Raw genomic sequence first — 144179 nt, 5'->3', positions numbered from 1 at the left:
GTGAATAGGAGGATCCTACACATTGAGTATCCAGAGTTGTTTTTATCTGTAGGTATTTTTCCTGAGGCCATTCAATTTCCTTGAAGAAGAACTCTCCAATCTCCCAGAGAATATATGCCTGGCTGCCTGAGTTCAGGGGCCAGAGCTGGCAAAGGGACCAAACTTTCACTTATTCCCTCCATTTTTAGCCCCAAGGCAACCCCCTGCCCTCTAGTGTGTTTGGTGTGCCTAATTCTGAAGACTTTCCCTCGTCATCTGTCTGGAGAAGTTGTTGTAGCTACACTCAGGTGGAGAGGGGGCCTGGTGGGGCTAACGGTTCTGTATGTAGACTTTCAAAATTTTTCCTTGTTTTCAGCCCAGATCCTTATTCTCACCTTTTAAAGTAACTAGAGTCATTCACAAAAATCAACCCCACAAGAGTTACAGATCTACCATGAAAAACAAAACTATAAAACTTTTAGGAGATAATATAGAAGAATATAATATCTTTATGACCTCAGGAAAGAGAAAGATACCTTAATATAGTTTTAAAAAATATAAATTATAAAGGAAAAATATTATAAATTGGTCTACATGAAATATAAGAATTTTGTTCATCCAAAAACACCATAAAAAGAGTAGAAAGACAAGACATATATAGTTACAACACATATAATCCACAATAGGTTTATAACCTAACTATATAAAGGTATCTTAAAAATCAGTAAGAAAACAAAGGCAACCCACTGCAAAAATATGGGCAAAAAGCCCTGAACAGGCAATTCGCAAATAAGGACATTAACAAACATATGAATAAGTGTTTAATGTGGTTAGTAATCAATGAAATGCAAATAAAAACCTAAGTGAGATACCACAACACATCCAGTGTACACAATGCAAATATCTAAGAGCAGAAGCATGATTAGTAAGTTGTTATGTTCAGACAATAGAATACTATCCTTCCAAGAAGATGCACAAACTAAAGATACATGTAACATAATGAATGAATCTTGAAACACATTTATAAATAAAAGAAGCAAGATATGAAAGGATAAATATAGTAAGATTCTATTTATATAAAGTACCAAATTAGGCAAAACTAGGAATGTTTACATAGATTGTAAAACTACATATATATTTTATGTATATATAAAATATATATACAGGCATACCTCAGAGATATTGCAGTTTTAGTTCCAGACCACCACAATAAATTAAATATCACAATAAAGCGAGTCACATGAATTTTTTTGGTATCCCAGTTATATAAAAGTTATGTTTACACTATACTGTAGTCTATTAAGTGTGCAATAGCATTATGTCTAAAAAAAATGTACATACCTTAATTAAAAAATATTTTATTGCTGGGCTTCCCTGGTGGCGCAGTGGTTGAGAGTCCGCCTGCCGGTGCAGGGGACACGGGTTCGTGCCCCAGTCTGGGAGGATCCCCATGCCGCGGAGCGGCTGGGCCTGTGAGCCATGGCCGCTGAGCCTGTGCGTCCAGAGTCTGTGCTCCACAACGGGAGAGGCCACAACAGTGAGAGGCCCGCATACAGAAAAAAAAAAAAAAAAATTATTGCTAAAAAATGCTAAATACCATCTGTGCCTTCTGCGAGTCATAAGTTGTAACATGAAAGATCACTGATCACAGATCACCATAACAAATATAATAATAGTGAAAAAGTTTGAAATATTGTGAGAATTGCCAAAATGTGATACAGAGACACAAAGTGGGCAAATGCTTTTGGAAAAATGGGGCTGAGACATCTGCAACAACATGGATATAGAGGGTATTATGCTAACTGAAATAAGTCAGACAAAGACAAATACCATATGACTCCTCTTATATGTGGAATCTAAGAAAACAAAACAAATGAACAAATGTAACAGAACAGAAACATAGATACAGAAAACAAACTAGTGGTTGCCAGAGGGGAAGGGGGTGAGGAGAAGAGAGAAATAAGTGAGGGAGATTAAGAGATACAAACTTCCAGTTAAAAAATAAACAAGTCTTGGGTATAAAATGTACAATGGGCGGAATATAGTCAATAATTATGTAATATCTTTGCATGGTGACATATTGTAACAGCTGATCATTTTGAAACATATAGAAATGTCGAATCACTATGTTGTGTTACAGGAACTAACATAGTGTTGTAGGTCAGTTATACTTCAGAAACAAGCAAACTCAGAAAAAGAGATCAGATTTGTGGTTACCAGAGGTTGGGGGAGGGGGAATTGGATGAAGGCAGTCAAAAGGTACAAACTTTCAGTTAGAAGATAAACAAGTACTAGGGATGTAATATATGACATGATAAATTAACACTGCTGTATGTTATATATAAAAGTTGTTAAGAGAATAAATCTTGAGTTTTCACCACAAGGAAAAAACATTTTATCTATTTCTTCAATTCCGTATCTATATGAGATGATGAATGTTCACTAAACTCATGGTGGTAATCATTTCATGATGTAGGGAAGTCAAATCATTATGCTGCACACCTTAACTTTATACTGTGCTGTATATCAATTATATCTCGATAAAGCTGGAAGAAAAATTTTAAAATAAATAAATAAATAAAATGAGGGAAAAACTGGGGCTGATGAACTTGTGCAACACAGCATTGCCACAAACCTTCACTTTGTAAAAAACGCAATATCGATGAACCACAATAAAGTGAAGTGCAATAAAATGAGGTATTCCTGTGGAAAAAAGCATGTAATTACCATAAAAGTCAGGATAGTGGTTATCTGTGTGGGAAAGAGATTATGATCAGGAAGGAATGCTAGTAATGTTGCATTTCCCGGACATGGAGAGTGTTTAAGGAGTGTGTGCTTTATAGTGATTGGTTATTCTGTATATTTTATGTATTTTTCTGTAGGTCTGTTATACTCAGTAACCAGAAGTTTAATTCTTTTTTTGTCTTCTCTACATTTTTTGTTACTGTAGTTCTGCTATTTAAAATGCTCTGTTTCATTTTTCTCAAGGTTACCTTTATAATTAGACCTTTATATACTATCTTTTCCCCCTTTTTGTTTAAGCAATATTTATTACTTCCCTGCCATGCACAACGTGAGCCTGTATCTTATTCCTCCTCTCTCACCTTCTTCTCTTCATCCAATTTCAATCAGTAACGTTACATGACTCAGGGCATACTTTTGTGCCATTAAACATGCTTATCCTATTCCTACTTGATTTGTCACCCTTAAATGATACCTTTTGATTCTGAGCTCTTACAGGTGAAGTTTTTCAAAACTTATTCTACTTCCAAATTGTTTCTCTCCTCCCATTTTCTGATGGTTCTAGTTTTCCTACACCGTCAGAGCCTGTAACATCGTGTCACCCTCAATCACACGTTTATTTTTCTTATCTGTACCCTTATTTTTGCTTATTTGGTTTATATCTTAATTGACTCTCACTGCCAGCCCTTTAGCTAAAGTTTGCCCACGTTCTCTGCTGGCTGCGGTTAGTTCTTGAGCAGTTTCCTCAAGAAAGGTTTGTATAATCAATGTCTTTTGGGCTCTTGCTGACTTAAAACTGTTCCTCTGTAACCTGAAGAACAGTTTGGCTGAATAAAAAATAATCTCTGGCTTTCTTTACTTGAGTATATTGTACGTATCGCTTTTGTGTTTTCTGGCATTCAATTTTGCTGTTTGGGGAAGCCAGTTTGTTTTTCTTTCCTTTCAAATGACTTTATCATTCTACCTGGCTCACCAAATAATTCTTCCTTGAAATTTGGATAAATTCACTTTTTACTTCAATTTGCTTACTGATCGTTGGTTCTAGTAGTTCTTCTGATAGCCACTGAAATGACTGAACAAAGGTTATGCCAAGAACAAAGACAGAGGCCAAGGGCTTTCTTTAAGCAGTATTATCACCCTGGTCAAAAGTAATCCTGCCCCTGTTAACTCTATTTTTCTAGACCGTTGATAGGTAGCAGCATGAAAAAAAAAAAAAAGAGGTATAATTCACATGCAATAAATGCACATATTTAAAGTGGACTATTTGACAAGTTTTAACATAGACAGTTTAGGAATATGTAGGCACCCTAGGTTTGGCTCCCAAAGTGTGTGAATACACATGATCCTCCTTGACAGCCTGATTTGACCACTAACTCTCTGAGAAGAAAAAGAGATTTCAACCTTCCTCCAAAGGAAAACTAAACAATACACACAAAAGGATGCTAAAATCCCCCAAATACCAGCCTGAGGTTTTGCCTGAATTTTCTTTTAAGTCTCTTTTTTTCATTTTTTAAAAATAAATTTATTTATTTAATTTATTTATTTTTGGCTGCACTGGGTCTTCATTGCTGCGTGTGGGCTTTCTCTAGTTGCGGCAAGCAGGGGCTACGCTTCGTTGCGGCACGCGGACTTTTTTCATCACAGTGGCTTCTCTTGTTGTGGAGCACAGGCTCTAGGCATGCGGGCTTCAGTAGTTGTGGCACATGGGCTCAGTAATTGTGGCTCGCAGGCTCTAGAGTGTAGGCACAGTACTTGCGGTGCACAGGCTTAGTTGCTCCGCGGCATGTGGGATCTTCCCAGACCAGGGCTCAAACCTGTGTCCCCTGCATTGGCAGGCGGATTCTTAGCTACTGCACCACCAGGGAAGTCCCTCTTTAAAGTCTTTTTTGGGGGGACACTAGTGTCTTTACTTGTATTTCATCCCAAACTTCTTTCTTTTGAAATATAATTTATTTAAAGTGTTTGGATAAATAATATATAATTATTATTAACATATGTTAATCATTTATTGTGTGATTACCAGATAGTCCAAATTTTGAAAGGCTCTTTAAGAATTCAGAAAATACAACCCACCACAATGATAAAAGAATCATTACCGGGCCTCCCTGGTGGCGCAGTGGTTGAGAGTCCGCCTGCCGATTCAGGGGACACAGGTTCGTGCACCAGTCTGGGAAGATCCCACATACCGTGGAGCGGCTGGGCCCATGAGCCATGGCCGCTGAGCCTGCGTGTCCAGAGCCTGTGCTCCGCAACGGGAGAGGCCACAACAGTGAGAGGCCCGCGTACCACAAAAAAAAGAAAAAGAATCATTACCATCCTTTAAAACTGTGCATATATATATTTTTTATAAAGGACCTGAACTTCAGTAAGTCCTGAGACTTAACTGTGCGGTTTCAGTGGGAAGATTGTGGGTTCGAGTCCCATCTGCAGTGTGGTTTTGAGACAGGAGGGAAGGGGGCAGGGCACAACCTTTTTTTTTTTTTTAATAAATTTATTTATTTTATTTATTTATTTTTGGCTGCATTGGGTCTTCACTGCTGTGTGGGCTTTCTCTAGTTGTGGCAAGTGGGGGTCACTCTTTGCTGCGATGCACAGGCTTCTCATTGCAGTGGCCTCTCCTGTTGCAGAGTGTGGGCTCTAGGCATGTGGGCTTCAGTAATTGTAGCACATGGGCTCAGTAGTTGCAGATTGCGGGCTCCAGAGCGCAGGCCCAGCAGCTGTGGTGCACGGGCCCAGCTGCTCCGTGGCTTGTGGAATCCTCCCAGACCAGGGCTCGAACCCACGTCCAAGGCATTGGCAGGCGGACTCTCAGCCACTGCACCACCAGGGAAGCCCTAGACCCATGTTTTTGTAATGTTAGTGTCTAGGTTCTGAAAGAATCAGCTCATAAAAGCCACAGCATACAAATTATACTATATCTAAGTTATAATTTTATGTTCATATTACATATAGGTATTCCCCAATATATTCATAAGTGATTCCCAGACATTTTTGGTTCATCACTAAGGTTTTTATCCTCTTATAAAACAAATACTTTATAGTGGAGAATCCTGGCCGATACCAAGTGATCAAGGTTAACATCACCAGTAATATAGAAACATCATGTTGTACCCCTGATATGATGCACTAAGAAGGGTACATCACCTTGTAGTAGCCTTCCCAATAATGTTGAACCTCAATAATTACAGGAAAACATCAGATAATTGTGGGATAATTGTCCCAATTGTGGGGTAGCCTATAAAATAACTGTCCAGTATTCTTCAAAAGAGTCAAGTTTTGGGAATTCCCTGGTGGTCCAGTGGTTAGGACTCTGTGCTTTCACTGCCGAGGGCCTGGGTTCAATCCCTAGTCAGGGAACTAAGATCCCGCAAGCCATGCGGCATGGCCAAAAAAAGAAGATGTCCAGTTTTGCATGTTCATTCTTTTTAAGAGTTGTAATATATTTAATAGTATGAATGTTCCATAAATTACTTAATCAGTTCTCCATTAACACACACTTAGGATGGTTTTTCACTACTACAAACAATACTTCTGTGAGTACTATTCTACATGTAGTTTTGGGTCCTTTTGCAAATAAAACTGTAGAGTTCATTCTTGGATCAAAGAGTATATGCATTCAGGAAAAAATTATAGGTATTATCAAATTTCCTTCTTAAACAGCTATAATGGGACTTCCCTGGTGGTGCAGTGGTTAAGAATCCACCTGCCAGTGCAGGGGACATGGGTTCAAGCCCTGGTCCAGGAAGATCCCACATGCCTCAGAGCAACTAAGCCCATGTGCCACCACTACTGAGCCTGTGCTCTAGAGCCCTCAAGCCACAACTACTGAGTCCACATGCCACAACTACTGAAGCCCAAGTGCCTAGAGCCTGTGCTCTGCAACAAGAGAAGCCACCACAATGAGAAGCCCGTGCACCACATTGAAGAGTAGCCCCTGCTTGCCGCAACTAGATAAAGCTCACAAGCAGCAACGAAGACCCAACACAGACAAAAAAAAAAAAAATGGCTATAACAATTTATAATACGTTTTGTTCCAACCTTGCCCTCAACATTATGAAAGTTTCTTTTCCCCCAAATCATCTGCAACACTGAGTATTGTCAATTATTTTTATATTGACCAATTTTTTTTTTTTACTACACCACACGGCTTGTGGGATCTTAGTTCCCCAACCAGGGATTGGACCTGGGCACTCAGCAGTGAAAGTGCAGAGTCCTAACCAATGGACTGCCAGGGAATTCCCTATATTGACCAATTTAATAGAATAAAAAGTGATGTACTGGAAGGAGGATTCTGGGAAGATAGTGAAATACAAAGCACTAGAAATCTGTCTCCCTACCTACACAACAGTTGCACTGGCAAAATCTGTCTGGCATAGCTATTTTGGAACTCTGGCATCTATAGGAAGTCTCACAACTTCCAGGGGAAGGCTTGGACAGTAAATTGTGGTTAATTTTGGTCAATTTAAGCTCTTAGCTCAGTAGCAGCTAGTTATCCCCTATATCCCAGTCCCATAGTAGGCATCTGTGCAGGTGTTTCAGGACCAATGTGTGGAGCTTGTGGGAGCCAAGGCAAGCAATAAGGATCTTGTCCTCTAAATACTGGGGATCTGTGTTCTAATTGACGATTGCTGCTTCTGATCATGGAAGTTCAGACACAGATATGGGCAGCAATTGTTACGCCCTGCCCCACATTGTTACAAGCCTCTCCAGCTCTGCCTGAAATGACTTCCAAGGTATTTAAAGGACTGATGCCTTTTTTCTTTACTCTTTATTTTCCTCTTGTTTCACTTTTGGGAGCCAGACTAGGACATTTAAGGACATTTAAGGACTAGGATATTCCAAAGCAACCACATATACAAAGTCATTGTGCATGCCGAGGGGAAGGTGCAGGCTCAGAAAAGACTTGAGAAGACCCTAAGTTTACACTTCAGGTTTATTCCTAGCACAGAGATATCTAAAATAATCAAAAACAAAAATAAAAACAAAAGCGAAAAACAGCAAACCCTGGGGAAGAAGGAGAATCTGATTTCTAGAGTTCCCATATTACTAGTTTCAAAAGTTCAGTTTTCAACAAAAAATCACAAAACATATAAAGAAACAGTAAAGTATGGCCCACTGAAAGGAAAGAAATAAATCAACAGCAAGTGTCCCTGAGAAGGACAAAATGGCAGACCTATTAGACAAAGACTTTAAAATAACTGTCTGAAAGATTTCCAAGGAGATACAAAGTATAAAATGAAACCAAAAAGAAATTCTCGGGCTTCCCTGGTGGCGCAGTGGTTGAGAGTCCACCTGCCGATGCAGGGGACACGGGTTCGTGCCCCGGTCCGGGAAGATCCCACATGCTGCGGAGCAGCTGGGCCCGTGAGCCATGGCCGCTGAGCCTGCGCGTCCGGAGCCTGTGCTCCGCAACGGGAGATGCCACAACAGTGAGAGGCCCGCATACTGTAAAAAAAAAAAAAAAAAAAAAAAGGAAATTCTGAAGCCAAAAGTTACAATAAATTAAATGAAACATTCACTAGAGGAATTCAATAGCAGATTTGACCAGGCAGAGGAAAGAATCAATGAATTTGAAGATAGGATAATGGAAACTATGATGTCTGAGGAATAGAAAGAAAAAGAAGAAAACTAAACAGAATCTAAGGGACCTAGGTGACAACAGCAAATGGACCAATATAAACATTGTAGGAATCCAAGGAGAGAGGAAAGAAGGCAGAGGTATTATTTGAAGAAATAATGGCCCCAAACTTCTCAAATTTGAAAGACATAAATATAAACATCCAAAAAGTTCAGTGAATCCAAATACAATGAACTCAAAGAGACCCACACCACAGTACAATTATAATCAAACCATCAAAAGATAAAGACAAAGAACGAACGTTGAAAGCAGCAAAAAGAAGTGACTTGTCCCAAAGGGTCCTCAATAAGACTATTAGCAGATTTCTCATCAGAAACTTTGGAGATCAGAAGGCAATGGGCCAATATATTCAAAGTGCCAAAAGAAAAAAATGTAAACCAAGAATCCCATAACTGGCAAAACTGTCCTTCAAATGTGAGGGAGAAGTTAAAACACTTTCAGATTTAACAAACAAACAAACAAAAAATACTGAGGGAGTTTGTTATCACTAGACCTACTATAAGAAATGCCAGAGGGGGTCCCGCAGGTTGAAATGAATGGACAGTAGACAGTAACATGAAGCTGTATGAGAAAGAAAGTTCTCAGTAAAAGTAAATACATGAGCAATTATAAAAGCTAGTTATCATTGTAACTTTAGTTTGTAACTTCACTTTTTGTTTTCTTTCTTTTTTTTTTTTTTTTTTTTGCGGTACGTGGGCCTCTCACTGTTGTGGCCTCTCCCATTGCGGAGCACAGGCTCTGGATGCACAGGCTCAGCGGCCATGGCTCACGGGCCTAGCCGCTCCGCGGCATGTGGGATCTTTCCAGACCGGGGCACGAACCCGTGTCCCCTGCATCAGCAGGCGGACTCACAACCACTGCGCCACCAGGGAAGCCCCACTTTTTGTTTTCCACACGATTTAAGAGACTTTAACAAAAATAAATTTATTTATTTATTTATTTTTGGCTGCATTGGGTCTTTGTTGCTGCGCGCGGGGGCTACTCTTCCTTGTGGTGTGCGGGCTTCTCATTGCAGTGCGCAGGCTTCTCATTGCAGTGGCTTCTCTTGTTGAGGAGCATGGGCTCTAGGCACGTGGGCTTCAGTAGTTGTGGCTTGTGGGCTCTAGAGCGTAGGCTCAGTAGTTGTGATGCACGGGCTTAGTTGCTCCGTGGCATATGGGATCTTCCTGGACCAGGGCTTGAACCTGTGTCCTCTGAACTGGTAGGTGGATTCTAAACCACTGTGCCACCAGTGAAGTCCCTTAAGAGACATTTAAAAAAAAAAAAAAACAATTATTTGCCTAAAAGCTAGTATAAGTGTAACTTTGGTTTGTAACACCCCAAGTTTTTAAGTAGTTTGATTTATTACTATTTACCTTTATGGCTTCTGGGTTTTTAGATGTGCCTTTTAACAAAGTATTCATCACTCCAAGAAGTTAAAATAATTCACCCATAGTGGTGATCATTTTGTAAAGTATAGAGATATCAAAACACTATGTTTTGCAGCTGGAACTAACATAGTGTTGTAGGTCAATTACACTTCAATAATTTCCTAAAAATCACCTATACTTTCTTCTAGTGCTTTTATTCTTTACATTATAATTTTTAATTTATCTAGAATTTATGGTTATACAAAGAATAAAGAAGAAATTTGATATGTATATATTTTTTTCAAAATGGCCTTAAAATTTTGAGTAATCTATCTTTCCCCACTGATTTGAAAAAAATATGTTAATGCATACTAAATTTTACGTGCATTTCAGTCTATTTTTTCTACTTTCAGTATTCTCCTTTGATCCAATTTAGGTCCCTTTCTGCATCAGTACAAATATGCTTAAATTACTATAGCTTTATAATAGGATTTATTATCTGGTTATTTGGTATGGCTAGCCACCTGTTATTTATCTTTGTCAGATGATACCTGGCTCTTCTCAAACATTTATTCTTCTAGATAAACTTATCACTTCATGAAATCCTAACCAAATAAGCAAATAAACACAAACCAATTAGTATCTGGGTTTGGAGCTACATTGAAATTACAGATTGATTTTGTGAAGAACTGGTATACTTATAATCTGTTTTAGTCTTCCTAGCCAAAAACATTTAAAAATTTTATTCCATTAAAAATATATTTCATTTAGGGGCTTCCCTGGTGGCGCAGTGGTTGAGAGTCCGCCTGCCGATGCAGGAGACACGAGTTCATGCCCCGGTCTGGGAAGATCCCACATGCTGTGGAGCGGCTGGGCCCGTGAGCCATGGCCGCTGAGCCTGCGTGTCTGGAGCCTGTGCTCCGCAACGGGAGAGTCCACAACAGTGAGAGGACCACGTACCACAAAAAAAAAAAAAATATGTATATATATATATATATATATATATATATATATATACTTTTTTCATTTTAATAAATAACTCTTGAATGCCCAATATGCATTAGATGCTCTACTAGACATCAGGGAAACAAAAATTAAGACATGGTTGGGAGTTTCCTGGTGACCTAGTGATTAGGATTCCAGGTTTTCACTGCTGTGGCTGGATTCAATCCCTGGTCGGGAAACTGAGATCCTGCAAGTCTCGTGGCGTGGCCAAAAAAAAAAAAAAGACATGGTCTCTAGGAGCTCATATCCTGGCTGGGAGGACTGACAAGTAAACAAGTAGTTCTAACATAATGTGTGATAAGTAAATATAAAAGTATGTCTACAACTTAGAGAACAGATACAGAAGAACATAACTGTCACATGGAGAAGGGTATCAGGGAAGGCTGCCAGGAGGCCATGACCCTTACCTGCTCCTTGAAGGATGAACATAAATTCATCAGCAGCAAATTGGGGAAGGTATTCTAAGGAGAGGACAAAGCATATGAAAAGGGACAAAACAATGAAAGCGTATGTCATGATAGGTTTGGAGAATTATGAAAATTTCACTACGGCTTAAGAATTGCATTCAGATAATGAATTGGCAGATGAGCCATAAAATATAACTTGTCTTAAATTTAGAAACAGTAGCAGAACTTAATATGTGCCATGTAGTGTTCTACGCATTCTATACACTTCACGTGTGTTAATTCACGTATTCCTTACAACAACTCTCTGAGACAGGTTCAATTGTGTGTATTTTTCACACGGGAAACAGACACAAGGAATAAATAAACTTGCCTGAGGTCACACAGCTATAGGTGACAATCAAAATTTACTCCTGGAAATCTGACTTAACCACTAGGCTCACTATCTGTCTCTCTCTGAAAAGCTTCGTATGCCATGGTAAAAAGTTTAGCTTTTAATTATAGGTAACAAAGAGCCAGTAAAGAATTTTAAAGAAAGTAATGACTTATTAGTTTAATTTTGGGAGGAAGATTACTTTGGTAGCAGCTTTGAGGGTGAGTAGTAGGAAAAGATGGTTACAAGGAGAACAGGGAAGAATCTATTCCTATCATTCAGAGATAAGGAGGACCTGAATTCATGACAAGTGGCAGTGAATACAGAAGAGATCAGGATTAGTATGACATGCCCAAAGTAAATGAATAGGATTGGGTGGTCAGTTGGATATAAGGATTAGAGGGGTATCAACACCTCTCTTGCAAAATATCTAGGTGGAGTTGTCTAAAGACTGCTGGGGAGAGGGAATTCCCTGGTGGTCCAGTGGTTAGGACTCAGCGCTTTCACCGCTGGGGCCTGGGTTCAGTCCTTGGTCGGGGAACTAAGATCCCACAAGCTGCGTGGCATGGCCAAAGAAATAAAACCTGCTGGGGAGAGAGTCAGGCTAACGATACAGATTATTGAGTCATCCTGATTATTGGTGGTAATTGAAGCCTATGGGACTAGAAACCCCAGGTAAAACAACGGAACAGAGCTTTAGGGAATACCAGCATGTAAGCAATGAGCAGAAGAAGAGAAGTAGCCTCTAAAAATAACAGATAAAGACCTGTAAAACAGGTAGGAAGATAATTAACAAAAAACAGAAAGCAACAAATACCATAAAAGAGGTACAAACAAAGTAGTATGGGAGTTCAGAGGAGGATTATAACTTAATCTTTCTGAGCCTCTGTTAAGTCATCTGTAAAATTAAGCTGGACTAAGTGGTCCCTGAAGTCTCTTTTGTCTCTAAACCTCTGAATCTATTCAGTGTCTACCATATGCCCACTAACACAAGAGATAGTATGAGAAGATGCAAGGCACAAACCCTGCTCTGGAGGAGCTTTCAATCTACTGGGGACCCTGGCCTCCTCCCCCTCCCCACCACACACTAGAACAACACTGGAGATGAAGATCATTTATTTATAATTAAGGGGTGAATTTTGTGGCATAGCCTGTGGGATGCAAATTCAGAGATGAGAGTAAGATAAATAAAAGTTTAATGGAAAAAGAGAGTGGAATTGGGCTGGATTTAGATAGAGAAGAGGAGAAGCATGGAGAGAAATAAAGATGTGAGTCCACTTGCTTGACTGAACTTGAAGATCTCAGTTGGGAATTCATGGGAAGTAGGGTTTTACTAGGTAGTGCAAGGTCAGATTATGGTGGTTCTTACGAACCAGAGAATGGGGTTTAGAATTGACCTGGAGTGAGCAGAGAGCTATTATAGATTCTTGGTCAGGGCTGGGATATATTTAAAGTACAGGACATAGGTAATTTGATCGATCTCAGCTAATTTTACCCCACAAAATGTTTACCGCTATATTATACTTTATTCCACTGCCAGTTTCAGTGTTGTGGATGCTGGGGTGTGCTGCCTAAATCACCCTCCTCAGGTCTGAAGCACTCTAGCTTCTGGGAGAGTAGACAGCTGGCAACTCTCAGCTAAGTCCTTCTGTGGAATTTACCTTGGACTGAAGACAGCCACCTTGTCCAATATCATGCTACCTCACCAGGAGCAGCCTACCTTCAACAGTATTTACAAAGGCCCAGCCAAGCCATCCCAGTTCAGAAAAGCTGAAAAGTGTCATCCCAGTTCCAGAGTTCCCAGTAGGGATTGATCCAGGTCTTTCTTGCAACTGTATCACAGTTCAGCTTCCCATCCGGCCCACTCCTTCTTCTTTCCCTCCTCCACAGGTGTTGATCCCAAGAACACTTCCCTAAGAAACTTTTTGCATGCTAATTTCCGCCTCGGATTTTTTTTCCTGGTGAACCAAATTGCAACACCCAAGACAATAATATTTTCACTCAACTCTTCATCTATTCTACTTAACAATTTAACTGAAGAAAATTTATGAACTCAGATTTTGGTTTGAGCAGTTTTCCTCAATAATGTTGACATTTGTAGTTTAGAACACCAAGATCTACCTTTTATAAAACCTGTAATATCTAAGATCACATAACTTTTTTGGCAATATACGTCACTTCAGTTTGTGAAGAGAGTACAGCTACAAACAGCTAAGCATAAATAATGAATACCAATCAAAAGGAAATACTGAGTTGGTGGTAACTGTGGCTTGGCAGGCTAATGGAGCACATTGCTGGGTGTCTTGTGTAGTAATATACTTGCAAGTCACAGGTGTTCTGCAGAGGTGGTCCATAGCTGAAGATTTTACAGAGTGCTGTTCCAGGTCACGAAGAATCATGACACGGTCTGATTTTTTTTTTTTTTTTGAAGTTGTCCAAAATATCTTACTTTTATATATTTTGCACTTAGCACTACTTAAAAAAAATCACCAACAATTATACTACCAGATGGCTCTCAGCTAAGCACATTACTGTCTTGAAAACACCTTGAACAAAGTTCAGAAATTTAAAACTTGGAATAAAAATGGGTAACAAAATATTACCATCCTAAAATTGGTGGTAAAGTGGTTACCATTGTTACAATGGTTGCCTCAAAGTGTCCACAGCATCAAAGTGCCTGTGAAAAGTATCTTGCTAAGACAATGACTGGTCTGGCAGCTTTTTTTTTTTGGCCACCCCGCACAGCTTATGGGATCTTAGTTCCCCGACCAGGGATTGAACCCTGGGCCCACAGCAGTGAAAGAACAGATTCCTAACCACTGGTCCACCAGGGAATTCCAGGTCTGACAGCTTTTGAGGGAAGGAAGTGGTATGGAAAAGGGATGGAGAGATTGGCCATCTATATTGCTGATGGGCTACGGCCACTATTTTGTCCTTATGATGCCTTGTTTTTCAAAATGTCCTTTTCTTAACAAGATTAATAGATGTAGTTTAGAAATAAGTAACACTCAGTGCTCACTGAAATTACCAAGTTTTTAACGCTGAAGTAAATAGGCTTACATTGCACTCTTTATAATACATACAGATTCAGTAAAGGGAAACATCCATTGAAAATGCTGGGTCTGCAACTGACATATTGCCAAAGAATAAATTATATCCTGTGCTGTAATTATGTATTCAGAAATAATGAATACTAGGAGAAAATAGCAAAGTAGTAATTATGCCAATTACAATTGATTAGTTGGTATTAACATTAAGAAATGTGCTCATTTTATTATACTCTCTTATGCCACATGAAGGCTCTGATATATGAAGATATCTCATTCCTCTTTAAAATCCCTTTTTATAATTGATTAAATTCAGTGAACTCAGAAGAATACTGGGAATTTGTATTATTACCCATGATGAAATTTTATTTAGTTTTGCTACAATTTTCATTGCCTTATGTTAGTCTGTTTTCTAATTTTCTAATCTGTTTCTCCTGTGCTATTGGAATACTATCATTGCATTTTTTTAATCACTGCATTTTTATATAGAACAAAATAATGCAAAAGAACTGTAATAAGTGGAGTGCCTCAATATTCACTGTTGTTTACTTTTTGTTAGAAATTGAGATTAAATGTGGCAAAGTGACTGCTGTTCTATACAGAGTAGAGCTCTGTTTCTAGGCAGATCTACAAAGTATGAATTTGTTTAGCAGGACAAGATGATAATCCAGTGAGTTGGGTGCCCTTCATAGTTATAACACTGAAAGTAAAGTCTACTTGAAATTAAATTTAACCTCTGAAAAAAACAGAAGGATCCTTCAATATGTGAAACATCAGAGTAACTTAATTATTTCCGTTTTCTCAAGTCATGAAATGGAGAGCAGACAGGTATTACGAATTGCTGCATAGGTAATTTACTTAACTTTTTATGACCTTGTGCCCTCTATGGTCAGACAAGAATACTACAAGAAATAAGCAGTTTCTCTCTTAAAGTAAGAGAGCATAACAGAATGTGAATTGAAGGAAAGACCTTCAAACTTAGTGAAAAGTACAAGACAAAATAAGGCAAGGAATTTTTTTTTTTTTTCAGTATGTGGGCCTCTCACCGTTGTGGCCTCTCCCGTTGCGGAGCGCACAGGCTCCGGACGCACAGGCTCACGGGCCCAGCCACTCCGCGGCATGTGGGATCTTCCCGAACCGGGGCAGGAACCCGTGTCCCCTGCATGGACAGGCGGACTCTCAACCACTGCGCCACCAGGGAAGCCCAGGCAAGGAATATTTACATGTGGCTAGATAGATGTTCTTAGGACCAATTTTAGTGAGTGGTTAAGATTTAATTATAGCGGGACTTCCCTGGTGGCTCAGTGGTTAAGACTCCGTGCTCCCAATGCAGGAGGCCAGGGTTTGATCCCTGGTCAGGGAACCAGATCCCACATGCATGCCGCAACTAAGAGTTCACATGCCACAGCTAAGGAGCCCACATGCCGCTACTAAGAAGCCTGCCTGCTGCAACTAAGACCCAGTGCAACCAAATAAATAAATAAATAAATAAATAAAGATTTAATTACAGCTATAAGCAAAAGCCTAACATATATGGTCATTAACAGAATTCAATTTAAGAAAGTTATTTCCTTAACTGTACACACTTTTTTCCTTTGAAAGAATTTGATTGCATAGTATGGAGGATAAAAGGAAGACTGAGGGAAAATGAAGCTGAGGTGGTTTTTTTTTCTCTTTTTAATTGAAGTATAGTTGAGTCACTATGTTGTGCTAATCTCTGCTGTACAGTGACTCAGTTATACACATATAGACATTCTTTTTTCATATTCTTTTCCATTATGGTTTATCACAGGATATTGAATATAGTTCCCTGTGCTATACTTTAGGACCTTGTTGTTTATCCATTCTAAATGTAATAGTTTGCATCTACCAACCCAAACTCCCAGTCCATCCCTCTCCCTCCCCCCTCCCCCTTGGCAACCACAGATCTGTTCTCTGTGTCTGTGAGAGTGTTTCTGTTTTGTAGATAGGTTCATTTGTGCCATATTTTAGATTCCACATATAAGGGATATCATATGCTATTTGTCTTTTTCTTTCTGACTTACTTCACTTAGTATGATAATCTCTAGTTGCATCCATGTTGCTGCAAATGGCATTATTTCGTTCTTTTTTATGGCTGAGTAGTATTCCATTGTATATATATGTACCACATCTTCTTTATCCACTCATCTGTTGATGGACATTCAGGTTGTTTCCATGTTTTGGCTATTGTGAGTAGTGCTGCTATTAACATAGGGGTGTATGTATCTTTTTGAATTATAGTTTTGTCCAGGTATATCCCAGGAGTGGGATTGCTGGATCATATGGTAAACCTATTTTTAGTTTTCTGAGGAACCACCATACTGTTTTCCATAGTGACTGTACCAACTTACATTCCCACCAACAGTGTAGGAGGGTTCCCTTTTCTTCATACCCTCTCCAGCATTTGTTATTTGTAGACTTTTTGATGATGGCCATTCTGACTTGTGTGAGGTGGTACTTCACTGTAGTTTTGATTTGCATTTCTCTAATAATTAGTGATGTTGAACAGCTTTTCATGTGCCTACTGGCCATCTGTATGTCTTCTTTGGAGAAATGTCTATTAAGGTCTTCTGCCCATTTTTCGATTGGATTGTTTGTTTTTTGTTGTTGAGTTGTATGAGCTGTTTGTATATGCTGGAGATTAAGCCCTTGTCTATAGCATCATTTGCAAATGTTTTCTCCCATTCTGTGGGTTGTCTTTTCGTGTTTCTTTTTTTCCTTTCTTTTTTTTTAATGGTTTCCTTTGCTGTGCAAAAGCCTGTAAGTTTGATTAGGTCCCTTTTTTTTTTCTTTTCCTATTGCCTTGGGAGACTGACCTAAGAAAACACTGGGGGACTTTCCTGGTGGTCCAGTGGCTAAGACTCCCAATGCAGGGGGCCTGGGTTCAATCCCTGGTCAGGGAACTAGATCCCACATGCCGCAACTAAGAGTTTGCATGCCACAACCAAGAGTTTTCATGCTGCAACTAAAGATCCCACATGCCACAACTGAAGATCCCACACACCACAATGAAGATCCCACACAGGGCAATGAAGATCCCGCATGCTGCAATTAAGACCCAGTGCAACCAAATAAATAAATAAATATTAAAAAATAAGGTCATGTTACAACATACTACATACATTAAAAAAAAGAAAACATTGGTATGATTTATGTCAGAGAACGTTTTGCCTATGCCCTCTTCTAGGAGTTTTATGGTGTCATGTCCTATGTTTAAGTCTTTAAGCCATTTTGAGTTTGTTTTTGTGCATGGTGTGAGGGTGTGTTCTAACTTCATTGATTTACATGCAGCTGCCCAATTTTCCCAGCACCACTTGCTGAAGAGACTGTCTTTTCTCCATTTTATATTCTTGACTCCTTTGTCTAAGATTAATTGACTGTAGGTGTGTGGGTTTATTTCTGGGCTCTCCCTTCTGTTCCATTGATCCATATGCCTGTTTTCATACCAATACCACACTGTTTTGATTACTGTTGCTTTGTAGTATTGTCTGAAGTCTGGGAGAGTTATGCCTCCTGCTTCCCCCCCGCCACCAGGATTGCTCTGGCAATTCTGGGTCTTTTATGGTTCCATGTAAGTTTTTGGATTATTTGTTCTAGTTCTGTGAAAAATGTCATGGGTAGTTTGATAGGGATCACATTAACTCTGTGAAGCTGAGCTTTTTACTGTCTTGAATTATGTAACCTTAAACTCCATACCCAAATTACTTGACCAAAAATTTTTAAGATCTAGAGAGAGAAAATTTTATATGAGGGTATTAGCACCCCTCCTTCTCCTACTGTATTCCTTTTCACTTACTGAGATATAATGGGACATTTGGAGTACCACCCATTTTATTTCTAGGTTCTGCAGAGTGAGATTATATATTCACATGAACAAAATTTGGTTGTAACAAAATGCTGATGCCCATTTTAAAGGCATTTTATCTTTAGCAAACTGTATAATAATTAATATTACTAGCATACTTCTTTCTTTTCTCTTCAATTGGTTTGACATTCTCTTGAAATTAATTTTTTAAATGACGGTGCAAAATCAGCTTTGGGAAAACCAAAGTATAACTGAAGGTAACTCAAAACATTGCAGTTGATGATAATGGCTTTTACTGTACAGTAAAATCCCATTTTAATGAATATGTATTGCCATGTTGTATCCAAATCTCATTAAAATGGAAATTTCCTGCTACTGTGCACAGACTATTTAACCATTTAAGTAAAATAAGTACTAAGCACATTGTTCACATCATATCAGCCCAGAATTCTCCTTTTTCCTCATTTGTATACCACCCTTTCTTCTAATGTAGCTTAACAGTAATTTATGCTATGAAGTTAGATAAGTCATCATTGTCCAGGTGTAAGATTCTTGGTTGGTAAAATGTGGAAATTAAGAGCATGACTTGCACCAACAAGGACCTATTGTATAGCACAGGGAACTATATTCAACATTTTGTAATAACTTATATGGGAAAAGAATCTGAAAAAGAATATATATATATATATATATATATATATATATATATATATATATATATATATATACATATATACCACTGTGCTGTACACCTGAAACTAACATGAGATTGCAAGTCAACTATACTTAAAAAAAAAAAAAAAAGGGCATGACTTGCAAGTTGCAGACGTCACTTCAGTTCCTATCTCACTGAATACAACCTAGTCATGTGGCATATGCACATGATTAGATGGGAAATTGGGAAATTAGTTTTTAATTGAGCAGCCATGTGCCCAGCTAAAACTTCTATTATAGGAGGGGATAACATATATCAGAAGGACAAGTTGTAGTCTCGGCTACAGTAAGTCACTGAGAGAGTAAGCTGAGTTTACCCCTTTCCCTCTCAAAAGACATACGAATCCAATCAAGTCAGATAGACATTATAGGGGAATCTTGAATTTATATAATATATTTAAAAGACAGTTATTTAAAACTTCAGATACTGACCTACTGTTAATAACAAATTTCTTATCTGTCATCTCTCAACAAATCACTACAGCAAGGTTACGAGCTGTTGACTTTTATGGCTATTTCCCAGCCCAAACTATATAATAGACCAGTAAAAACATCTCAAATTTTCCACTGCTGGGAGTTCCCTGGTAGCCTATTGGTTAGGATTCAGCACTTTCACTGCAGAGGCCGGGGTTCAATCCTTGGTGGGGGAACCATCCAGCAGGCCGCTTGGTACGGCCAAAAAATTTTCTCCACTACTAAAATTATATAATAAACATGTCTGTTACATTTTTCTCGATAAAGAAAAACACTGGTACTTCCCTAGTGGTCCAGTGGTAAAGAATCCACCTTCCAATGCAGGGGACGCAGGTTCGATCCCTGATTGGGGAACTAAGATCCCACATGCGGTGGGTTAACTAAGCTGGTGGGTCAACTAAGCCCCTGCACCACAACTACTGAGCTTGCGCACCTCAACAAGAGAGCCCACAAACTACAAAGCCCACGGGCTCTGGACCCCATGCACTCTGGAGCCTGCGCACCACAATGAGAGAAAACCCACACACCACAACCAGAGAGAAGCCCGCGCACCACAACAAAAGATCCTGCATGCCTCAATGAAGATCCCGCATGCCGCAACTAAGACCCAACACAGTCAAAAAAAAAAAGAAAAGAAAAGAAAAGAAAAAAATGAAAAAAGAAAAGAAAAACATCATGGGGAGTAGGTGGGTGAAAACTTTATCATAGTGGGCAGCTAAGTCAAAGGGGTTATCTTTTTTTTTTTTTTAAAGAAGATGTTGGGGGTAGGAGTTTATTAATTAATTAATTTATTTTTGCTGTGTTGGGTCTTCGTTTCTGTGCCAGGGCTTTCTCTAGTTGTGGCAAGCAGGGGCCACTCTTCATCGCAGTGCACGGGCCTCTCACTATCGTGGCCTCTCTTGTTGCGGAACACAGGCTCCAGACACGCAGGCTCAGTAGTTGTGGCTCACGGGCCTAGTTGCTCTGCGGCAGGTGGGATCTTCCTAGACCAGGGCTCGAACCCGTGTCCCCTGCATTAGCAGGCAGATTCTCAACCACTGCACCACCAGGGAAGCCCAAAGGGGTTATCTTTTAACCTAGGGAAGATTCAAAGTGTAACAGGTTATTTTTGTTTACTCAAGTTCTTTCTCTCCTGATGGTGGAAGCACCATCCTCATCTTACTTTGAGGAATTATCACTCCAATCCAATCAACTGCCAACTATAGTACCCTACCACAAGACCACACTTATATGACCACAGCCTGGCCAATCATACTACCCCAAATCCCTGGCCATACCTCTGAGTCCAAGGATTGAACATGGAATCCAGACGTGGTCAATTGGAACTCTTCTCTAGAATTATATATACTGATACACTTGCTTTCCTCTGAGCTTGGTGAAGTGGGATGGTGTAAGTCTGTAGCTGCCTTGTACAGAGGAAGCCTATCTGTAGGAGGAGAGAATAAGGCCAGAAAAGGAGAGAGAAAAAAGAGATGAAAAACAATTAGGATGACATAGATTCCCTGCATTTAGCTGACCCTGCAGTCAGCTCCACCTCTGTCCTCACGAGTTAAATGAGCCAATAAAGACCCTTTTACTGCTTAAGATAGTTTTAGTTAGCTTTCTGGCACTTGCAAATAGAGTTCCAATATGCAGAATTACATTCTAAGGACGGAGGAAACAAAGAGGATATAATGTAATAAATGTTAGTCCTCAGGGTAGAAAATAGGGTAAAATATATACATTCATTCATAAATGTTTACAAGGTATCCCATTAGTTTATCTTATTCATTTTGATTCTATGTATTGAAATTAAATGAAATTTGGGGTTTCTATCTGTGACCATGTGCTCTTCTGGCATTAAATTAAAATAGTACCTTCTAATACATGGAGTGGCTATCTTTGAGTGGTGGGTTTATGAATAATTTTCATTTTCTTCTTTTTTGCCTGCATTTTCTGAATTGCCTATGATAACCATTTTTTTTTACCATTTGAATCAAACAGTTATTTTTATTATTTACTACTGTATTAGTTTCCTATTGCTGCTGTAGCAAATTACTGCAAACAGTAGCTTAAAGCAAAACAAATTTATTATTTTATCGTTCTGGAGGTTAGAAGTCTAAAACTGATCTATAAGGCTGAGTTTCTCTGGGAGAAGAACATTCTAGGGGCAGTTTGTTTCCTTTTCTTTTCCAGTTTCAAGAAGCTACGTACATTCCTTAGCTCATAGTCCCTTTCCTTCATCTTCAAATCCAGCAGTTTAGCATCCTCTCTCCTCTCTGATCTCCTACTTCCCTACTATAAGGACGCTTGTGATTACACTAGGCCACCCAGATAATCCAGGATAATCTCCCCATTTCAAGAACCTTAACTTAATCACATTTGCAAAATTCCTTTTGCCAAGGAAAGTAACACACTTATAGGTGCCAGGGATTAGGACATCTTTGGGGGCCATTACTCAGCCTACCACAGTTAGCTACATGTAAATAAACATGAAAGGTAATTAACATAAAAACTGAGAAGCATAACCTAGCTATGTAAAGAGAAGGTATCTTAGTCCATTTGGGCTGCTATAACAGAAATACCATAGACTGTGTAGATTAAACAACAAACATTGATTTCTCACAGTTCTGAAGGCAGGAAATCCAAGATTAAGGTATTAGCAGATTTGGTGTCTTGTGACAGCCTACTTCCTGGTTCATAGACAGCAGTCTTCTCACTGTGTCCTCATACGGCAGAAGGTGGGAGGGAGCTCTTTGGGGTCACTTTTATAAGGTTACTAATACCATTCATGAGGGGTCCATCCTCAAATACCACCACACTGGAGATTAGGTTTCAACATATGAATTTGGCGGAAGGCACAAATATTCGGTCTAGAGCAGAAGGCAATATTTCAGTGGGTTGGATGAAGACCCCTGGGAGAAAATAAGCTGAACAATCTCTGGGTTATGGTCTGGCTTTATCTTCCCTAACAGCTACAAGAGCCTCTTCTGGGGAAGTTAGGCAACAAGGCTATAAGTGAATCCTGGGAGACGAAAGACTCATCAGCATTGTTGGGCTTTCTGGCAAAGCTAGAATATAGGCTAGGGGCTGCACCTTTGGCAGGAATATGTTCAGGAGATGAACTCCTATGAATTTTCTACTTCTAAGCTCTCCAGAAGTAGGATATAGCAGAACACTTCCAGCAGGTCAAGGAGGGGAGAACAGGAACTTCATCAGGACAGAGAGCAAGCCAAGTGTAGGTCAGAAATGTGGGCCAGCTCACCTGGGCATCCTGCTCCTCAGGGTATAAGGATGGAGCCATTGTAGTGGGCACCCTTGTAATGAGAGCTCTCAAAATGTTAGTCTCTTGAGTCATACTATTCCAACCTGAACTGGCTGCCCTCTATTGAGTGTACAGATATAATCCTGGGATCCTCTTTCACCAATCTCTTTGGAAGAGTCCCTTTACCTTTTCCTTGTGTTGGGTCAGAAGAGCACATCCTCCAGTAGCTCCTTAAGATGCCCAGGAAGTAAATGTTTTCAAGATCTCACTTGACTGAAAATGTCTTTATTCTATCTCCACACTTAACTGTTAACTTGACTATACATAGTGTCCCAGATTGGAAATTTTTCGTAATTCTGAAGGCACTGCTCCATCGGCTTTTTAAAAAAAAATTTATTTTGGGCTGTGTTGGGTCTTCGTTGCTGCATGCAGGCTTTCTCTAGTTGCAGTGAGCAGGGGCTACTCTTTGTTGCTGTGCACGGGCTTCTCATTGCGGTGGCTTCTCTTGTTGCGGAGCATGGGCTCTAGGGTGCGTGGGCTCAGTAGTTGTGGCTCGTGGGCTGTAGAGCTCAGGCTCAGTAGTTGTGGCACATGGGCTTAGTTGCTCCGTGGCATGTGGGATCTTCTCAGACCAGGGCTTGAACCTGTGTCCCCCGCATTGACAGGCTGATTCTTAACCACTGTGCCACCAGGGAAGTCCCTCCATTGTCTTCTTTCTAGCTTCCAGAGTTGATGTTGAGGAGCCTGAAGATATTTTGATTGATTTTTTCTATGTAGCAGGTCTCCTTTCCCCCAGATCTTGCAGAATGGGCTTTGTTGTTGTTATATCATTAATCATAAACTTAACTCCGTGATCCAGTTAGATTTGTGATAAGGAAAACATGGAACCCAAAGAACTGCAGTAAGAGCACAAAGGTTATAGGAGGTTGTGAGTAGATGGGGGTGGAGGGGTGCTCTCCTGAGCTACGGAAGAAATCGGCTCGTAGTTAAGATCAAACACGAGTCAAAAAAAATTTTTTTTGGCCACACCCTGCAGCTTGCAGGATCTTAGTTCCCCGACCAGGGACTGAACCTGTGCCCTTGCAGTGAAAGCATGGAATCCTAACCATTGGACTACCAGGGAATTCCCTCAAACCTTTTAGTTGTCCACAGTCAGCAATAGTGATCTTCCTGCCGGTATTGCTATTATTCATGGACCCAAAACACTCCAAGCTTCCACAACATTCATATCCTCTTTTCACCTCGCCAAAGACCACATGTTTTCCAACCAACCATTCAGTCTTGGCAGTGCAGATGAAAACTGGAAACGATGGGCTTCTTATTCAAAAAGGATGCAGTTCAGCTGAGGTTGAATCTGGGGAGAAGGGACAGAAGGGACAGAGGAGGATTGGAACTTGATTTGACAGAACAGTCATGTCTACCCGGGGAGGGATCTTTCTTTCATACATCAGGTTCAACCTGATGTAAGTTACACTCTATTAAAATTGCATACACGCATTAAAGCGTTACACAGGATGTGAAGCAGTTCACAGAACCCTTGAAGCCATTCATAGATCTTTAGCCACTTTAAAATACTTAGTATATAACCTTTCAGGTATTTGCCCATATGAGAGAAAGTCACTTTTGTATATAAATTCCTAAATAAATTTAGAAAAGTTAGAAAAATGGGGAGGGTGGGAGAAGGATGTTTTTATAGAAAGCTAGAACATAGAAAAATCCTAAATCACACTAGTAGTTTTCCCCTTGAGTGTGGCTAACTTTGCAAAGTGTATTATCACCTCATCTTAAAATTTTTAAAAATCTGTTAAGAGGAAATTAAAATGTAATTCCTTCCCCCCCCATCTCATCATAAAGAAATATGTAGCAAGCATTATCCTCAACAGTTTTAACATGCTACTGAATTTTCCCCAGGGTTTAGGTTTAGACCATTGTGATGCACTTTGTTTTGTTTGGCTGTGCTGTGTGCTGTGTGCTGCACAACTTATGGGATCTTAGTTGCCCAACCAGGGGTCGAACCTGGGCCCCCTGCAGTGGAAGTGTGGAGCCCCTCGCTGTGATGCGTTTTGAATACCGATTCTAAATCTTTAAAGATATTTAAACTTCATCACTATACCTTTTTTGATGTTTCATAAGTACTTCATATGTTTCTCTAATTTATTGTCCTCCGTAATTAAGCAGTCAACAGCTCAAGACCAATGAGCTTCCGACTGAGGCTAAAGATTTGCCAGTTCCAGCATATCTCATATATCCATTTCCCAGTCATTTTTTTTTTAAAAAGAGCAACATATGAAAATATTCAATAAATTATATAAATACTGCTATACAAAAGATGAGTAAAACTGAACTGATGGATGGTATGAGCTCTACCTTATAATAATATGAAATATTTGATAGCTTACATATGAAACTCCATACTTACTGTATAGAGAAGGTATGAGTGCAATACACAAAAATTTTAAGATGATTTTTAAAAAACCATAAATGAGGTTACATTATACAAATTATTCTGTAACCTGTTTTTCCTATACATGTACCTTCAAAACCACTGACCCATAATATTGTCAATTATACCTCAAAAAAAAAAAGGCACTGACCATTACCGACATAATAGGTTTAAAAAGTTCTAGGTTTAATTTGTATTCTTTTTTTTTTTTTTTTTTTTTTTTGCTGTACGCGGGCCTCTCACCGTTGTGGCCCCTCCCGTTGCGGAGCACAGGCTCCAGACGCACAGGCCCAGCGGCCACGGCCCACGGGCCCAGCCGCTCCGCGGCATGTGGGATCCTCCCGGACCGGGGCATGAACCCGTGTCCCCTGCATCAGCAGGCGGACTCCCAACCACTTGCGCCACCGGGGAAGCCCTAATTTGTATTCTTAATGTTAAACATCTTTTAATTTTTTTCTGGTGAGTGTTCACCTCTCAGTGATTTGTAAAAGGTCTCTGTACAGTAAGACTATGACCTTATTTGATATATAGCAAATATATTTTTTCTGAATTGGGCAGGAATCTTTTATACTTTTTAATACTTTACAAGTAGAAGGGTAAGAGCACAACCATGGTGCTAGACTACTGGGTTCAAAATTTGGATGATGCTTTCTAGCTAATAAAACTTCAGCAAATTAATCAGCACCTGTTACAGTTTGTGTATGGGAACAACAGTATGTAATTCCATAGGCTTTTGTGAGGATCCAATTATTTTTCTATTCATGTAAGTTTAGTTCATGTACCTAAAGTGCTTGGAACAGTGCTCAGCACATACTAAGCTTTATGTGTTACTTATGATGATCATCATCATAGATGACATATATGGAGTCACTGTATTTCTTTAGTCCTGTTTGGTAATTAAGAAGTCATTTAGAACTACCTCTTTCATTTTATTTTGGCCGCACTGAGCAGCATGCAAACTTCCCTGACCGGGGATCGAACCCGTGTTCCCTGCATCGGAAGCACGGAGTCTTAACCACTGGACCACCAGGTAAGTCCAACTACCTCTTTATTTGAAATACTTATAAATCAAAAGTTTCCAACTTCTTGTACATGTTGAAAACTTTCAATAAAGATCTCTTGGGTACAAAATATGGTCCTGGTGACTCAAAATTAATTCTACGAACATTATTATAAAGTCATACTTATTTTGAAAGTCTAAAGTTCTTTTTTTTTTTTTTTGTACGTGGGCCTCTCACTGTTGTGGCCTCTCCCGTTGCGGAGCACAGGCTCTGGACGCGCAGGCTCAGCGGCCATGGCTCATGGGCCCAGCCGTTCCGCGGCATGTGGGATCCTCCCAGACCGGGGCACGAACCTGTGTCCCCTGCATCGGCAGGCAGACTCTCAACCACTGCGCCACCAGGGAAGCCCGAAAGTTCTTTTTTTAAATGGCAAAAACACAAAACAAAACAAGCCACCACTATGTTGAAATTTTTTATTTTGCTGAAATGTACAAACAATATAACAGTCCACATTCTATGCTTTCTAAACATGTAACCACTGATGATTTCCATAAGATGCTGTTGTTCTTCACAGTTCAGATGTTTGATCTTCTGTGAAAGCCCAACATGCCTTCCTTTCTACCCACCAGATTAGTCTTTTTCAGAAGTCTTGCCGTATGTTTTCTTTGTTTGCCTCTCCATGTTGCTGCTTCATTTGAAAGAGTTCATTTTCTAATTGTACAATAGTCCTTTCAATCTCATAATTCTTACTGACCAGGGATACCCAACTAGAAAAAAAAAAGGGGGGGGAAATTACTTAACATGAACTTTCCCTTATAAGATTTTTATAGTATATATATATTTTCAGCCAGGGTCATAACACTAACCTTCACTTTTAGCTTTACATTTTCAAAAACTGAGGTGTAATTAGGCGGGAAAGTGAGTAAAGGGTGTATAGCACCTCTCTATTACTTCTTAAAATTGCATGTGAACCTACAATTATCTCAAAATAAAAAGTTTAATTTAAAAAAGAACAAATTAGAAAGAGCTGAAGAGATATGAAAGAGTGATTGAAGTTGGTATTTAATTGGATTAACAAAAAAGGAGAGAAAATAGGGCAGAGGCAATAAAGAAAAATGATGAAGAAATTTCTACAACTGCTAAGATAAAATTCCATAGATTCAAGGAATCTTCCCCTTCCCCCAGAAAAAATCTCTAGGACAAATGAAAAGAAACACACATGTACATGTAGATTATATTATTTTGAAGAACAGTGTGGAAAGATGCATAATAGACTGATAACATGGGGTACTTAGAGGATGAGGGGAAGGTGGAACAAGGACAATGATGTGGGTGATGGAGGCAGGGAGGTTAGGGAAAGAGCAAATCAAAAAAGAAAAGGAATGATAAAAAAATCATGACTATATTCAGAGACTTGTACAAACTTATTTGAATACATGAAGAACAACATTAAAAAAACAAAATATATAAACAAAGGGAAAAAACCCCTGAGACACATAAAATTATCAAGAAAGTATGGAATCTCCCTCCTGCAAGAGTTAAAAAATAGACTTTTTTCCTTTTAAAAGGAGACTATAGGTAAAATCCTATTCAGAGCAGAAGTACTGGACAGAAAGCAGGGTGCTCTAAGATCAGAATAAATTAGCAGTGGTTCAGTTTTTGTTTATAACTCTCATTTCCTTCCGAGCCCATACTTCAGAAAGAGGAAGAGGCGGTGAAGAGTGGGATTCAGAAAACAGCATTTCTTTGACACGTGTGGCACCCCATTTGAATACTGTTTGAATTATATTGTTGAATCTTGATCTTAAAATGTGCTAAGCAATTTAAAAGGTGATGGGATTGTAGATACTCACGTTGACTCCATTTCTCTTAATTTAGATCCAGCTGTAAGTTGCATGTTCTTTCGCTGCCAGTTTAAGTCTTGAATATGTTTCCTGTAAAAAAAATTATTTATACAACCCACCTACATTCTAAAGTAAGACTAAAATCAGCAGAAAAATCTATAACTAATATATCTTTAATCCTTTGAGAAGAACAGATATATATATGTGTATATATATATACACATATATAGTCATAGACTAATTCCATGAAATAACTTACTTTTTTTTTTTTAACTTTCTTCTCATTATTTTTCAATTACAAATTTCATAAAACATGCTCATGGTGAAGAATTAAATACACACACACAAGCATGCACACAAACAGATTAAAAATCCAAAGTCCCTCCTCCCATGTGCTTCTCCTTCTCCCTGATAACTTTTGTTCAGTTTTTGGTGAGTGTCTTTCCAGATTCTTTCCTGTATATGTATGTGCATGTATAGATTAGGGTGTTTCGTTTGCTTGTGTTTTTAACATAAATCAGATTATACATGTTATTCTACAACCTTTTCCCCTTCTAAAAGTACCTTTTCAATGTCTGCAGACTTGCAAACTGCAAATGACCTGGTAATGTTTTCAGACCTCTGGTCTATTTCTCCTCAACTCAGGTAGGGCAAACCCAATACTAGACACTGGACAGAGTGGATCATCAATTATTTACTGTCATATGACTATAGTGCAATGGTTCCTTTTTCTTCTCATTCTATTTATTAAGATTCACCTCAACTTTGTTCTAAAATAAGAAGAAAAACAATTTACCTTAACTTCTGGAGCTCTTTCTGTGCCTGTTCAATCATATGAACAAGATTTCTAAAAAAGAAAAAGAAAATCAGATTTATGTACATTAAAATCACGTAGTACCAACTAAAAGTGTACTATCTAGTTGATACAAGGTCAAGTTTTTCTGCTAAAAATAGTTAATATTAGTTGAGCTCTCTGTGTCAAACACCATGTTAGACACTCTATAAAACTAATTTAATTCTCGTAAGAATTCTTTGAGGTAGGTATGATTATCCCTATTTCACATGTTAGGACACTATACTCAGAAAGATGAAGTAACTTGGTCAAGGTAACATGGTTAAGTGTCAGAGGTGAATTCTACTTCAGGTCTTTTAAACTCTTGAGCCTAAGCCATTTACTGATATTCTGATTTTGTGTACTTACATCATGTCTTAAACTGTTATTGTCTTTTCATAGACAAGATGGGAAGTATCTGATGAGTGCACTCATTTACACTCCCTTTTATCTCTTTATTTCTTTACCTACATTTATCTTGTCACTCTCCTGTCTACTGCTAGCTAGAGAGAAGAAAAAAACTGTGTGGAAGGCTATAGATTCAGATTCCAGTCCAAGTCAGCTCTAATGAGCAGAGGGGAGAAGTTGAGCCATACAGAGTTCCATGTGATTATTATCATTAGAGAAGTGATTCAAGGGTAAAATTCAAAATCTTTTCCTAAATAACAGCTTTACTGAAATATAATTTACATACCATATTAATTTCCTCTTAAGGCAGGAGAGTCCATTTCAACCACATTGGCCCTACTATGCTCTTGCTCTAGATCCAGTATTGTCTCCCGGCTTTTGTGACTCAAATTTCCTGCTGCCCTTCTGAGTTATTCTCCTATCTCCACTGATTTCCTATAACTAACTCCAATTCTCTAGAGATTTGGTCTTCAAAAAGTGGTGCCTCTCCAGCTTTCCTTTAGCTCATCCCAATTTCCCTGACTTTGACACTTATTCCATGCTGAAGACAATAAAGCTTAGTACTCTATTCCCGACCTCCGACAATTAATAGGGAGCTTTCTTTTGCATCACCTCTTCCTGAAAGCCCAGTTTGTGGTCTTCTCCCTGCTTCCAGCCTCCCTCTTAAGTACACAGGTTTCTCCTCAAGTACTCTGAATGCTGAAACTGATCACACTGCATCATGGGAGTCAGAAGACTTGGCTTCTAGTCCCAGCTCTGCCCTAAATAGCTATGTTTCCTTTGATGAGTCACCTGACATCACTAGGGCTAAATCTGTTTATTTGTAAAATTAGGGGCTGACCTTGAAGGTTTCCCCTCAGTTTCAAGTACAGAATTCTCTCCTTATTAATGAAATACTATTTTTTTTAAAGCAGTTCTGCACCAAGACCTACTTAGAGCTAAAAGCTCTCTGCCTAGCATATTTGACACCCTCAAATCCTATCATGAAGAAAGAAAATATAGTACAGCTCCTCTGGAGAAGCATCCATTGGGTTTGGAGGAGACAAAATATGTGCAGGAGAATGACCGACACTATAAAGTGTTATGTAATTAAATGTAAAACAAGTGATGTGCATAATAATTTGTATAGTTACTCAGAAGAGAGAGAGAGTACCAGAGGCAGAATTTTAATCAGGGAAGAAAAGGAAACAGATTAAAGTTGGGCTTTAAATAAGTTGAATTTGGGTAGAATAGTTAAAGGTATTCCAGGAGGAGATAAGGCCTGAGTAAAGGTTCGGAGGCAGAGTTTATGATAATCACCAAGGAGAGGACTAGTTTGGCTGGAGTGAAAGTCTACAACTGAGGTATATAGCCTTTTGCTTTGAATATCATGTTAAATAGCCTGGACCTTACCTTGTAGGTAAGGGAAAATTATTAAAGTTTTCTAGGCAAGATGAAAGCAATGCTCTCTTCAATTTAATGCCTCCTCCCCACCCCCATCCCCTCACCTATGTTCTCCTCCATTCCTGGAATGTTCTTGTTCTCCTTTAAACATCCAAATCTCACCCTTTTCTGGAACCCCTGTACACTATTGGTGGGAATGTAAATTGGTGCAGCTACTATGGAAAATAGTATGGAGGGTCCTAAAAAAAAAAAACCTAAAAATAGGACTATCACATGATACAGCAATTCCACTCCTGGGTATATATCCGGAAAAAATGAAAACTCTAATTCGAAAAGATACACGCACCCCAATGTTCACAGCAGCACTATTTACAATAGCCAAAACATGGAAGCAACCCAAATGTCCATCAACAGATGACTGTATTAAGATATGGTGCATATACACACATATACAATGGAATATTACTCAGTCATAAAAAAGAAATACTGCCATATGCAGCAATGTGGATGGCCCTAGAGAATATTATGCTTAGTGACATAAACAAATTGGACAGAGACAAATATTGTACGATGTCACTTATATGCAGAATCTAAAAAATAATACAAATGAAAATTCATGCAAAACAGAAACAGACTCACAGATATAAAAAACAAACTTGTGATTAGCAAAGGTGAGAGAGAAGGGGAGTAGGGACAAATTACGGATATGGGATTAACAGATACAAACTACTATATATAAAATAGATAAGCAACAAGGATATACTGTATAGCACAGGGAATTATACCCGTTATCTTGTAATAACCTACAGTATAATCTGCAAAAATACTAAATCATTATGCTGTATACCTCAAACTAACATAAAAATCAACTATACTTCAATAACCACCACCCCCATCCCCTAATCTCACCCTTTTATAATGGTCCTAATCCTTAATGTCCCTTTCTTTGGATCTCTGTAGTTTATGGACCACAACACACAATGCAGCACTTGCCCCCATACTGCCAAAAATGAACTACTAGTTATCTGGCCTAGAATATCCTGCCTCCTCAACTAGATAAAGCTTCCTGAGGACAAAGATCACATTTTTCCCCTTTGTGAAATACACATTTTGGGGATTGATTTGTTCTCAAATTTCTTAATCATCCCAACCCCATTTTCCCTTTATTCTCCTTGCAACATATTCACAATAGAAACTGAATTGTTTGTTCTGCAGTTTCTTAAATTCGGAATTTTGTCCAAAGATCCTTATGTGGCCAATAGAAATTTAAACATGATTCTGAAAACTTGAGAAAAGGTATTTATTATTTTGTGATTTTTGCTTTACTGTTTCAGGAATCATACTCTAACAAATAGTTTTATGCACAGTTGTGAAGTTCAATGGGCTTTTCTCCTTAAACTGTTAATAGAAACTCGGGATTTTGGGGCTCAAAGGAGCCATGGAGATCATCTGACCACTGAGTTTTACAAGTTGGAAACTGAACCCTAAATAGATAACAAAACCTAAAGTTAAAGCTAGTTATATGGAACAGAAACAGGAGCTACTGGCACTTTTGTTTCTGGTGTTAATTCTCTTACAGTCAATTCTCATCATTTGCAGATTCTGTATATGTGAATTTGCCTACTCACTCAAATTTATGTGTAACCCCAAAATCAATACCTGCAGTGTTTTGTGATCATTCATGGACATGCTCAGAGTGGCAAAAAATTTTAGTTGCTGGGCACACACATTTCCAGCTGCACTGGAACAAGGAGATACTCCACCTTCTTGTTTCAGGTCTCATGCAGGGATGACCAAAGGATAGAGTTTGATTTCCAAATCTGGCAAGTTACTTAACACTTCTGAACTTTATCTTCTCTTTTATAAAATAAAGAAAATACAGAATCTGCCAGGATGAGCTGTTTTAAAGGATTTAAGATTATAATCTATCTGAGATGTGTATATACACATATGTACATATTTCTCCCAGGAGAAATGGTTCAGTATTTGTTAATTCAGTATTCAAGGCCACTTTATAAAGCACAACATGCAATAATGAGAGCTAACTGTATAAGCAACCCCCCACATTAAGGATTACATTCTACCAAGCTACGATTTGTAAATCAGACCTCAGAAGTCATTATTGCAACATTACACAACAAATGTGTTAGGTTTACATCCCCTTAAACTTTGAGATGGGTCTCAAAGCCTTTCATATGGGTTGTAGTTCTAGGACATGACCCCAAGTGAAAGTCCAGCTATATTATTTTTATCCCACTTCTACTCTACTTCCCACATTAAAAAAACAGACTGGTGAGTGGTCTTAGCACTGCAGGGTCGGGGGCAGAGGGGGTGCAGGGCCTGTGCCTTGGTCCCCTGCCTTCATTCGCTCTGGCGTCACCACTGGCAGTGCCATAAAGGAGCCAGGCACCGTCCAGAGAGTCAAATCTCCACCCAGCATGGGGCACGTTTCTCCTCCAGCTGTAAACACGGTATTTCTTAAGTAAATATTTAATACACTCCCTCAGAAAGGCAGCCATGGGGGCACGAACCACACGTGGGTGAGAGGAAAGAATTCCATTCTCTTGTCCCAGTGTCTCTGGGATGAGAAGGTGCTAAGGCCTGTGACCTTAGTCCCGGTGTCCAGGAGGGGGTCAGATGGAGCTGGTCTCCAAGGAAGAGACTGCAACCTCCCAGCTGGAGGTAAGAGGCAGGACCTGCTGGGGAGGAGGTGGCCGAGAGTGCACTTGTCTGCAGCACAGCCCTGTCCTCAGCAGAAGCTGCTAGTGAGCACCCTGTGGTGGCTGGGGGTCACATGCCTGGCTGCAGCTCTTAGGAAAGGATGGGGCAAAGACCAGGGAGTTCATCCTCCTACGAGGCTATCTGTGGTGGGGGTGGTGGTGAGAGTTTAAGTGGCAGATGAACACCGAGAGGGAGAAAGAAGCCTTGTACTGCCAACTGAGCCAGGCGGTCGGGCGGAGAGGGCAACAGAATAAGGCACTATGATCTGTCTTGCTGATTCCTCTCACTGAGGGGGATGGAGCTCAGATCTGTAGGGCTGAGGCCTAGATCCTCCCTCCAAAGGCTATCCTTTTCACAGATCCCAGGAGACAATAACTGACTGCTATTTTAAGGGTTGGAAACTCCTAGAACTTGGACAGGACTAACAAATTGGTGGCGCTGAGATGATGGCAGCCGCTCTGGCGGCTGCCAGGCCTGAGACCCAGGTAAAAGGCAGGAAGAGACGACAAGGCTGACTCCAGTGGGAAGAGGTGAAGAGTGGCTAAGGGAGAGGACGGCTACCTGGGCCTAACTGAGGCTAGTGTGCTGACTGGGCAGAGCCAGCCTTGACTTCGGGCTGATTTCCACCCGGCTGCTGGGTGTCCGAGGTGGATGAAGTGGAGAACAGGGGAGGGAGAAGAGAGACAGGCACTTGGGGCTAACAAGCTGGGCCTCAGGAGCTAGGGAAGGAGGTCCTGCCACCAAGCAAGGACGGGCTTGATGGCAGGACCTGTGGAGGCTGGCTACCCCGACTGAGGCTGCCCACCTCACCCGAAAGGTATGGCCACCTGTGACCTACAGCTCCAAGACCTTAGTCAGAGCTAAGAGACCTGGGGAGGGCGGAAGGGAAGGATAAGCAAAAGGTAAATAACCTGTTAGGCTTGAACCCTCACTAGGACTTCAGAGTGTGGGCTGCGGCCAGGGACAAGTGAGGATGCCAAGTCCGGGGACTGTTTTTCCCACGTGCTCATGGACAGACAGACAGTTGCCCCCGAGGGAAGGCGGGGAGGTGGGGCAGAGAAGGGGTGCGCACTGCAGTCAGGGGATGTGCTCTCCCAGCTGCAGCTCAGAGTAGACTCTAGGTTGTCTGAGAAGTCAGAGGGAAGAGACAAGAGACAGGTGATGACAAAGAATTTCAGCTGAGGCAGGGGAGGGAGGGGCCTGGTCACCTCCTGCTGCCCTGCTGGATCCTGCTAACCACAGTTAGCCATCTGCCCAGGAGGAGGAAGAGGACTTGAGAAAAGGCGGAAAGAATGTGAGCAAACATACTGCTGAGTTTGCAAGTCTGGGCTGATGCTGTGCTGGTCTCTCCTCAACTCCCAGGGCCGAAGGGCTGCGGCTCTCGGGGGAAGCCCTCCTTGGTCACATACCAACTTAAATGCCCTCCAACATCTCCCCTATCCATCCTATGCTGGTTTAGAGAAAACAAACAAAACAACTAAACACAAAAGAAGAATTCCTTTTCCCTTCCTTGCTTTGCTGTAATGGGGTTAGAAGCCAGGTGAGGGGCAACAGGGACAGCTCTCCTTCTCCTGCCAAGGGGAGAGGACACCCCACTGCAGAAGCCCAGGAGTAGGGAGGTTGCGAGAGTCGTTGGAGAGCGGAAGAAAGGCTACAGACAGACACTGGAGGTGGGATCACAGAGTCACAGCCAACAAGCCCAAAGGCACCTAATGGCCATGGTCCACCCCGTCAGCCAGGTCCATCCTTTCCCATCAGACACATTTATACTGAGGGTAGCCCCTAACAGTTAAGTCCCTGCAGTGAGGGAGATGATGGTCGACATTGTCACCATATGTGACACCATGGGGCTGGCACACAGGGCACACCCCTCACTGTGAGGAGATGACAGTGGCAGCCGGTTCAGGACACCCTGTTCTTATGGCAGTGGTCACAACTGGGTCTTGGGGACTCAAGCGGTGTCTGATGACCTGGACATCTGGCGGGTACATCTGGGAAGACGACGATGCAGGAGGCAGGAGGTGATGGGTGCCAAGCTCACAGGAAGTGACAGATGCCCGCCGAAGACCCAGCTGTGTCCCAGGCAGAGGTTTGGCACAGTTTTTTCTGGGAATCATCCTCTGGGAGGAAGATCACTAACAGAAAGGTAGGCTTGAAAGCTGGGGTGGGCTGGCCGTTCAAACACCAGGCAGTACGAGATGATCACCCACTGTCCCTTCCCCCCTCAGAACTCCTGGTTTTAAAGGGCAGTAGAAGGAATGGATTCCCTCTGTAAGTCCTGGTGTGGCCCTGGGCTTCCAACTGCTTAAAGAGGACAAATCCAAAATACAGATCTTCTTTCTCGAGTTCTCCTGGCCAAGCCCTGGTCCTCCCCTTTCAGGTGGTTCTTGGCCTCTATCATCTCCAAGGCCCAAGGGCCAGCCAGGAGCAGGCCACCAGGGAGTCCAGCAGTTCCTGCACCTGGTGGGGAGGCAGCACAGAGGCCTCATTCTGGCTTCATGCCCCCCATTCCAGAAGAAATCCCCAAATTCTCCATGGAGGGGCAGGCCTTCTCTGGGGAAGTGAGGTGTTATAAGCAGAACTAAGAGATGGGTAAAAGAAAGAAGACAGGAAAAATAAAGGACAAAAACAAAATAGCTCCCTAACCCCTTATTAAAATTAAAAATGAAATTTATACATATGTTTTGTCCATTTTGAGTTTCTTTAAAGAAACTGGTGCCTGTCCACAGCATAGCTTCCTGTTCTTCTGAAGTCTTAATCGTTTAAATGTTTTTTAAAAAGCAGGGGAAAGGAAGACAAAAAATAAAAAAATAAAAAAATTAAGCAAAACTAAAAGGAGGGGGAAAACCCAAACAAAAGCTTCACATTGCTGGAGATCCAGCTGTTGGGAGATTGCCAACTGGCCAAGCCACCGCCTGTACCCTCTGCCGTCCTCTGTGCAAGACATGATGAGACTGTGGGTCCCGAGGATCAACCTAGTTTAAAAACACCCAAGATGCTTTGCCCTGAATTTTAAGCAGCACATGTGACCCACTACTGGGCATATACCCTGAGAAAACCATAATTCAAAAAGAGTCATGTACCAAAATGTTCATTGCAGCTCTATTTACAATAGCCAGGACATGGAAACAACCTAAGTGTCCACCATCGGATGAATGGATAAAGAAGATGTGGCACATATATACAATGGAATATTACTCAGACATAAAAGGAAATGAAATTGAGCTAGTTGTAATGAGGTGGATGGACCTAGAGTCTGTCATACAGAGTGAATAAGTCAGAAATAGAAAGACAAATACCATATGCTAACATATATATATGGAATTTAAGAAAAAAAATGTCATGAAGAACCTAGGGGTAAGACGGGAATAAAACACAGACTTACTAGAGAATGGACTTGAGGATATGGGGAGGCGGAAGGGTAAGCTGTGACAAAATGAGAGAGTGGCATGGACATATATACACTACCAAACGTAAAATAGATAGCTAGTGGGAAGCAGCCGCATAGCACAGGGAGATCAGCTCGGTGCTTTGTGACCGCCTAGAGGGGTGGGATAGGGAGGGTGGGAGGGAGGGAGACGCAAGAGGGAAGAGATATGGGAACATATGTATATGTATAACTGATTCACTTTGTTATAAAGCAGAAACTAACACACCATTGTAAAGCAATTATACTCCAATAAAGATGTTTAAAAAAAAAAAAAGACTAAAGGTGGCATGGGTTTAAAAAAAAAAAAAAGAAACAAAAAAGGCTTCTTACTCATTATACACTTTCCAGGCATTGCATCCATGCTGTGACATTAGTTCCAGATTCTCAATTCGAACCGCTTGATGCTCTAACTGGGCCATAGAATTGTTTACACATTCTTGCCACGCAGTAATGTCATTTTTCTGACCCGAGGAAGGGGCTGGAAGTTCATATCTGCAATTAAACAACAATGAAATAAAACCACATATTCCTCCAAACCTTTCTTTCTCCTCCCAACAGAATGCCTCATGGGTCTATGCACACTGTAAAAACTACAGAAGACTGAAGATAAGATGCAGACCTTGCAATAATAAGAAATCTATTTATCCTAAGAAACAATCAATTTACAAATAAGATTTAGCATCATTATACACAGTAACAAAAAAACTGTTCACTTCAATGAACAATTCAATAAGCTACACTGTGCATTCATATAACATACTGTTATATTAGCTATTAAATGTTATTAAAGAATAGTTAAAACATTAAGATGTTTGTAATACATTAAGGGAAAAAAGGATAGAAAAAAATATGCACCTACATCCATCCACCCTCCCACCCACGTACCTACACCCCTCTAGAGAAAAAATGGCAAAGGGATATAATAATTTTTTCATTTTGAACTCAGCCTTTTCTCTGTCTTCATAATACCCAGTCCTTCAACACTGCCAACATAGCCAGCAACATACGCGCTTCATAAATCTCAGCTCATTACTGAGTTACTACAAACTAACTTCTAATTTCCATTTTGTTATTTTTACTAGGTATTGTAAAAACTCCAAATCATTCCTATGAAAAATTGAGGGATATGCAACTGGGATTAAGAAGTGATAAACCATTTTGTTTAAAAACAAAAAAACCCCAAAAAACAAGCTTTACACATGCATCATGAATGCAGCATTTTGGGAACTTCTAATCATAACCCACAGTAAGAAATATTTTACACTGTGATCCAGTACACAGATACACACAGCTGAACAGAAGTTTCACAAAACAAAACTTACCTTTACATGCAATGTGTTCTGATATTTTCTATCCTACTTCCTTAAAAAAGTGCTGTGGTGTCTTAATAAACTTAATTCACAATCTACTGCTTAAAGGATCGTGACCTACTTATGGGTTCAAAATATACTGTTATGAAGGAGTTACTATCATGAAAATCTTTAGAGCAGAAGCACCTGGAAACAGGAGAACTGAGGAGTCCTAGGAGTTTTCCTGCCTTTATCATTCAAGCCAGATAGGAAATGGAGCACAAGAAAAGAAAAAAATCTGGTCCTTCGGTTCTATAGACTCAAATCCCTCTTTTAATCTGTACATATGCTGAGAGGATAACCCTATTGTTCATGTGGTCCTCTCTGCTCGGCCAGATTAGTTACTGGTTCTCATAATTTCATAGTCTTCTTAGAGCTGAAGGGGACCTCAGATGTTAAGCAACCCAATTCTCCAATTTAGTGGAAGTAACAAAAGGGTGTTTTGTTTTTTTTCCTGAAACAGTTTTGTAGTAAAGTGGTGTGGGAAGGGAGACAGTAGAACCAAAGTCAAACTATGCAGGTACTGAGTTTACTAATGTTGCCTGTGTAAGAGCAAAGCACTACATGTCTAATCAGGAACGTTTCCTTGGGAATTCTTAAACATGAACTTAGTTACAATTTACCATTCCCGTTATTGGATTTGAAAATAGTTTGCTTTTTTTTTTTTTTTTTTGCGGTACGCGGGCCTCTCACTGTTGTGGCCTCTCCCCCGTTGCGGAGCACAGGCTCCAGACACACAGGCTCAGCCGCCATGGCTCACGGGCCCAGCCGCTCCACGGCATGTGGGATCTTCCCGGACCGGGGCATGAACCCGTGTCCCCTGCATCGGCAGGCGGACTCTCAACCACTGCGCCACCAGGGAAGCCCTAGTTTGCATTTTTAAATAATGGTGCAAAGAATATTTTTGAACATTAACACAAGATTATATGAACCACTATTATAACTATTACACGAAAAAACATAAATGCATAAAAACAGACAAGAATTTTTTCTTTTGCACATTTTAACATGGCTACAGCAGTTTTACTAATAAATTAAAATTAAACAATGATTTGAGGCCAGCTGAACCCAGAAATAGGACTTACCGTTTCATACTGAGCAATTCAATTGGTTGTCGAGCAGCCAATCTTTCAAATTCATTTCTCATTATGTCGGTCTGATGTGTAAATTGAAGAAAGAATTATTTCCAAAATCATATCAACAAACTGTATTACTATCCATTATTAACGGATCATTTCCCTTCCCCCCAGGTCTTCTCTGCAGTCAGTGCTCTCTAGAATCTGGAAAAGTGCACAGGCACACACACACTTCATATGTAAAGGGGCCCTCAGAGAAAAGGATTAATCCTACATCAGTGGTTCTCAGTCCAGCGCACATTTAGAATCAAATAGGAGTTTCGAAAACAATTCCAATACAATTCACATTATCACTCCTCTCCCCCACTACAGGCCATGATTATAACTTTTGCTTTTAACTCACCAGTTGATCGTAAAGTCAAGCCAGTGTTGAGAACTATGGATCTAAGTATTCACGGGGGGCATGGGAAGAGAGAAGAGGACTTGGGACATAAAATAATTTGCTTTAGCGCTATGAGCCTAAACCTATACTTTCTTTTTGATCCTGGCTGCTCTTTTCACTTTACTCTTTGCAAAGGAGTAACAGGGGAAGGGACAAAAGGACCTGGTTCTGCTGTTTGCTCTAACAATTTTACTATTTTTTTAAAAATGTGAGGTAGCTCTACCTCTTTAAGTCCAGTGTTTTGGTCAACATCCTATTCCATTTAGACTAAAGAGAAGGCAAAAAAGACCTTCCAGAGGTCACATTCCTTGCTTAAAAATTGTGCATTAAGCATGTCTTCATTGGAGAAAGCCTTTTTTTGGACTACTGCTGAGTTTCACACAACTCTAAGAAAATGTGGTTACTTAGTTTCCTGCAGAAGCTAAGGCATTCTAGCTAGAAGGCTATGCACAGCGACAGAGTAAAAACTAACAATTAGGTAAGACAGAAACTACAAAAATATAGTACAAGCCAGTCTTCAGCCGCATAACATCACATGGCTAGTAAGTGACAGATATGGAATTTTAACTCAACTCTCTTCAAAGAATGAGCCAATGCTCACAGGGCTAAGTCATAAGAAGAACTCCAGGCATGAATTGCACACATTAAGCATTCATTATACTGCCTTAGGCACTCTTCATACATTCAGTGATAAATATCTGGGTTCCTATTGTGTGCCAAACACTGTTTTAGGTGATGAAAATACAGTGCTGAAGTAGACAAAAGAGATCCCTGCTCATAGAGCATTCTCATTCTCAGCTTAGACAGGCTTTCCTCAGCCATCCTATCTAAAGCAGTCACCCAGTCACTCTATATCACATCATTATTTTAATTCTCTGTATAGCTTTATCAATAATTTGATATTTTCTGATTTATCTGTCTCCACACTCTAGAACTTAAACTCCTGTTCCCCAATAACTCGAATAGAATCGATTTTCAGAAATAGTTGTTAAATGAATTAATGAAAGAGCAGTTCAAAGGCAGTTTGAGGAGTACTTAAGGTCTTGGGCAAATTAGTTAGCCTAAGCTGCAGTTTTCCCATCTAAAAAATTGGGATAAGCATACAGTTATATAGTTCACAGAGCTGTTTTTAGGACTGAGACAGTGAACCCAGTACACTATTAGCTTCTACTATTAGAAAGCGTTAACTAATCAGTATACTAATTATAAAGACAGGAAACATAGGTTGTATCTAAAAGAGGTAAAAAGAAAACTGGCTCAAGTATTTAAAAGTTTGTGACTGAATGCAGTTACCTAAAACTTTTGGAAATCAAGCTAATAAGTACCCATTACTGTCCTTAGTTCTTAATGTGATAACATCTGTATTTGGGCAACATCATTTACAAAGAGCATGGGAAAACAGCATGCCATAGGAACACCTCTCTCCTACTTAAAACTTAACCAATATTTTTTTTCATGTTACCTCAATAGGAAATCCTGCGTTTTAATAACAGAATTCTTTCATAAATAAATGGTTAACTGTAATGGGGGAAAAAACGGGTCATGTATGTACTAAAATGCCTAACAGAATCCATTAACTTAGAAATGATATTTTACATTTCATTCAGCTAATTAGACCCTAAATAGTATTTTGGGTGCACCTCTAGGCTAAATATCTAAATGGTTTGATATAGTTCACTTAGATATGATTTATCTCTACAGTCACTCACGTCCACCCAGTACTTTTGATACAAAGGCCGCCCTCCAGTGGTTCTCAGAGGCTTAGGTAATTAGGCTTTTGTAAATATATTTAAAAACCCTAGATCACTTGTTTTACAGTAGTCCTTAATTAGAGAGAAGAGGATCCCTTTGAGAATTTACGCAATAAACCTATCTCGGAAAAACGTAACACTAACTTTTGCATTGTTAGGTCAGTTCGCGGAGCCCCAGAAAGTCCTTCCGTGGATCTCAGAATAAGAATCCCGGGGAAGGCTTATCTGTGTAGCTATTTTCAACGGACTGACAATACCTATACAACAGGGTAAGTAGTAGCTAAGCAAGTAACAGTTAAAGCTGGAATTTAAAATTGACTTCTACGTGGCGAAGCCTCTCGATCCAAGGATTCACAGGATCCTGGTTCATACGCTAGGCTCAAAAACATCAATCACACTTACTTCAAAAGCGGAATAATCCGGGGCTGTCAGGTAGCTCAGGTAGTTCTTGGTAGGTCGGTATCTGCGTGTTTCCTCCTCCACCAATGCCGCAGCCTAAGGACGAGAACAGGGGCCAGGGTAGAGGCAGCAAGTTGTTAAGCGATTCTTCCAGCACTAAGGGCCAGCGAGCGCTGAGTCAGTTGCACAGACACCCCGAACTTACCGCTTCCCGCACACCAGGCGCTTCATAACCTTGGTCAAAATACGGCAGCGCATCCACCACCACCTCTCCGGCCACCAAACCCGTACCCGCCATTCTTCGGTTCGCCGGAGTTTTCCGAGTCTGCGCGGGCTCAGGTTCACTGAAATACTCCTGCGCCCGACGCTAACGTAATGACGTCCCCCGCGCATCAGCTTTGGCGCCTGCTAAGTTAATTCTGAGGGCGCGCTCGCTAGAAATTGCCCGGCCATTTTGTTTTGGTCGGACTTGACGTCACGTCGTGGTTTCCCCTAGTCAGCGGTACATCTCAACTTCCTGTCCCTGCGTGCTCTACCGTTTTGCCTCCGACTGGCAGCAAAGTGGAGAGGAGTTGGGACTTCCGGTTTCTTCCAGGACGCTGATACCTGGGTGGGGAATCCTTTAAAACTTTTGGAGGGAAATGGCTGCAGGATTTGGCGGGGAGAAAGATACTGGTTTCCCACCTCGGCTTTACTCTCCTAACCTTCCACCTTCCGTTAAACTTCTCTCCCTTTGCACTTCCTTGCTGTACCCCCACCATTCTGCGTTCTCGGCGCCCCGAGGGTCTTTGCACTAAGTGCAGTTCTTTCACAGATTCTGGAAGTGGGCGCTAGTCTCCAGTTAAAATTGCGAAGCTTTAGACCCTGCGTAACAAAACGAACCTGATCTCGCCCCCAGGGCGAGATAACTGCCCGCTAATCCCATCTTTTAAAAAGACTGATTTCGCATTCAGGGCGTGTATAAAATCCAATCATTTTGCCTTTAGAACTTCTGATAATAGAATAGTTTCTCATTGCCTCCGACCACTCCTGCTACTGCTGGTGCCCAGTCTCTGGTCCCTGGCTTCCAGTTCCTTTTGACTAAGCAGGGAAAGACCAAATAAGGTAGTCGGACTATATACCGTGCCCGGTGTGCAAATCTAGACCCCGACTTTGCCAAGAGCCTGGAAATGTTGGCCACGGTAATTAAGCTTGGTTACTCTTGGATCTATTATCTTTTACGTACAATTAGATAAATGTGTTAGCTATAGATTTAAGTGAAGTAAAATATCTTTACAGCTTAAGCAATTTTATTTCAAATTCTCCAGGAGATCCATGGAATTTTTTGTGTTTGTTTATTCATTAAAAGATCTATAAACATTTTATACAAATTTTCAGCGATTATTTTACAAATGTGTCCAGAATTTGTAATACTTTACAAACAAAAAATAAAACAGACTGAAGAAAAGGAAGCAGCTTCAGATCGCAGGGATAAGACTCCCATCCCTGAAGAAAAGGTCTCCTCACAGAGGGATGTCTGGGATTCACCACATAACACCTTATACCCCCATTTTATAAACACTCAATTCCCAGTTACTAATTGTTCCCTCAGGGTGGGAGTGTCAGAGGAGACCAAATGGGGAAATGTCTGGTAAAAGCCCCACTGAGGTAAGCTGCTTAATAAACTTTTTTTTTTAAACATAGGCTTAGTTCTATTTTCTGGACCCACATCTATAGGAATTGAATTATACAGCACCCATCTTAAATGGTGTCTGCTTCAGATCCATTCACGCACACCTGAATGGGTTGTAATGACAATACTGCACAAGTTAATAAGTTGTATCATAACACAACTTATAATGCTTTAAGTTTGAATAAATATTTTTTATGCCAGTTAAAGCCATCAGCAGGAGTTGAAGAAATCAAACTGACACTTGCTGTAACATTTATCAATTAGCGTTACACCAATGCTGACAAATTCCTCTTTCATACCACTACTACTACTTTAGATATTAAGGGTTGGAGTGATTATGTGGTGTGTGCCCAGGAAATGTCCATATTCTGAGTCCAATTTAACTAGAGCAAAAAGTCCAACATTTCTAGAGGAACCAAAAAAAGTCTCATCTAGACACCTATAGTTTGAAGTCCCTTATTCTCAGAGCTGCAAGTTGACTCTGGTACACTTCAGCTTAAAAAACAAAAACAAAAACAAAAAAAGAGCTTCTTCAATAACTACAGTCCCACAGAGTTCAAATTTCCATCTGTAGGAATAACCAACTTTCTATGTGTTCATAAACTAATAGTCCTGGCTTCAGTTTAAAGTTATTTAAACTCTGAATTCCATTTTCCTCATTAGTAAAAATGCAGATGCAAATATCTCACGAAGTTGATTTAAAGACTAAACAAGATGACATACATACATGTACCACTCATGGCACATGGTGGACACTAAAAAAGAAGGTAGTTCTCATGCCCTTAAAGGACATTTTCCTGTTAGGTATATATTTTTTTCTTTTCTTGTTTTTGGCCATGCCACGTGGCATGTGGAATCTGCATGGGAGATCTTAGTTCTTGGACCAGGGATCAAACCTGTGCCCCCTGCAGTGGAAGCATGCAGTCATAACCACTGGACTGCCAGGGAAGTCCCCCATTAGCTAAAATTCCCCAAAGTTTAATGTTGACATGCGTGGGACAAGCTGCCCAAGTGCCACACAATGTGGAGGAGGAGCTATAAAATGTCTATTTTTATAAGATACTCAATAACAGTGATAATACATAGGGCTTCCACGTAAGTGAGATTCCCCTAGACAGAGCATTAGACCAAAAAAAAAAAAAAAAAAAAGCTGAGTATAGTCCTTAGCTCAGCTCAAACAGCCCATAGGTTTAAAGCTGCCATGGTATTTCAGTGATGAGAATTATGTGTGAAGGGCTAGTCCTCTACTTCTCTCATGCCTCCGTAGTACCTTAAATGCAGCACTTTTCTCATTGTGCTCATCTTTGAGCTGTTTTTAAAATGCAACACCACCTCTTTCTTGTAAAAGACAAGTGCCTTCATAGACTAAGCTCAAAACACAAAGAATGAGCTCAAGAATCAAAAAGAAAAGCCACTTAAAAAAATCTGGAGGCAGAGTAAAGGGAGCATTGGTTCCAGACTACTCCCAACAATTCTCCAGTGATTACTACAGCAGCAACAGGAGAATCCTCCTCCGAGAACCTGGCCCACTCTGTAACCTTTCAACTTTCAAGATTTTGTAGAATACTTCAGGGCATCTTTACTCGTGGAAAAGTAGTTTCTTTGTCACTTTCTGTTCTATTTAGGATGGAGGCTGTCAATCAAAGATTTCATTTCTTCTGCAGAAATTTCATTTTACTTCCTAAAGGAAAAAAAGTAGAGTGAAAGTCTCATTAGTTCATTTTTATTTATTATACATTATTTGAAGCAAGGGATTAAACCTAGTCATTCAGAACAGCCTAGAAGTAAGCTGCCATCTCAAGCTATCAGTTGATGTGTTTAACCACCAAAAAAACCCCAAACCAAACCAAACCAAATATACACACACACACAAAATCCCCACATTTCTAATTGTAGAGGTAGAAGAGAACTGAGACATCATCTAATCCCATGGTTTTCAAACCTGACTATAGGTTAAAGTCAGCTGTCCTGCTCCCCAGAGATTTTGTGGAGCCTGGTGTGGGGTGGGGGGTGGTTTTTTCTTTTTCTTGCTGTACCACACAGCTTGCAGGACCTTAGTTCCCTGACCAGGGATCGAACCCATGCCCCTGCATTGGAAGCGTGAAGTCCTAACCACCGGACGGCCAGGAAATTCCCAGGATTTTCATTTAAGTTCCCCAGAGATTATAATATTGTAATCAGAGCTGAGAACCACTGATCTAATCTAACACCACGGTATAAAGATGAAATAATAGCCCTAGGCATAATTTGTCCATGGTCTCTCAGCTAGTTAGGGGCTAATTTTAATTAGGGGGGGCATATATTTCAAAGATCAATATAAATACCATAGAATACAGGTTCTTCATTGTTTGGGGCTACCACACCACTGTTCTCCTACATCATACTGGATAATTAAAAGTTAACTTATAATTGAAAAATCATAAACAACTGTGTTTCCTTATGAAGAGTAAAATTAGAGACTTGCAGGAAATCTTCTTTTGCCTCAGATGCCCTCTGAACCAGGTATTTTTAACCTGGAGTGTATGGATGGGCTTCAAGGGGGTTCATTAACACCCTAAAATTATATGCATAATTTGTTTGTATGCTCCAAGTATATTTTTCTGGGAAAAGGTGCAGATTTTAATAAGATTCTTCCAGGGATGTGGCCTAGAAAAGATTAATAATCATGATATGCAAAATTCTAATATCATGAGGGAGCTTCATCTGAGGAAAACAGTCCCATGGACAACTCTGATGGAGAATCCTAACTTCTGAGAAAGAGTTTTGTCTTTCTCCAAAACACTTTGGAAATAGGGTCATGGTTTCTGGTCACCCTCCTTGAGGTTATATTGTTGAGGTGATTATAAAGCTTTTGTGATGAGGCATGCTTACCGCAAAAGTTTTTGTTTTTTTTTAACTGTATTTATCTAACAGGAAAACACAGCAACTTACCAAGACTCCGCAAAATTTTATTCACTCCACTGGGCTCAGACTCAGGAATTGTTTCCAAATACTGGAGGGCCCGGACCTCAAACAAACCTACAAGAAAAACTCATGTTGATGAAACTGCCATACATTGAAGACTGAAAATCAATTGAATAAAACTCTGTACTCACTACCAATGTACTTCCGTAGCTAAAACAATATCACAAAATAAATGTTTCCCATAATAAACAACTCATAGTGAGCCCTTGTACCTTTATGCTATTTTTTGTTTATATTATTTTCAAATCTTTCAAGTACTCACTAAATACAGAGGGAGAACTTTATGATGAAACTGACCTTTTACCCCACTTTTCCGAAGCTCTCGGTCCTGGATGAATCCTGCAAACATCTGAGTTTCCATGAAGAGATCCAGGAAGTGGCGTACACTTCGGGAGGTGTGGGATTTACGGAATGGCTCCCTTTGGAATACACGTTCCCCACGCTCAGTGACAGTCATGCTCAAAGAATAATGTCCCACCAGTTCAACAAAAAACCTGACAAATGCTTCGGACACCAGAGAGTTGAGTGTCACATCTTCTGCAAAATGAATGAAAAAAGAAAGAAGGGGGGAAAAATCCCCTAAGTTTTGTGTTTATAGGGACACTGGCTCCAGTTATAAAAGTGACGCCTAGGGGAATCATAGATTAAAGGACAGAGAATAAATGTAGGAATCTTCATTCTTAGCTTTCTTGTACTCTTCATGACCTGAGAAAAAGCAAATGGCTTATATCCTTACCTTCATGTTCTTCCCATGCATACTGTGGCCTGCACATCTGTGATTTCACTGTAATGGCTCTTTCAAAGGCCATCAGTGAGAACCAGCCAAATTTAATCTCCTTTTCTATTTTTATCCTCCTTTAAACTCTGTGCTGCATTTGTGCTGACCTCCTCCTCATTCCTCTTGTCTCCCACAACTTTATGCTCTCCTGATTTCCTGATTCCTCTCCTGCCTTTATGACCAAACATTTGTTTTGCTCTTGCCTCTTCTTCTTCTTCCTAGGCATGGTCTTTGGACCCTTTCTCTTCAACATTCCTTTCCTTAAAGAGCTAACTGGTATATACAGAGAGAGCTGGCTTTCTTTGTCAATAATTCTCAACTTCAGATCTCCAGTCCTGATATTTCACCAAAATTCACTTTCTACATTTTCAGGCTACCTGTAGGTGATCATCATGTGGCTGTCCCATTAGCACTTACATTCCATTTGTCTAAAAGTCACCATCTAGGGAATTCCCTGGAGGCCCAGTGATTAGTACTCTGTGCTCTCACTGCTGAGGGCATGGGTTTGATCCCTGGTCAGGGAACCAAGATGTTGCAAGCTGCCCAGCACAGCCAAAAAAAAAGTCACCATCTCAGGTCCTTTTGGGAAATTGGTAGACTACAAATCAAATAAACAATACATGCCAAAAACCAAATTCATTATATTTCTCCACCAAATCAGTTTCTCTCTCAACTTTCTCATTTCATACTGCATCATGATTATTCCATAATAAATAATAATGTATTGCGTGCTTTTACAAATTTTAAAATAATCCAGTGAAGTAAGTCTATTATTTCCCTTTTACAGCGGAGGAAACTGAGGCTCAAATCAAAGACATTCTCCAGGGTCATCTCATCCAGTACCATGGAGAAGCTGCAGGACTCCCAAGTCAAGTGATTCTTAACCACTATAATATAGCACAATGTGTTGCCTTCCAGGTTCCAGGCTCAAACCTCAGTTTCAACTTAGACTCCTCCTTTTCCTCCCATATCAAAATAGTATTCTTTCCCTCACAATGTCTCTTGCTCTTTCCCATGGGCTGACTGAGAATCTGGGACCCAGGTTTAATCAGACTTCTACCATGAAGCAGCTGTATAATAGTGGGCAACTTGCTTTACCTCTCATGGCCTCTCTTTCCATATCTGTATAATGAGGTGGCTGATTATGCAATTTCTGAGCTCTCTTCCGACATTACATTTTTATTCTTTTTTTTAAATTTCATTTTTATTATTTGGCTGCATCAGGTCTTAGCTGCAGCACGTGGGCTTTTCTCTAGTTCTGGCACGTGGGCTTAGTTGCCCCATAGCATGTGGGATTTTAGTTCCCCAATCAGGGATCGAACCCATGTCCCCTGCATTGGAAAGCAGAATCTTAACCACTGGACCACCAGGGAAGTCCCTACATTTTTATTCTAATCTAGATTTTTGTTATATTTGTTATATTTTGTTCAACAGACTTCCTTCTTCTCTCTTTCTTTCTGCAGCTGAAAATCCATCACTGCTTTATCATTAATGCTTTTGTCCCACTCTCCCCCATCGCCTCTAGTTACTGTCCCGTATCTCCTCCAGTTCCCAGCAAAAAATTTCTTGGAAGAGTTGTTTATACCTGTTGTACCTACTTTCTTACACCTAATTCCCTTTCTTTAAAAAATTATGTTTTTCTGTAACTTATCTTCCATTCTTTGTTTCTGTTTTAATGAATAACTTTATAGATTCTTGTAACATGTATGAATATTTCATAAGATCAGCAGTGAGATGACCACACAAGTGCCCACCACAAAGCTTAGAATAGAACATCACGTGTATCTCTGAAGTTCCCTGTGTGATGCCCTCTCAGTGGTGTTCTTCCCCTACTTTGCAATAGAGGGTGACCATTTTTTGTAATTTTGTGTGTATCATTTGCTTTACATTACAGTCTTACCATACACATCCAACACCAACAACATATTGTTAGGTTTTGTATGTCTTTGAACATTATATAAAACATTATATTCTTCTGCAACTTACTGTTTAATTCAACGTGTTTTAAAAAAAATATTTATTTATTTGGCTGTGCCGGGTCTTAGTTGCAGCATGCCGGATCTTTGAAATGTGTGTTTTTAAGCTTCTTTTTTTTAAATGCTATATTCTGTCAGTGGACATTTAGGTTGTTTCAGTTTTTGCTATCACATACAATACCACTATAAAAATTATTGTACTTGTTTCCTAGTTATCATGTGCAAGAGTTTCTCTGTGTATATATCTAAAATGGAATTGTTGGGTTGCAGGATATGTACGCCTTTAATGTTACTAGATGATGCCAAGTTGTTTTTCCAAAGGGGCTGAAGTAATTTACACATTCTCATCAACACCTGATACTGTCAGACTTTAAAATTTTTGCCAATATGGTGAGTATAAAATGGTATCTCACTGTGGTTTTAATTTACATTTCCCTGATTTTGATGGGGTTGTGTATCTTTTCATGTATTTATTGGCCTTTCATGTTTCCTCCTCTATGAAATGACTGTTCATATCTTTTCCCCGTTTTCCTCTTGGGTTGTTCATCTTTTTACTTTTAAATTGTAGGAATTTTCAAAACTAAATTCTAGATACTATTCCTTTGTTAGTTATATTTGTTGAAAATGCCTTCATCTAGTTTATAGCTTGTTTTTTATTTCTTTTAGGGTTAGAGAGATTGGGGTTGACATATATAAACTATTGATACCATGTATAAAACAGATAACTGATGAGAACTTACTGTATAGCACAGGAAACTACTCAGTGCTCTGTGGTGACACAAATGAGAGGGAAATCCAAAAAACAGGGGCTATATGTATACATATAGTTGATTCACTTTGCTGTACTGTACAAACTAACACAATATTGTAAAGGAACTATACTCCAATAAAAGTTAAAACAAAAATAAAAACAAAAAAACATAACTGCTTACTCTTTCCCTCATGGAATACTTTCTTCACTCAGTTTCTACAATATCACATACTCCTGGTGGAAATCTAAGCACATCATTCCCAACCAGGGCTCAATCCTTAAATCTTTTAAACTTTCTTTCTATACTTACTCTATTAGGCTATCTTACCTGGTCCCACAGCTTTAAAATAGCAACTTTTAAATGTATGTCTCTAGCCCAAATCCTTCCTCTGCATCTCAAATTCATGTATATAAATGCCTATTTGATATCTCCAGCTGAAAGTCTGCCAGGTATTGGATGTCCAATAGGTATCTCAAACTTAATATTAAAAACTGAACTTTTAGTTACTCCTCTAAACCTGCCCCTTCTCTAATGTTCCCCATTGGTAAACAGCCTTAGTGTTCTCATCTGTAGAGTGGGGATTAAATCATAACACGTGCTTCATAAAGATATTACAAGGATGAAATAAGATGTGTGCTAAGTGCTTAAAACAATGCCTGGCACAGAGTAAGCCACCCAGAAAATGTTATTCATCCTTTATTCAACAAATACTTATTGAATACCTATTTACTGAATGCTGTTTAAAGTACTGGAAATAGAAAACAAATAGACGGTCACTGCTCTGATGGAACTTACATTTTAGCACATCAGATGGTGATGAAAGCCATGGAGAAAAATAAGGTCAGGGAGGAGGATAGGACGTGCTAAGGGAACAGGAACAATTTTAAACAGGACAGTCAGAAAAGGCCTCACTAAGAAAGTGACATTTGAGCATGGGCCTGCAAGAACAAAGAGCAGGAGCCATGTGGATATCTAGGGGAATAGCATCCCATATATGGAACTGAGCAAGTGCAAAAGTCCTGAAATAGAAGGGGACTTGGCACATCTGAGGGTGAGCAAGAAAGCTGACTATAAGCTTATGAAGGCACAGGCAATCTCATACTACTATTGCATATGCTTTGGCAGGGTGCTGGGCATTTGGTATTTACTGCCTTGACCTTAAATCCTCAGACCACTTGTCTCATACCTTGTAAAAAATTCTGCTCCTGAGCCAAAATTTCATTTCGTTCTTCCAAAATTTGTATCAGGGCAGCTTGGAGTTTAGGTGGTAGAATTTCGTCCTCATCAGACACCTTAAGAGAAGAAATTGAGATTTTCATGAGCTTTGAGAGAGAAAGTCTCAAACATGCCCTATTTAAGTCCCTCAAATTCCACAGGTGGCTTTGTATATATTTTGGCTGAAGAGGCAGTCTCAAGCTTCCTTCCCTACATTGAGCAGAATCCACAAAACTTATGGTGTATACATCTTCATTACATTTAAGAAAAATAAATAATATGCCTTATAAAATTTTCTGGCACTTTCCCACAAAATGTTTCTCATCTCCAAGTCTTATGCTATATTACAAAGATACTCCCCAAATAAATGGTGCTTCACATGTGACGAGCTGACTGATTCTGAAAAAAGACAATCTTGGGAAACATTCTTTTCACCCTGCGCTCAGTGCTCACAAAACTATATACGGGTTACATACAGAGGGTTGCTCTAAGGCTTTACTAACTCTCCTCTTCACTTCACTATCCAGAATAAGTGACCACTTCCTTTCTGCCCCTACTGTATCTTGTATAAGTTTCTATTACACCACTTCTAAAACTTTATGGCTATGTCTGCTCCCCCTCCCCTCCCCTTTAAACTATAAGGCCTGAGGGATCAAACTGAGTATCTTACTCATCTTTAGTTTCTGAATGGCCAACAGAATATCTAGAAATAATTGGTGCTGAATGCTTGTTAAATTTAATTAAATTAGAGACCTATACATCAACCCATAAGACTTGAAGGGAGAGTTACCTCTTTTGAGAATGACATTTAATCTGTTTCCTCCTTCCCTTAATTGGGACAGTCAGCTATGAACCCAAATCAAAATTTTCTGGTCAGTCTTGTATGATTGGCCGCAGTGTCAAGTCAAGTATGTGTAGGAACTATAAGTCTTGCCTGAGTCACCTTCTCTAAATACTTTCACATATTTTCTGGCCAATTATACCCAAACATTATGTAATCACCTCCTTTGTCACTCACCTCCTGTAAGAACTTGTCTGCACAGAGATCAACTATCAGCACCTATGGAATAAAGGAGCCAGACAAGTTAAACCAGAGACATTCACAGAGAAATACATTAGACACTGCTAGATCAGGAAGAGTGTTTTGATTCTTTCATGCAAATGGGAATAGTTTTAAATAAACTTAAAGGTTTATTTGCTTGTTTTGTTTTCTTTCTTTTTTTTTAAATTGAAGTATAATTGACTTAAATATTATATTAGTTTCAGGTGTATAAAGTGATTCAATATTACCCTACAGTAACTTAAAGTTTCAGCCCATTTAAAAGTTAACTGATCAACACAAGTAAAAAGAATTTCAAGTTAAAAAAAAATGATGGCAGCATACCTAGAGATTAAAAGAGACTAAAAAAACCACACCAACCAAATGCACTGCATGGACTTTATTTGGAACTTAATTCAAACTATTTAAAATTTATGAAATAATTAGAGAGCTGAATACTGTATTTTTCTGATATTGAGGAACTGTTATTAAATTTTTTAGGTGTGATAATGGTATTGTGATTATGTTAAAAATGACCTTATAGAAATTCATATTGCAATATTTAGAATTATGAAATTATGTCAGGATATACTTCAAAGTATTATGGGAGAGAGGTAGAAGTATGAGTGGCCAAAACGTTGTAAGTATTTAAGAAGGGTGATTGGATTTATTTTACTCTCTTGTTTATTTTTACATATGTTTAAGATTTTCCATTATAATAAGTTAAAAAAATAGGTTAATACAAAAATCAGAAGTGTTTCTATACACTAACAATGAAGTGTCTGAAAAATAAATTAAGAAAACAACCCCATTTTCAATTGCACCAAAAAGAATAAAATACCTAGGAATAAATTTAAGCAAGGAAGTAAAAGATATCTGTGCTGAAAACTATAAGACACTGATGAGAGAAACTGAACAATACACAAATAAACGGAAAGATATTCCATGCTCATGGACTGGAAGAATTAATATTGTTAAAATGTCTAAATTACCCAAAGCAATCTACAGAGTCAATGCAATCTCTATCAAAATTCCAATGGCAATTTTCACAGAAAGAGAACAAACAATTCTAAAACTTCCATGGAACTACGAAAGACTCCAAATAGCCAAAATGATCTTGAGAAAGAAGAATAAAGGTAGAGACCATCATACTTCCTGATTTCAAACTATATTACAAAGCTATAGTAATCAAAACAGTATGGTACTGGCATAAAACAGACACATGGCTCAATGGAACAGAACAGAGGGTCCATAAATAAACCCCACACATAGTCAATTAATTTTTTTATTAATTTTTTAAAAATTATTTATTTATTTATTTATTTATTTGGCTGCACTGGGTCTTAGTTGCATCACATGGGATCTTTAGTTGTGGCATGAGGGATCTAGTTCCCTGACAGGGGTCGAACCCGGGCCCTCTGCATTGGGAGCGCACAGTCTTCACCACTGGACCACCAGGGAAATCCCAGTCAATTAACTGATGACAAAGAAGCCAAGAATATAGAATGGGGAAAGGACAATCTCTTCAATAAATGGTGTTGGGAAAATTGGATAGCTGAATGCCAAAAAATAAAATTGGATCCCTATCTTACACCATACACAAAAATCAACTCAAAATGGATTAATGACTTAAACATAAGACCTGAAATCATAAAACTCCTAGAAGAAAACACAGGGGGTAGCATCTTTACATTGGTCTTGGCAATGATTTTTTGGATTTGACACCAAAAGCAAAGGCAACAAAAGCAAAAATAAGCAAGTGGGATTACATCAAACTAAAAAGCTTCTGCACAGCAAAGGAAACCATCAATAAAATATAAAGGAAACGTAAAGAATGGGAGAAAACATTTGCAAATCATATATTGGATAAGGGGTTACTACCCAAAATATATAAAGAACTCATACAACTCAACAGCAAAAAAACCCCAAACAATCCAATTAAAAAATAGGCAGAGGAACTGAATAGACATTATTCCAAAGAAGACATACAAATGACTAACAAGCACATGAAAAGGTATTCCACATCAGGGAAATGTAAATCAAAACCACAATGAGATATCATCACCTGTTAAATGGCTAGCAACAAAAGACAAAAGATAACAAATACTGGCAAGAATGTGGAGAAAAGGGAACTATTGTGCACTCTTTATGGGAATGTAAATTGGTTCAGCCACTATGGAAACAGTAAGGAGGTTCGTCAAAAAATTAAAAATAGAACCAGCACATGATTCAGCAATCCCACTTCTGGGCATGTAACCAAAGGAAATAAGATCACTCACTATTTTGAAGAAATAGCTGAACCCCCATGTTCACTGCAGCATTACTTACAACAGACATGACAATGGAAACAACCTAAATGTCCATCAACAGATGACTAGATAAAGATGTGGTATGTGTGTATACATACACACACACACACACACACACACACAAACACACAATGAAATATTACTCAGCCACATAAAGAAGGAAATCCTGCCATTGGTGACAACATGGATGCTAAGTGAAATAAGTCAGGCAGAGAAAGACAGATACCACTTACATGTGGAATCTAAAACAACTGAATTCACATATACAGAGAACAGACTGGTGGTTGCCAGAGGTGGGGGTGGGGGATGGATGAAATGGGTGAAGGGGGTCAAAAGGCAAAAATTTCCAGTTATAAGATAAATAAGTTCTGGATATGTAATGTACAGCATGGTGACTACAGTTAATAATACTACACTGTATATTTGAAAGTTCTAAGAGTCTATCTTAAAAGTTCTCATAACAAGAAAAACATTTTTCTAACTATGTGAGGTGATGGATATTAACTAAACTTACTGTGTAATCATTTTGAAATATATGCATATATCATATAATATCATTATGCTGTACATCTCAAACTAATACAATGTTATACGTCAATCATATCTCAATAAAACTGAGGGAGAAAAAAAGGTTAACCCATCAGTGTAATAGGGAAGAAGAGCTATTTCAATAAGTGGTACTGGGATAGCTGGCTATCCATATGAAAAAAATGAAACAACCCCTACCTCCATTTTTCTTTTTGGCCACACTGTGCGGCTTGCAGGCTCTTAGTTCCCTGACCAGGGATTGAACCCATGCCCACAGCAGTGAAAGCAGGGAGTCCTAACCACTGGACTGCCAGGGAATTCCCCCTACCTCCTATTATATAAAAAAAATAAATAAAGCCCCCGAATTCAGAAACAAAAAGTAAAGGCATAATAATAAAGCTTCTAAGAGATAATATAGGAGGCTATGTCCATCAAGTTAATATAAAGAAAAACTTAAGCAGTTCACACACACACACACACACACACACACAAACACTAACCATAAAAAAAATTGATAATTCTGACCACATTAAAATTAAGAACATCTCTGTATTTAAAAAACACCATTTGGGAGAATGAAAAGGCAAGCTACAAAGGTGCTCATATCCAGAGCTATAAAAGAAGCTATAAAAAGGCTTCTTGTAAGAAGCTATAAAAAGGCTTCTTACAAATCAGTGAGGGTAAACAATTCAGTATAAGGATATAGCCTATGAATTTTACAAAAGATGACAAAAGATGACATTCAAATGGCCAATAAACATATAGAAAGATACTAACCCTCAACCATAATCAAGGAATGCCAATTAAACCACAACGAGTGCAACTACATACCCATCAGATAGGCTAAATTACACAAACTGATGACAACAAGGGCTGACAAGGATGTGGAGCAACAGGAACTCTCATACAGTGCTGGAGGAAGTTTAACTTGGCACAGCTACTTTGGAAAAGCTTGACTTTACCTACTAAAGTTGAAGGTATGTTTACTCTATGACCCAGAAATTCCATTTCCAAGTATATGTCCATAAAACTGCATGCACATATGTACCAAGGATCATGAACAAGAATATCCATAGCAGCATTATTAATAATAACTCCAAACTGGAAACAACTCAGATGTCAATCAACTGTAGAATGGATAAGAAAATTGTGGTACATTCACACAATGGAATACTATACACAATTAAAATAATCAAACTACTGTTGTTAAACCCATCAACATGGATGAATCTTAAAGACATAATGTTGGGGACTTCCCCAGTGGCACAGTGGTTAAGAATCTGCCTGTCAATGCAGGGGACACGGGTTTGAGCCCTAGTCAGGGAAGATCCCACATGCCACGGAGCAACTAAGTCCCGCAACTACTGAGCCTGCGCTCTAAAGCCCACGAGCCACAACTACTGAGCCCACGTGCCACAACTACTGAAGCCCGTGTGCCTAGAGCCCGTGCTACACAACAAGAGAAGCCACCGCAATGAGAAGCCCACACAACACAACAAAAAGTAGCCCCGCTCGCCAACTAGAGAAAGCCCATGTGCAGCAATGAAGACCCAACGCAGCCAAAAAAAAAAAAAAAAAAGACATAATGTTGCTCCAAAGAAGCCAGACTGAAAAAAGAAAAGAAAAGAAAGAAAGAAAGAAAGAAAAAAAAATACTGTACGAGTTCATTTATTTCAAGCTTAAAACCAGGCAAAACTGAATTATATTGTTTAGGTATACATGCCTAGGATCTTAAACTATAAACAAAACAAGAAAATGAGCACCATGAAACTCAAGATAATGGTTACCTTTTGCAAGGGGTGGGGAAGGGAACAGTGATTAGAAGAAAGCATGATGGGGGACTTCCCTGGCAGTCCAGTGGTTAAGACTCCGTGCTTCGAATGCTGGAGGTACGGGTTTGATCCCTGGTGGGGGAACTAAGATCCCACATGACACATGGCATGGCCAAAAAATTTAAAAAATAATAATAATAATAAAAAAAAATTAAATTAAAAAGGCATGATGGGGACTTCTGTTTCCATTGCCATAATATTTCTATTCTATTCCAATGTTGGTTACATAAGCATTCACTATGTGATAATTAACTGAGTTATACATTTTGTTTGGGCAATTATCTATACGTGTTTTATATCTGAAACAATTTTTAAAATTAACCCAGAGTAGTTTCTGTGTATGATTTTTTAAAAAAGACCTATTCTTCTATACAACGGAGAAAAGACAGCCTCTTTAATAAGTGGTGCTGGGAAAACTGGACAGCTACATGTAAAAGAATGAAATTAGAACACTCCCTAACACCATACACAAAAATAAACTCAAAATGGATTAAAGACCTAAATGTAAGGCCAGACACTATCAAACTCTTAGAGGAAAACATAGGCAGAACACTCTATGACATAAATCACAGCAAGAGCCTTTTTGACCCACCTCCTAGAGAAGTGGAAATAAAAACAAGAATAAACAAATGGGACCTAGTGAAACTTAAAAGCTTTTGCACAGCAAAGGAAACCATAAACAAGATGAAAAGGCAACCCTCAGAATGGGAGAAAATATTTGCAAATGAAGCAACTGACAAAGGATTAATCTCCAAAATTTACAAGCAGCTCATGCAGCTCAATATCAAAAAACAAACAACCCAATCCAAAAATGGGCAGAAGACCTAAATAGACATTTCTCCAAAGAAGATATACAGATGGCCAACAAACACATGAAAGGATGCTCTACATCACTAATCATTAGAGAAATGCAAATCAAAACTATAATGAGGTATCACCTCACACTAGTCAGAATGGCCATCATCAAAAAATCTACAAACAGTAAATGCTGGAGAGGGTGTGGAGAAAAGGGAACACTCTTGCACTGCTGGTGGGAAGGTAAATTGATACAGCCACTATGGAGAACAGTATGGAGGTTCCTTAAAAAACTAAAAATAGAACTACCATACGACCCAGCAATCCCACTACTGGGCATATACCCTGAGAAAACCGTAATTCAAAAAGAGTCATGTACCCAAATGTTCATTGCAGCTCTATTTACAATAGCCAGGACATGGAAGCAACCTAAGTGTCCATCAATAGATGAATGGATAAAAAAGATGTGGCACACATATACAATGGAATATTACTCAGCCATAAAAAGAAATAAAATTGGGTTATTTGTAGTGAGGTGAATGGACCTAGAGTTTGTCATACAGAGTGAAGTCAAAAAGAGAAAAACAAATACCATATGCTAACACATATATATGGAATCTAAAAAAAAAAAAAGGTTATGAAGAACCTAGGGGCAGGAGAGGAATAAAGATGCAGATATAGAGAATGGACTTGAGGACATGGCGAGGGGGAAGGGGAAGCTGGGACGAAGTGAGAGAGTGGCATGATGGACATACATACACTACCAAATGTAAAACAGACAGCTAGAGGGAAGCAGCCGCATAGCACAGGGAGATCAGCTCGGTGCTTTGTAACCACCTAGAGGGGTGGGATAGGGAGGGTGGGAGGGAGATGCAAGAGGGAGGAGATATGGGGATATATGTATATGTATAGCTGATTCACTTTGTTATAAAGCAGAAACTAACACACCATTGTAAAGCAATTATACTCCAATAAAGATGTTTAAAAAAAAAAAGACCTATTCAGAATAACACAAGAATTAGCCCATGGTTCAATACTGCAAATAAGATACAACTTCAGATTCATGTGTACTATAGAATTTTTCTCACTTTCATAAACAGATACAAAAATATAGCATAATGTATTAACAATCATAATTACATATTATTATTAATTAATGACATATCCACCACTGTTAAAGATCACTTGTTTTCATTTGCCAGTGCCCCAGTCTTTTCCACAGGTACTATTTCTCCCATCTCACCTCTTCAATGGGTAGGTCCTGGAGCTGTGGTAAGGAGCAAGACAGGATTCCAATAAGGAATGGAGTAGGTGAGCACACAATGTCGATCATAGATACTGGCAGGACTGGGATGTAGGTATGCTGCCAGGTGAATGGATACAGTGTGGCAACCACAGCGTGGCCACATTTTGACAGGGTGCTAGCCAGAGGAGAAAGCAAATGGTGTCACATAAAGAACAACAGTGGAGGGCATTTCAGACATTACGTTACAGAATTACAAAGTGATGCCAGTTAGTGATCACAGATTAACAATTCTGTGATTACTCATTAAATCTTAACATTTTATTTAAATTTTAACTTAATTTACTGAATACCTTTAATCTCAATCTAGCTGTTTCCCACAATTTATATTGCTAAAAGCTAGTGTGTACTTAGAAAAGCAATACCAATTTTTAACAACAGTTTAAACAAAACACATTTTGAAGGTAAATTAATTGCAACCCCCAAAAGTCAGTGTTATAGCAGAATGCAAATAGCTTTTGGATTATCCATGTCACTATAGCATTAGGTAATTGAGATCCTACCTAAGTGTTTTCTAATATGCCCAAATTTTAAAACAGTAAGAACAAGTAGAACAACAGTCTGAAGTGACATATTTTACTTATTTCTCACCTTAGGCTGTTGGCAACAAAGATTATCCTTCGCTCCAAAAGGAGAGAGGCACAGACCCGAATGAGATGGCACACACTCAGGCACTTAAAGAGACATTCAAAATCAACATGTTCCAATCGTGAGTCCAGTGGTCGGCACAGTTCAATTGACTGAAATGCAAAATTTGAATCAGGGGAGCTGAGGTGGGAAAACAATCCCTAATGACAATACTAATGGATCCTGTCATTCTTTTACAGGTTAAATTCAAGAGAGAGGGTCTGCTACAAAGAGTTCGTGAAGCTGCCTACACTAATGCCAAGACTTAATACCTCACTTTTGGGCTGTAAATTTCGGATGAAATCTTTCATCCCACTGGACAATAGTATGTATAATCTTCATTTATCACACTGAAATAGACATTATGCAGGGGCTCAATCTACGAATGATAGAAAACCTCTGGTTCCTGGGTCTAGGATCAACTATCTCACAGATCAACTGGATGTTTCTCCAGTGCTTTTGTGACCAAAACATATTCTGTGCAGTTTATGAAAAAGAGAAAACTATCCTGTAAGGTTTCTATCAGGTAAGGCCTACTAGTGTAAGGCCTGCTTTTTGGCAGCTATTAAACCTTTTCAAAATGAATTAACTTACCCCATCTCCAGCCCCAGGGAGGTAGCTCTTTACTGTGATGGTGCGTCCAGGAGCTGGGAAAGGAGCTTCCATGACACTTCGCAAAAATGGGTAAACCAAAGCTGGAGACATTTCTCTTCTCTTCTCTACTTCATCCAGAATCTACATACACACAAAAGAATTTTTTTTTTAAATTAGGGACTCAGTTCAAAAACATAAAAGAATCCTATTGAAGGAACTGCCAAACTGGGTGCACAAACTTGAAAATAATATCAACAGATTTTAAGACAGATAAGCTTCTGCAACCAATAAAAGTTCATTAAAGGCATCATTTCTCTTAGAGGTACCTTTAAATCTCCAAGAAAAGTTACTAAAATAAATCAACTTAATTTTAGAAGAGAAGCCCCTTTTTATATCACTAAGGCAGGGGCAAAGAAGGTGATACAGTTTGGTGTCTGGGAAAGACATGAGACAAGATAAACTTCAGGCAATGTTTTGCTTTAAGCTGGGAGGTTTAGCAAACCAAAATGAGGATGACGGGGCAACATCATCTGGATTCGAGGTCTAAATTTAAGACTTCAAACCCGTAGTTCTAATCTACTAATGGGGAACCCTTTCTAAAGTAGTATGTTAAAGTCTATGCCACTTAACATTGCCTAGTGAAGTCATCAGAAACAAAAACTTACTCAGAGCTCAGAAAGGACACCACTTTTCATAGGGCCCATTCTCCACTCACCTTTGAAAAAAGGTTGAAGCAGCCTAGGCGACTGACCATGCAGTATACCTCAGGGAGTCGCTTTCCTTTGCCTTCTGGCTAAAAAAAAACCAAACAACAAAGCAAAAATTAAGCAGCACAAGTCTTTACTAATTTGGACTATTAATACCTCTTAATACTCCTTAGTATAGAGTAGGAACCAAAGCTCTCATTCTCAATGAACACTGAAAGATGAGTAAACGCTAAAAACAAAAAATGATAGTATGATTTATTCCAGTTTAGTGACGGCATATAAGCAAGAAGTAACTCAGAGCTCCCTCGATTGGCTCACTGTACTCCATTCCTCAAATATAACCAGACTGACTTCAGCTACGTCAGTGTTTTCTTCATCTATTACAAACAAATAAATAAAATAAATCCATACCGTTTCTATTATGGAACACTCTGTGGCTAACCTCCACCTTGCTCTTACTGTTTAAAGCTAACATAGCTTCGGGACTTCCCTGGTGGTCCAGTGGTAAAGAATCCTCCTTCCAGTGCAGGGGACTCGGGTTCAACCCCTGGTCAGGGAACTAAGATCCCACATGCCGCGGGGCAACTAAGCCCGTGAGCCACAACTACTGAGCTCATGCGTCTCAACTAGAGAGCCTGCGTGCCGCAAACTACAGAGCCCACACGCTCCGGAGCCCGTGAGCCACAACTAGAGAGAGAAAACCCACACGCTACAACTAGAGAGAAACCCATGTGCCACAACTAGAGAAAAGCCGGCATGCCACAACTAAGATCCTGTGTGTCGCAACTAAGATCCTGCGTGCTGCAACTAAGACCCACAGCAGCCAAAAAAAATAAAGAAAATAAATAATAAATAAAATAAAAATATAAAGCTTAACTAGCTTCTTTATAATACACAGATCACTGAGTAGCCCCCAAACTCATCTAGAGATCATGTTTCTGAAGTTCCTAGTCTTACTCTTTTGTTCCTCTACCAAAGCTGCCTGTAGCACAAGTCTGGGACTTACCAAGAGCTTCTTACAGTAACCAAACCACCGGCTCCCATCTTCACCAGTTAAGACAAAGGAGAACGTTTCACTGAAAAAAACAGTCAATAGTTTGAGATCCAAACAACTGCTAATGACATTCCTCGGAACAAGCAATTAAAAATTAGAGTCCAACAGCAGTCATTTTGTGATGTAAGAGGAGGCAGCAATATTATATTTATTGCAAGTCACATTCCACCTGAGGGAGAATGCCCAGCCCTTGAGAATATCTTGCTTTGTACTGGAGTGAGAGAATAGAATGTGATGAGCTGTTGATGCCGCTGGCTCCTTTTACTTTCTTATTTATCCAGTCCAGCTATTAATCGAGCCTATTTTCCTTCTGTTGAATGTCCAGTTTAGTCAAATATATAGGTAAACTATAAAGAATTTTGATAAGCTATTCTTCCCTTCCAAATTCTTCTATTTAGTTCTGAGAGGTCATATGGAACTGTGATAGGGAAAAGATTATACCCTTAATACATAAAAATTATTAGGAAAATTATCATCTCATTAGAAACACTGGCAAAAAATATGCATAGATAATTTACAAAAGGAAGACCTAGAGATGCCCAAGAAATAAATTCATTAACAATCAAAAGAAATTCAAATCTGAACAATATATACATATGTCTATATTTGGCCACGAATAAAGATTGGAAGGGAACATCTCAAAACATTTACAGTGATTATTTCTGAGTAACCAGAATGCCAGTGATTTTTAATTTCTGCTTTTTATTTACTCCTCTGTATTTTTCAGACATTCTAGAATAAACACACATAACTCTTAGGGAAAGCCAACCATGGAGCAGCCAGGCCAGTAAGAAAGAAGCTGCCTATGCAATTAGTACAACTGACAGCACAAAAGCTTCAGGGTTGATGGCTCAGAGATGAGAGAGGCGATCAGGCTAAACTGGTTAGGAGAGACAGGAGCATAGTCTGGAGGCAACGTAGGGTGGAAGGGCAGAGCTACTTAGGCAACAGCTGAGGCTGTCTTCCAGCAGGTCATTGACATGTGATATGGTTCACATAATCACGCTTTTCAGCCTAAATACATGATCAATAATTACAGTTTTGAACAAAACAGTTATCTATTTATAAGCAGGATATGAAACGATGATGGTTTATTAATTGCAAATAGTGATTTCCTCTAGATACTGGGAAGCAATTTCTTATAATCCCCTTCTCAATATACTTACACCTTCCAAACTAGAGCCCCCTCTTCGCACAAGTTCGACAGGGAACATACAATCTGGGCTATGGCTTCTTCTAACAACTTGAAGGAGATAACAAGATGCAGATATTGCCATGTTTTATCTCTGTTTCTCAGTCCCTAAGTTCAAGTCTTTTTTCCTTTTCTGTCCACTTGGTGGCATTTCTGATTATATGTAAAGTGGAACTTCTTTTTCTGCAGAATTGGCAAATTGAAGAGACTCTCAAACTTGTTTTCCCTTTGACACTGTTTTTCTTTTTTGAGCCCCACATAGGAGATGTCCTAATTGTTTCTTCCTTTCCTCTCACTGCATCCTTGATTTGCCACAGAGTCCACATAGCTTCACTGCTGACTCTATCTGTTTCTCAAAGATTCTGGTTCTACTTTTGCTCGTCCAACAAATAGAAATCAGAAAAAGTAGTCTATTTACCTCTTGAGTTCTGAGGTTGGCACCCAGTCCTTTGAATCAGGAAAACAAAATTTTGGGATAACTTTGAGCCTCTCTTCAGTGTCTCTGGACTGCTTAAGGCCATGATCACCCTGAAAAAAAATAACACTGTAAGTGACTAATATTCTATGTAAGCGGAGTATAGAAATAAACTCAGCCTGGTCTTAAGAAAAGAGGTCTCTGATAAGTCTAGGTAGGTGTCTCAGAGTGGTTTTGTGCTATTTAATAAAACAGGAAGGCCAAGACTGGTAATCACTGAAAACATACTGAGAACTGAGTTTCTAAGGAAAAAGAATTCTGTTTTACATAGAGAGGGTACTTATGGAGATCCTATAATCTGATGTAAGAGAAACGATTGAAAAGTTTCTTAGCTAGAAGAAGAATCTTAATTCAGAATTCACATACTAGTGAGAATATTTTTATGAATCATGGGACATAAAATAAATGAAAATCTATTCTACAGTATACTGATAGCAAAAACCTAGTTAGCTCAAGACACTCTCTGATCAATAATCCAAGATATTTTGAAAAGGCAGATGAACATTACTTAGAAAAGATACTATTTTTAGAATCCACCCCATATATAATCATTTCCCTTAGCATATAATCTTTGCTACCTAATTATGGGTTTGCAACTTCCTGTAAGATTTTAGCATGGAAGACCTTTTGTGCAAGTCTGGTATTGTACCTTAAAGGACAGTCTAAATTTAGTTGAACCAAAAGACATTTTAAAATTAGTATAAAAACAAGCAGATAAGTCTAATTACCATATTGCCTTCATGTAACGGATACCAATGATCTATCCTTTAATTTCTAAAACAAAACATGCAGCCATTCTGGGTCACTTAGAGATTAAGCTCTTAAGAAATGGAAAAGCATTCTAACAAAATTTTAGTTGTGTCATATTCTATTATTTTTATATTGTTAAATGATTCACAATCATCTTCATTCAAGGTTTTCCACATCAGAGTCAAGAGGGGCTCAGGCAGCTCTTTCCGTCCCAGACTTATAGATGCCTAATGCACAATAACGCCAAGTAACTTGCTTAGAGACATCCTTGAATTACTGTCAGAGTCAACTGGGTCCTCATCTGGTTCCAAACCCATAACTCAGGCTGTGCTGAAAACAGGTTCAACCTCGAGATTCCTCTTTGCAAATGTAAGACTGATGAACAACAGAGAAAAAAATTAAGCTTCTCTTTATGGGAAATTTGATTCCTCAAGACTATCTAGATTACATTATTTTAGACTCTTTCGGTACTGTGTTACTAAAGAGTGCAATGACACTCTGCTCTCAGGCCACACTGAGGAATTTTATAAGAAATTAAACATTGATTTATTTACAGTAGGAATGTTGGTGAGGACTTTCTTAAAAAATGAGAACCCATGCAGGAAATGTCTCAGATTTCAGTTCAGTTGTGCTTCACTAGCTTTTCTTATTTTTATTTATTTATTTTTTGGCTGCATTGGGTCTTTGTTGCTGCTCATGGGCTTTCCCTAGTTGCGGCAAGTGGGGGCTACTCTTTGTTGCGGCGTGCAGGCTTCTCACTGCGGTGGCTTTACTTGTTGTGGCGTATGGGCTCTAGGCGTGCGGGTTTCAGTAGTTGTGGCTCGAGGGCTCTAGCCTCAGTAGTTGTGGCGCACGGGCTTAGTTGCTCCGCGGCATGTGGGATCTTCCAGGACCAGGGCTCGAACCTGTGTCCCCTGCATTGGTAGGAGGATTCTTAACCGCTGCACCGCCAGGGAAGCCCTTCACTAGCTTTTCTAGTGAAACATGCAACTCAGGGTTTAAACCCAAAGTCCTAAAGTTCCTGAGCAGATAATGATAGAAGTGGTCGAAGTAGTAAGCTGGAGTGTGAGTAAATGTCCCTGTTTAAAGGGATCACTCCTTCCCAAGGCCAGCTACATGATTTGCAGAGCACAGTGCAAGATGAAAAACTGTGAGCCCCTTGTTCAAAAAGCAGGAAAAAAATAAATGTACAATGCAATATAAAACTTGTTACTTTCTTCTGTGGTTTCTTTGTCAACCTGCAATGGGGTTTTTGATTTTCTACTTAATGGCATGCTCCCTCAAGCATGAGGGTCCTGGGGACAAGTGCAGACCCTCACAGGTGCCCAGGGACCCTGGCCTGCAATCTGGTGCCCAAGTGGCCCACCAGCTGCTGGGTTTCCCCTCGGGCCAGCTGTAGGACTGAAACTCTGTGTCCTGACTAAGGGTGGGAAAGTTGAGCCAAGGACTTCCCTTCCCATGGGCCCACCACTCCAACCCGCAGCAGCTAGGCGACCCTCAAGGGGTTGTAGCCTCCATGTGGGGACGTGCCTAGTACTTGGACTGGGGGTGGTAAAAAAGGCTTGCCCCCCCAGGCCACCCACTGAACACAGGAGCAATGCCCAGGGTAGGGAAGGATCTACCATGTGTTGCTTAAGACACTCCGGGGATAATGCTTGCCTGATCCTGGCCCCCTCCATGCCCATGCAGAGGGTGGCAGCAGTCACCGAGTGAGGATGGAGAGGGGGAAGCCAGGCAGGGCCTGGGGAACCAAGGGGTAGGAGTGCGGACAACTGGAGAACCCATCCTGGAGAGGTGACAGCACACATGAGCCAAGGCTTTAAGACCCTGGCACGTCCCCACTGTCTCATCGGATCTCACTCCTCACTGACAAAACACGGATTCCAATATAAAAGCAGGAAGGACTTCGACGGCGACTGCGGAGCAGGGTGCAGGGCCCTTGCAAGTGAGGGCCCTTGTGTGACCGCTTGTGTGACTGCACTGGCCACATGCCCACGAAGTCAGTCCTGCTCCTTACTCAGCTTCAGCCAATTCATGCCACTTAGGAATGTAGGCTGAATGTCGGCAGTCTTTCTAGTTTCTCAGGAGAAAGCAGAAATACAGATTTTCATGCGAAATATGACTTTTAAACAAAAAATTGACGACAAAACTTTTATTATTTTATTACTGTGCAAACCCAAAAAACATATCTGTGGGCTAAATATGCTCAGAGGCCATCAGTTTGTTAAGCCCTGATGTAATGATCATGCTCTTTGTATTTACTGCCACAAAGCTCAGAGCCACATTTGGGGTCTATTTTGTAAGCTCTGTGAGGGCAGGGACCAAGAAGATCTATTTCAGTTGTATTCTCAGCACCTAATCTTGGCAAATAGTAGGTATTTATGAAATATTGACTAAAGAAATGAATGAATTATTTTGTGAAAAACGTAGAGTAAATGAAATAATACCGTTAATAACAGTTACCATTTATCAAGTGTTACTATGTGCAAGGAACTGCATTAAGCACGTTACATACATTATCTCATTAAATCCTCACTAATAGGGAATAACATTACATAGTGCTTACTGTATGCTAGACACTGTTCTAAGTGCCTTATATTAATTATAATTAGCTCATTTAATCCTCACCACAACTCCATGGGGTAGACACTATGAAGATTATCCCCCTTTGATCAATGGAGAAAATGAGGCACAGAGAAGTTTAACTGCTCCAAGTCACAGAGCTAATAAGTGGCAAATGCAGATAGTTGGCTCACAGTCCATGCTCTGAACTGCTACCCTACTCTGCCACATTTATCACTCCCCTTATTAAGGATGAGAAAAATTGAGGCTCTGTAACTTGCTAAAGGTCACTTAGTAAATAGCAGAGCAAAAGATAAAAACCTAGCTTGAATAATGAGCTTTAACTCCCCCTTGGTTGCAGCTCATGCCTGACACAAGATATCATTAGAGTGCACCGGATCCTACAAGAAGTACAGTATTAGTAAAAGCTAACTGAGACAATAGTAAACGAGAGGGAATAAATACAGAGAGACACAGAAACGTTCCTGGATGCCTCATAGCCTCCATGCACTTACCTTGCTAGGGAATTGTTGTATGACCTGGGGAATGTAGCTTATTTCTGATGGCTTCTTCTGTAGAGACACCACCACAAAAAGTTCAAACAGCTGCTGCTCCTGTAATTCAATTAGATCCCGCTCTAAGGTCTGGTAGTGAGGATTCCTCTTGGAAGATTGCTGCAGTTGTGCTATGCGCTTGTAGCGACCTGTGATGACATCACGGAGTCTTGTTTTCCTTTATAGCCCTATCTTCCCTCTAGCACCCAGAGGTCATGACCCACGCGGGCCTAATCTTCACTCAGTCATTGCTAATGAACGTTTACTAACCAATGTCTGCCACCCAGACATACTTGTTAGGGCTATGACACACTTGGAGGACAAGTGCAGATTCTCACAAGCACCTGGGGGCCCTGCAGCGGGACCGATGTTCTGTGTCCCAACTGATACCTATGTATGTCCCAACACATACTCTGTGCCATCCCATCTTTCATGGCATGACACCAAGATACACGGAAGATGTCAGGTAAAAGCACTGGCCTGACAAAAGATGCCATTTTGGGGACCATGAAATCATAGGTGGGGGAAAAGATTTGATAAAAGAACTGAGTCCTATAGAAGGTAAGTTCCTAAAGAGACAAGTTTGATAAAATTAAAACAAAAACTATCCTCACATTAAAGAAATGTTCTTTTCCCTTCTCTCCTTGGCATATATTACTAATAATGGACATATACTTATATCAATAAATGATGCTAAATGCAAGAGAGAAAAATGACATGTAAGAAGATATCCATTAGCAGACTATTTCTCAAAAGAAAGAATTCGTAGAAGCATACTATGTAAACAGTATGAGCAATCCCACCGAAAAGTGGATACCATTTATCCTTTATTCTCATTTATCTCTAAATTCTGAATAATTTGGGGTAGTCTCCACTAGGGGACATGCAGTACTTGCAGAAGAAATAGTCTAAGCATCCCAGAGATTTGCTTATGTGTCATTCTGAGCCAATGATGGAGACTCATCCTCTAATTGTTTTGCTTTTCTTTTGAGATATGATGCATTCTGCCCCAAAAGAAGTTACAAGGTAAATCAAAATATTAAGAACACTTAAAAAATAATTTTGGAGTGCCTCTCCAAAATTATCCAGTACATTTAGTGCTCTAGGCAAACCTTCCTTACTCCAAAGGGCTCAGTTCAAGTCAAGAAAATTTTAGGGCCTGTTTCTCAGTAGCAACAGAACAAAATTAATCATCTTTACACATCCAAGCTGAACCTGATGATGACTTAAGTTTCACCTTCAGTCAGCCTACAGAATCAAACACCTGAAGCAATTTAGGCTACTGGTAGGAGCACATGATTATTAATCATAAGATCCGAGTATCAGACCTGGAACTGCCCTGTACTCAGCTTTGATAATTCAGGTCTCCTATTTTTTCCATGCTTCAGTTAAACAGAAACTAAATAATTTGCTGTGAAAATCCATTAGATGAAGGATACAGAGCACTATGACTACTTGAACAAATACAGCCAAAAAAGCACGGCATCTTCTGTATTCTAACAGAAAGTAAATGGCACAATAATTTAGAATATAAATACCTATGAATAAGAAACAGATCAGTGTTTCCTGTCCCAATGTCAGAGATATCTAAGATACTCAAATGAATGACTATGAAAAAAATCAGATATTTAATGCAAAGTATTTGCCTCAGAGAATGACTCACATACTCTGTTTTGGGTGCTGCACATATGTCTGAACGTGCAGCTCTGCCGCTCCCCTCTTAAGATGGAAGAACATTCCATCTTAAGAACTACACTGGTCTGCCTCACTCCACCATGGGAGATTTTTAATGCTGTCAAACATCTGACAGTGTACTGTTTAGTTCCCCAAATCTCAACAGGTTCTTATAATGAAGAAATCACCGACAAAGTGAAACATCGTGTAGAAAAAACATGCTTAATCACAAAGGTAGGTGCCACTCCACCTACAACCAGGATCATCACGCGAAAGGGAGCAGCCCCACTGACTCACTCACTCTTTGGCAGATACTCGGCATCACTTTCATACCCAATGGTTTCACCTGAAAAGAAAGAGTTTCCAGTTGTATTGTTCAACAAGAACAGGCAGAACATGAGAACGAAAACAATGTAAAAGCTCCACAGGCCTGGGGACTTAATGGAGTAAGGAATAATTAAGGATGCTGAGCCTTTCTCCAAACCACTTAGCTGTATCAGGGCAGGACAGGTGCAAAAAAGAATAAAAGGCTCGGAGAAGAAACTATTCCATTCCATCTTCTTCCCATACCCACCTCCCTCCTCAGTTCCCCTCTCATCCCTAATTCTAGAAATTAACAGCAGTTCAGACTAGTTTTAGAAAGTCTTGATCAGAGTGGATTTTATTTCTACCTTCATATCGTTGTCTTTATATTCCCAAATAAGGTATCAAAGGTAAAACACCAACCTGGCTAAACAAAAATCTCAATATGGAACAAACTATGAATTTAGATTAACAGGAAAATGTGAGGCTAAGAAAGATTACCAAGTAAGTTTATGAAGTAATATTTATGATGCCTTTATGATGCCTCTAAGCCACCTCTAATGCCAAACTAAACCGAAGTTTACTCTGAATTCTTATAGTACTCAAATGGCTTTGAACTGCTATTATTTTCCACAATTGGATTTTAAGTATCTTGAGGCTAAGGGGCTTTGTTGTTAGAAGGGAATGTTCTGTACAATACTAGGCACATTGTCAATTTACAAAAAGAAAGAAAGAAAGAAAGAAAACAACCAAAACACAAAACAAAACATTGCGAACAGGTGAACGAAAAATTTCTAAATTAAGTCTGAAAAGTTAAAGCAAAATTTTAAAATATAAAGAAAGGGAAAAAATTTTAATGTATCAGGAAAAACAAGGACTATGAGTCATAAATGAAAAATGTATGGAAGTTTGATTGTATAAAAATGTAAAATTTCTAATCTAATAAAAAATCATTAGCAAATTCAAAAGGTAAATAAACTGGGGGAATATTTGTAATCCACATTGCAGATGCAAGACTAAGTTTCTTAATATTTAAATAGCTGTTACAAATGAATAAGTAAAAACACAGCACAACAAAAAGAATGAATAAAAGAGTAGGAATAGGCAATTTATAGAAAAAGATTGATAACTATTGATAAACATAACTGTCCAAATTCATAATTAATAAAATAAATTTAATAAATTAAAACAATAAGTAAGATACACTTTTCAACCATGATACTGGCAAAAAATAAAAAGCTCTAATAAAACACAGTGTTAATGAAGATTACGAGGAAAAAACCATTTTCAAAAGCTCTTCATAGAAATATAAAGCTTTTTTTTTAGGCTGTTAAGATCTATTTGTGAGACAATTTGGCAGCAGTTATAAAAATTTTAATTTATGTGTTCTTTAAAGTATGTGTTCTTTGATTAAGTACACTGCTAGGAACTTATTCTACAGATGTATTCTTACTAATATACAAAAAATATATAAACAAAAAATGTATATTACAGCATTGTTTGAAGAAAAAAAATCTGTATCTATATATCTACCTATTTATGAAACTTAATTATCCACAGGTTAAATAAAATGTTAGAAACAGCCAAAATGTCTACCAGCTAAATAAAATTCTTTTACATCTATACCAAGAAATACAGTACAGCTATGTGGATCTCTATGTGCTGATACCAAAAGAGCTCCGAAGTATATTAATTATATATTTTTTAAAATGGCAAGACATATAAAGTCTGAATAGTATAAAACTATTTGGGGAGAAAAAATATTTTCATGTGCATAAGATTTTCTGGGATTAGTAGGAGGAGGTTTGGGAAACTTTGGCTTTCCGTTTTGTTATTTTATATTATTGTGATTTCTTGCGGTGCTCATTTTAATTTTGTAATGAGGAAGAAGAGAACATAAAAAAAAATACCGTCTCTTCATTAGATATGTGGGAAAGGTACACAAGACATGTTACAGAAAAAGCGGGTATTTAAATATTGTGTACTGTTCAGGCTTTATAACTTCAAACTAACTACAATGACAAAAAGAATACTGGGGCTATAAAATATTGTTCAGTATGAAAGAACAGACACCGTGAGCTCCTGAGTCCTATTTGTATCCTTAGCACCAAGCACCTCTTCGGAGCCCATGAAGTGTTTGGAAAGGAAAAAAAAAAAGAAAGAGGGAAGGGAGGAAAGGTAATTTACCTGGAAAAGACCTTACAAAAGATCATTTAAATGGCTTTAACATATTCACATCTATGGGTTTTGATGATCTGCATTCCAAGACACTGAATGAAGGTTAAGGGGTTTATAAGCCAATAGGAAAATCTGTTGAGAATCTGTAGGGATCAAAAAAGTACTAGGTTGTCCCTTTTTTTTTTTTTTTTTTTTTTTTTACTTTTTATTTTATATTGGAGTATAGCCGATTAACAATGTTGTGATAGTTTCAGATGCACAGCAAAGGGACTCGGCTATACATATGCATGTACCCATTCTCCCCCAAACTCCCCTCCCATCCAGGCTGCCACATAACATTGAGCAGAGTCCCCTGTGCTATACAGTAGGTCCACTGGTTATCCATTTTTTTTTAAGTTTATTTATTCATTTTTTTAATTAGTTTCTGCTTTATAACAAAGTGAATCAGTCATACATATACATCTGTTCCCACATCCCTTCCCTCATGCATGGAGGGGTGGGATGGGAAGGGTGGGAGGGAGGGAGATGCATGAGGGAAGGGATGTGGGAACAGATGTATATGTATGACTGATTCACTTTGTTATAAAGCAGAAACTAATTAAAAAAAAAAAAAAAGAAATCTAGAAACAATAAATGCTGGAGAGGGTGTGGAGAAAAGGGAACACTCTTGCACTGCTGGTGGGAATGTGAATTGGTACAGCCACTATGGAGAACGGTATGGAGGTTCCTTAAAAAACTACAAATAGAACTACCATATGACCCAGCAATCCCACTACTGGGCATATACCCTGAGAAAACCATAATTCCAAAAGAGACATGTACCAAAATGTTCATTGCAGCTCTATTCACAATAGCCCGGAGCTGGAAACAACCTAAGTGTCCATCATCGGATGAATGGATAAAGAAGATGTGGCACATATATACAATGGAATATTACTCAGCCATAAAAAGAAACGAAACTGAGCTATTTGTAATGAGGTGGATAGACCTAGAGTCTGTCATACAGAGTGAAGTTAGTCAGAAAGAGAAAGACAAATACCGTATGCTAACACATATATACGGAATTTAAAAAAAAAATGTCATGAAGAACCTAGGGGCAAAACGGGAATGAAGACGCAGACCTACTTGAGAATGGACTTGAGGATATGGGGAGGGGGAAGGGTGGGCTGTGACAAGGCGAAAGAGAGGCATGGACGTGTATACACTACCAAACGTCAGGTAGATAGATAGTGGGAAGCAGCCGCAGAGCACAGGGAGATCAGCTCGGTGCTTTGTGAGGGAGATGCATGTCCCTTTTTTTAATGTGACTTCAACACACAAAATTATAATTTTGAAGAAGGACAATAAATCATTTTGTGATACCTGATAACTGAGAGTTAAGAACTGTTTATGCTGGAACAGATTCGGTAAGACCTAGCATGTACTGGCAGAGTAGGTAAATATAACTATCTGGTTCTATGAGGCACTGTTGATATACAGACAAAAGCTTAAGGAGGTAAACAAAAATCTGAGAACTGTGACTATTGAGACAGGAGATCCTCAGGCATGAGAGAAATTCCTCGGGTCCATTGAAGGAGTTGGCCACAGAGACTGAGTAAATGTATATTTCCTTTGAGCCATGCAAAAGGAAACAAATTTGTAGGGACTACTCCTTTTTGTGTGTGTATGTGTTAGAAGTTGGCAGTTTATGCTCTTGAATTTTTTCTTTTCAATAATGATACAGTGAAAAAAAGGATTTGGCTCTTCAAAAACTTTTCTTAGAGCCAAATTTACTAAAATGTTCCTAATCCATAAAGCATTCAAATAAAATAAGAGATTGGTGATAATCTACCTAGGGTGGCATATCTGGTGAATACAGTTATCAGTAGAGTGCTGTTAATATGGGAAAATGATAATGTTTTCTAAGAATTTGTCCTGGTTCCAGTGTCTTGATATTTCACAAAATTTGCAATTTATAATTTATTTCCTTATCTATAAAACAATAATATTTGCTACATGCGGTTATTTAGAAAAACAATCATAGTAGAGAAGAATAAGACTTTGTGGTATCATGTTCCTTGATTCAAACTGATGTTTCCTCCTCTGGCTCAGCTTCTTCCTCTGTAAAATTAGGATAGTCCCTACCTCCCAGTGTGGTCATACGTTATACACCAGATGAAGTACATAAAGAAACTATTACTTCATTCAGTAAATGGTAGCTATTATTATTAACAATAACCAGAAGTATTTCTTCTACAGAAGAGAAGGCTAAAATGTTGTAATAATTGCTTTTGAAAATATGAAAACTCACATTTAAAATGGTGACGAGAGATTTTAATCATCACAAAGTAAGAAGAAAGAGTCTTGAATTACTGAAAGGGGAAGTTTATTTTCACATAGTAATTGTTAGAATGAAGAAGAGATTTTCAATGGAAATTAAGAAATTTCTGTCTTTGGAAGTCTGCAAAAATATGAAATATTCTTTTCTGGTATGACTTGGCTGTTGTTTCTCACTTATGAATCTCACAGACAAAAATTGCTAAACTCTACACATCCTTTGCCAGACAACTAAGTTAAAGTTGTAAAGAAAATTCTACAAAAATAATTCACTATAGATGTTAAAAGTTGCTTAATTAAGACAATCTAAGTTTTATCTCGGCATCTGAAGGATAAAACTACTAAACTTATTAGGTGACTATAGGTTGAGTACCACGTACATTCAGTATATATATACTTAATATTTTCATTCCTCCACTGAGAGAGTCTATACTGACAAAAGACTATAAATCAAAGTAGTACTACAAAATAAGGATGCAACCTGTCCATGAAAATTAGTCTCATTGGTTTATAACTATTTTTAAATTTATTTACTTATTCATCTAATAGTTATTACTTGGTACAGAACTAAACAAAAGGGATTTGAGGAAGAACTAGAAATAATCCGTTAGCCTAAAGAAGTTTTATGTTTAAGTGGGATAGATAGGAAAGTAAACCAAAAATTATAATTCACATCAAACATTAAATTATATAATGATTCGCCCCTCATATGCTAATAGCTATGGACAGTTGGAACAATTCTTACCTTTAGAGGGAGGTACATCTTTTCCAGTGTAAGGGTGTAACTTTACCCTCTTCTTCCCTCTCTTAGATTCAAATATATCATCTATTTTCAATACAAGCTGAAAAAAGACCAGAAAAGTACAAGTTAAAACAAACACCAACAAGTTTTGCAGCTTGATATTAACTTATTAGTGATTCTCATTCAGAGAAAGATCTACTTTATACATAAAAACCTTTACATTTTTCAATTTTGAATCTAAAATTATCTTTAGTAAGATGATATGCTATTCTAATACATACTCCATTTAACATGGGTAAGAGAAGTGGGAAAGGATATTTCCTTTCCAGAGGAATTTACCACAGGTTCTTAGAGATTGCTTGTCATTCCAGGTCACAACATGCAAGAAATCTGGCCACTGCACTCCATATATTGACCAAGCCTTACCAATGGACTCAAGTTTTTGCTTGCCCAGAGTAGGAAGTGGGATATTTACTCACTTGTAAGGCAGGGTGAGGCACAGTTATGTCTGCTCCCAGGAATTTTTGCAAAGAGAGGATAATCACGCTTAGAAAGCTTTAGCCAAAAGGAATACTCCTTTGCTACCGGGAGCACTAATACTATAATTTATTTTGGAAACATGTCATAAAAATAGGAGATTCTCAAATATGCCCAAGTATAAAACAATGTTCCATTTAATATGCATTATTCATTAAAGTTCTTTCTTTGCTTCTGGGAAGTGTGTATAAAAGAGACAGACAGACAGACTGGGCTTAAAAAAGAGAAAAGAATTAAAGCTGATCAACAGCCATTTTTAAAAGGAGAAATTGATTCGTTTTTCTATGTATATTTTTCTTAAAATTCCAAACTTTTTCTTAACTATCAATCTTGATTTAACATATTTAATGCCCAGAATTACAGCTGTTAGGAACATTATATAATGTGATAACCAACAAAGTTGTTTGAGAAAAATGCTCTTGTTTTTTCCTTTGTCCTTGTTTCTCTAGCAATCCTGGCAATCCATAGGCAGTGAATCAGTCCACTGCAAGAAAAATAACATGTGAGAAACATGTGCTTCCAATATGCAGATTATTCCCACATTTTTGGAAGAGTTTATTCTTTTAAAGATTTTCATAGCTATAATTCAAACGAAAAGTTACCAATATTCTTAAATATTAGCATTATAAAAAAAATAAGAGAATCCAACATATAAAGGTATTGCTAGGGGCTATAGGAAAGATGTATGAGAGTAAACATGTATTTTGGATACATAAGGACCAAAAATAGTAGAATTATTCATGTGTATTTGAAAAGTATACTTAAAAGTATAATCAAATGTTATAAAGGAAAGGGATCTATTCTAGAAATATGAGATAAAGTAATAAACTTAAATTTTGATTATGAGCTAGGAGCCTATAATTACCTTCTAGTTACAGGAAATACTGTAAAATATTCTTCCTAAGAAATGATGGAAACCATATTGCTGTACACACTTGACACAAACAATATAAAACATTAGGAAATCTACTCTAGCAAACAATCCCACACAGATTGCCACAGTAGAGGAAGAAAGGAAGGGTAGGGAAGAGGCATATGGACTAGATCAGTTACTTTCAAACTATGAAACCAGTTTCCCTTCCAGAGATAGCTCTAGTCATCAAAGAGGAAATAAGTGAAAACTGCTTTCCTCATGGAGTGTTGTTCCCGAAGATAGTCCAAAAGCAATATTTGTATTGCAAATGAAACATCCTAAAAGGATTTAATCCAAGGAGGGTCACAGGTAGAAATGCTAACAGTCTGTTCCTGCCTGACAATCAAGAATTCATCACCATTTTTCTCTTCCCCACTTCTCAAGAAAACCTTTGGGAAAATATCCGAACAGGAAAAGTTGGATCATCTCACCTATAATCAGAAAGAGAACAGGCTTTGAGTACTCAAGGGATCCACAGTACATAAAATACTGAGGCGTGAAATCAAAAGCACTGCAAATATCCTTGGGTCTCATTAAATTCCACAATCCATAATTTCTAAATATTTGTTAATGATATTCCAAGAACCACATCTTAAATACAACTCCTTATGTGTTTGTGTTCTAGCCCCTGTGAACACATGATCTGCTGTTTCTGGAACATGTGGGAGGCTGCTTTGTTGTGCCAGCAATTCTTTTTTTTTTTTTTTTTGGAAGTATAGTTGATTTATAATGCTGTGTTAGTTCCTGGTGTACAGGAAAGTGATTGTTATGCATTATATATACATACATCCTGGAAATTCTTTAAACCTCTGATTTTTAAGTAGTCCTCACTATACACAGGAGAATAAACACCTAAAGATTTTTTTTTCCAGAGAGATCAGTTTAGTGCTTTAAAAAAAACTCTGTGTCTTTAACACTTCACATATTAAAGAGGGAGGGGCAGGAAATGGATCAGAAGAATTAAAGTAACTGTGGAACAGAATATTTCCCAAGGAACCAATCAGCAGTTACTACACCAAGAAACAGCTATGACTTTTGTTTAATGTTAAAATCAGGTATAGAAATCATGTGCTAAATGAATATAGCTAATTCAGATGGGATTAAAGACAGGAATACTATTTAAATGATTTTATTTCTGCATAGTAATCCTGAAAACATTCTGAATTACAGAACAAAATAACATAAAGAGTTTTTAAATATTTTCATGTAATTTCTTAAAGTCTCTCCTAAAAAATATATATTACAAATAATCCAAATTTCTTTATTTTGGTTCAGTGGCTCTCATTGAGATGATTTACAGACTTATTGCCTTTTCTCCCTTGAGAGAAGTTATTTATTTAATATAATTGGCAAAAATTTCTTTTCCCAAGTAATAGTAAAATTTCTTTCTTCCTTCCTTTGAGTGGACATTTTTGGCATATACTTTGTCATTACTGAAAATTTGTAAACTCAGGCACAAAACTGAATTAACTTTGGCTGTTATACAAATGAGTGAGAAAAACACTGAAGACAGCTTACTAGAAGGTCCTTTTACATGAGGTTCTAGGGCTTCCTTCACACCGGCAGCTGATTTTAATGAGAACTAAGGTAACTAGACTGAAGCCCTCCATCTAAAATCAATTTTCCAAATCCACACACACACACACAAAAACCTTGGCAAAAGCCATTCATGCATTTTTCTTTCATGAGCAAAAACTTAGCTTAAGGCTGCTTTCCAAATCTTCTAATTACAGTAGGTCAGTTCTAACCTATTATTCGTTTCAGTCTAAAGTTTATTTATTCACATTTGTGGAAATGCTGAAGTAAGAGTTGAAGAATCAAAAGTACTGGAGTCCTTACCCTTGGAAGATTTTTCCTTTTCCTGTTTGCAACTTCTCCAGCTCGGAAAAGCTTCCATTCAGTTAAAGTGACAGGCAACGTGGTATCCTTTGTGAGCTTTGACCATAAATAAACTTGTGAGTTCTTCAGTTCCATAGTCCTCCGGTGAAGGAACTGAGGTTTGGGAGCAACCTAAAACAGAAGAGGTACTGCTAAGGTAAGATCATCTAGGTAATGCCTGTGTTCTCAAAGTCAAAGCTATCCCCCCCAAATATTTACCTTTCCTTTAAACTCATCTAAAGTGAGGACACCGTAATTTCTTTTTCACTGTTTGTAAAGAAGTTTCTTGGGTTTCTAATCCAAGTTCTTCTACAACAATGTAATCAAATTTCCAGAAAACAATAGCTCAGAGTTCTCATTAACTCAAGGCAGCCTTTGCTTTCAGGGCTGGTGAGTGTTTTCAGGGACCAGACAGGTAATTTAGGCCACAGGTTGATGTGAGACTATTACAGTGCTGTGGTAACTATAGTGAACTAAAAGTTTTATGGTCTGTCTAAAGGTGTTTGTATTCAAGTCTTCTGAAGCGCTAAAAAAACAAACAAAAACCCCCTCCCCAAAACCAAAGAAAAAGTTTTGTGCTGCTCACCCCAAAACAAAACAAAGAACAATAAACCCACATTTCAGTGCCTCTTAGTTTTGGCCTAGTTAAACCATTTTAACCTTTTTGTAGGATCATAAATAAGATTCTAATATTTTCTTATATTATTTCCCTGGTTATACCTTGGGTGCTTTGAAAGCACTTTTAGGGGGTGGTAGCTTCCATGTTGAAAGAGATCTCCACATAGGCAAAGGCTGTACTGGAATATCTTCATATGGATTTTCTTTGGTGGGATCTTGAAAAATAATGAAAAAAAAAGTTTAGAGGAACATAATTAAATGGGAATACACTGACTACACTTAAAAGGAAAAGAAAGCAAAAACTGACTAAATATGTTCAGCTTTCTACTCTACATTGCTGTAGGGATGTAGGTCTCAAAATCAATGGTACTTTAAGCTCACAAACCACTCAGGCATCCAACCAACCTCAAAGAATTCTCAAAATACCATATTACACACATCTACTTCTGAACTGAACAGTCCAATAAACTAGTTGTAAAATCCATTAGAGAATTAAGGAATTTATATAACAAAGGTTTCAATATTAGAAAGGAAAATCTAGAGCAAGACATGCTTGATTGTAAAAGAAAATAACAGACTCTAGTTAAGGGCTCCACCAACTACATACTCACTAAATTTAATTGCAAAGTTTGTGGACACCTACATATGATATCCTCATAGATATTGTCCTCAGACTGTGTGTAATAAAGTGCTGAGCCAGAATTTCTTCTAAGTTCTTCATGAATCTTCCATGAGTTCTGATTTCGAAAGTGCTGAATGTCCTCAAATTCAAAGGATTTCCTTAAGAAAGAAGATACATTTTAAAGTTGTATCTTGTAAAACTCTAGTATTCTTTATATTGGTATGATAGACAAATTGATAAGAAAAGGACTTAGTGTACAAAATTACAAAGGTGTTTTATCAGATACCTAAAAATAATAAATTAGGCTGATGCCCTATACGCACCATGAGAAAACTGGAGGCTTTTAGCCAATTACATTCATGTTCTTCTTTGGGTACTTTATTAAATTCACTCTGTAATAAAAAGTGAGGCTAACGCCAGCATATTCTAAATGAACTAGAAGAATGTACTTGCTTCCCTATACATTTTTTTTTTTCTTTTTTGGCCGCACCGCATGGCAGGTGGTATCTTAGTTCCCCAACCAGGGATCGAACCCACATCCCCTGCATTGGAAGTGCGGAGTCTTAATCACTGGACCACCAGGGAAGTCCCCTATACATTTTTAAAGATATAAAATGGAAGTTTTTCTACGGTACTTATGTCAGTAGATTGTCCTGGATATTACCTATACTCCTACTGTTTCGCTTGTACGTATTTCCCCTTAGGTTAATCAACATCTGTGTAATCAAATTATAGGTGTAACCCACACATGGAAATGGAAATTGGTTTGAAAAGGAAACAGAAGCTCAATAGTTCTATAAGGAAAATACTTAAAATCATTACCTTTCAAATAAAAACATACCTTTTAGATCTCCCTCTGATTTTTCTGCCATAGTTCTTTGGTTCAGGTTCCTGAGAAGAGGCTAAAGAGGACTCTGTACAAGAATTATTTTCACAGTATTTTCTGTCACAGTTTCTGTCTTTACATGGCATAACACCAGATTCAGATAAATATCTGAATGTCCTACGAGGTTTTGGCAAAGGATTTATAGAAGGTCCACATTCTTGTCCCTCAGGTTCAGAGTAAATGTTTTCTAAGCTCTTCGTTACTCCATGTGAACTATCCAGACCTCTGAAATTCAGTTTTTTTTCTGAAGAGTCACAATGTTCTAAAGCTAAATTTAAGACTTTATCTGGGGGAAGTGCTTCTATCTTCTTCCACAATATCTGTGAGGTATAGAAATTTCCTGGAGGTAATGAAGTCTCTGGATCCAAAACTTCTTTCCAGCTTTCAGTTTGTTTGGCCTGAGAACATACCCAGTTGGATCCTGATTCATTTTTAAAGAAGTGTGTATCATCATATTCACGTTTCTCACTTTCATCCTCACTTTGATTGTGGCTTTTGGCATTTTCATTAATACCTTGATCAACATTTTGAGAGTTGGTGACATCTAGCTTTTTGCCCTTTCCCTCAGCAACAGGATTTCTCTTAAGAAGAAGCTCTTGATTACAGTTATCATATCTCACTCCAAAGTCCTTTGGATCGCACTTATCTGGATTAGATTTACCATTAGTTCTTCCTTCCCACTGAGAAATTTTTTGTTTGATGTTTTTGCAGTGGCTTCTTGACAGTGTATGAATAGCAGAACGAGAAAAACCAACATCCATGTTCCCAGTTGGGTGCATGACAAGTGATGAATTTTACTGAGGTTCCATTACAAGTAACTGTGAAGTACTATATTCTTTATCCTGTCAGTTAGAATCCAAACAATTCCAGTATTTTCCTTTCATCTTTAACTTGAAAATGTTTTAAAAAGAAAAATTCTGATCATCAATCCTTGTTGAAAATGGCTACAGCTTTATCTTCAATAATCCTATTAAAATGAAATGAATATGTTAACACAGTTTTATAATTTCCTAATTTAAACTCCACTAAAACACTGCCCACCTATCCCTAAATAAGTCGCTTATATTTCATATGTAAAGATGTACCTGTCATCCATTAAGCAATTCAACCTCATAAAGGCATTCCTAAGATGGTGGTATAATATTACAGAGAAAATATTACTTATGGTATTTCTCAAATTGTCTGCTTTAACATTCTGCATATTTAATTTCCTAAAGTTAAGTAGAATGAGGTTTTATAAGAGATTACACATAGTAGTAATACAATATTATTTTGTGATAAATCAATTCTTTATGAAACCTTCTGTTAATGAAACAAGGACCAACAGAGTATTATAAAAAGCATACAGAAATACATCTCAAATAACCAAAAAGTTTATGTATACATCCAGAGGAAGAGCCAGTTAGTCTGGAAACACACCAATAGCTGATTTCCTTCTCCAGTGCTACGCTGCGATAATATTAGCTCATCACATACCCTTATTTCAACTTTACTATTAGCAACACAGAATTCCATACACACCACTGTCACTAAAGACAATCCAAGGTACTATTAACTATCAGTTACTTTGAAATGTAATAACCTATTTTGTCACTGACTGAACTTTCCACATCTCTGCCACCACACACTCGACCCAAATCAGCAAAAATACTTACAGTCACATCCCTTCCTTTCACATAGAGCCTTCACTCATTTAGGCCCATTAACTGTTTCCTCAAATGCAAAATTTGGCAGAGAACTTTTCCTGTCAACTGAGTAAAGACCTGATCTCAAGTTCTACTGTATACTGTTTAAAAATAGCAACTGATTCGATACTTCCTGAGACAGGGGTCATCCTTCCTTGAGCTTTGTCTGTGTGGCCTTGATTAACAGGCAGGAAAATGTCTTGGCCCAGCTCTGTCAGGGTAGCTGACCAAAACTGATACATACACAACACACACACACAATTTATTCTAGGCAGAGCAACTGCTAGTCAGGACTACCATCAACTTTCAATTATTTCTTCAAGTTTGTAGGAAAACCAGGTTTGCTAGCAAATAAACTTTGATGAGGGTCTTATGCAAAGAAAATCATTCTAAAAAACCTTAAGAAATTGAACTCATGTGAGTGGAAAAAAACAAAACAAAGCATGCAAAATATAAAAGCTGTTGGGCAGAACTCTTCACAAAAGACTAATGCATAGAATTTGAACATCCAATCAGCTTCTAGTGCTCATTATTAAAACTCTGAAAATCCTTTACTAGTTTCTGATGTTTACAGAGAATTCCTAAGGATTTTAAGGTGTCCTTTAGACTCAGGTTTTCTTCACTACAGACAAGATAGTAGTATTTTTCTCTCTCCTGGGAGCCTAGTCAAGGTTTTCGGCAGTCCCAAACTCTTTCATTACTCTTCCCTTGTTAATGTGTTTTAAGTATGAATGCATCAAACTGAGAAGAAAAAGATGAAAATTGCTTGGGCTAAAAAAAAAAAATGTTTAACTTGAAAAGAACTGGCAACAAATGGCTTAATCTATGGAATTCACATACAAACATAAGTGATGTGTATTCATGGTGTTTCAGTGGCAAGAAAGTAGCAATAGCAACATGAAACTCCTTAAATCTAGGTAGGTACTATGAAGAGAAATGCTACTTTCTCCTAACTAGGTATTAATACATTGCAGCTTTTAAAAAATGACAAATTATTTCAAAACCAAAAGTTTTAATGCATTCTAATTAGATCGATGCCTGTATTGATATTATAATCTGTCTTTATACATGATTGCACAGCTCCAATTTTTGCCAAATTAAACTCTTTATAATGTGGCTTGCCTATTCTTATACATAAATTGTGATTTTGTCCTATCCAAAAAATAAGAATCACCAAACCAAGAGTTGCCTGTTTTTTCCTTACAGGCATCTCACATCTAACTGTCCTTTTAGTCTAATTAAATTGAGTCACTTTGCTACCCAGCACCTCCTCCCCTATGGCTCTCCTAGCCTGCAAGATTCTTTATATCCCATCCTTCACCTCTAGTTTCTTGCCTTGACCTCCACTATCAGTAGACATTCTAATCCCTACGTGCTGGCCCAGTGTCCAAGTCCTAGATCTCTCCAAGCTTCATCTTTTGAAAGCTCCCTAAAGCCAACTTATTCACATATTTGCCCCTAGACACTGCTTTCTCAGCCTTGCTTCAACAGTTCTCACAGAAACACAGATTGAGAAAATATAACAGCTTCAATAATTTTTAAAATTTTGTTTCTTCTCTTAATACTACAAAATTAGTCAAAAGCTTCTCCAACTATTAAAGACTATTAAGTCAGGCAGGACTCACACGAAGAGAAGCTAGAGCTCACGATAACCACAATGGGCAACCTCAAGAGAAGAAACCAGCAACTCAGTTCCTCGGGTGGGCAAAATAAGTGTAAATGTGAAAAACTAAGCATGATTTTAAAAGTATAATAAAACAGAATGCCTGGAGTAAAGGCTACTAATCAATTCCTTTTTCCTACTCTTTGTTCCCAAAGAGGTGATTCTTAATCATGTCCTTTTGTTTTTACAGTAAGTCCTCCATATACAAATGAGTTCCGTTCTGAGAGCACATTTGTTAAGTCCAGCAAAGTTAGCCTAGGTACCCAATTAACACAATTGGCTATACAGTACTGTAATAGGTTTATAATACTTTTCATACAAATAATGCATTAAAAATAAACAAAAACAAAAAATAAACATTTTTAATCTTACAGTACAGTGCCTTGCAAAGTACAGTAGTACAGTACAACAGCTGGCATACAGGGGCTGGCATCTAGTGAACAGGCAAGAAGAGTTACTGACTGGAGGAGGGATAGGAGGTGGGAGATGCTAGCGGTGAAGGATCATCAGCAACAGGGGACAGAGGGCAAACTGCAAGTTCACTCACACCTGACGTTGATGGCACAGGTTCTGGTTCCTTGCTGGATTCAATTCTATCTACCCTCTTGAAAAAACAATCCAGTGATGTCTGGGTAGTAGCCCTTTTTTTCTTGTCATAGATGACACGGTAGCACCGGATTGCATTCTGAACGGCTGCTTCAACCTTTGTGTACTGTTCTACGTTCGGGTCCTGTGCCTCAAAAACTAACAGTGCCTCCTCAAATAAAGAAAATCCCCTTGCCATTCCTGCACCATGAATCTCTTTGGCTCTTCAGTTACTTCTTCCTCCTCTTGTCTCTCTTCGTCCTTTCTCTGGACCTCCAGTTCCTGGTCTTTTAGCAGTACCAGCTAGATCACCACTGCTTTTACACTTGCTTCAGGACATCCTGGGCTTCAAATAAAGATACTGTACTACTGTACTCTATACAGTACTGTAAAGTACACAAAAGTACAACCTCTTGTAGAGGATGCATGTACGTGACAATGTACACCAGACACGTGAACTAACTTTCGTGACTGGACATGTGAACACACATTCGCATCTTTGAAAGTTCGCAACTTGAAGGTTCGTATGAGGGGACTTACTTGTTTTCTATTGCTTTTCTGAGTATTTACTTTCATCCAAGATATACATCAACTACAGTTTATCAGATTAAGATGTAATTTATAGTATAACCTAACACATATAGGATTCTGTGTTCTTAGCCTTTTAAAAGAAACCAATCTAAATCCATTCAGGTAAGTGAAATTCTCTTTAAGAAAGAGAATATTAACGTTCTATTTTACTGACTCAAGTCTATATAAGGAAAGTTTCTCACTCCAAATCCTTTAAAATATTTTATTTGATTAAATATAATCTGGCCAAATATGAAGAATTTAGAACATTCTAAAAGTTGACTTAAAAACTGATGAAAGGATATACTTTTAAATGGTTAATTTTTGTTATGTGAATTTTACCTCAATTAGAAAGAAAACAGATGAAAGGGACCGAGAAGACTCTCGCTTCTGGGATGATAGAAAAATTGGACTAGACTTGCCTTCCCAACATAAAAAACTATAAAACTGGACTTAATGTAAAATAAATGCTTTTAGATATTGAATAATAGCAAAGGACTGTGATCCCTGAAAGAAGGAAAACAAATGAAGTGGGCACCAAGATGGCCCAGCTTTCACCCTGGAGGCTCTTTTCAGAAAACAGCATAGAACATGGTAACCATGCTGAGTTAAGGATAAAGAGACCAGAGTGTGGAGGGGCAGAGGCAAATACAATCTTCAGGGTACATTATCAGAAAGGAGGGAGCAACACAGAGGAGAAGCTCCAGAAATCTACATAGGATCTACTTGAGTCTTGGGCTGAATACTAAGCTGGTAAGGTATAAGGTAACACTGCACGAGGCTAGACAACATATTACTGGGAAAGAAGAGCTAATGGAACCCTGTAAAGCTGACTAACACCCAGAGTTAACAAAGGTCTGGGAAATGTTCAACTTCCAATGATCTTCACAAGGGAGGCCTTGTCAAACACCTGGGTAATTCAGTAGAAACAGTAGGAAGTCACGGCTTGCCAGTGAGGCTAAACTAGCCCTAGAGTGAAGGCTACTTTAGAACCACCACAAAAAAAAAGCTTTAAAAAAGCTTTTCAGAAGGATCAAGTTGATTCATAAGTAATTTAAATAACCACAGAAACAAAAGTCAATAATTTTTACATGAACACATCAAAATCCAGACACACCACAATGTAACATTTACAATGTCTAGCATCCAATCAAAATTACTAAACATGCAAAGAAGCCTGAAAATGAGACCCATAATCAGGAGAAAAATCAGTTAACAGAAACAGAAGCAAAAATGACAGACATGATACAGTTGGCAGAGAAAGACTTCAATTCAGATATTTTAAATATATTCATAAACTTAAAGCAAAATATGAACATAATGAGTACAGAAATAGAAGACATAAAAAAGAAAACAAAGGGAGCTTTGTTTTGTTCTGGAGCTTAAAAATACCCCATATGAAAAGAAAACTTCTCTGGATTGTTTGAACAGCAGATTTTAGATACTGCAGAGGAAATGATCAGTGAAGTTGAATAAGTAGTAATAAAAACTGTCAAAAACTAACACAAAAACTGAAGCACAGAGAGAAGAAAAGAGTAAAACAAAAGTCTCACTGGGACAATACCAAGTGGTTTACCTTACATATAAATGGGAATCCCAGAAGTGAGGGGGTGGGAGGCAGGGAACAAATATTTCAAGAAATAATAGCTGAAATTTTTCTAAATTGGATGAAAACTCTTAACACATAGATCCATGAGGCTCAACAAATTCCAAACAGGATAAATATAAGGAAAGCCTTACCAAGGCAAACCATAATCAAGTTGCTGAAAACTGGTGATAAAGAGAAAATTCTTAAGAGCCAAAGGAAAGAATATACATTACATATAGGAACAACAAGGTAAGCCAGAAAACAATGAAAAATATTTAGAGAATTCCTTGGAGGTCCAGTGGTTAGGACTTGGTGCTTTCACTGCCATGGGCCCGGGTTCAATCCCTGGTTGGGGAACTAAGATCCCACAAGCTGCCCAGAACAGCAAAAAAAAAAAAAAAAAAAAAAAAAAAATTAAAGTGCTAAGGGAAAAAAAATCTGTGAATCTAGAATTCTAGACATATCCTTCAAGATGAAGGTGAAACAAGAACATTTTCAGTTAAACAAAACTGTTGTGAATTTGTTAACAGCAGACCTGCACTTAGGGCCAGGAACATAATTTGTGGGTCCCCAGGGCAAACTGAAAACGTTAGGTCCCTTGTTCAAAGTGCTTTAAAGGTACATATGAAGCTTTTCCTTTTTCTGCAGTCTTCTTTTCAGCTTATCATGGAGTTTTAAATTTACTATTTAATGTTTTATGTGAAAAATTTTTAAATTTATATTATTAGCATGAGTTTTACCATTCATCTATATATTGTGCAATATCATTTTAAATGCAAATATCAGAGTGATACATGGAACATTTACCAATAGACCACACATTGGGCCATAAAATAAGACGTGATAAATTTAAAAGGATTGAAATCATTCTGAGGATGTTTTCTAACCCACCATGGAAATGAATTAGAAATCAGTTCTAAACCAAAAGGAAAATCCCAAAATATTTGGAAATAAATGTTTATATTACAAAAGGAAGAAAAAGTTTAAAAACAATGAATGAGGATACTATTTCTTGGTGTTTTAAATTGGAACACCTTTTACCCTGTTAAGTTACAAGCTATATTTTATCTATCTTTTATATTTAATTTTATTTATTCTTTTATACAGCAGGTCCTTATTAGTCATCAATTTTATGCACATCAGCGATTGTCAATCCCAATCGCCCAATTCATCACACCATCACCACCACCACCCCACCGCTTTCCCCCTTTGGTGTCCATACGTTTGTTCTCTACATCTGTGTCTCAATTTCTGCCCTGCAAGCCGGTTCATCTGTACCATTTTTCTAGGTTCCATATATATGCAATAATATACGATATTTGTTTTTCTCTTTCTGACTTACTGCACTCTGTATGACAGTCTCTAGATCCATCCACATGTCTACAAATGACCCAATTTTGTTCCTTTTTATGCCTGAGTAATATTCCACTGTACATATGTACCACAACTTCTTTATCCATTCGTCTGTCGATGGGCATTTAGGTTGCTTCCATGACCTGGCTATTGTAAATAGCCAGGTATTGTAAATACTGCTGCAATGAACATCGGGGTGCATGTGTCTTTTTATCTCTGGGTATATGCCCGGTAGCGGGATTGCTGGATCATATGGTAATTCTATTTTTCGTATTTTTGTTTTTGTTTTTGTTTTGCAGTACACGGGCCTCTCACTGTTGTGGCCTCTCTGTAGTGGAGCACAGGCTCTGGACGCGCAGGCTCAGCGGCCATGGCTCACGGGCCCAGCCGCTCTGTGGCATGTGGGATCTTCCCGGACCAGGGCATGAACCCGCGTCCCCTGCATCAGCAGGCAGACTCTCAACCACTGCGCCACCAGGGAAGCCCTATTTTTTGTTTTTTAAGGAACCTCCATACTGTTCTCCATAGGGGCTGTATCAATTTACATTCCCACTAACAGTGCAAGAGGGTTCCCTTTTCTCCACACCCTCTCCGGCATTTGTTGTTTGTAGACTTTCTGCTGATGCCCATTCTAACTGGTGTGAGTGATACCTCATTGTAGTTTTGATTTGCATTTCTCTAATAATTAGTGATGCTGAGCAGCTTTTCATGTGCTCCTTGGCCATCTGTATGTCTTCTTTGGAGAAATGTCTCTTCTGCCCATTTTTGAACTGGGTTATTTGTTTTTATAATATTGAGCTGCATGAGCTGTTTATATATTCTGGAGATTAATCCTTTGTCCGTTGATTTGTTTGCAAATACTTGCAAATACTTTCTCCCACTGTGAGGGCTGTTTTTCTGTCTTGTTTATCATCTCCTTTGCTGTGCAAAAGCTTTGAAGTTTCATTAGGTCCCATTTATTTATTTTTGTTTTTATTTCCATTACTCTAGGAGGTGGATCAAAAAAGATCTTGCTGTGATTTATGTAAAAGAGTGTTCTTCCTATGTTTTCCTCTAAGAGTTTTATAGTGTCCGGTCTTAAATTAGGTCTCTGATCCATTTTGAGTTTATTTTTGTGTATGGTGTTAGGGAGTGTTCTAATTTCATTCTTTTACATGTAGCTGTCCAGTTTTCCCAGCACCACTTACTGAAGAGACTGTCTTTTCTCCATTGTATATCCTTGCCTCCTTTGTCATAGATTAGTTGACCATAGGTGCATGGGTTTATCTCTGGGCTTTCTATCTTGTTCCATTGATCTACGTTTCTGTTTTTGTGGCAGTACCATATTGTCTTGATTACTGTAGCTTTGTAGTATAGTCCGAAGTCAGGGAGTCTGATTCCTCCAGCTCTGTTTTTTTCCCTCAAGACTGCTTTGGCTATTCCGGGTCTTTTGTGTCTCCATAAAATTTTAAGATTTTTTTGTTCTAGTTCCGTAAAATATGCCACTGGTAATTTGATAGGGATTGCACTGAATCTGTAGATTGCTTTGGGTAGTATAGTCATTTTCTCAATATTGATTCTTCCAAACCAAGGACGTGGTATATCTCTCCATCTGTTGGTATCATTTTTTTTTTTTTTTTTTTTGTGGTACGTAGGCCTCTCACTGTTGTGGCCTCTCCCGTTGTGGAGCACAGGCTCCGGAAGCGCAGGCTCAGTGGCCATGGCTCACAGGACCAGCCGGTCTGCGGCATGTGGGACCTTCCCAGACCGGGGCACGAACCCGTGTCCCCTGCATTGACAGGTGGACTCTCAACCACTGCGCCACCAGGGAAGCCCTTTTGGTATCATTTTCAATTTCTTTCATCAGTGTCTTATAGCCTTCTGCATACAGGACTTTTGTCTCCCTAGGTAGGTTTATTCCTAGGTATTCTATTCTTTTTGTTGCAATGGTAAATGGGAGTGTTTCCTTAATTTCTTTTTCAGATATTTCATCAATAGTGTATAGCAATGCAAGAGATTTTTGTGCATTAATTTTGTATCCTGTAACTTTACCGAATTCCTTGATTAACTCTAGTAGTTTTCTGGTGGCATCTTTAGGATTCTCAATGTATAGTATCATGTCATCTGCAAACAATGACAGTTTTACTTCTTCTTTTACAATTTGTATTCCTTTTCTTTTTCTTCTCTGATTGCCGTGGCTAGGACTTCCAAAACTATGTTGAATAATAGTGGTGACAGTGGACATCCTTGTCTTGTTCCTGATCTTAGAGGAAATGCTTTCAGTTTTTCACCATTGAGAATGATGTTTGCTGTGGGCTTGTCGTATATGGTCTTTACTATGTTGAGGTAGGTTCCCTCTATGCCCACTTTCTGGAGAGTCTTATCATAAATGGGTATTGAATTTTGTCAAAAGCTTTTTCTGCATCTATTGAGATGATCTTATGGTTTTTCTTCTTCAATTTGTTAATACGGTGTATCACACTGACTTATGTATACTGAAGAATCCTTGCATCCCTGGGATAAATCCCACTTGATCATGGTGTATGATCTTTTTAATGTGTTGTTGGATTCTGTTTGCTAGTATTTTGTTGAGGATTTTTGCATCTATATTCATCAGTGATATTGGTCTGTAATTTTCTTTTTTTTGTAGTATCTTTGTCTGGTTTTGGTATCAGGGTGATGGTGGCCTCATAAAATGAGTTTGGGAGTGTTCCTTCCTCTGCAATTTTTTGCAAGAGTTTCAGAAGGATGGGTGTTAGCTCTTCTCTAAATGTCTGACAGAATTCGCCTGTGAAGCCATCTGGTCCTGGACTTTTGTTTGGAAGATTTTTAATCACAGTTTCAATTACATTACTTGCGATTGGTCTGTTCATAGTTTCTATTTCTTCCTGGTTCAATCTTGGAAGGTTATATCTTTCTAAGAATTTGTCCATTTCTTCCAGGTTGTCCATTTCATTGGCATAGAGTTGTTTGTAGTAGTCTCTTAGGATGCTTTGTATTTCTGCGGTGTCTGTTGTAACTTCTCTTTTCTCATTTCTACTTTTATTGATTTGAGTCCTCTCCCTCTTTTTCTTGATGAGTCTGGCTAATGGTTTATCAGTTTTGTTTATCTTCTCAAAGAACCAGCTTTTACTTTTACTGATCTTTGCTACTGGTTTCTTTGTTTCTATTTCATTTATTTCTGCCCTGATCTTTATGATTTCTTTCCTTCTGCTAACTTCGGGTTTTGTTTGCTCTTCTTTAGTTCCTTTAGGTGTAAGGTTAGATTGTTTATTTGAGGTATTTCTTGTTTCTTGAGGTAGGCCTGTATAGCTATAAAGTTCCGTCTTAGAGCTGCTTTTTCTGCATCCCATAGATTTTGGATTGTCATGTTTTCATTGTCATTTGTCTCTAGGTATTTTTTGATTTCCTCTTTGATTTCTTCAGCGATCTCTTGGTTATTTAGTAACGTGTTGTTTAGCCTCCATGTGTTTGTGTTTTTTACGTTTTTTTCCCTGTAATTTATTTCTAATATTATAGCGTTGTGGTCAGAAAAGATGCTTGATATAATTTCAATTTTCTTAAATTTACTGTGGCTTCATTTGTGACCCAAGATGTGATCTATCCTGGAGAAAGTTCCATGCGCACTTGAGAAGAAAGTGTAATCTGCTGTTTTTGGATGGAATGTCCTATAAATATCAATTAAATATATCTGGTCTGTTGTGTCATTTAAAGCTTCTGTTTCCTTATTAATTTTCTGTTTGGATGATCTGTCCATTGGTGTAAGTGAGGTGTTAAAGTCCCCAACTATTATTGTGTTACTGTCGATTTCCTCTTTTAGAGATGTTAGCAGTTGCCTTATGTATTGAGGTGCTCCTATGTTGGGTGCATATATATTTATAATTGTTATATCTTCTTCTTGGATTGATCCCTTGATCATTATGTAGTGTCCTTCCTTTCCTCCTGTAACATTCTTTATTTTAAAGTCTATTTTATCTGATATGAGTATTGCTACTCCAGCTTTCTTCTGATTTCCATTTGCATGGAATATCTTTTTCCATCCCCTCACTTTCAGTCTGTATGTGTCCCTAGGTCTGAAGTGGGTCTCTTGTAGACAGCATATAGATGGGTCTTGTTTTTGTATCCATTCAGCAAGCCTGTGTCTTTTGGTTGGAGCATTTAATCCATTCATGTTTAAGGTAATTATCGATATGTATGTTCCTATGACCATTTTCTTAATTGTTTTGGGTTTGCTTTTGTAGGTCCTTTTCTTCTCTTGTGTTTCCCACTTAGAGAAGTTCCTTTAGCATTTGTTGTAGAGCTGGTTTGGTGGTGCTGAATTCTCTTAGGTTTTGCTTGTCTTGTAAAGCTTGTGGTTTCTCCATCGAATCTGAATGAGATCCTTGCTGGGTAGAGTAATCTTGGTTGTAGGTTCTTCCCTTTCACCACTTTAAATATATCATTCCACTCCCTTCTGGCTTGTAGAGTTTCTGCTGAGAAATCAGCTGTTAACATTATGGGAGTTCCCTTGTATGTTATTTGTCATTTTTCCCTTGCTGCTTTCAATCATTTTTCTTTGTCTTTAATTTTTGCCAGTTTGATTACAATGTGTCTTGGCAGGTTTCTCTTTGGGTTTATCCTGTATGGGACTCTCTGTGCTTCCTGGACTTGGTTGGCTATTTCCTTTCCCATGTTAGGGAAGTTTCTGACTATAATCTTTCCAAATATTTTCTCGGGTCCTTCTCTCTCTCTGCTCCTTCTGGGACCCCTATAATGCAAATGTTGTTGCGTTTAATGTTGTCCCAGAGGTCTCTTAGGCTGTCTTCATTTCTTTTCATTCTTTTTTCTTTATTCTGTTCCACGGCAGTGAATTCCATCATTTTGTCTTCCAGGTCACTTATCTGTTCTTCTACCTCAGTTATTCTGCTATTGATTCCTTCTAGTGTAGTTTTCATTTCAGTTATTGTATTGTTCACCTCTGTTTGTTCTTTAATTCCTCTAGGTCTTTGTTAAACATTTCTTGCATTTTCTTGATCTTTGTCTCCATTCTTTTTCCAGGGTCCTGGGTCATCTTCACTATCATTATTCTGAATTCTTTTTCCGGAAGGTTGCCTATCTCCACTTCATTTAGTTGTTTTTCTGGGGTTTTATCTTGTTCCTTCATCTGGTACATAGCCCTCTGCCTTTTCATCTTTTCTGTCTTTCTGGGAATGTGGTTTTTGTTCCACAGGCTGCAGGACTGTAGTTCTTCTTGCTTCTGCTGTCTGCCCTCTGGTGCATGAGTCTATCTAAGAGGCTTGTGCAAGTTTCCTGATAGGAGGGACTGGTGATGGGTAGAGCAGACTGTTGCTCTGGTGGGCAGAGCTCAGTAAAACTTTAATCCGCTTGACTGCTGATGGGTGGGGCTGGGTTCCCTCCCTGTTGGTTGTTTGGCTTGAGGCAACCCAACACTGGAGCCTACCTGGCCTCTTTGGTGGGACTAATGGTGGACTCTGGGAGGGCTCATGCCAAGGAGTACTTCCCAGAACTTCTGCTGCCCGTGTCCTTGTCCCCACGGTGAGCCACAGCCACCACCCACCCACCTCTGCAGGAGACCCTCCAACGCTGGCAGGTAGGTCTGGTTCAGTCTTCCCTGCGGTCACTGCTCCTTCACCTGGGTCCCGATGCGCACGCTACTTTGTGTGTGCCCTCCAAGAGTGGAGTCTCTGTTTCCCCCAGTCCTGTCAAAGTCCTGCAATCGAATCCCACTAGCCTTCAAAGTCTGATTCTCTAGGAACTCCTCCTCCCATTGCCAGACCCCCAGGTTAGGAACCTGACGTGGGGCTTAGAACCTTCACTCCAGTGGGTGGACTTCTGTGGTATAAGTGTTCTCCAGTCTGTGAGTCACCCACCCAGTGGTTATGGGATTTGATTTTACTATAATTGCACCCCTTCTACCGTCTCACTGTGGCTTCTCCTTTGTCTTTGGATGTGGGGTGTCTTTTTTGGTGAGTTCCTGTGTCTTCCGGTCAATGGTTGTCCAGCAGTTAGTTGTGATTCTGGTGTTCTAGCAAGAGGGAGTGAGAGCACGTCCTTCTACTCTGCCATCTTTGTTCCTCTCTCAAATTATATTTTAATTTTCTTTCCAGGTTAAATGCTCTAGCTTAACATTTGTTTAAGTTACTTTACAGCCAATCCTGAACAAAATGTACCATTCTTTTCAAAGTTACATTTTTCTAAGCCATGTAGTGAAATTTGAGTGTCATTATTCCACCTAAGAATTGAAAAATAAATGATTTAAAGTTCTGCCTTAAGAAGAAAAAAAGAAATAAATTAAGCCCAAAGCAAGTAGAAGAAAGGAAATAATAAAGAGTGAATATTGATGAAACAACAACAGATGAACAATGGAAAAATACCAATAAAACAAAAAAAGTTATTTAAAAAGATCAGTAAATTGATAAATCTCTAGGTAGACTGAACAAATAAAAAAGAGAGAAAAAGCACAAGTTAGCAATATCGGGAATGAAAAAGGGGGCATCACTGAAGATCCCACATTAAAGGATATAAAGGACTATTATGAATAAATTTATGCTAGTAAATTTGACAACTTAAAGGGACAAATTTCTTGAACGAAGCAAATTACCAAAACTGATATAAGCCTTGGCTGCAGCTTTTACTTTCTGTGTAATCTTAGTAAGGTTCCTTAACCTCTCTCTCCCTCCATGAATGTGCCAGTTCATAAGCTGATACATTTTAACTGTTGATACTTAGATCAGTGCCTGGAACATAGAAAACACTCCGTGCATGCTAGGTGATATTAATATCATCATCATACAGACAGGGACCCCTTCCAAAGAACATATGGCATCTACATTAGATCAGTTTGAGAACTGTCAACCTCATCAAATACTACCCTAGTATGTGAGTGAGTGGGAAGATTACAACAGAAATTAATATTTAATGTAGCAAAAACTGCATCAAAAAGAAACTATCTTTTGGTCTTTATTAGAAAACTGGACTTCTGGCAATGGGAAAAATAACCCCTTCAAATGATGGTGTTTCGGATCTTAGTCTAAGTCTTCCTTCTTAAGCACGATTTCTGTTTCCCTGGGCTAAACTAGCCAGCTTGTTTTCACCATGATTTGAATTCAGACCACTACTGGAAATGTTTAGTGCTGATAATATAGCTTAAAGTACTTTAAATTTTTGTCTGGAATGGCTTCATGTACAAATTTGAGTAGGGTGGGATGATAAAACAAAAAAAAGCCTGTAAGATTTACCATTAAATTTTTAAAGTAACCAAAAACAAAAACAAAAAAAAATAAGATATAGGAATTCTGAATATCTCTATATTTACTTAAAAATTAATTTTAAATTTTAATTAAAAACCTTCCCATAAAGAAAATTCCAGGTCTAGAGACTGGTGAATTTCATTAAACATGTAAAGAGACAATGTCAACCTTACACAAACTCTCTTGGAAAACAGAGGAAGAAGAAACACTTTCCAATTCATTTTACGAGGCCAGCATTATCCTGTTAGAAAACCAGACAAAGACTTTACAAGAGAAGAAAAACACAGAACAATATAACTCACGAAAATAAATGTAAAAATACTTTAAAAGTATTAGCCAAAAAATTCCATAAATAAATACAAAAAGGATACTATGCAGTGATTAAGTATACTTTATAACAGAATGCAAGGGTTGCTTTAACATGAAAAGCCATCACATTTATGACATAAAGAAAAAAAAACCCTCACACTGGTCAAAATGGCCATCATCAAAAAGTCTACAAATAATAAATGAAGAGTGTGGGGAAAAGGGAACCCTTGTACACTGTTGGTGGAAATGTAAATTGGTGCAGCCTCTATAGAAAACACTATGGAGGTTCCTTAAAACCTCATCCCATTCCTGGGCACATATCTGGAAAAGATGAAAACTAAATCAAAAGGATACATGCAACCCTATGTTCATAGTGGCACTATTTATAATAGCCATGGAAGCAACCTACATGTCCATTAACAGATGAATGGATAAAAAAGATGTAGTGTGGGTACACACAGACACACACACACACACACACACACACACACACACACACATACACACTGGCATACTACTCAGTCATCAAAAAGAATGAAATACTGCCATTTGCAGCAACATGGATGGACCTAGAGATTATCATACTAAGTGAAGTAAGTCAGACAGAGAAAGACAAATATCATATGATATTGCTTGTATGTGAATCTAAAAAAATAGTATAAATGAACTTATTTACAAAACAGAAACACTCACAGACATAGAAAACTCATGGTTACCAAAGGGGAAGTGGGAGGAGGGATAAATTGGGAGGGAGTATGGGATTAACAGATGCACATTACCATATGTAAAAACAGATAAACAACAAGGATTTATTGTATAGCACAGGGAACTGTATTCAATATCTTGTAATAACCTATAATGGAAAAGAATTGAAAAAAAGGGTATAGATATATGCATATATATATGCATAACCAAATCACTTTGCTGTATACCTGAAACTAACAGTGTTGTAAATCAAATATACATCAATTAAAAATAAATAAATGAAAAAACCTCTATATGATTATCTTAATAGATGCAGAAAAGGTATCCCAAGATGACAGAGTAGAAGGACCCTGTGCTCACCTCCGCTCACAGGCACACCAAAATTATAACTATTTACAGAACAAATATCACTGAAAAAGACTGAAATTTACCAGAAAATATATTCTACAACTAAAGATATAAGGAAGGAACAACAAGACACGTAGGAGGGGCAGAGATGCAGTACAGTCAAGACCCATATCCCTGGGTGGGTGATCCATAAAAGGGAGAATAATTACAATTGCAGGGGTTCTCTCCAAGGAGCAAAGGGTCTGAACCCCACATTAGGCTCCCCAGTCTGGGGGTCCTGCACCAGGAAGATGAGCCCCAAAATCATTTGGCTTTGAAGGCCAGTGGGGCTTACTCTGGAGAGAGCCAGTGGGCTGTGGGAAATAGAGACTCTATTCTTAAAGGGTGCACACAAAATTTCACACACTCCAGGACCCAGGGCAGAAGTAATCATTTGAAAGGAGCCTGGGTCAGAACAACCTGCTGATCTTGGAGAGTCTCCTGGAGAGGCAAGAGGCAACTACAGCTCACCCTGGGGACACAGACACTAGTGGCAGCCATTCTAGGGGTTTGTTCTACCACGTGGACACTGGTGCTGGCAAGTGCCATTTTGGAATCCTCCCCCTAGCTTATTAGCCTCAGGACCCCTGTTTACCAACATTTAGGCACCAGTACTGGGACACCTCAGGCCAAGCAACTAACTAGGCAGCGACACAGCTCCACCCTCCAGCAGACAAGCTGCCTTAAGACCCCTTGAACTCACAGCCGCCCTTGGACACAGCCCTGCCCACCAGAGGATCCAAGACCTGGCCCCACACACCAGAACCAGGATCCTCAGGGTCCTGCAGCCAGAAAACCCAGAACCCAGCTCTGCCCACCAATGAACAGGCACCAGCCCCAGAATCTCCTGAGTCCCAGCCCCACCCACCAGCAAGCCTGCACTAGCCTCCGGACCAGCCTCACCCACCAGTGGGCAGACACCAGCCCCCAGGACTATAGCCCCACAGCCTGCCATGGCAGGACCCAGCCCATCCAGCAGCAGGCCAGTAACAGCCTTGGGACAATCTGGGAATCAGCCTTGCCCACCAGCAGGCCAACACAAGCTTTGGGACACCCTGGACCTCACAGTCAGCTGTGTCAGGAACAGGCCCCACCCACCAGTAGTCCAACATCAGCTCTGGAACACGTGTGCTCCACAGCCAGAACCCAGGACCCAGCTCTGCCTACTAGTGGGCTGGCACTAACCCAAGGATCTGGTTTAACTCACTGGTGGGTGGATACCAACCCTGGGATCTCCTAGACCCCAACTCCACCCACCAATGAGCCAGCACTAGCTCCAGGGCCCTGTGGGGTTCTGCAGCAAGCCAACTCATGACCCAGCCCTGTCAAAAAGCAGCTGGCAGCCTCCTCACAAGGCAGGGCCTGGCAACTAACCAGGCTGGGGGCCAGCCATTTCTACCAGACTGTCAACAGTAGTCAGCCCACCGTTAAGAGAAGGATCCACACAGCTCAATTAAGGGGCACCCCCAGCTCTGGTGACCAGAGAGGAGTGTGTTTCTGGGATGCATAGGATGTCTCCTACAAACGGATACTTTTCCAAGGTTGGTAGCATAACCAACCTACCACGTATACAGAAATAAAAACAGCAAGTTAGGCAAAATGAGGTGACAGTGGAATATATTCCAAACAAAGGACCAAGAAAAAAACCCAGAAGAACTATGTTAAGTGGAGAAAGACAATCTACTTAAAAAAGAGTTCCAGGTAATGATTATAAAGATGATCAAAGAACTCAGAAGAATAATGAATGAACAGAGCAAAAAATCAGAAGTTTTAAACAAAGAGTTAGAAAATATAAAGAACAACCAGAGGTAAAGAATATAATAACTGAAATGAAAAATATACTAGAAGGAATTAACAGCAGACCAAATGATACAGAGGAATGGATGAGTGAGCTGGAAGACAGAATAGTGGAAATCACTGAAGCTGAACAGAAAAAAGGGAAAAGAATTTTAAAAAGTGAGAAGAGTTTAAGAAACCTCTGACACAACATGAAGCGTACTAACATTTGCATTATAGGGGTCACAGAAGGAGAAGAGAGAGAAAAAGGGGCAGAGAACATATCTGAAGACATAATAGCTGAAAACTTCCCTAACCTGGGAAAGGACACAGAAATCCAAGTCCAGGAAGCACAGAGAGCCCCAAACAGGATCAACCCAAAGAGGATCACACCAATACACATTGTAATTAAAATGACAAAAATTAAAGATAAAGAGAGACTATTAAAAGCAGCAAGTGAAAAGCAACAGGTTACATATAAGGGAACTCCCATAAGACTATCAGCAGAAACTCTCAGGCCAGAAGGGAGTGCCTGATATATTTAAAATGATGAAAGAGAAAAACCTACAACTTAAAATACTCTGCCCAGCAAGGCTCTCATTCAGATTTGATAGAGATATCAAATTTTTACAGAGAAGCAAAAGCTAAAGGAGTTCAGCATCACCAAACAGGCTTTACAAGAAATGTTAAAGGGACTTCTCTATGTGAAACAGAAAAGCCCACAACTAGAAACATGAAAATTACAAAAGGAAAAAGCTCACAGGTAAAGGCAAATATACAGTAAAGGTCATATACAAAACTGGTAGGAAGGTGAAAAGACAAAAGTAATAAATTCATCTATAGCTACAATAAGCAGTTAAGGGATATACAAAATAATAGATGTCAAAAACAGTAATCATGAGGGAGAGGAGTACAAATGCAGAGTTGTTAAAATGTGTTTGAACTGAAGAGATCAGCAACTTAAAATAATCCTATATATGTATGTTTTATATATATATATATATATATATGCATAAACTTCATGATAACCACAAAAGAAAAACCTATAATAAATAACACACATACAACAAAGAAAGGAATCCAAACATAACACTAAAAATAGTTATCAAATCACGAGAAGAGAACAAAAAAAAGTACAAAGGAACAAAAAAGAAATACCAAAACAACCCCAAAATGATTGAGACAGTAAGTACACGTATATCAGTAATTACTTTAAATATAAATGAACTAAATGCTCCAGTCAAGACACAGAGTGGCTAAATGCATACAAAAACAATATGTGTGGGGCTTCCCTGGTGGCACAGTGGTTGAGAGTCTGCCTGCCAATGAAGGGGACGTGGGTTCGTGCCCCGGTCCGGGAAGATCCCACATGCCACGGAGCGGCTGGGCCCATGAGCCATGGCCGCTGAGCCTGTGCGTCCGGAGCCTGTACTCCGCAACGGGAGAGGCCACAACAGTGAGAGGCCCACATACTGCAAAAAAAAAAAAAAAAAAAAAATGTGTATATATGCTGCCAACAAGAGACTCACTTCAGATCTAAAAATAACACAGACTGAAAGTGAGGGGAAGAAAAAGTTATTCCATGTAAATGGAAATCAAAAGAAAGCCAGGATAGCAATACTTACATCAGACAAAACAGACTTTAAAATGAAGACTGTTAAAAGAGACAAAGAAGGATATTACATAATAATGAAGGGATCAATCCAAGAAGATGTAACAACTGTAAATATATAGGCACCCAACATAGGAGCACCTACATACATAAAGCAAATATTAACAGACATAAAGGGAGAAACTGACAGTAGCACAAAAATAGTAGGGCACTTTAATACCCCACTTATATCCATAGACAGATCATCCAGAGAGAAAATCAAAAAGGAAACACTGGCCTTAAATGACACAGTAGACCAAGTGGACTTAACAGATACATACAGAATATTCTGTTCAAAACCAGCAGAATACACATTCTTTTTAAGTGCACATAGGACATTCTCCAGGGTAGATAAGATGCTAGGCCACAAAACAAGACATGGTAAATTTAAGAAGATTGAAATCATATCAAGCATCTTTTCTTACCACAATGCTATGAGACTAGAAATGAACTAAAAGAAAAGAACTGCAAAAACACCAACACGTGAAGGCTAAACAATATGCTAAACAACCAATGGATCACTGAAGGAATCAAGGAAGAAATCAAAAACCACCTAGAGATGAATGAAAACAAAAACACAACAACACAAACGCTATGGGACCCAACAAAGGCAGTCCTAAGAGGGAAGTTTATAACAGTAAAAGCTTACCTCAGGGAACAAGAAAAATGTCAAAGAAACAACCTAACTTTACACCTAAAGAAACTAGAAAAAGAAAAAAACCCAAAGTTAGTAGAAGAAAAGAAATAATAAAGACCAGAGCAGAAATAAATGAAATAGAGACTAAAAACAAAACAAAACAAAACAATAGAAAAGATCAGTGAAATTAAGAGCTGGTTCTTTGGAAAGATAAATAAAATTGATAAATCTTTAACCAGACACATCAAGAAAAGAAGAGAGAAGGCCCAAATCAATGAAGTCAGAAATGGAAAAGAAGTTACAACTGCTGGCAAAGAAATACAAAGGATCATAAAAGACTACTACAAACAACTACACCAATAAAATGGACAACCCAGAAGAAACAAATTCCTAGAAATATAGTCTCCCAAAACAGAACTAGGAAAAAATAGAAAATATGAACAGACCAAATACCAGTAATGAAACTGAATCACGTGATTAAAAAAAAAAAAAACTACCAACAAACAAAAGTACAGAACCAGATGACTTCACAGGTATATTCTACCAATATTTAGAGAAGAGTTAACACTTATCCTTCTCACACTATTTCCAAAAATTGCAGAGGAAGGAAAACTTTTTAACTAATTCTGTGAGACCAGCATCACCCTGATACCAAAACCAGACAAAGATATCACAAAAAATGAAAATTATAGGCCAATATCACTGATGAACATAGATGCAAAAATCCTCAACAAAATATTAGCAAATGGAATCCAACAATCCATTAAAAGGATCATACACCACGATCAAGTGGAATTCATCCCAGGGATGCAAGGATGGTTCAATATTTGAAAACCTATCAATGTGATACATCACATTAACAAACTGAAGAATAAAAACCATATGATCATCTCAGTAGATACAGAAAAACTTTTGACAAAATTTAATGCCCGTTTATCAAAAAGACTCTCCAGTAAGTGGATATGGAGGGAACATGCCTCAACATAATTAAGGCCACATATGATAAGCCCACAGCTAACATCATCCTAAATGGTGAAAAGTTGAACGCATTTCCTCTAAGATGAGGAAAAAGACAAGGATGCCCACTCTTGCCACCTTCATTCAACATAGTATTGGAAGTCCTAGCCACAGCAATCAGAAAATGAAAGAAATCCAAATTGTAAAGGAAGAAGTAAAACTGTCACTGTTTGCTGATAAAATGGTACTATACTAAAGACACTGCCAAAAAACTACTACAGCTCATCAATGAATTTGGTAAAGTTACAGGGTACAGGGCTTCCCTGGTGGCGCAGTGGTTAAGAATCCACCTGCCAATGCAGGGGACACGGGTTTGAGCCCTGGTCCGGGAAGATCCCACATGCCGTGGAGCAACTAAGCCCGTGCGCCACAAATACTGAGCCTACGCTCTAGAGTCCACGAGCCACAACTACTGAGCCCATGTGCCACAACTACTGAAGCCCGAGCACCTAGAGCCCGTGCTCCACAACAAGAGAAGCCACCCCAATGAGAAGCCCACACACCGTAATGAAGAGTAGCCCCCGCTCGCCACAACTAGAGAAAGCCCGCGTGCAGCAACGAAGACCGAACACAGCCAAAAATAAATACATAAAGATAAATTTAATTAAAAAGTTACAGGGTACAGAATTAATGTACAGAAACCTGTTGCATTTCTATACACTAACAGAAAACTATCAGAGAAATTAAGGAAACAATCCCATTTACAGCACATCAAAAAGAATAAAATACCTAGGAATCAACCTACCTAAGGAGGTAAAAGACCCCTACTTGGAAAACAGTAAGACACTGATGAAAGAAACTGAAGATGAAACAGATGGAAAGATATATTGTGTTCATGGGTTGAAAGCATTATTATTATTACTTTTTAAATTTATTTATTTTCTTTAATTTATTTATTTTTGGCTGCATTGGGTCTTTGTTGCTACATGAGGGCTTTCTCTAGTTGCGGTGAGTGGGGGTTACTCTTCGTTTCAGTGCACAGGCTTCTCATTGTGGTGGCTTCTCTAGTTGTGGAGCATGGGCTCTAGGCACACGGGCTTCAGTAGTTGTAGTACGCGGGCTCAGTAGTTGTGGCTCATGGGCTCTAGAGCTCAGGCTCAGTAGTTGTGGTGCACAGGCTTAGTGGCTCTGCAGCATGTAGGATCTTCCCGGACCAGGGCTCAAACCCGTGTCCCCTGCATTGGCAGGTGGATTCTTAACCACTATGCCACCAGGGAAGCCCTGAAAGCATTATTATTGTTAAAATGACCATACTATCCAAGGCAATCTACAGATTCAATGCAATCCCTATCGAATTACCAATGACCTTTTCACAGAATCAGAACAAAAAATTTTAAAATTCATATGGAAACACAAGAGCCTCCAAATAGTCAAAACAATAGAGAAATAAGAACAGAGCTGGAGGTACCATGCTCCTTGACTTCAGACTATACTTCAAAGCTATGGTAATCACAACAGTATGGTATGGCACAAAAACAGACACATACTTCAACAGAACAGAATGGAGAGCTAGAAATAAACCCACACATCTGTGGTCAATTAATCTACAACAAAGGTGGTAAGAATACACAAGGGAGAAAAGTCAGTCTCTTCAATAAGTGGTGCAGGGAAAACTGGATAGCTACATGTAAAAGAATGAAATTAGAAATTCTCTAATACTATATACAAAAATAAATTCAAAAAACCTAAATATAAGAACAGAAACCATAAAATTCCCAGAACAAAACACAGGCAGAATGCTCTGTGACATAAATCATGGCAATATTTTTTTGGATTTGTCTCCTAAGGAATAGGAAAAGGAAAAGGAAAAAAAAGCAAAAATAATCAAATGGGACCTAATTAAGCTTAAAACCTTAACAATTAACAAAACAAAAAATGAAAAGCATAGTGAATGGGAGAAAACATCTGTAAATGAAATGACCCATAAGAGGATAATATCCAAAATATATAAACAGCTGATACAACTCAAGATCAAAAGAACAAACAATGCAATTAAAAAACGGGCAGAAGACCTGAATAGACATTTTTCCAAACAAGACATACAGATGGCCACCTGGCACATGAAAAGGTGTTCAACATCGTTAATCATTAGAGAGATGCAAATCAAAACCACAAAGAGATATCACACCTCACACCTGCTAGAATGGCTATCCTCAAAAATACCACAAATAACAAATATCGGCGAGGATGTGGAGAAAAGGGAACCCTTGTACACTGTTGGTGGGAATGTAAATTGGTACAGCCACTGTGGAAAACAGTATGAAGATCCTCAAAAAACTAAAAACAGAACTACCATATGATCCAGCAATTCCACTCCTGGGTATATATCTGGAAAAAATGAAAACACTAATTTGAAAAGATATATGCACCCCAATGTTCATAGCAGTGTTATTTATAATTGCCAAGATATGGAAGCAACCTAATTGTCCATCAACAGATGAATGGATAAAGAGGACACACACACACACACACACACACATATATAAAGAGAGAGAATGGAATACTACTCAGTCATAAAAAAGAATAAAATTTTGCCATTTGCAACAAAATGGATGAACCTGGAGGGTATTATGCCCAGTGAAGTAAGTCAGAGAAAGACAAATGCTATATGTTATCACTTATATGTGGAATCTAAAAAACAAAAGAAACTAGTGTATATCAAAAAAGAAGAAAAAGAGAAGAAACAGACTCTCAGACACAGAGATCAAACTAGTGGTTACCAGTGGGGAGAGGAAGGGCAGGAGGAACAAGACAGAAGTAGGAGATTAAGTGGTACAAGCTACTATGTATAAAATAAATAAGGTGGAAGAATATATCGTACACAGTACAGGGAATATAGGCAATATTTTATAAGTATAAATGGAGTATAATGTATAAAAATTTTGAATCACTATGCTTCATACCTGAAATTAATATAATATTGTAAATCAACTATACCTCAATAAAAACAAATAGATGCAGAAAAAGCATTTGAAAAAACTCATACCCGGGCTTCCCTGGTGGCACAGTGGTTGGGAATCTGCCTGCTAATGCAGGGGACACGGGTTCGAGCCCCGGTCTGGGGGGATCCCACATGCCATGGAGCAACTAGGCCCATGAGCCACAACTACTGAGCCTGCGCGTCTGGAGCCTGTGCTCCGCAACAAGAAAGGCCGTGATAGTGAGAGGCCCACGCACCGCGATGAAGAGTGGCCCCCGCTTGTCACAACTAGAGAAAGCCCTCGCACAGAAATGAAGACCCAAAACAGCAAAAATAAATAAATTAATTAATAAACTCCTACCCCCAACATCTTCTTTAAAAAAAAAAGAAAAAACTCATACCCATTCACAATTGTAAAAAAAAAAAGAACCCTTCAGAAAATGAGTAATTAAATTTCCACAATCTCATAAAGAGCATCTGTGAAAAAAACTACTGGTAACAGCATACTAAGTGGTAAAAGACTGAACACCTTTCCCTTAAGATTGGGAAAAAGGTAAGGATGTCATCTTTTCCCACTTTTATTCATCACTGTATGAGAAGTCATAATCCATGCCATAAGGCAAGAAAAATTAAAGGCATTCAGATTGGAAAAGAAGTGAAAGTTTTTTTTGGCAAACAACATGATTGTATATTTAGTCAATCCCAAGAAATCTACAATTACAAGCTAACAGAACTCATGAATGAATTTAGCAAGGTCTCAGGGTACATGGTCAATATTTAAGAATTAATTGTACTTATAGATACTGAGAACACTGGAAAATGAAATTTTTAAAATAACATTTACAGTAGCATGAGAAACAGGAAATACTTAGGAGTACAAGACTTATACACTGAAAACTACAAGATAGAAAAAATTAAAGAATTAAACAAAGACATATCACGTTAATGAACTAAAAGATTTGATTTTGTTATGATATCTAATTCTCTCAAAATTGATCTGTAGATTCTACACAATCCTAATCATATTCATAACAGGCTTTGTTGTAGAAATTGACAAGTTAATTCTCAAATTTATATGGAAATTCAAACGACCTAGAATAGCCTAAATAATTTTGAAAAATAATAAAGTGGATTTCAGGCATTATAAAGCTATGGTAATCAAGACAATGTGTATTAGTGAAAGCAGAGACAAATGGACCAATAGAACAGCATAGAGTCCAGAAGTAGACCCACTTGTATATAGACAATTGATTTCCACAAAACTGGGGAAAGAATAATCTTTTCAGTTAGTGGCACTGGGATAAATGGATATCCATATGGAAAAAATGAACCTCGACCCTTACCCACACCAGGTACAAAAATTAACTTGAAATGTACAGCTGTCCCCTCCTTATCCATGAGGGATACATTCCAAGACTCCCAATAGGTGCTGAAACTGCTGACAATACCAAACACTCTGTATACTGTTTCTTCCTATAATGGAGGGGTAGCATAAACAGTGTGGATTCTTTGGACAAAGGGATTGTTCATGTCCCTTGAAGGACAGAGCAAGATGGCAGGAGATTTCATCATGCTACTCAGAACAGCATGCAATTTAAAAATTATAAATTGTTTATTTCTGGAATTTTCCATTAATATTTTTGGACTATGATTGACTGTGTGTAACTGAAACCACAGAAATTAAGACCATGGATAAGGGGGATCACTGCATCATAAACCTAAACTTAAGAGCTAAAACTACAAACCTTTTAGAAGAAAAAATAAGAAAAAAAATCTTTGTAACTTTAGGGAGGGAAAAGACTTTTAAGGACACAAAAAGTACTAACCATAAAGGCAAAATATTGCTAAAATGGACTTCATCAAAATTAAGATCTTCTGCTCTTCTAAAGATGTTTTAAAAATTAAATGGCAAGCCACAGACAGGGAGAAATTATACACAATACATATATATGACAAGGACTTAAATCCATAACACATTGTATATAAAGAGCTATAACTGAATGAAAAGTCACACAATTAAAATGTGCATCAGATATGAATAGACACTTTACGAAAGATTTTAAGAGTAGCCAATAAGTATAACAATGCACCTGAAAAATGCACACTATCATTAGTTATGAAAAACATGCAAATTAAAACACAAGATACCACTGCACACCCACTAGAATGGCTAAAATTCAAAAGAATACTAAGTATTGGAGCTCATGGAACTCTCAAACACTGCTGGTATAATATGGTACAACCACTTTGGAAAATAGTTTGTCAGTTTCTTATAAAATTAAACATATGATTGCCATATGAGATAGCAATTTTGAGACAGGTTGGGGCCTGGGACCTGGGACCCTTTGCTGCAGTCCTTACACCTGGACAAACGTCTCCTTGAGCAACAGAATACAAAGAAACTATAAGGAACTAAAAATAACTGTGTATGTGCAGCTGGGGCAAATTATGAACAACAAGATACAAAAAGACCAAAAACGTAACTGCCACTTCTGAGGTGTTGGGAGCAAAAGCAGGGTACTGGGCATGACCCCTGCACACTGCACCACCAAGCAGGTGGGCAGACCACCTAAGACACCCCTCCAGCCTAATGCATGGGTCCACCTCTATCCTCACCCCATTTAAGGGACCAGCTTGCCCTTGGCCTCAGGGCGCAAGCAAGGGAACCTATAACTTGTTTTCGTTCCCTCGAGCTGCAGCATGAATCCCATTAAAGCCTTGCCTGAATTTCTCATCTGGCCTCTCATCAAATTCTATTGATTAAAGAGTCCAAGAACCCTGGTAGGTAACAATCTCACTTAGGCATTTCATATGAAAGGAAAATAATGTTCACACAAATACTTTTACATGAATATTCATAGCAGCTTTATTCATGCTAGCCCCAAACTAGAAACAACCAAAAGGTCATCAAGAAGTGAATGCATAATGAAGAACATAGGGGTAAGACAGGAATAAAGACACAGACCTACTAGAGAATGGACTTGAGGATATGGGGAGGGGGAAGGGTAAGCTGTGACAAAGTGAAAGAGCGGCATGGACATATATACACTACCAAACGTAAGGTAGATAGCTAGTGGGAAGCAGCCGCATAGCACAGGGAGATCAGCTCGGTGCTTTGTGACCGCCTGGAGGGGTGGGATAGGGAGGGTGGGAGGGAGACGCAAAAGGGAGGGGATATGGAAACATGTATAACTAATTAAATTTGTTATAAAGCAAAAAAGTAAAAAAAAATTTAAAAAAATTTAAAAAAGACTATAGGCCTTAAAACAAAACAAACAAAAAAAGAAGTGAATGCATAAACAAATTGTGATATAGTCATACAACAGGACATTACTCATCAATTAAAAAGAACTAATGATATGTACAATAACTTGATGTCTTTCAAAAACATTATGCAGAAACAAGAGTACATACAGTATGATTCCATTTATACGAAATTCAAGAACAGGCAAAACTAATCTATTATGAAAGAAAGCAGATCAGTGGTCGCCTAGGGCCAGGAAGGTAAGAACTAACCACAGAGAAGTATAAGGGAACTTTATGGAATGAAGAAAATTTTATATATCTTGATTGGGATGGTAGCTACATAGGTGTATACATTTGTTAAAACTAATGGACCATAACTTAAAATGGCTGCATTTTACCGTTTGAAATTATATCTGTGAAGTTAGTTTTTAAATGTGAAAAAAAAAGATGAAAGGTAAAATATCTAGTACACTCTGAAAATCCTATGCATTTTTGCTCTTAATTTGAATGAGAAAATCATCCTTTTAAAACAAATTTAAAACATGTCATTTACTTCAATATTAATTTGCATAGTATTTCTAGTTACAAAGCAGTTTCAGTTAATCTATCTCCTTTCCTCCTCATAACAACCTTGATTATTATATTATCATATATATTTTTATAGGTGAGGATACTTATGCTCAGAGAAGATAAATGAATTACCAAAGCCCAAGGTTTTCTTCTATATCATAGCTACTATTAAAAACTTGACAGTTCAGTTCATGTCAACCTGTTCTTCCTCTGCCAGAGCCAGAGATACCGAGCTCTCTAATTGTTTGCCATGCCAGAAAAAGAAAAAGCCATCAGGATTTAATTTCCTGAATCTGAATGCTTTAAGGGAAAACACTGCCAATGTCAAATTTAAAAACAAAAGGTCTCCTTTGTTGAAGTTAGTGCCCTTCAAAGCAGGTGTTACTGGTCTTCTGTATCCTTAATAATGAAGTGACAATCATTTAATTAAATAGTGTTAATAAACTTGTTATTAAACAAAATCCAAACAGTGAATTTCACTCTGGGGACAATATGACTAACTTTCACTAAAATAGTCTTCTATTCAATTTTCACATAAGGCTTACTGCTTAAATGCAAAGGAAGCTTTGGACTTAACAAGGGTCCACATTTGTCATGAATTTCAGACCGATATATTTGTAATGAATTTCAGACCTTTTGGAAACAGTGAATGTAGGCTAAGATACGTTAATTATTCTAAACAAAAATCACTCTTTGTATTCAAGCCTAAATTCTGTAGGACCAGTATTACCTTTCTCTGAACAGCAGATTTTGATCAGGAAATGTAAAACAAGTTGTCATACAACCGTATCCTGGAACATCTAAATAACCTGATATTTCTTCCGCATAAATGCATTTAACCCCCAAGAATACTGTACTATTCACTGCAGATTTACCTTAAGCTCCTAGCTATTCCTTTGTCCTAGGAAAAGAGGAGGCTTGGGCATAGATTCCTATTTTTTTAAATGCCAGTTTCAGGTGTAGTGTCAGAATGACTGTTGCTATCTGAAGAAAATGGGTGCCAAAAGGATTCCAACTACTCAGATACTAGAAGGAACACAGCCAAGTGGAAAAAGAATCACTATTGGTGTCATAAGGGTGATTTATTTCAGGAAAGAGATAAGACTAAAGATAAAATCTCTGGAAAAGATGACTCCCCCTCAAAAAAAAAAAAAAACACCCTTTACTGATTTTTCGAAAAGGCATCGTAGTAGAAAGAGGGGAAGAGAATTAAGATTCATTTTATGCTTCAGTGTACAAGGTCCTGTAACAAACATTATAATCCTCCTCTCAACTGTATGAAGTAGATATAATCTTTCTGTGCATATTCTTTACCTGAAAAATGGAGATGAGAGATTTTCTCAATAGTCCAAGGTTTCAACAGCTGGAGGAGTTGAGATTCAGACCTGAATGTGATTACTCCAATGTCATTTGCTTTTCCTACTAAATATGTTATACTGTAACCCAAACAAAGAGTTTATTGAAATCAGAAGAAATGGAGTTCAGTCCTAACCCTGCAATTTATTAGCTGTGTGACCTCAGGAAGTCACTTTACCTTTCTGGGTTTCAGTTTCCTCATCTATAAATTCTGACTATTCACTGATCTCTGTGTACATCCTTTAATATTTCTTGTAGTGCAGATCTGTAGCAAACAAATTTCCTCCTCTTTCATTAATTTAAAATAACTTTATTTCACCTTCATTTTTAAAAATTTTATTTGTTTATTTATTGGCTGCGTCAGGTCTTAGTTGCCGCATGCAGGATCTCTCACTGCAGCATGCAGGCTTCTCTCTAGTTGTGGCACGTGGGCTCCAGAGCACATAAGCTTTGTAGCTTGTGGCACACGAGCTCCTTAGTTGAAGCGTGCAGGCTCAGTAATTGTGCCGTGTAGGCTTAGTTGCCCCACGGCATGTGGGATCTTAGTTCCCCGACCAGGGATCCAACCCACATCCCCTGCATTGGAAGGCAGATTCTTTACTACTGGACCACAGAGGAAGTCCCTCACCTTCATTTTTGAAGGATAATTCTGCTGGATATAGAATTCTAGGTTGATAGTATTCTTCTTTAATTAGTTTAAGGTTATGATTCTTCTGACTTGCAGTTTGCATTGTTTCTATAGAATGAGAAGTTTGCAGCCATTCTTATGTTAGTTCCCCTGTACGTAATGTAGCTTTTTTTCTCTAGCTGCTTTTAGGATTTACTCTTTATCTTCACTTTTCAGCAATTTGACTACAATAAGCCGAAGTGTGGTTTTAGTTATATTTATCTTGCTTGAAGTCTGTAGAGCTTCTTAGATCTTTAATTGGTGTTTTCTATAAAAATTACCCCCAGCTATAGTTTCAGGTATTTTTCTTTAATTAATTAATTAATTAGTTTGTTTGTTTGTTTGTTTATTTGTTTGTTTATTTTTGGCTGTGTTGGGTCTTCGTTTCTGTGTGTGGGCTTTCTCTAGTTGCGGCGAGCGGGGGCCACTCTTCATTGCAGTGCCGGGCCTCTCACTGTCGTGGCCTTCTCTTGTTGCGGAGCACAGGCTCCAGACGTGCAGGCTCAGTAGCTGTGGCACACGGGCTTAGTTGCACCGTGGCATGTGGGATCTTCCCAGACCAGGGCTTGAACCCGTGTCCCCTGCATTGGCAGGCAGATTCTCAACCACTGCGCCACCAGGGAAGTCCAGTTTCAGGTATTTTTGGTTCACCTTTGGACTCAACTCAACTCTGGCAGAGCATCACTGCACAAATTCATGAGACTGCACTATTTCTTTGCTCTTCCCACACCCTCCTGCAATGCTGCTTTCTTAGTAGAAATTTGAAGATGGGGGACACAGCAGATAATTGTTGGGCCAACTCGTTTGTTTTTACATTTGGGATTCTTCCAAATTCCAATCCACATTTCAATTCCAAGAGTCCATACTGTTAACTAAGGCTTGGCAGATTTCCCCTTGCCTCTATAAAGCCTCACCACCTATGTCAGGGCTACTTGTATCCAGACCATGTGCTTGTCTCCAGGTATGAAAGTTGCTGTGGCTTTCCACTCACTTATAAACACATTCATTTTGGAATTCAGTTCATCAAAGTTTCCTTTTGTCCACTGCTACGCACAAGCCCCAGAGAAATATATGATCTTTATTTTGTCCAGGATTTTCTTGCTACTATGGGAGCAAATGTTTTTCGAGTCTTTCTAACCCTAACTAGAAGAGGAAGTCATAAAATGTTTTTAACAAAATAGAATAGTGTGAAATAGAAAAAGTCAGAATACACTGTATGTAAATAAGGGAAAGTATTGCTTCAGAGATGTTTATTTCAGATGTGTAATAGATAGACTGCAAATGTATTTATTATGGTGGGGTGTGGTCAAAAATTTTTGTAAAGTCTCTGCTCTAGAGACATTAAAGTCCACTTCAGTATAAAGCACAAGTTTAGAGAAAGGATATTAGGATACCAATTTGTAAAGAGAACAGTCTACTGCTAGATCACCTTCATGCTCTGAAACTTTTCAGAAACCCAAAGGCTTTTATGTATCAACACAGAACAAAGTAAGTCACTGTAAAAATATACAAAACCATAAATTATCACAATAGGCAACTGCTGTCAGAGAAGAATAAAACACATCCAGATATTTTAATAACGGACAGCCTTTGATTTTTTATTAAAGCCAGTTTCTGGACCTATGTACTATAATTCAATTTGTTGTTAGTGATTACTATTATGAGATTAAGTGTGCAAAGAAATATCCTGGAGAGAAAATATGCTCCTTTTACATCTTCCTTCCTTAATAAAAACCTTTTCAAAATCTCTTTTTAAGAGTGAGGGAGTTATACTCCAATAAAGATGTTTAAAAAAAAAAAAGTGAGGCAAAGAGCCAAGAATATTCTCTCAATGTAGGAAAGTTATTCCTAGGTGAACAGAATAAACAACTTTTAACTCAGCAATCAATGAAATAAACCACAGAAATAGGTATGTAATAAAACATAGGTGGAGGCTACAATATTTAATTTATAAGGGAGGCATCACGGCGCATGGTACAAAGAAGGCAGGCTTTTGGAGGCAGACACATGGATTTAAATTTAAATTCTCTACAACTTACTGTGTGGTGTAGCCTCATACTCTTAATCAATCCAGCCTTAATCTATAACAAGGGAATAAGATTCACCAGCAGAGTTATTGGAAGGATCAAATGAAATAATATATAAAGTATCTTGTACAAAGTGCCCAATAATGCCTATGACATTACTGCCACAACTTATTTAAATATTGTATATGTATGGGTATCAGTACATATTCTCACCAATCTAACCTCCTGAATGTCTCTCTTCATTTCTATTACCATTACAAAAACCTTAATTTATGCCATATCATACTTCTCCTAGATCTACTATAATGTAGCCTCCTCTATGGCCTACCTTCCTCCAGTATCAACCCGCCTCCAATATTGTTGCCAGAGTGCTATTTTTAAAACTTAGATATGATCAAGCAACAAACCAGTTAAAATCTTTTACTGGTATTCCATAATCTACCAAGGTGATTAGCAAAACATACCCTCAAAGAACCATGCACTTTCAAGAACAGAGCAAGGTTCTGCTATCAAAATTGAATAATATCTCCCCCGACCAACACTACTTTGCAGAAATAAGTTAAATTAGTGGGCATAATTTCCTCAATATTAAGTTTTTTTTCTCTACAAATATATCTTAAACATTTGACCCTTGCTACTATTTGTGGTGATATTAAATACTAACAAAATGGCAAAACAAATAAATATATGGCCAACAAATATTAATGAAAAAATTGGAACAAGGAAATCATGAAGAGTTTTAAAGCTTTAAAAAAATGTCATAGGTACACACACATCTGTGTTTTTATAATGCATAAAAATGATCATGGTTTTGCTCTAAAATACTTTCTGGTTTAAATGATAAAGTTAATCCTGTCAATATTTCATGGTGTACTACCAGTGACAAGATAAAGTCCAAACTCCTTAACATGACATATGAGGTCTTTCACCCTTTGATTCCAGCTTTGACTCCTGACACTTGCCTTTGCTCACATGCTACATGCTAACAACATTGAATACTTTGCATCAACTAGTGGTTTAAAGCTAGAAAATTACGAGTTACACAGAGTTCAAATACCACCAGACTTGTTTCCTGGCTGTGTATCCTTAGTCAAATTACCTAATCCATCTAAGCCTACTTCCTTATCTATAGAATGATCATGATGATTATAGATAATACATATTGAGCACTTACTATGAGCCAGGCATAGTTCTACTCACTTTACCAATATTAACTCATCTAACTCTTGTGACAATTCATGAGGTAAATAGTATTGTTAGCCTCATTTTGCAGATGAGGAAACAAGGCACAAAGAGGTTAAGTAACTCATATATGTCTTAGCACTCTCTGCCCCAAAAGACACAGGTATTTATTTATTCTGTAAGGTTGTTATGGGGATTAAATGAGATGATATAAATAAAATGTTTAAGACAGTTCCTGGCTTTCAGTAACTGCTCAATAAATGATAGCTACTATTAATTGCTTCATGAACATACAATGTACTTTCAAGACCAGTTCAAAGTTTTTCTGTGAGATCTTCCTTAGCCCTTTACCCAGAGTTAATCACTCTTTCTGTGTGCTCCCATTACATTTAATACTGTTCTGTAATTGTTCCCCAATTTTGAATTCTCATTACAACAAATACTTCTTTATACCGTTCCATGACCTTGAGAATCTTAATATTCTGGAGTCATTCTTGCTGGGTATAAGGAAACTCAGGGATGAAAATGAAAAGAGAGATAGCATTAATAGCCAAGAGGAGTAAATGCTTCTGCAATGCTGTCTTAAAAGACCTAAAGTGAACCTAAATCTCAGAATGTCACTCCTGTACTTGTTACAGCAGAAGATGCTAAGACATGCATCAGAGAAAAATTGAACATAATAAAATCTACTCAGGAAGATGGGTAGGAATTTGAACTGCTCATGGTATTTGCTTTTTGAAATTTCTATTAAGTATATTTAATTAAAATATTAATATAGCATTTCATTTGTAAAGCCTTGAGATAAATTTTTAATAAAAGCCACTGGAAGAAATCTTGCCTAAAATACATCATTAAATTTAGCTAAAACTATTTTAAAGCGAATGATAAAGGAAAAAAGAAACAGAGGGAAAAAAAGTAAATGTCAGACTGGCTTCTGCCTTTCAAAACTTTTACCATTTTGCTGACTGTTCCTTGAATAACAAATCTTCAAAGCAAGCACATACAGGATATCAGCCTTTTATCTCACTCCTGTCAGAGGAAACAGCCTTATAGGTAACTAAAAATGATTCCCAAAATAGCAAAGAAACTTAAACCCTAATATTACTAATAATAGACAACATAAACATCTCAAGAAGTTATTGTGCCTAATTGCAAAGTAAGAAAGACAATTCTTCAAAAAAATTGAATTTTAACAATTCTACCAACTCTGTTGAGACATCCATCACAGAAATTTTTGAGGTTTTTCTAAAGTGAAAGAATAAAAAATGATAGTTGATTTAATGCAGATTATATTCAGAATTTTGAGGCACAAGCCAAAGACTTAGAATAATACTAACTTTGTGATTGTATTATACAGTTGGTTACCCACATTGTTCAAAAAAACCTCCAAATGACTACAAGTCCTCTTCCTTGTTGCCCACTGATTCTACTGGGTACTACTGGAGGTTTTATTTGCCACAGCTGTGTGACCTTATGAGTTATCCTTATAACTAACCCAATGGTGTTATGGACTGAATGTTTATGTTCCCCCGAAATTCATATGTTGAAGGCCCTAACTGCCAATGTGACGGTATCTGAAGGTGAGACTTTGGAAGGTAATTAGGTTATGAGGGTGAAGCCCTCACGAATAAAATTAGTGCCCTTATAAAAAGAGATACGATAAAGATGATTTCTCTCTCCATTCTGGGAGGTTACAATGAGAAGACGGCCTAAAAACCAGGAAGAGGACCCTCACCAGGAACTGGATTGGACAGCACCTTGATCTTGGATTTCCCAAACTCCAGAATTGTGAGAATTAAACTTTTGTTGTTCAAGCCACTCACTCTATGGTATTTTTGTTACAGTAGCCCAAACCTACTAGGACAAATGGTAATTCTTATTGGCTCCACTTTCAAACATATCTCTAACTCCAACCATTTACCATCTTCACTGCTACCGCATTAATCCATGACACCATCATTTCTCCCTCTCTCATTTTTTGATTTGTACTCAGCTTTCACCTTCCCTGTTCATCTTATCTCAAATAAGGCTTCTTTCCCCACATATTTCTCTATGCCTTCACCATGCTATATTTTCTCCATAGGGCTTATCGTTAACCTGAAATTCTATTATTTATTTGTTTACTTATTGTTTGTCTCCCCTATTGGAACGTAAGCTTTTTCACTACTGTATCCCCAGCACCTAGAAGACTATGCACCAGATAGTAACCCTTCAGTAAATACTCGTTAAATGAATGACTAAATCCTGACTATAAGAATACATAATAAGGAAAGGTTTACGAAAATTAGCAATGCCTATTACTTTAAGGGCCTCTAATGATGTGAAGTTGCTCCATTTGTAGAATAGGAAAACTTCTTAGAATACTTTAAAGATAAATGAGTAATACCAAAACAACTTACTTAAATAATTTTAAGCACCACAATAATGACTTTTTTGTACATTTCTTATTTGCCAGGCACTACATGCATAATCTCATTTAACCTTTACAACAATCCTTAGAGGAAGACATCTTCATTTTCTAGAAGAGGAAACTGAGGCTTAGCAAGATTAGATAACTTTTTAAGGTCATATATGTTATCATAAGTGGGGAAAGTATAATTTGAACTCTAAAACCCGTTATAATTAATATCACATAACATATTACCTTCATGATAGAAAGACATTTTAAAAGGGGGCAATATCTAAGTCAGGGGTCTTCAAATTTTGGTTCTAAACTCTTCTGAACATAAAAGAATGATTTATGTATATAAGTTATAAACATACACAACTATAGTAACATCATGCATATTATAAAGCACACAAAAATAAAAAATTTAAGAGATATTTTAAAAATCATTTTATTAATTTTCTTAAAAATTAAATATGTAAGAGGAAGGTGAAATGACCATTTCACTCTCACTAAAATATGATTAATTACAAATATTTTAAGTAAAAGCAATGTGATTAAACAGGATGTTTTTTCCTTGAAACAGTAATTCAAAGATCTAGTTCTAAATTCAGTTTATTTCAATACTTGGTTCTAAGGGTGCTATCAGCTGAATTATGTCCAAATTCATATGCTGACATCCTAACCCCTAGTACCTCAGAATACGACTATTTGGAGAAGGAGTCTTTAAAAAGGTAATTAGGTTAAAATGAAGTCACTAGGGTGGGCCTTAATCCAATATGACTGTTGTCTTTATAAGTAAAGGAAATGTGGACACAGACAGATAAGAGGGAAGACTGTGTGAAGACATAGGGAGAAGAAAGCCACCTATAAAGTCAAGGAGAGAGGCCTCAGAAGAAACCAACCGTGCTAAACCTTAATCTCAGACCTCTAGCCTCCAAAAGTGTGAGAAAGTAAATTTCTGTTGTTTAAGCTGCTCAGTCTGTGGTACTTTGTTATGGCAGCCTGAGCTGACTAACATAAAGGGCCATAGTAACTGAAAAAGATAACTTACCACAATACATAGAGCCAATGAAAGAAGAGCTTCATTGACTGAATCAAAATACTCACTGGTAAATTCCATTCACCACTTAAGCAAGAGTTTTTTTTTTTTTTTTTTTTTTTTTTTTTTTTTGCGTTACATGGGCCTCTCACTGTTGTGGCCTCTCCCGTTGCGGAGCACAGGCTCTGGACGCACAGGCTCAACAGCCATGGCTCACGGGCCCAGCTGCTCCGCGGCATGTGGGATCTTCCCAGACCGGGGCACGAACCCGTGTCCCCTGCATCGGCAGGCGGACTCTCAACCACTGCGCCACCAGGGAAGCCCTAAGCAAGAGTTTTTGTTGAAATTTGATTAGTATACCTCCATCTTCTCCAATGTCTGTCAACTACACTTGCAAACTAATTGGACAGTATTACATTATTTACATTTTTAACAAACTGATTAAAAATCCCCTGAAACTACTCTGGAAGATCTTAAAACAGACTAGAAAATTGTTTCCAAGAGTGCTAAGTGTGCAGATAGGAGAGTTTTATAGATGACATGCATACTTTGTTTTGGGCAATAACAAATAGCAATGGAAACATTCCCATTATCAAATTCCCTCTCCAAATCATGAGTTTCTTTAGAAAAACAATTGATTTCTCTCTCATTATTAACTTTTACCTTTAAGGAACAATTATATTTAATTATATTTAATTTTTTTTGGCCAATAACCACTTGTCATCACAGAAAACCAACAATTTTGGAACGTTTCTTACAGTAAAGGAAAATTGTGTGACATTTTAAGATTGGCAACTTTTAAAACTACTTCTCCGTAACAAACTAGAGAACTCCTGGAGATACAAAATATTTTCATGCCAATGCTCATCTTATTTTCAAGGACTGTAATGATTCTATCATTTAAAACATAATTTCTAAATCCACCTACTTGGACATATATAAACTGGACACATAGGACTGTTATGTGTTGCAATAACTAAAAGAGAACAATAGCTAAAAGACCAGTGAGGATGTCACTGCCAACTCTTTTTTGTTGGGGAATGAACACCTTCCCCTTGGGATTAATGCCTTAGATGAAATCTGGTAAGAGTGGAGGCACCAGTGTCAATCTGTATATTAAATATTTGACAAAGCCTAACTTATTACCTGTTTTTTAAACTTATTACTTTTTGAGGTGAAAACAAATATAAATAACTCTAATGCTCTTTCCACATCCTAATAAATGGTCTTGTGCACCCCCAGCAGACCATGAGTATAGAGTAAGATATTCCAACTTAGACATGCATTAACTTTAATGTTCACCATTTTACAAAGGAACCTGAGGATATTCAGGGGTCTGCTAATAAAACCAGGTGGCCCAAAATCCTATGAATAGAAAATGTAAACAACTCTTCCCTTTGAGACTTAAGAGAACTAGTCAGAAGAAGCAATAACTATTTCCCCCTCAGCTTTGTTGAGATATAATTGACATATAACACTGTGTAAGTTTAAGGTATACAACATGATGATTTGATACATACATATATTAATATATTTATACACACACACACCCTGTGAAATGATCAGCACAGTAAGGTTGGTTAATATATTTGTCACCTCACACAACTACTTTTTTTTTTTTTTTTAGTGAGAACATTTAAGATCTACTCTCCTACAACAACATTGTTAACTATTAACTATAGTCACCAAGAACTGATACTTTTTACAGATATTTTTTGAAAAGTGTAGAAGTACATTCCCACAGAGGTCATTTACATCTGGATGGTCCTTAGGCTTTCCTGAATGACAGGGAAAAGGAAAGGAAGCCTACAGAAGGGGAGATATGCACTACAGGCAGAAGAAAAGAAGAATGTGATTTGGGAAAACTTCCTCAGTCTAAATATCAAGGAGGCTAGAAATCATAACAGTAACTATACTTCTGTTGCAGCTGGACCTTAATCTAGTGTTCCAGTTAGTAATCTAGTTTAGAGACAACCTAGGTATGGTTACTGCAAATTATGCCATATCCAGAAATGTACTGGGTCCTAAAAGGTTGCAAGGGCCACTGAGGAAATAGGCCTTAAATAAGGTTGGAAAATAACCTCCCAAACCAGCTTCTTATACCACGAAGTTAGCCAAGACTATATCAGGATTCATAGAAAAATGTATTTTCTTGTAGTAGAACCACTGTTATAACATATATGCTAATTAGTACATGGATTCAATCACATCCTTGAACTGAAAAATAACAATTAAATGGAATAAAAGACTAGCATAATGCAGTTAGCCTATAAGGTTTTACCAATACCAGTGTTTTAATGATATTCAACTAAATTTACCCAAGAAAAATAAATTTATAAAGATACTTTGAAAAACTGGAAAATATATAAGCTCAAAGCTTAAAAAATATTTTCTAAATAATCTAATGATATGGTTCATTATCCACACCCCTGTTCCTCTCCCATAAATAAGGCTATAATTTAACAGGCAAGTATTTAATGTTATCTAATTGCATGGCTGATGTTCAAGGCAGTCCTCTCAGTCTAATTCAGTTCTTACGTATTTCTGAACTGAGAGTAGAACCTAATTACCACTATTTGAATATTTTCAGCAAGTGAAATGTAAATGAAAACTCCAGGAGGTACAGAAGAGATATGTTTGTATAGAAATGTGATATTTTAAATGTCAATAATTATTAATTTATTAAGTGCTTACATGTGCCAACCACTGTGTTTAGCACCTACCTAGATTATTACATTTAATTTTCACAGCTCTGATAGTATTACCTCCATTTTGTGGATGAGGATGCTGAGACTGAACTGGTTACATAGGTTACCCAAGGTAACACAAACTTAGTTCCGCTTTACTCCAAAGCTTGTGCATTTAACCACTATAAATTACTTGTTTTTGTGCGTAGACATAACAATAACATCAGCTAATATAACAGGATGTCAAATGCAACTTTTCCTGTCCTCTCTGAGTTTCTGCAGGGGGCTCAAAGGCCAAAATCGAAACAAAAGGAGTCAAACACTTCCCTACTCTAAAGAGAAGAACAAGGCTTATAAAGTGGGGTGGCCAAAACCTGGTTCACTACCCTTGTCAAGACGATATGAGAAGAATTTCAAATCTTTAATTGTAAGGATTACAAGGGACAACAGAGAGGATTTCCTTAAAGAAACTAGGTGGTCTATGTTTCTCTGCCTCCTAAGGGAAAAGGGGGAGATACTTCCTGCCCACCTCAAGCCAAGGGACTATAACCACAAGATAACCACTCAGAGTGCTTTAACATGTATCCTGAATTAGGAGGGAGAGGGGACTAGTACCAACTCCTGACTGGGGGTAAAAAAGAGCTGGCTCAGAGCTAAATTTTAAAGACTGCTTAGGTACCACAGTCAAATAAATGTTTCAGTAGAAAAGGAAGTTTTACAAAATGAAACAATGTGGAAAATCACATATAAAAATAACTTTAATAACGTGAAACTTTAGAATTTCACTACATTAATGCAATGTTAATAACTATCTGCATAATTAAATGAGGTTTATCTTTTTTTATTGAGGTATAATTGACATGTAACATTGCATTAGTTTCAGATGCACAACACAATGATTTGCATTTCTATCAGTGTGAAAAGATCACCACAATAAGTCTAGTTAACATTCATCAACATACACAGTTACAAAATTAAAAATTTTTTTTCTTGTGATGAGGACTTTTCAGATCTACTCTCTCAGCAACTTTCAAATATGCAATACAGTATTACTAACTATAGTTGCCATGCTGTACATTACCTCCCCATCGCTTATTTGTTTTATACCTGAAAGTTTGTATGTACCTTTTGACCCCTTCACCCATTTTGCCCACCATCCCCACTGTCCCCCTCTCGTAACCACCAATCTGTTCTCTGTATCTATGAACTTGGGTTTTGCTTATTTGTTTGTTAGTTTCCACATATAAGTGAGATCATGTACTATTTGTCTTTCTCTGACTTATTTCACTTAGCACAATGCCTCAAGGTCTATCCATGTTGCAAATGGCAGAATTTCATTCTTTTTTTATGACTAATATTCCATTGTATATATATACCATATCTTCTTCATCCATTCATCTATCAATGAATACTTTGGTTGTTTCCATATATTGGCTATTGCAAACAATGCTGCAATGAACATGTGGGTGAAGATATCTTTTCGAATTAGTGTTTTCATTTTCTTCAGGTAATACCCAGAAGTGGAATTGCTACATCCTATGGTGGTTTTATTTTTATTTATTTATTTAATTTAATTTAATTTTTTTTTTTTTTTGCGATGCACGGGCCTCTCTCTGTTGTGGCCTCTCCTGTTGCGGAGCACAGGCTCCGGACGCGCAGGCTCAGTGGCCATGGCTCACTGGCCCAGCCGCTCCGCAGCATGTGGGATCTTCCCAGACCGGGGCACGAACCTGTGTCCCCTGCATCGGCAGGCGGACTCTCAACCACTGCGCCACCAGGGAAGCCCCCTATTTTTAATTTTTTGAGGAACCTCCATACTATTTTCCATAGTGGCTGCACCAATTTACATTATTACCAACAGTGCACAAGGCTTCCCTTTTTTCCACATCTTTGCCAACACTTGTTATTTCTTATCTTTTTGATAACAGCCATGCTAACAGATACGAGGTGATATCTTATTGTGGTTTTGATCTGCATTTCCCTGATGATTAGTGATATTAAGCATCTTTTCGTAGGCTTGTTGGCCATCTGTATATCTTCTAAATGAAGTTTTATCTTAATCTTTTTGATCTATTTATGCTTTAAAAAAAAAGCTCTAATATAAGAAATAACTGTCCCAAATTAGAACTTTTCAGCTTTGTAAATACTTCAAATAACCTTAAAATAACCTAGTTTTTAAATCACAAACTCAAGCTTGGCTAAGTTCTTAGCAAGACACTGGAAAATAAAAGCAGCAAAATTCTTACTTCCTTGAGTGTACAAAGGTTGAAACAAATCTCCAAAAACTAAAAAGAAACTAAAAAGAAGCAATTTTTCAAAAAGGGATTTTAAAAGTCATACAGTAATACTGCTACTTTTTAGAAATTTTGAAAATATAGAAAACAGGGGAAAAATATCTATAAGCCTACCACATCCAGCATAATCACCAGTATATTTTGGTATATTTCCTTCCTGTTTATTTCATAAGATATAAATATTTTTTAATTTATTTATTTTATGTATTTATTTTTGGCTGCATTGGGTCTTCTTTGTGGTGCTCGGGCTTTCTCTAGTTGCAGCGAGCAGGGGCTACTCGTTGTTGCGGTGTGCGGGCTTCTCACTGCAGTGGCTTTTGTGGAGCACGGGCTCTAGGCACGCGGGCTTCAGTAGTTGCGGCTCGCGGGCTCTAGAGCGCAGGCTCAGTAGTTGTGGCACACGGGCTTAGTTGCTCCGTGGTACGTGGGATCTTCCCAGACCAGGGCTTGAACCCATGTCCCCTGCACTGGCAGGCGGATTCTTAACCCCTGCGCCCCAGGGAAGTCTCCCATAAGATATTTTTATATAGTTGCAATTATAGTGTATATGTAATTGTATCTTGCTTTTCTTTTTAATGCTGTATAAGAAGATGTACTTTTCAAGGTTTAAAACTGAGACATAACAGGCTCTCCTAAAAACATACATTCATATCCATTGTACAATGTAACTTCCCATTTTATACTAAAGCTTTTAAAAAAGCCAGAAGACAGATTTCTCAAGTTTTCAAATCACATCCCAAAATTATACATCCACTGGGTATCTTATCTCACTTTACAATATAAAAGCAACAAAAAGTAAAACTGCATTCACACAGATATTAAACGTATCTCCTATCCCTCAAATTACCATTTAAAACACATAAAAGTATTAGTTCTGCAATATACTAACCCTCAGGCCCAACAGTATCATACAGACACAAAGTTATTACTAAGATAAAAAATTATTACCAGCTCTTTCCCTCGCTTCCTGAACAATTCAGCTGAAAGCCATTGGGTGGAACAGAGTGAGGTAGGCATCCATTCCTGATGCTAAGGAGCCACAACAGCAGGGCAGGTTATCAAAGCACCAGAGCAGGAGGAGTAAGGAAAGCATCTGTGTAGGAGGGCTGCAACTGTGGACCGTCAGGACCCACACAGGGTAAAGAGGGCAACTCCACAGAGGGGCAGCCTCTGTGAGATGTTAGTGTTGGAGCAGGATGAGGGCGTAGACAGCCTGATGGGTGGCCTGGTGTGGGTTGTCTGAGGCAGAGCAGGGTGAGAAGAGGATCCTTGTGGAAAGGGGCAGACAGGCACACAGTATTAACAAGTGGACCATGGGCTGAATTTCAGCCCCTCGCCTGGATGTCTATGTGTAATACATAAACTGCTCAATTACATAGGACATCCTGATTGAATACTATGCATGTATTAAAAGAATAAGGTAGAGACTTGTGTGCAGATTTGGAAAGATGTCCAAAATAAAAGTGGGAAAAATATTTCTCAATTATGGTTCCTTTTCTATAGACTTTTAAAAAAGGATACACATATATCTCCACACACCCACCCACACACATACCTTGCAATAATGTGAGTTTGGATATTACACAACTGACTCCTACCCTCTGTAGTCCCCTTTTCTGAAATGGGGGTGGGTGGGATAGATCTCTTGTCTTCCTCAAAGCGGAGAAAGAAGGTGGTTAGGAAGTGATCGTCTTATGATCATTTGGACATTCTCAGTTCAGTATATGGTCAGTTGTGTCAATAAAAGTTTCATTATCTTCACTTTGGTACTTTTTATACAATCAGACCATATTTTTTGTTATTACAAGACTGAATCTTATAAGCCCTGCTTACTGAATTATGGTGGATATGCAAGAAATTGCCTACAGTGTGACCAGTGAGAAGGACTTGGGAGTAGGGGAGCAAGTTTTTTACTCTTCATTTTATAACTTCTTACAATGCTTGACCTTATGTATTTGTTGTTGTTGTTGTTAATGTTAAAACAGGATCTATCTGAACAGTCAAATAATGGGTCTTTTAAATTGCAATCTTCATGGGAGAAAGTATTTGCAAACGAAGCAACTGACAAAGGATTAATCTCCAAAATATACAGGCAGCTCATGCAGCTCAATATCAAAAAAACAAACAACCCAATCCAAAAATGGGCGGAAGACCTAAATAGACATTTCTCCAAAGAAGATATACAGATGGCCAACAAACACATGAAAGGATGATCAACATCACTAATCATTAGAGAAATGCAAATCAAAACTACAATGAGATATCACCTCACACCAGTCAGAATGGCCATCATGAAAAAATCTAGAAACAATAAATGCTGGAGAGGGTGTAGAGAAAAGGGAACACTCTTGCACTGCTGGTGGGAATGTGAATTGATACAGCCACTATGGAGAACAGTATGGAGGTTCCTTAAAAAACTAAAAATAGAACTACCATACAACCCAGCAATCCCACTACTGGGCGTATACCCTGAGAAAACCATAATTCAAAAAGAGTCATGTACTACAATGTTCATTGCAGCTCTATTTACAATACCCAGGACATGGAAGCAACATAAGTGTCCATCAACAGATGAATGGATAAAGAAGATGTGGCACATATATACAATTGAATATTACTCAGCCATAAAAAGAAACAAAATTGAGTTATTTGTAGTGAGGTGGATGGATCTAGCGACTGTCATACAGAGTGAAGTAAGTCAGATAGAGAAAAACAAATACTGTATGCTAACACATATATATGGAAACTAAAAAAAAAAAAAAAAAAGGTTCTGAAGAACGTAGGGACAAGACAGGAATAAAGACGCAGACGTAGAGAATGGACTTGAGGACACGGGGAAGGGGAAGCTGGGACAAAGTGAGAGAGTGGCATGGACATATATACTCTATCAAATGTGAAATAGCTAGTGGGAAGCAGCCACATAGCACAGGGAGATCAGCTCAGTGCTTTGTGTCCACCTAGAGGGGTGGGATAGGGAGGGTGGTAGGGAGACGCAAGACGGAGGAGATATGGGGATATATGTTTATGTATAGCTGATTCACTTTGTTATACAGCAGAAACTAACACACCATTGTAAAGCAATTATAAAGATGTTAAAGATGTGAACATCTCCGATAAAGATGTTAAAAAAATAAATTGCATTCTTCATATCTTTCTATATTAAATAAGGCCCTAATAAATGCTTTTTAAAAAACACATATGATGATGCAGAAACATCACTTCCAATAATTTATCCTAAGGGAGTAATTGAACAAATTCACAAAGATACACACAGACACACACACACATACGTACACACAAGAGTAGATTTAGAATACTGTAAAATTTAAAATAACTTAAATTTCCAATAGGGGACTTAAATGTATTATGGTAAATCCATACAGTGGAACATTATGAAGTCATACATGTTCATAGTAAAAGAAGAATGTTATAAAGCACTGTATACTATAAGTTAATTTTAAAATCTATGAGGGAATTCCTTGGCGGTCCAGTGGTTAGACTCCACGCTTTCACTGACTCAGGTGCGGGTTCAATCCCTGGTTGGAGAACTAAGATTCTGCAAGCCACACAACAAAGCCAAAAAAAAAAAAAAAAAAAACACTATATGTATAAAAAAGTGAATATATATATAACACCAAAATGTTAACAGTGATTATCTTATCTCTGGGTATTAGAACTATGGCTGTTTTCTTTTGGCTTATCTAATTTTAAAAAATAAACATAAATTACTTTTATAGCACTTTTTCATAAAATATAACTGACTTTTTAAAGGATTCATCCAATACTTTCTAAGCACCCACTTCATATAACATGTTGTGGGAATTAAAACAGAAAGAACAGTAGTTAAGTTTTTTAAAATAAAATTTATTTCTTACCATACCATATCACAAATCCTTTACAGTATTACTAAATAAACATATTTCATTTTTAAATTGACTTTTATAGATCACCATGCTCTGTCAGAGATAAGCTTTATAAACTCCAAAAACATCACTAATCCAAAACAGGTCAGTTCTAGGACATTCTGGGTCAGTTTTCTTCTATCATAGATGGTCATTTAAGTCATAAAAGTAGTTAAAAGCAGGGAGAAAATACCAGGAGTATGTGGAATCATGGGAGCCAATGGAAGAGAACCTTTCAAACAGAAAAGAATGGTCAACAGTGCACTGTCAAAAGTCAAATAAAGTAAAGACTTGAGTGTCTATTGGTCATTAGGACCTGGGCAAGAGCAGATTCAGTGGAAGGAAGGAAGAGCATAGTGAATTGAGAAGTGGATGGGAAAGAACAAATGGAAACAGCAAATGCAGACAACACTTTCAAGGAGTTTATTTATCCAGGTAGGCAAGTGGACATCAGAGTAGTAGCTGGACGGTAACGTGTGGCCCAGGAAAGCTTTTTTCTTTTCTTTTTTTTTTAAGATAGAAAAGAACTAAGCTTGTTTTAAACACTGGTAGAAAAGAGTCAGTAGAGGAGAGAGAAGAAACAACGGTAGAGAGCAAACGCCACGCGGGAGAGAAGGCATGGCCTTCAAATGGAACTGGAGGGATTAGCACTTGACAGAAAGAGGGACAGCTCTTCCACTGGAACAGAAGGTAATGAGGAAAGAAAGACACAGAGGCAGGTACATTTGTAGGTTTGGGGTCTGTATGTTGATTAACTTGCCCTCTAATGGCTTCTATTTTCTCTTGGAAATAATATATGCAATTATTTGCTGAGAGTAAAGTGAGAGAAAAGCCAAAGGTTTAAGGGGAGTAAAGGTTTAAAGAGACATCACGGAGAAAAAAGCAAGAATACAGAGTTACATACATACTCATACATAAGCAGAGAGTTTTTAAAAGGCAAAGAATTAGGGATTAAACCTTTGAGAATCATGATTAGGAACTATAGATGGAACAAAAAGGGAGAATCAGATAGAGTGGAAAAAAGACTAGTGAGAGGAAACAGAACCAGGATAATGTGGATCACAAATAATCATGGAAGGAAAATGTCCTAAGAAGAAAAGAAAGAGGTAAGGAGAATAAGGACAGAGAAAGGGTCCTTGTATTTGGTAACAGGGCATTAAATAAATAGTGTCAAAAGACAGTGAGGACAGGGACTTCCCTGGTGGTCCAATGGTTAGGCAGGACTCCTCGCTTCCATTGCAGGGGGTATGGGTTCAATCCCTCGTCGGGGAACTAAGATCCCACGTGCCGCAAGGCGCGGCCAAAAAAATAATAATAATAATTTTTAAAAAAAGGACAGTGAGGGCAGATAACAGCTAAAGCTTAGGGAGAAAATTAGTGAGAAAATGGATCAAGTATGAATACATTTATTTTAAAGTCAATAATAAGAAGAAGATCAAAAAGGGGAATCAATTTTAAATACAATGCTTTAAGGTTGGAAAAAAACCTATATATATTTTAAAACTGCAGCAAAAAAATAATGAAGGATATAATAAATACGTGGAAGAGGGAGGGTAAAGTTAGGTCACATGGAAGAAAGAGGTGTCAGGAGTCTGAGAAGTATGACAGTTCTTATGGAACTGGAAAAAAGATGAGAAGATTTGTGTATGCTTAAGACCCAGACCAAATCAGTTAAGCTTGCTCATACCATGTAACTTTAATCTTTGAAAATTACAATAGCCATATTAAGATTTAGAGAAAAAGCCCATCTACTTGAGGATAAAATTTTTAAGAGCTGCTCAACAATGAGCTGGGTGATGAATAGATTAATGGAAGTACACTCAATTGAAGTTGGAAACATGATTCATAGAGGGTCTGGCCTACCTACGTGATTCTTCATCTGTCTCCTAAAGCTGGGCACAGAGTGAACAAAGTAAACTGGAGCCAAAGATAGGAAAACTAGTAATTATCTCCAGCAGGGTGAATGCCTTGCTTCTTGTGCACAACAGAGATCAGTGGAGCAAAGGAACCTAGTGATATGAGGAGAGCAAAACTGAAGTCTAGGGCACTGGGTAAAGGAAAGGCATGTTTGTGGGGAGAAACTGGGTTCGAGGGAAGCAATAAACACAAGGAAAGTAGGCACACATAATGTTAATAGGGAAGGAGATAGAGTGAGCAATCATAATTGTTTGCAGGAGGAATGGAAAATCAAAGAGGGATCATTTAAGAGCAGTAACAGCAGTAGTATAGGTTGGTATGGTTTTTTAGAATACACACACACACACACCCACACACACAATCCCTAAGGGTCTTGAGCCTGCTTAGTGGGAGAAAAGATTCGCCTATCGAATCAAATCCTCTTTCTGTTGTACTGTAGGCCAATGCTTCCTAAACCCTTCTGACCAAAACCCATGGTAAGAAATACATTTGATTCACAGTACACACACACACACAACTGAAACAGAAGTTTCACAAAACAATAATTAACCTTACTACATATGATAAAGTAAAACATAAAGTTAACATCAAATATTTGGACATTATTTAAATACATTAAAAATTCTAAAATTAATACATAATATAAATATTAAAATTAGAGAAGAGTCAATGTAATGCAATGAGTGACTTTTCCGGTTCATAAATTAATTCCAGCCTGGAACACACAAGGACAATGTTACATACTTATTAGGTTCACTATAGAGTCTTGCACTCTTTTGCTTTATATTGGGTCAGGGTTGAAAACCCTAGATGAAACAATAAGTTGTTGTGAATGGTAAAAATAGTACCATACTCATTCTACTTAGTAATGGAAATTCTTTGGTCTTAATACAAAATGATGGTTAGCAATATCATTCATAATCACTTCAGAGTAAATTAAGAACTAAGCTGTAAGAATTCATTTTCTTCTTGGAATCCATATTGAACTCAGTTATTGAAGCAGGGCAAATGGATCTTTTAGTTAAATGTTTTTCTTTAATGTTTTAAACTTCCCCTCAGGAAAATAATAATTAAAAGTTTGGAGACAGAGAAATGAGATTTTACAATATCTCTATATTTTATTTTGTTCAGATTTTCTTTAATGATAATGCTCTCTTCCAGATGTAGCAACATGTTTGAAAGAGTAAAAGAGTACAAGTATTACTTGCCATAACAATGTTTTGGAACCCTTAGACATATAGCTTCAAATTTAGTTCACTAGGTTGCCAAAAATATCAGTTAAATATGCAAATTTTGCTATTCAAAAATACTGGAAAACACCTGCCAAACGAGAATGTTTTTCAACCAGAAAAATTCTAGATTTGCACAATCTGCTTAGCTCCTTACTTCTTAACAATTATCAAACTCTGCTGTGACACAGTAAATGGGTATAATTAGCTCTGAATAAAACATTTTTAAAACTTGGCTTTAGCAAGCCTCCTTTATAATAATTAATAACTTTCAATATTTTTCAATACACCCAAGAGATTCAGAGGGTTTTCAGCACATACCAAAGCTTTGTATACATAAAACAGTGATTCCAAAGAGCACTCTAAGCCCTTAGAACAAATGGGACAGAAAGAGAGCCCAGCAATGACCTGCTGGGCAGTGTGCTCATTCATGCCCAGCCTACTGCTTCTGCTGGAGGGAAAGCTTCAAGGAGATCAGTAGTCCAGCTGCCCTGGACATTCAGAAGAAAGAAGGAGGATGCCTGCACTGTAAGTTGTGCTGTTTTGACTACTGTCTGTATGTCCATCTCTGTCTCTGTCTGTCTCTCTGTCTCTGTCTGTGTCTGTCTCTGTCTCTGTCACTCTCCCTCCCTCCCTCCCTCTGCTTGAGTGTTGGAAGGATGCTTTGAGGAAATACTCAATAAAACATAAGTGTGGACCTTTGTGGGGGAGAAAAGCACTGTTATCAGTAGCTTCAAACAATGTTTAAAATAACTCCTCTATGTTTTCTAATCATATTTGCTAGTCCACTACTTAAAATTACTTCAAAAATTTTTCCCAGTTTAACTTACGAGGATCAACAATTCCTTTTCTATAAATATGCCGATACAGTTGGAGCTAAATTTAAACAACACAAGAAAATCTTCCTTATTAATTATCTTGCTACCATATGTGACAAACTAAAAGCATAGTGAAACTTAAATGTGATCCCAACAATTTGCACTGTAAAGTCTGCATCAAACGGTAGTCACCTTATAAGCATTGTTGAAATGTCCCATAATGATACAGAATAGAGGTATGTCAACACGAAGAGGCGCAATTTTCAATTTTCCACTGACTAATCACCGAACATCATAAACATAACACCCATGCATTCTAGACAAATACTTTTTTCAAGAAATATGTAGCCATTTTTCTCTTATGCCACTGATATGCAACAAAATAAAACAATAATGCATCTTTCTCAGGAATGGTCCTTAAATAAAAGGGAAATTGAGATAATTTTATATTCTTTTCTTTCTTTGAAAAAAATACATATTTTAAAATTTTATTTATTTTTGGCTGCGTTGGGTCTTCGTTGCTGCATGCGGGCTTTCTCTAGTTGCGGCGAGCGGGGGCTACTCTTCGTTGCGGTGCGCGGGCTTCTCATTGCAGTGGCTTCTCATGTTGCAGAGCCTGGGCTCTAGGCGCACGGGCTTCAGTAGTTGCGGCTCGCGGGCTCTTGAGCACAGGCTCAATAGTTGTGGCGCACGGGCTTAGTTGTTCCGCGGCATGTGGGACCTTCCCAGACCAGAGATTGAACCCGTATCCCCTGCACTGGCAGGCGGATTCTTAAGCACTGCACCACCAGGGAAGTCCTCTTTGAAAATATTTTAAAAGGCTTACTGAAAAGTCAAGTATGCTGTTTCCAAGAATCTTTTCAATTTTAAAGATTTTAACTTTCATTTGCAACATTAATACAAATATATGTCACTTTAGTCAGGTTTTACACATTTGATAAACCCATTTTTAAAATAATCTTCATTAAAGTCTTACACTTTTTCTCAAGTCACCATTTCCTCAACATTTTTGTACTTCTAGATGCAGCTATTGAACATGCCTCTGTATTTTTTTTACTACATGCTTTCTTCTGCTAATAATTAAACAGTACATTTAAAGGGTATATTGATCTAGTTTCTTTTTAAATAACAATTATCATTGAACTCTTAAAAACATCACACTTGAAGAATGCATTTAAAGTTAAAAAATAAAACCTAGTTAGATAGCGTCTCACCATTTTTACCAACCATTCTGCTCAACCTTGAATTATGTTAATATAAATTAACTGTGCAATAACCATTGCATTACAGTCATCACCAAACTGACCATCACTCTAATTCACATAATGCTGCTCTTTTGTTCCATGTTATCCCTTACAGTTTAAGTAGGAACCAGGGAAAAGGTGATTTTGCAGTAAATACTGTTGCAAAGCAGGCTGTGTTGTTTCCTCCCAGCAGGCCCTAACATCATCAGCCTTAACGGACTCTTATTTAATGAGTATCAAAGAATACAGATAAATATTTAAATACAAAACTATGCTTCATATTGTTAAGTAACCAACTCAAAAATATCCTAGACAGCCAGAGTTTTTTTGTTTTTTTAACTCGAATGGAAAAAAAGAGAGAAAGAAAAAAGCACACATCTTTTAAGTAGCACCAAGAACAAATCTCACACACACCTCCATCTGTCCTATATCTTAACATCCACACAGAAAAAAATCCACAAATATGCCACTTCTATGAATTTAAACTTCGAAGAAAAACTAATAATTGTCCTCCATGCCCCCTGTTGTAAATATTTATCTCTGTTATGAAAACCATGAAAGTCAGAAATCTAACATAAAGAAATAGAGCATAAATATTACTTATAACTAATATAAATGGATTAATACTGCCTGAACTGAATGTTAAAATTATGTTTTCAGGCTGCTAACCAGGAATCTAAGATTTATAAGCAAAAAAATATCATAAATTTCCTCCTCAAAAATATAAGGTGCAAGAGAAACATCTGGGATGGCTAGATGTGAAAAAGTTAAGTCCTTTAAATTTCTTCCTCTTATCTCACCATTATTTAATCCTTCAATCTTATAACCTGCTATAATGCCCCTGAAGTGAAGAAAAACTTCATGTTTCCTTTTCCTTATGATAAAAATTATTCACGCAATTCAAAGAGGAAAAAGATAAAAGACTCCATCCTGCCCAACCCTCTGGGAACCAGTCAGGACACTCCTTCCAGTTTTGGTCTTTTATTCCACCTAGCTTTCAATGTCCCCACTTTCGCTGAGGCAAAAAGATTGCTGCTTAACTGGTTCAATAAGGAATACTGAATGATGAAAAATATTTTCAAACATATTTTTGATTCTGACAGTGTACAAGTTAATCTATTTCTCTGTATCTCGGGTTCCAAACTAATGAAGAGAATGTATTCTAATTACTCTATATGAGAAATAGAGCATGAATGAAAATTTTTCAGATGTTTCAAGAAATGTACTAGAATTTGGAAGCAGGAGGTATAACTTTGAAGAACCATTTTATAAAAACTAAACTAACAAATCCAAGTACTTCAAAGAACACCTCTTAGAACAGGGTCAGCAGACTATGGCCTACCTGTGGGTCAAATGTGACCCAACATCTGTTTTTGGCCTCTGAGAATTTTACATTTTTAAATGGTTGAAAAAATAATCAAATAACTACATTTTGTGACATGTGAAAATGCTATGAAATCCAAAGTTCAATGTCCATAAATAAACTTTAACTGGACCTCAGTCCATACTCATTCATTTAAGTATTGTCTATGGCTCTTTTTTGGCAGAATTGGGTAGTTATGACAGACTGTATGGCTCACAAAGTCTAAAATATTTACTATCTAGCCCTTCAGAGAAAAAGTTTTCCACTCCCTGCCTTAGAAGATCATACACTTATTCTAATGATACTGCAAATTAGGAAAATATTTTTGAAACTGCTTGTTTGAAAATGCCTTCAAAGCCGTAAGACTTTCTTTTGAATCTCCTCAGTGGTGACAAATCTTTACCCTTTGAAGATGAAAATGAATTTTGGAAATGGCTAAGCCATTTGGAGCCAAGATTGAATAAGTTGGTTATCAAGATGAATCAACCATTTATTGATAATTTAAATATATGGGAGGCTTTTTTTTTTTAAGCACTATCTCTGACTTCTAAGAGCTAACAACCAAGTGAGGGGAGAGTCATATGCTTTCTTACCTTTGTTCTTTGTTTTTGTTTTTTTTTGTTTTTTGTTTTTATTTCTTTCTTACCTTTGATTCAAGGTAAACAGGCTCTACAGACAGTCCCCAACTTATGATGGCTCCAGTTAAAATTTTCTGACTTTACGATGGTACCAAAGTAATATGCATTCAGTAAAAACTGTATTTTGAATTTTCATCTTTTCCTGGGCTAGTGATATGCAGTATGATACTCACGATGTTGGGCAGCGGCAGAAAGCCACAGCTCCCAGTAAGCCACAGGATCATGAGCGTGAAAATGCGATACACTTACAACCATTCTGTACATACAACCATTCTGTTTTCCATATACAGTACAGTATTCAATAAATTATATGAGATAATACACTGTATTATAAAATAGGCTTTGTGTTAGATGATTTTGCCTAACTGTGGGCTAATATAAGTGTTCTGAGCACATTTAAGATAGGCTAGGCTAAGCTACAATGTTTGGTAGGTCAGATGTACTAAATGTATTTTCCACTTATGATATTTTCACCTTATGGGTTTTTCAGAATGTAACCCCATGGTAAGTTGAGGAAGATCTGATAAAAGCCCATTTAAAAATAAAGTGTTGACTATTTCATGTAATTTATTGAATACTGTACTGAAAGTGAAAAACAGAATGGTCCTATGGGTACGGAATTGCTGTAAGTGTATCGGCTGTTTATCCTTGTATCAATATCATGTGGCTGACTGGGAGGTTGACTCCTTGCCTCTGCCCAGCATTAGGAGAGAGCATCACACCGCATACTGCTAGCTCAAGAAAAGATCAAAATTCAGAATTTAAAGTACAGTTTCTACTGAGTACATACCAATTTTGCACCATCGTAAAGTTGAAAAATCAGAAGCGGAACCATCTTAAGTTGGGGCCCATCTATTATAAGCATGGAACTAGAAAGTACAGAGGAGGAAGAAGAATTCTATAATAAAGCCAGAAGATCTACTTTCTTGATTGGCTGTGAATTTGCTATAAAGGATTTTTTTTTTTTTTTACAAAGAGGTACTCCAATAATAGTTTGGGCAATACACTTTGGGAATAAATGAGTGACTCCCAGTGAAATTTTAAAAGAACAGGATTCATTTGGATGTAAAGCTGTTTAATCTTCAATTAAAACGCATTTAATTTCTTTATAATCACAATTAATAAGAAAATTAGTATAAATGAATCCCTTCTATTCATACAAAGCAAATAATTTATCCTTGGCCCTCTTCTCTTCTAATTCCTTGTCTTTCCCCCAAACAATTTCATCCGCTCTTATGGCTTCAATTTCCACTTCCTGGCTAACTCCGAAATCTGAATCCCCAATCTCAGCCTCTCTTCTGGGCTCTGGATCCTCTCTTGACACCTCTATCTGAATGCTCCATAGACACTTCCAACTCACCATGTTCAAAACTGAAACAATTAAAAATTCCCCTCACATTAAAAATTAAATCAAGTTCCTCTATCCACAGTTTCCCAAGCTGAGAAACTAAGTTTTTACTTTTCTGTTCACCTTCAATGCCAATCACTTTTTAAGCCTTGTAATTTCATCTGTCCTCTCCTCTTCATCTCTATTACTATTTTCCTACTCCAGGCCCTTATCCACTTTTATCTGGGCTATTTCAATAGCAACAGCCTTCTAACTTATCTCTCTACCTTTTGCCTCTCCATCCAATCCAGCCGCTATACCATACCACCACCATGTTATCTTTCCTAATTACTTAAAGTCCTTCGCTGGCTCTCCACTGTCTTTAGAATCAAGTCCAAAGTCCTCAGCATGATAAACAGGCTCTTCACCAAATGGCACCACAGACTTCTTTTTTCTCTTTCTCTGAGTCATAACTTTTTACTTGCATAAATCTGTATGTTGTTTTATAGTATATCCTGTACTTCAAAGTTTTAAAACTACCTTTAACACCATATTCTAAAGTGAAAGATTATGCCAAACTGGGCAAATCTTCATTATTTCAAATGATAGGCACTGAAATCCCACACTTACCTTATTTCTAGAAATTTCAGCTATCCTAACGTGATTGGCAACCAAGCTCTGCAATTTTATTTTTTTCATCTTGTTTCCAGGCACCACCTTCTTTAGCCCAACCCCTAATCTCTATACACTCTGACTTTCAGTGACAATGTGGACTACAACACATTCCTCAAACATACCATATACTTTCACATAATATTCCTGGTTTTCATCCATATCTTCTGTTCCCTTCCCCAACTCAGCAAACTCCTATTCATCCTTTAAAGCCAAATTCAAATATGGTATCTTCTCACTAATCCTCCTCCCTACCATATACAGAATTATCTTCCCTCATCAATGGTCCCATTAACTCTATAACTATATCTCTGTTATAACTCTTATCACACTGAAATTGTAGGGACTTATTTACATGTCCAGTTACAAGCATCTTGAAGGCAGGGAAACATTTTCTTTTCTTGAATCTAGCTTTAACTTATGGTCTGAGAACAAACATTTTAAACTTCTTATTAAAAAATAATCACCTCTTATAGTATTAAGATAATGCCATAATTGTAGTAACTGAGTGACTGAGGGCTTAGAAACAAAAAGAATCCCACATCATTCACCAGGAAAAAAAAATTCTCCTTTATATAAAGTATAATTAAATTGTAGCTTGGATACGCCTTCATCTACACCTTGCAATACCAGTTTCTTTCTATCTTTCTTTCCTTCTTTTTGAAGAAGTTCTCTACAGCACTTTCTTTTAAATGCTTGTTGGATTTCATTTGTATCTCACTCACAGAATTTTACACTCAGTATAATGAAGAGGTTAAGATCAGGATTTCTGGAGCCCAACTGTCTGGTTTGAGTCTTACCTAGCTCTGGCACCTAGGCTGTTTGATATGGGAAAGTTATTCAAATTTTTTGTTTCTCAATGAGGAGATCATAATAATAACACCCCTCAAGATGCTGTTGTAAGGATTAAATAAGATAATGCATGTAAAGAATTTAGAGCACTGCCTGGCCCAAAGAAGGTCCCAATAAATGCTGGTTGATGTTATTGTTAACATCAGTTTTAAAAACAGCTTATGTTAGCCCACTTGGTAAAGTGTAATCTCCTACTTGGAAGTAATTATATCCTGCCCATACATGAATATAATATAAGTGCTAAAACTGTGCCTTGGAATGTATTAGGTGCTCAATAAATAACGTGAATATAAGGCTTCAGTCATCCAAGATCAACAAATTATAAATCACAGCAAAATTTATATATGGAGTACATGTTTGAAATTGGTGTTTCAAAGCATCCATCTTGCACTGAACTGTTGAAACATGTAAAACTGTTAAAGCAACACAAAAATTACATTCACTAGAAACTTTCTCTCTACTCCTCCATTTAATTTGATCTTGGTATCCAGTGGTCTAAAATTCTTGTCTATAATGTAAGACTTACTACAGATCATTTAAAACGTAATTTTCAGCTTTAGAAAAGTGCTTATTGTCGCATCAGAAAAATTAATATTCTTCCTTTATATCTGCATTTTTAAAAAAATATATTGCCACACTCAACACAAAAAGACTAATGAAAAGCCAAGAGACACAATTACTACATTTCCTGGTTTCTGCCTGGGAAACGACTTCAGAACACGCCTATAAGTATCCCTAGTCAAAGTCTGCTGGTTGCAAACTACTACTCTTTTTTCATTTCTGCTCTCCCACCGCAACACCTCACACACATACCCACAGAAAATAATGCACATGTCTATAATAAAGGCTGTACCCCCAAAATGCGGCTATATATTAATTTTGTTTTGGAGGACTTAAATCTTACAAGAGCAAATACAAGTCTGATTTGAAACAATACTCCCAGTTTACTTTACCAGGTAACTTAAACTACAACTATTTATCTAAAGCAAAGACATAGACTGATTGCTACCAAACTTCTTGGTAAACGATCAGTAACAGTGTATCGATAATATATGCTATTCTAGAAAAATTCATTAATCAGTTAAAAATGGACCACACTTCCAACAATGGTGATTTGTGGAAAATGAGCTTAAGCAATTTATTTACACAGGAAACGGAGATGTAGGACTTTATCTAAAACACTGTAGGTGAATCACTAGCTTTAGGGTAAAGGTTTACAACGTGCCTACTATGTGCCTGGAACTTAGTAGTTGTTTTACAGAATATGCAATACCTAACACTTATAGAATACTCTCATGCATCTCATTTGACCCTCAGAATACCCCCAGGCATTCATGAGCATCTCGATTTTACAGCTAAGGAAACGTAGGCCCAGAAAAGTCGACGTGACCGAAGCATCACATCGGGTATGTGGGTCCTGGCCGAGGCTCCAGCCCCTGACTCATATTCTGATCATCATCTGCCATACTAGTTAGAAGCTCTTAGATGTTCCAATGCCAGATTTTTAAATCAAAATCCTACTTGACAACTTTCACTACTGTGCTCGTCAGATTCTGTTATGAATCAAAGCACAAAAAAACAAAAATGTAAAGTCCGTCGTCTCAGCCTGTCGACGTTTAAGCGCCGTAGCTAATCCTGGAGAGAGCCCCGCGTTTCTTCCTGGATGCGGGGCGCTCCCTGCCTCTACCCCAGGACTGTCGAGCGTCCCCGAACGCCACCTGGACGACGGTCCCCGCGCCCCGAGAGGAGCGGCGAGGAGACCCTCAGCCAGGCTCCGCCACAACCGCCGAGGCCGACGAGCGGGCTCCCAACGCGCGGCGTCCGCTGGGCGCCGGGCTGCACGCTCGGGCGTCCCTCCAGGCCGAGGAGGTGCCGAGAGAGCGTGGCCGGCGCCGACACCTCCGCCAGCCCGCTCCCGCGCTGCGGCCGGACGGCGCCCGACGCTCCGTGGCCCCGCTCCCGATACCCGGCGTGCGACACCCTCCGCGCCGAGGGTCCGAAGCCCCTGCCTCACACCCCGCCCGGGTCGCCCTACCCCTACTTGCTCTCGTCCTCGACGCCGCCTCCGCGGCTGGGCTCCGAGGCTCTCGTCCTCCGCGTAGAAGCGCCCAGTCGGCTCACTCCCACTCTGGGTGGGCTCCGTCCCGCCCCCACAGGCCCGGCCGCAAGCCCCGCCCCGGCAAAGCCCTGTTCTTATTGGTTCCTGTTCCCACCCCTCACGGTCGGGCCCGCCCCCGGCACCGCCCGGGGACCGTCCAGAGGGGAACCGCCCCCTCTGGAGTTCGGCGTAGGGGCCAGAATCTTGCCCAGGACCTTGGGCGCCGAAAGGGTGCGGCCCCAGCAGGCAGGCTACCGGCGCCACTGTCGTCCAGCCGAGGGCCTCTTGCCAAAGCCCCTTCGCCGTCGCCGTGCCTGCCGTCCGACAGGCCCCACGGCGAAGGACCAGAACTTTACACGAAGGTTGACTCCTCACAACCACCCGCGAGAGAAAGCCTAATCAAGGAATCCAAATGTCACCTCACTCTAAGAAACCATAGAATTGTCTCCTGCCACCGGGCTCAGTAGGCCTGGTGTCTCCAGTGAAAGAGCAGCACCATTTCTCGGGCTGAGCTCAAGGAGGAAACAAACATTTCTCTGGCAATTGCAGTACAGTGCCTACTTGAAACATACACAGATGCAAATGACGCTCCGGACACCTGAGGCTTGAAATCCCAGAGCAGGAGTGTCTTTGATACTCCCAGTGCCTGAGGTCGGCTCCCACGCCCTGTTGTGACACACATGCTTAAGCGCTACGCCTGCAACACACTCATACTCAGGTATGTGCATGGCGCAGCGCCTACTGCGAACAGCAGCCCAGTTTCACTAAGGCTGCGAGTCAAGGATGATTTGAGCCTGTTTTCCCAGGCACTTGCTAACCACCCCACCCTGCCTCTGCCCGCCTGACTCCACCCTACCTCACCCCACCCCCACCAGAACCTCTTGGATTTGGTGATCAAACTCTCCCCACATCTGTTCGCATAGAGGTACCAAAATAGAAGACGGCCAGAAAGAGCAGTGTTTGGTTACACACCACAGATGACTGTCACAAGCCAACGTAGCCAAAGCAATAAAAGCTGCATATCCCAAACCACTGTGAAACCATGAGCCGTGGACAATGAAACAGGAATTCTCTTCTATGATGGGGGGGGGGAAAGAGGAATGACAAGACATTTTTTTTTTGACAAGACATATTTTTAATCATGTCTCAATGAGGAAATAAATTTGTAGTAAATTTTGAACACTGATCTTTATGGACTCCTCCTGCTCACCACCAAAAAAACCCTTATATATTTAGAAAACTTCCCAAACAATTGTTTAAGATAAAATTTGGGGCTAGAATAGTGTGGCTTTGGAATTTATTTTAAAATTCAAATTTACTTCAAAGTTCAAACTTTGAATTCCAGGAGATTATATGACAAAATGAGCAGATCGAATTCCAAGTACCAACTTGGAAACCAAATCTGCATGGATGTAATAAATGAATTAACATGTATGTATTCTACTGCCCTCTCATGGGTAAGATGGAGATATACATAATGGTAGTTCATGCCTTTTAAAATCTGAGAATAGAAAGTTTAATTTGGCAATTTATATTCTTTTGATGACAAAGAGGCCAAGGTAAAATAAAATCAGGGTTTCCAAGGGACTTACAAATACTCAGCAAACAGAACTTCAACTTCAGAAACCAGGGAGAGCATTCTAACACCAAGGCTAGTACAAACATGCTGTTGGGATCACGCCTATGCTTATGGCTACCTGTACAGAATGTGGAAGCATGCAGGAATTTGCTTTTAATTTTTTTTTCCATTTGAAATGTCATTACTTTCTGAGATGTTTCACAAAATGCTCTTTTTCACATTTGTATCCACTCATGTTATAACTTCTTGCTGTGAATAAATTGAGAGTAGAAGTGAAATCTTATTCTTTATATCTTTGCTGCCTAGTACCTGGTACTTTAGATGTTTGATCAGTAATTGTTTATTGAATAAGTGGAATGAAGTATCAGCCCAACCACTAGATGGCAACACAACTGTATATGTATAGAAGTATGGTCTGGCTAATTGGATTGAATTCCACCTGACCTTGAGTAACAGGAATGTTTCTAAAAAGTTACACGTGTATCTTATTTTGGTAAGTGAAATCATTTCAAACGTAGCACTACAGCTGACTATAACTTTATTGTCAATTATATCCTTAAAACTAAGAATCCTTTCATAAGATAAATTCTCCATAAGTATAATAACTCATAATTACAGATTTTCTATCTTGGGGTACACCTGTTCTGTTTTTGTCTAAGAAAGCCACCCTTCAGATGTATCCTGTCAAAAGGACTTTTCAGAAATCTAAGTGCCTATAGCAAGTTTCATTCTATAAACCAAAAGCCTACATTCTCCCTATATCAAATCATTTGCTTTTTAAAAAAAATATTTATTTATTTATTTGGCTGCACCGGGTCTTAGTTGCGGCAAACAGAATATTTTAGTTGCGGCATGCAGGATCTAGTTCCTTGACCAGGGATTGCACCCGGGCCTCCTGCATTGGGAGTGCAGAGTCTTAACCACTGGACCACAAGGGAAGTCCCATCATTTGCTTGTATTTTTGCCCTGCCTTAATAACTGTTTTACCTGGAAGTCATGGACACTCAAGAGTCAGAAAAACCCAGGTCCCCATTGCTACTTCTCAATAGGTGCATCCTTGTGCAGCTTATTGTTTTTAATCAAAGGTCATTTCTTTTTTTAATTAAGGTATAGTTGATGTACACTACTATATGTTACAGGTGTACAGCATTGTGATTCATAATTTTTAAAGGTTATATTCCATTTACAGTTATTATAAAAAGTTGGCTATATTCCCTGTGTTGTACAATTGTGCAGGTTATTAACTTCACCAACCTCAGTTTACTCATCTTCCCCAAAATGGAGGTAATAATACCTATAAAGTTGTGCAAAACATTAAATGAAATAATGTCAATGGAACAATATCCAATACAATCTTTGGCTTTAGTAGGGATTCAATAACTGGTAACTATTGTTATTCACACTCTACAATGAAAATCTCACCCATATTATTATTTGGTTTATTTGCTTTATTCTCCTGATTTAATGCCTTCAGCAATTAAATTAAGTTCATAACACCAGGTTTCGTAGCGATAGGCCATGCGGATTTGGGCCACATTTGTCTTTCGGATATCATTTCCAGTAGGGCCTTCTTCAAGGTAATTGTCGCCCAGAAACTTTGCTTTCTCCTATAAGAGAAAAGGAAACAGAATGATTGTTGTCTCTTTTTACCCTGATATAGACAATAATTACATCCTCCACAAAGATTCCTTCCTTATGTTAGCTATGGGCAAAAGGAAAACAATAAACCATTTGAAGCACTCATCCAGTACCTCAATGTGCACGGTCTGCTGAGAAATTAATTATATTTTATTTCTCTTGCCCAAAAAGCATGGCCAGAGAGACAGAATAATTTTTTCTAGTCCCTGTCCATAGTAATTGCACATGATTTGTGAAATAATTTTTCAACATGTTTCCCCAACTAATTTTTCAATATTCAAGTTACCAAATTCTAAACTCAGAAGGACAGCCAGTCAAGGGCAGGTCTACCTCATGAGAAATTCCACATTGCAGAACACTGTTTCTTGCCACTTCACACATATCACAGGTACTCAGCTTGAAGACTTGTGCAGCAATGGCATATTCTTCCATTAGGGGCTCCTTGGGTTATTTATTTAAATGAGGACAAAAAAAAAAAAAAAAGAAGAAGAAGAAGAAAGGAAGAAAAAGGAATGCATTAAAAGAAATAACCCTGCACAAAAAGAATAATGAAATATCTTGATTCGACTTTAAAATTCTGGGTGGTAAACAACATTTCAGCAAAAATATACTTGTATTGCTCAAAATTCCATATGTGTACCTTGGTGAAGTGGAATTGCATCGGGTCGTCTGTAGACAGTGAGATCATTAGCCCTTTCTGGAGGAAATCTAAAAAAGGATTTTTGGCATATTCTAGAAATAAGCTGTTGTTACTTAATGGCGACATAGCGATGGGAATCTGGGCTAAGAAAAACAAATACTGTAACACAGGACTCTGTAAAGGAAGAGTGAAAAAAAATTTTTAATGTTGAAAAAGGGATACAAACTAGAAAAGTTAAAACCTCCTGGTTACCTCAAGTTTTACCTTTCAACAAAATTATCACCTATTCTTTAAATCCCCTTGTAAAGAACAATAATAGTTTTTAAATGTAAATACTATTTAGAAGAAATTTATTTGGGATCAATTTTCAGAAGCATTGAGTCAAACCCAATTGTTTGTGTTTTAATTGTCTAAGTTAGATGGCCCATCTTAGGCAAAAGACTTCACCTTGAAACATTTTTTTTCTCTACAAGAAAGTTCTGACTCACACCAGAGGCATTTTAAAACATGCTATAACATGAAATCTGGTGAAAACCAGTTTCAGGTAAGCCAAGCTGCCTCTGATTTATCCCTTGTCAGAGTTCTAAAATGCAAGTCAGGCGATCTGCATTAACTCCTCCCTGCCACCAACTATCTAGGTAATCTTGAGCAAGTTCCTTTACTTCTCCGGGCCTCTGTAAAATGAGATGCACTAAATAATCTCAAAAATCTTTTTTTGCTCTACTTTAATTTGATTCCAGTGTTGATAATGACTTGTGACAGAATGATAAGGGAAAAATGCTGCTCCTCTAGCTCCAATATAAAAGTTAATATTGAGAAGAGAGCTTCCAACTCACCTTTTTTAAATTCAGGCCATGAGAGATATTATCTGCTGTCATGAATGCTGTCATGAGATGGGTGAGAGCTCCAGCTTCCCCACAATGAGGTCGGAACAGAAACGTATTCATGCCTCGTTCCCTAGGGAAACGGAGCTACTATAGCAATCACAGGTGACTGACTGGGACCTGGCAACAATTCTGGGCATAGAGTGATTTATAAGAAAATCTGGTAGGAAACACCAGAACACTCTGAAAGGGAGTGAAAGGGAGTGGGGTATCCAATGTATTCAGCAAAACTGACAATTCCAAATCATAAACTTAATTCTTCCCAAACACAGGCTTTTTGAAAAAAGAGACAACATAGGATATGAGGGTATGGAGGGAAGTTTTGATTACCTGAACAGAAACATCTTCAGTTTCCACCCAAAGTTTACCAATATCACCATGTCGTTGTTTCTCCTACTCACACTTTAGCGGGGAAACATTTCCAGAAAACCCCATTATGATAGTCCTCTATTTATTCCTTACCCAGATATATCAAGAAGGGTAAAATGTATGGAATTTTATAATAAATTGCACAGTGATTAGTGTAAATTCCTAAACTTCCAAAGAAAAGGAACTGTGAAAGTTACTGAAGGCTCCAAACTGTCCATTCCTGCCCCTAAATAAATAAAGAAACCGAAGAAAAAGACAAGGGAAAGAAATTTCTGCTCTGGGCCAGCTGGCAGCATCCCAGCAGTATAGGTCCTCAACCACCTAGGGTGCCAATGTATGAGGAAAGGGGTGTGTTAAATAGATTCTCCTTCTAGCTCCAGTTCTCATCTACTTACTTTCTCAGGCCGTTGAGCACCGTGATGTTTGCATACATATAGTAGGCATAGTAAGTGTAAGATGGATTCTTTTCCATGGTCCACTCCTGGGGCTTAGGGCTCTTGGAGGAGAACATGTGGCCACTGTGTTTGGACTCATCATCCACACTGTCGAAGCCAGTAATCTGTCAGGAAGAGTGAGCCACGTAATGGGTTCAGTCTGAACGCAGGGTCCCAGCCCTCAGACAAACTTTCAGGTTCCAAAGGCAAGGACCAAATGTCAGAGATAAGCATCAAGAATTAATCATGGCTAGGTAGGCGGGCTGGTTCATGTGCAGTCGTAGGAAGGCCTTCAGGACCATGCTTACATGCTTGAGGAAGACACTGAGGTCTGGGTGAGCCTGGGGATTGATGGTGGCCTCAAACACTGGCATGAAAATATTCTCCAGCATCTTTCCGAAGTGTGGAAGGAAATTCTTAGATCGGAACACATCACTAGAGGCAGGAATGAAGAGAATTTAGGAGGAAAAGCTTTTTTGGACTGATAGTTCAAAGCAAAGGACCAAAGGCAAGCAAAGGACTAAACACCATGTTCAGGAGAAGACCTAGTGTCTCCATCCTAGGTCCACTCTGGTACACTCTTCTTGGTTACCCATAAAGAAGGATTCAGTTTGGGTTTGGCATAGGAGGTATAAATTTCCTGCTGGACCACATGCCCCTATATCTTCTACAAATCCTCTGTGGTAAGAAAACTAAACGTTCACAGCTAAGTCCAGATAGAAAATGAAGAGTATGGGAACTCTGTCATGAAAGGTTCAGTGATTTTTACATGTGTGGCATCGTGGGCATGAAACAGTTATCAAGAACACCTCTGATATGCTGTG

The 144179-nt window shown here is 38.4% G+C and overlaps 3 protein-coding genes across 6 annotated transcripts in view; all 3 read right to left on the bottom strand.

Annotated features, from left to right (window-relative positions):
• Positions 1-26698: 26698 nt before the first annotated feature.
• BCAS2 (BCAS2 pre-mRNA processing factor) lies at positions 26699-42348 on the bottom strand. Its single transcript, XM_081226133.1, has 7 exons — positions 42080-42348; positions 41878-41970; positions 39292-39362; positions 37188-37349; positions 28880-28930; positions 28093-28173; positions 26699-27006 (listed from the first exon to the last, which is right to left on the bottom strand). Exons 1-7 carry the CDS (start codon positions 42170-42172, stop codon positions 26880-26882), a joined length of 678 nt encoding a protein of 225 aa, XP_081082259.1. The 5' UTR covers positions 42173-42348; the 3' UTR covers positions 26699-26879.
• Positions 42349-43145: 797 nt separating this feature from the next.
• Positions 43146-137901, bottom strand: DENND2C (DENN domain containing 2C). 3 transcript variants are annotated; one of them, XM_081225552.1, is made up of 19 exons: positions 137749-137901; positions 80175-81186; positions 79355-79491; positions 78814-78926; positions 78055-78225; positions 74769-74865; positions 69528-69572; positions 67514-67701; positions 63630-63739; positions 61972-62041; positions 60974-61051; positions 60259-60399; positions 59629-59777; positions 58978-59155; positions 52250-52291; positions 51203-51308; positions 46808-47047; positions 46478-46564; positions 43146-45227 (listed from the first exon to the last, which is right to left on the bottom strand). In XM_081225552.1, the coding sequence occupies exons 2-19, from the start codon at positions 80996-80998 to the stop codon at positions 45196-45198; spliced, it is 2808 nt and encodes a 935-aa protein (XP_081081678.1). In that variant the 5' UTR covers positions 80999-81186; positions 137749-137901; the 3' UTR covers positions 43146-45195. The 3 variants fall into 3 exon arrangements, with proteins under 3 accessions (XP_081081678.1, XP_081081680.1, XP_081081679.1); XM_081225554.1 differs by having other exon boundaries at positions 46808-47044; XM_081225553.1 differs by having other exon boundaries at positions 137755-137901.
• Positions 137902-140838: 2937 nt separating this feature from the next.
• The window catches only part of AMPD1 (adenosine monophosphate deaminase 1), a gene marked incomplete at both ends in the record, with an annotated part of 20310 nt that continues 16969 nt past the window's right edge, over positions 140839-144179 (bottom strand). For both annotated transcript variants that reach the window (XM_081223994.1, XM_081223995.1), the window contains 6 exons: positions 140839-140997; positions 141359-141469; positions 141669-141842; positions 142505-142625; positions 143317-143480; positions 143664-143790. In XM_081223994.1, coding sequence (XP_081080120.1) covers positions 140839-140997; positions 141359-141469; positions 141669-141842; positions 142505-142625; positions 143317-143480; positions 143664-143790 — 856 coding nt within the window. The remainder of the gene's footprint in view (positions 140998-141358; positions 141470-141668; positions 141843-142504; positions 142626-143316; positions 143481-143663; positions 143791-144179) is intronic.

The sequence above is a fragment of the Mesoplodon bidens genome, assembly GCF_964165515.1.
Source record: "Mesoplodon bidens genome assembly, chromosome: 2".
NCBI classification, from domain to species: Eukaryota; Metazoa; Chordata; class Mammalia; order Artiodactyla; family Ziphiidae; genus Mesoplodon; species Mesoplodon bidens.
This window is presented reverse-complemented; position numbering and strand designations above follow the sequence as displayed.

Excerpts from the sequence above, each read along its gene's own strand:
- BCAS2 (XM_081226133.1), bottom strand. The coding sequence starts at position 42,172 with ATGGCGGGTACGGGTTTGGTGGCCGGAGAGGTGGTGGTGGATGCGCTG. Across the intron at positions 39,363-41,877 it reads CGGATTATTCCGCTTTTGAA|ACCGACATAATGAGAAATGA; the intron begins GTAAGTGTGATT and ends TTTACACATCAG. Across the intron at positions 37,350-39,291 it reads GAATTGCTCAGTATGAAACG|ATATGAACTTCCAGCCCCTT; the intron begins GTAAGTCCTATT and ends GTTTAATTGCAG.
- DENND2C (XM_081225552.1), bottom strand. The coding sequence starts at position 80,998 with ATGCACCCAACTGGGAACATGGATGTTGGTTTTTCTCGTTCTGCTATT. Across the intron at positions 67,702-69,527 it reads TGCCGAGTATCTGCCAAAGA|GTCGCTACAAGCGCATAGCA; the intron begins GTGAGTGAGTCA and ends ATGTCATCACAG. Across the intron at positions 51,309-52,249 it reads CAGACAAGTTCTTACAGGAG|GTGTCTGATGAGGACGAAAT; the intron begins GTGAGTGACAAA and ends TCTTCTCTTAAG.